Source organism: Leucopleurus acutus, assembly GCF_964270905.1.
Source record: "Leucopleurus acutus genome assembly, chromosome: 2".
Classification (NCBI taxonomy): domain Eukaryota; kingdom Metazoa; phylum Chordata; class Mammalia; order Artiodactyla; family Delphinidae; genus Leucopleurus; species Leucopleurus acutus.
Genome location: NC_139143.1, coordinates 192,208,988 through 192,345,056, shown reverse-complemented (window position 1 = coordinate 192,345,056; position 136,069 = coordinate 192,208,988). Strand labels below are relative to the sequence as shown.

The 136,069-nt window shown below is 65.1% G+C and overlaps 5 protein-coding genes across 5 annotated transcripts in view; 2 read left to right on the top strand and 3 right to left on the bottom strand.

Moving 5' to 3' along the window:
* Positions 1-518, top strand: part of RER1 (retention in endoplasmic reticulum sorting receptor 1) — a 10,212-nt gene extending 9,694 nt beyond the window's left edge. The window contains exon 7 of the mRNA XM_082833016.1: positions 260-518. Within this exon, the coding sequence (XP_082689142.1) occupies positions 260-349 (90 nt within the window). The 3' untranslated portion in view covers positions 350-518. The remainder of the gene's footprint in view (positions 1-259) is intronic.
* Positions 519-1,900: 1,382 nt separating this feature from the next.
* Positions 1,901-7,541, bottom strand: PEX10 (peroxisomal biogenesis factor 10). Its single transcript, XM_082862461.1, has 6 exons — positions 7,336-7,541; positions 6,314-6,394; positions 5,517-5,923; positions 4,089-4,264; positions 3,867-3,999; positions 1,901-3,015 (listed from the first exon to the last, which is right to left on the bottom strand). The coding sequence occupies exons 1-6, from the start codon at positions 7,445-7,447 to the stop codon at positions 2,947-2,949; spliced, it is 978 nt and encodes a 325-aa protein (XP_082718587.1). The 5' UTR covers positions 7,448-7,541; the 3' UTR covers positions 1,901-2,946.
* Positions 7,542-60,765: 53,224 nt separating this feature from the next.
* PLCH2 (phospholipase C eta 2) lies at positions 60,766-86,436 on the top strand (the record flags this gene model as incomplete). The annotated part of the gene is given in 26 exon segments (XM_082860350.1): positions 60,766-60,889; positions 62,745-62,891; positions 64,669-64,975; positions 65,061-65,253; positions 68,554-68,724; positions 70,180-70,273; positions 70,427-70,630; positions 70,910-71,030; positions 72,569-72,740; positions 73,121-73,228; positions 74,245-74,430; positions 77,131-77,172; positions 77,175-77,198; positions 77,526-77,608; positions 77,979-78,076; positions 78,162-78,344; positions 78,732-78,839; positions 79,521-79,645; positions 79,725-79,809; positions 80,132-80,278; positions 80,693-80,772; positions 82,900-83,197; positions 84,641-85,464; positions 85,466-85,663; positions 85,772-86,021; positions 86,306-86,436. Coding segments are annotated over 26 exon segments (4,503 nt in total).
* Positions 86,437-89,224: 2,788 nt separating this feature from the next.
* On the bottom strand, positions 89,225-104,839 carry PANK4 (pantothenate kinase 4 (inactive); the record flags this gene model as incomplete). The annotated part of the gene is made up of 19 exons (XM_082834560.1): positions 89,225-89,537; positions 90,225-90,293; positions 90,381-90,481; positions 90,843-90,947; positions 91,324-91,373; positions 91,529-91,584; positions 92,397-92,548; positions 93,445-93,532; positions 93,812-93,924; positions 94,661-94,816; positions 97,154-97,254; positions 97,937-98,018; positions 98,657-98,838; positions 98,922-99,075; positions 99,445-99,537; positions 99,892-100,075; positions 100,513-100,727; positions 101,022-101,104; positions 104,716-104,839. 19 exons carry the CDS (start codon positions 104,837-104,839, stop codon positions 89,324-89,326), a joined length of 2,322 nt encoding a protein of 773 aa, XP_082690686.1. The 3' UTR covers positions 89,225-89,323.
* A 2,698-nt stretch (positions 104,840-107,537) lies between these two features.
* On the bottom strand, positions 107,538-108,227 carry HES5 (hes family bHLH transcription factor 5; the record flags this gene model as incomplete). The annotated part of the gene is made up of 3 exons (XM_082832321.1): positions 107,538-107,815; positions 107,933-108,098; positions 108,174-108,227. The coding sequence occupies 3 exons, from the start codon at positions 108,225-108,227 to the stop codon at positions 107,538-107,540; spliced, it is 498 nt and encodes a 165-aa protein (XP_082688447.1).
* Between the last annotated feature and the right edge of the window lie 27,842 nt (positions 108,228-136,069).

The following is a 136,069-nucleotide window of genomic DNA, read 5'->3' as shown; positions in this document are numbered from 1 at the left end:
ACCACCTGGGCCCGGGTGCCACCCATCCCACGTCCCCAGCTCAGTAGCGCTAGCCTGTCTGGCACACAGGGCGTCACGAAGCCCATCCCACACCCTCAGGGTTTCCAGCAGCTCGGCTGGCTCCGCTGGGCAGTGGGGGGACGGGGGCGTGTGCCGGAGCTCTGGCGCCACGCCCGGTATGTGGAGAAGGTGGGGCTCAGAGTTGGAGGGAAGGTGGGTCACGGGGAAGCCGTGCTGAGACGCGTCTGCCTGTCCCCAGCACATGATCAAGTACCGGTACATCCCGTTCACGCACGGCAAGAGGACGTACAAGGGGAAGGAGGACGTGGGCAAGACGTTCGCCAGCTAGACGCGGCCGCCCTCCGCGGGCCCTGGACGGCCGCAAGTTGCTGTGACGCCGTCTTCTTTCCTCACATAAAGTAGTTGATTACAAGGGAGTTATTTTCTTTTTAAAAAGGAGCTTCAATTATTTGTAACTGAAATATCAGGTTCTTGAAGAAACTGGCATTTAAACCGAATCGCGTTGATTTATTTTCCAGTGCCGGTCAGGCGTCCAGACGCTGGCCTTGCAGAGGGCAGGCCGGGTGGACAGCCGTGTGGGCTGGGGGGCGGGGGCGGGGGGCCGGGCCCGCGGAAGGAGCCAGGACGCCAGCTGCTGCCTCCCAGGACGCTCACCGTGGCCCCGGAGGACGCTCGTCTGTCCGTCCGGCGCGTGGAGGAAGGAGATTCTGCAGCAACTCTGGGCTCTAATGCCGGTTTCCGAATTTCATCTCGCTAGAGATGTGTTGAGTTGGCCTCTATCATGATGACTCAAAACTTCGTTCTTAACTACCATGATTGCTTCTGAGGGCCTGGAATTATAAATATATATATTTTAATTGTTTGAGATTATTTTGACACATTTCTTTGATACGTGAAGGGTTGTTTTAACTTAAACGTGTTCTCATGCAGCAGCCCCTTTTCAGATACACCTGGCAGGAGCAGCCAGTTCTGTGGCTTTTAACACATGGCTTCCCACTTTCTACAGGGAAACAGCTCTGACCTGCATGTCAACTTTTTTGATGTGATAAAAACCAATACTCGTAAACATTTTACCGAGTGACTTTTTAATTCCAACTTCATTAAAGACAACGTCCCTGCTCTCCTGTAGTCTTCATCTAACCCGCTACGCCTCCGGCACTGTGAGGGCCTGGCGGGGGAGTGCGGCCTCCCTGGAGGGCGGGCCGTGCTGCTGAGGCCGCGGCCCAGACACCGGTGGTCTGTTCCCACTCCCTGCTGCAAGCGCCGTTTCCATCTGTCTGCGGGTTTCAGACATCGAGTGTTTACCGCCTGGCTTTTCTTTTGCCAGGTTTTGCATAGCTGAAATTGAGCTCCTCTTGCTTTTAAGAGGCCGTATGAAGACCATTTGTGTACCCGATCCTGAATTCTAACTTCATGTGTAAATGATGTCCAAATCGGTACTTTTATTACCACGTTGTGGCACCTGAGGTGTTCAAACTCTAGACTTTTTTTTGTTTTGTTTTTCATACTGTTTCCCTGGTAAATGCACAGGCCTGAAATACGGGAAATTGCAGGCACTTGGTGAGTGTAAGTAAGGGGTTTTGGGAACCGTGGAGCCTCCCCTGGGGCTCCTGCCTGTCTGGAGCAGGGCCCACGGTCACGGCCTGCCTCTGGGGCTGACCTCTGCTCACCGAGGAGTCTCTGTTCCTGCATCACCGCTCCCACAGAGTCACATGGAGGGAGAAGCGGCCTGTAGGGGCCCTGGGAGGGCCCCTTCCACGCGGGCTTCCGTTCACCTCACGGCGCTAACACACCAGCACTTCTGTGGACTTGCTGTTGTAAGGATGCCTACGGCAAAGTCCTGTCTCTGCACAGCTTAGGTAGATGTAAAAACCTGAAAATAACAAAAAGGTGGCAGGAAGTGTGTTGGACACAGCAGTGAGCCGGTGTGTAGGCGAGCGGGCCCACCACCAGCTTTGGAGACGGGTGGCCTCAGTGGGTCAGGCTGGCTGGAGCCCGCCAGGTGCTCCAAGCAGGAGGAGACGGCTCGTGTTCAGAGGCCAGGACACACACTTCCATTTTATTTTTAAAGTTTATTTTATTATTTTTGGCTGCATTGGGTTGGGTCTTTGTTGCTGAGTGTGGGCTTTCTCTAGCTGCGGGGAGCAGGGACTACTCTTCGGTGCAGTGCGTGGGCTTCTCATTGCAGTGGCTTCTCTTGTTGTGGAGCACGGGCTCTAGGCGCGCAGGCTCAGTAGTTGTGGCTCGCAGGCTCTAGAGCGCAGGCTCAGTAGCTGGGGCGCACAGGCTTAGTTGCTTCGCGGCATGTGGGATCTTCCCGGACCAGGGCTTGAACCCCTGTGCCCTGCATTGGCAGGCGGATTCTTAACCACTGCGCCACCAGGGAAGCCCTCCATTTTCTAAAACGGGAAACAAACTTGACATTTATTAGAAGGCACCTGCCAAACGTGTTAGGGGGCAATCACGGCTACTTTCCGGGAAGGGCTGTGCCCCCTCGCCCCAAAAGCCAGCTCCAGTGACGAGGGTTAAGGTTTCTGGGTCGTTTGGGCTGGAAGACTGACCACGCTGGGAAGGCAGGCTGCTGGTTTCCGGCCCTTGTTCAGTCCTGGCCCGTCTGGCCCTGCCCTCACTGTGTGCCTGGTATTGGATATAAACGACCGGTTTGGGGAAGGGAGGGAAGTTCTGTTTAAGTGCTGAGCTGTCTGGCTGGCAGCCCTGCAGGCCCTGCCCAACCTGCCCTGAAGCCATTTCACGGCCAGGTCCAGCGCCTGTCCTCCCCGGCGGCTGGCACAGTGTCTTCTGTGACAAAGAATAAAAGACTTGAGAATTCCATGATTTCTGTGCAAGTACAGTCAACTTGTCAACCTTGAGAATAAACTTCCTCCTGACATCAGGAAAGACTCCTGGGTTCCTCCCTCCGTCGGGTCAGCGGTAGTGCCGCAGGTAGACCAGCTTCTGGGGGAGGAACTTCTCCCTGCAGAGGGGACACTCCATCTGTGGGGGGAGGAGGAAGGTCACGGGTTGTGACCCCTACAACCCCGGGGGTCCCTCCCCCACTGGCATCTCCAGTAAAACACGGATGTACACACGTCTCCATTAAGACAGAAAAACATTTTTTTGAGATGATGCAGGCAGTTGGGGAGCAGAGCAGGGACGGTGACCAGCGAGGAGATGGCCGGGCCATGGATGACTTGGGAGAAGGGAGGGCGCTTGGCCGCGGAACGACCGTGGCTGCCCTGAACTTCTTGGAGTTTCTGGGTGTGAGCTCACGGGTCCCCTGTCCCCACCCTCAGGGCCGGGTCCCTCCTGGCCCGGGAAGGTCAGCCCCTTGCCTGCCAGGCACGCGTGTGCCCCGGGGCCTCACAGAGCGGCCTGGACCCCACGGAGGAGGCTGCAGCCGCCGCGCCCTGCAGGCCCTGAGGAAGGCTCCTTGGGCAGCGCGTGGACAGGACATCCCAGTAACGAGGCGGGCTTGACCTCAGGCCCCAAGGAGAGACGGGGCGGGGGTACACGGGGGCCCGGGACCGGCCCCTCCCTGAAGCCAGCGCAGGAGTAAGGTGGCAGAGCTCCCTGCTCTGGCCCCCTGGACCCCACACCCTGAGATCTCAAGGCCGAGCAGGCAGCTCGCTCTGAGGGTTCCCAGGTGGGTGGCTGGGGCCTTCCTTTTGGGAGCAGAGCTGTCACAGCAGGCTTCTGGCCACCGCAGCTCCCTGCCTCCATCCCAGCTGGGGGCTTTTAAAAACAGCTCCCCCCCCCCCCCCCCCACTGAACAAGCGCGGCTGTGGAGGCAGGCAGGGGGCCCAGTGCAGCGGGGGTGGCCCGGGGCCTACGCTCAGGACGCTCACCTTGGTGTCGGCCCAGTGGGTGATGCAGCCCCAGCAAAACAGGTGACCGCAGGGCGTGGCCGTCGAGTACCTGCGCTCCTCCAGGCACAGGGTGCACAGCGAGGTTCTGGAAACTGCTCTCTCTGCGTAGCTCCTGGCAGGAGAGGGGGGACGATGGGACAGAACTGAGCCTGAGTTCCGTGTGGCGCTGGGTAGCCCCCGCCCCGGCACAGCCCTGCGCACCTGCGGTGGGACAGGCCACGCTGTGGCCTCCACTCCCTCTGGGCGCGCTGCCTCTGCCGGAAGCCGTAGAGCTGCAGGCCCGCGGCCAGTGCCAGGTGCAGCAGGGACACGAGCCCCAGCAGCCTGTAGCTGGCACGGGCCTGAGGGTCCTCTGCGAGCGGATGGCGGACACGGAGCTGTCAGGGACCCAGGGAGGGGGGCACAGTCACATGATCCGTTGGCGCGAGGCACTGAGTGGCCCAGGGGCCAGGCCTCCCCTGTGGGACGAAGCCAAGGCCTGCCCTCTGGCTGCGGGATGGGGCAGCAGCGCCTGGCAGGCTCTGCGCTGGGTGGCAGCTGGGGGGGGCGCAGCTGGACAGCTCAGGGCCTCACCCCCCAGCAGGAGCCCAGCATTGAGCCAGGACGGCCACGAACCTCGAAGCCTGCAGTCACTAGGCTGCAGGCAAGGTGTTGCGGGGAGAGGGGGGACGACCAGTCCCCCAAGCCTCATAGAAAAAGAACTGGGAAGCCTGAGCAGCGGCGCCCAGTGGGATGGGAGGGGCGCCAAGCGTGGCAGACCCGCTACTCAGCCCCGTGGGAGGAACAGAAGCTCCCGCTTCTAGCAAGGCACCAGGCTACCCGGGTGATGCTCCGCAGCTGGGACTCCCGGCCACGCCCCCCAAGGGAAAGCTGCTTGCCCCCCGCTTCTGTCTCCTTCCCCCTGGGGAATGGGGACAGTCAGGTCAGCCAGACTGGCCAGAGCCTGGAGCCCGAGGGGCAGGGCCCTGGTTGCCTGTGTAGGAAGAGCCCCGTGGCAGCCCCCAATGCCCTGACTGGGTTGAGCCCGTGTTTCTAGGCCCCTCTGTGGCAGCAGCTTAGCAAACACCCTACCTAACAGGTAGAGCAAACACGGTGAGGACTGGGGCTGGGCTGAGGAGAGGGGGTGCACGTGCCGGGACAGCACTGCCAAGGGAGCCTGGAGACCTCCGGGGAGGCAGGGGGCCCGAGGGAAGGCCCTCCGGGTGAACCTGGGAGCAAGGGCATCAGCGGAGACTCAGGAGGGTCAGAGTGCCTGCGGCGGGTGGAGCCCAGGGGAGGCTAGCGGGGATGCTGGTGGCAACAGGGTTGCTGTAGGGTCACCATCAGGGTGTCCCTACACCTGACCCTCTGTCAGGGCGGCCTGGAAGGGTGGGCACGGGGCCCAGGAGCCAGGGCCCCAGGCCTGCGCTCAGGGTACAGAGCGGGGTGGCCACACGTGCTGGCGGCAGGAAGACAGACTCGCCCTACCCTCAGGGTTTACGGAAACCAGACTTGCGCAGGTCTTTCAGCAAAACGGGACCTGACAAGACCCACGTTTCCAGTGAAGGATTTCAGCTCTGGCCCTGTGACTGTGCTCGGGGACGGAGGTCCCCTGCACAAGAGCGGGCCCAGGCGGCACCTGTGACTTACGTAGGTGATGCCTGTGAACCTCTTGGCCAGGTGGTAGAAGGCGCCATGGATGTAGAACCAGGCGACGTGGAGACGCTGGAGGCACCCGAGGCCCTGCCTGAACACCAGCACAGCCCGCAGGAGCGTCCCCTGCTGCTGCTCCGTCAGGGCGGCCGTGCACTGGCGCATCCAGCGTCTTGTCCCTGACTGGCCACGGGCACCGGGGGCCGGGCTGCCCCGTGAGGGCCAGGCGCCGTCACCATCGGCCTGCAGCTCGTGCTCCAGGTGGAGCAGGGCCTTGTCCAGCAGGTAGGGCAGGACGGTGTGCAGCGCCACCAGTATCCCGCGGCGCAACCTCGAAGGCACTCGGCCCTGGGTCGGGTCCACCTGCAGGATGCTGACGTACTCCTCCCCGAGGGTCTGGTAGCCTGTGGGGAGAGGGACCGGTGAGAGAGACAGGCAGGGACCTGCCAGCGACTTCCGTACTGGGTCCCTACAATCCTCATAGCCCAGGCCCCGTGACAGGGCTCAGCGCTGGGACCCCTCTAGGGCCACGGGTTCAGCCACGGAGAAACGGTCCCAGACAGATGTGACAGGGGTACTGCAGAGCTTCCAGAGGCCCCAGCCTGGGATCAGGGCCTGGCCTCCCACCTAGGGAAAGGGTTCGGGGTTCCCTCCTTCCCTGAGGCTGCATGCGGCCCAGCTCCGGGGGCCCTGAGAAGCACCTCCAGAAGCTTCTCACTCTGCTGACAGCCCCTCTCCTGTCCTCTGGGCTCGGCGTGTGTTGTGGGCCTTGAGATCCTGCCAGGGGCTGCTACCTGCCAGTGTAGTGAGGCCAAAGTAGGCGACATCCGACGCCAGCTCAATCTCTCTCCTCCACTCCAGCCACTTCTTCGCACCTGAGAGGAGGAACCACGTCATTTCTGAGGGGTCGGGGCGAGGGTGGTGCAGCGTAAGGATTAGGAACAAGCCGCCTTCCTGCTGCCAAAGCCCAGCCCCGTCACCCTTCCACGCGGCTGATACTGTCCTAAACCACACTCTGTTCTCTCCCTGGCCTCCTGTGCTGTCCACTCTGCTCCATCTGTATCTGCCTCGCCTGGGCCACTGAGTATCCTGACAACTTACCAACCTGTAGCCACCTCCCCGTCCAGGACCCGCCTGGGCAACTGCTCTAGAGCCCAGAAGGGCCACAAGGACAGTGTAGTACAGTGACCAGGAGCTCAAGCCGAGACCACCCATCCAGCATCAGATCCCAGCTCCCCACACTGCTGGTTGTGACCTCAGGAACTTACAAGATCTTTCTGGGATCCCCGCTTCCCTGTCTCTAAGGAGGGGACTAGCAACAGGTCCCACTCACAGGGATGTGTCGAGAATAAAATGAGTTAACGTTCTGAAGCACGGAGAACAGTGTCTGGCACAGAGTAAGTGAATGTGTTAGCAAAACGAATACACGGGCCATTTGTTCTGATCGTGTCGTGTCCCTCTCCTGCTCAAAACCTGCCCATGGCTACCCGCCCGAGTCTACGGCCCAGCCTCGCTTCGGCTACTCCGAAGAGGAGCCCGCTGTCGTCTGGAATCCACCCCACGCTCTTGCCCCTCCACTGGGCTCCGACGCCGCTGCTCCACGGGAGACTCCCCGTGTCCCCAGAGCCGTGGACTCTTCCACGCCTGGTGCCCGGCCCCCACCCCCGCCCCCGGCAGCAGCCCGGGGCGCTCGCTTCTTCCTTCGCCTCAGGTCTTGGGGGGGCGAGCAGGGCCTGGCCGAGCCTGCGGGGGGATGACCGGAGGGCCTGAGGCTCGTCGGCCCGCTTAGCGCCCCCGCGGCCCCGCGGGGGCTCACCCGCGAGGCTGTGCAGGGTGCCGCCCGCCGCGCTCCGCAGCCCGCCGCGGTAGTAGTCGTCCTTCTGAGCCGCGCGGACTACCTCCGGGGGGCTGGCGGCCGCGGGGGCCATGGCCTAGGGTTGCGGGACCGCGGGGACCGTGGAGACCGGGGAGATCGCGGTGACCGGGGAGATCTTGATGACCTGCGGCTGCGGGAAAGCGGATAGCCACGCCCACGCGGCGGCGCCTCCTGATGGCGCTGGCTCGGCGTGCGGCGCAGAAATTGTGCGTCACGGCGCGCGCGCGTTCCGGGGCGGGGCCTGCTGCGGGGGCGTGGCCTGCTGCGGGGGCGGGGCCTGCTGCGGGGCGGGGCCTGCTGCGGGGCGGGGGCTGACGGGGGCCAGCGCGTGGTAGGGCCGTGGGTTCCGTGCGCGGTCCGTACGGGGCGAACGCGGCCCGGATGAGGAGCGGGCGCAGTGCGGGAGGGGGCGGGTGCGCGGGGTGGGGGGTTGAGCGGCGCAGGGTGGCGAGCGGCCTCGGCGACAGCCCCCAGGTACTGCGAGAGGCATCAGAGCTAGAGGGGGCGTGCCGACGCCCGGTAGGGAGGCACTTGCCCGCCCCCTGGGGCCGGAAGTAAGGAGGGCGCTCGTCTCCCTCCCTGCAGTACGCTCTGCGGGGCGCTGGCACCTCGTGTGTTCTCATCCCCGCGACCCCCACTGCGGGCCCAGGAAAGGTGCTCTGCGGCCTGGGGCGGAGCAGGGAGCTCTGATTCTTGAACCGCGGTGTTTCTACTGGCGGCTGCCCAGGCCCCACAGGTGCAGACCCCTGACCCCTCCCAGCTGCTCTCAGAGAGGGGACCGAAGAGGGCTTGGGGAACTTGGAAGGCCATGCACCTGAGGGGACGGAGCTAGGAGAGCCCTGCGCCCAGACACAGGCCACGGCTGGACTTGAGCTGCAGCCCAGGGCCGGGGGAGGGGCCTGGGGGGAGAGCAGTGGGAGGAGGCAGTGGGGGTGCCCTGAGGGCTCTGGGTCTGGAGCAGGTCATGGCATCTGTATGTGTGCCCCAGTGGAGGGGGTGCAGGGATACCCCAGACAGACCAGAGGGCCCTGTCCTGTGGGCACTAAGGGGAGCTGTGGGCCCAGCAGGAGAGAAAGAAGGCAAGTGGGCTGAGGGGGCGGGGGAGCCACGGGGCCCCCCTGACTTCGGCCCGGAGGGCGTGGGTTGAGACAGGCTGTAGCTCTTGGCCTCACTTCTCCCATACCTGGGCGTCAGCTGTGGGTACGTGCACAGGCCGGCACAGCTCAGCGACACAGAACCAGGCCTTGGGGACAGGCTCAGAGCTCGTTGGGCCTCCACCAGGGGCAGGCAGGCACCTTTTAGAGGGAAGGGGCAGGACCTGCGTGGTCCCGCAGTGCCTCCTGCTACCGAAGCCCCCGTGTCGCTTTGGAGCGGTGCCCCTGTCTGTGTACCCAGTTTGCTAGTCGCAGAGGCCACCTGTTGCTTTGGTTTGCAGCCAGGGGTGCGCCCTCGGGCGGGGGCCAGGTGGAGACCCTGAGGCCTCACAGTTTCTGCCTAACTAACGGGCTGGCCCCTGAGACCCCCTGGCCTATGGGCTTGCACAGATGGACGCAGTGTCCACCGGCACCGAGTCAGATCTGGAAGAGGTCTTGTCCCCTTCCTCAGGGTCACCGGCTGGCTCCTTAGGGAAGCCTGAGGGGTGGGGCCTGCCCAGGGCACCTCCCCCTCTGGCTGGTCCCGGCTCCCTGCCCAGAACTGCACCTTCCCAGTCTTCTAACCAGCACAGCTGTACTGGGCAGGGCAAGGCCAGAAACAGTGTTACCGAGCGTCTGTTCTTGGGGATGTGCGGCCTGGGGTCCAGCTGGGTTCAGATCTCCCCGGCGTCCTCACTTGCCTCGGGGCTGGTTGTTTGCGGTTGCCGCTGGTGCCCCAGGGCCCCTACTGTGACTTGAGTTTGGGGGTCAGAGCCCAGAATGGCCAGCAGATGGTGCCGTGGGCCCATCTGCTCCACCACGTTAGCGGGTAGAATTCTGGATTGGGGAGTGAATTTCACCCCAAAGAGTGAATCTGGATCAGAACCAAAGGAGAACAGAGTGATGACTCGCCGGGTGCAGAGATGGCCACACGGCCAGGGAGGGAGACGAGGTGGTTTCAGAGGGAAGGCGGGTGGGAGGGACAGACAGGAGTCTCTGCCTCATCAGAAGTCAGCTCTCCGGGTCCCCTGGCAGCCAGGCAAGCCCGAGCCCTGTGCGCTGCCCGCTGTGTTCTCGGGCTCTGGGATTCCGGATGGGCTGGAGGGACGAGGGCTCTTACTGGAGGCCTCACCGTGTGACTTCTGTCCTGGCTCCTGGGACAGGAAGGGGAAGAGCCGTGTGGACTTCGGGGAAGCGGCCACCCGCGCCGGGCAGAGGTATCTGACCGGGGTCCAGCCCCAGCGTGGGGCCCTGATGTCCACTGCTGTGTACAAACCGAGCGTGCTGAGCCAGGAACCTGCTGTGACCTCGGCTGTGTGACCTCATCCACTGGGACCTCTCACACGCACTGTCTGACCTCCGGGCCCAGTTTTCTGGTCTCCGGAATGGAGATGCCGATATTAAGCGTATACTCTGCGCGTATCAGCAGATGCAGGCTGAGTCTAAGCTCGTACTGTTCACTGCAATAATAGAGAGGTGAGTTGTTGGGACAAGGCATAATGACTTTATCTGGAAAGCCAGCAGACCAAGAAGATGGTGGGCCCGTGCTCCAAAGAACCACTGTGCCTGAGTTAGAATTCAGGTTCCTTTTGTACTAAAAGGGGAGGGAATAAAGTCAAACATCTCCTGGTTCCGGTCAGCCCGGAGGCGGTGTGTGAATTTCCTCCCCCTGCAGTCATTCACACGTGGGCCTGGGCAGGAGGTTTCCTGTGAGCTAAACGAAGGTATTTTAGCTTAAAGCTCACTACCTGGGAGGCAGGGCTCCCAGAGATGGGCCGTTATGCAGAATTTACACGTACAGGCAACATCCCTGTAGTGATTAACTTATAGTAGAATACAAATGTTCTTCCCGATTACATCACCACCAAATTCATTCACTTCCTCCCGTTGTCAAATCGGTCCCTCCTCTGGGACGTTCATTGAGCCTGGCCTGGAGGGTGGGCATGGCCCTGCTGCTCCCCTCACTCTCCCAGCTCCCCCACTCATCTCCCACCCTCCCACAGCCCCACCCAGCTGACTGGTGGGCAAGCCAGTGGCCAGCTGGTCTGTGTCCCTTTCCTGGGAGGCCGGCTTCACCCAACACGGGCTTCTTGCTTGGGTGGCTGCTGTGCCATCGAGCCTGGCTCAGGAGCACCTGTTGGAAGAAGGAAGGAGGGGCAAGGGGGGCCAGCTCGAGGCCCCTGATTCTAGCCAAGGCAGTCTCACTGTGTGACCCCTCCCGCCCAATCCCAGGGCTCAGGGTCATCCGAGGCCGGCCGGACACCGGGCTGGGTGCACCCCTGCCCTGGGACTGTGGGGTGGGGTACTCCCAGGCAGAGCCTTCGCTGGACCCCCGTGTATCCCCATCCTATAAGGAGGAGCGGGTGTTTCTCACTGTTGGAGAATGGCAGAGGGGCCACTGAGGCTGAGATGCCCACCCAGTGGTGGGGGTGGAGAGACGCGGGTTGCTGGGCACCAGCCTTGCTGCAGGCCTGCGTCCATGACTGGGCAGGTGCCTTCGGGGTGTGGAGCAGAGGTGGGTGCTGCTGCCCTCCGTGGGGCATAGGGGGTGGGCAGCTGCAGTTCCAGCCGCAGGCCTGGGGCCGGACTAGCCTGTTTCTCCCCTTCCCTGCAGCCAGCGCCTGGGGGGTGGAGAGACTGGGGAAGAGCCCGCTGCTTCCCACTGACCTTTAGGACGCAGCACTCCCTCGGGACAAACCTGGAGAACAGGCTCCTCCAGCTGGCAGTGGTGGCTGGCTGGGAGGTCTGGGAACACACCTCACCCCAGCAGGCAGCCGTGGAGCTGGCCCTGAGGTGCGTGGGGCGGGGGTGCAGTGGGCACAGGGTGGGCTCGGGCTGCCTGGGGTGGGAGGGGTCGTGGGCATTGGTGGGCGGCCCCCCAGAACCGAGCTGGGACTCCCACCAGCCCCTTGGGCAGAGGCCTCCCCCAGTGCAGGGGTGGGAAGGCCCTGCTGCGGGACCCAGAGCAGTGCCCTGCCAGGGGCTTGTTAGGTGGGGCAGGACAGGGGCTGCCTGGGGCTTGGGCTGGTCTTGGAAGTAATGTCAAGCAATTTCAGGACACAGGGGCTGGCCAGGGACTCTGCCGGTGGCCAGGGCCTGTTGTCCCTGTGCTGGCCTGGGACAGGCAGGCACGATTCCTGGCCCAGCGGTGTGCTGGGACTCCAGGGCGGTGGGCCACTGTCAGAGCTTCAAGGGGGCGGGACAGGAATCTGGAACCTGAGGGGCCAAGGAGGGAAGGGCCACCATCCATGTGGCAGAGCTAAGAGTCAGAGCTCGGAGAGGCCCTGCCTGGTCCACAGCAGGTGCAGGGTGAATCCCAGGTCTGTCTGGTCCCACGTCTGGATCCCAGCGTCTTTGCCTGATGCCAGGGTGGATGGGGGTGGCGTGAGTGCAATCATCATCTGGGGCTGAGCTGGTTGGTAACTAAGGCCTGGACACGAAGGGCCCAAGGAAGAGGTGATCTGGGAGGACTTCCTGGAGGAGGAGGCTTTGCACTGACAGGAGAGGGAGGGCTCCGTCCAGACCAGAGGCCATCCTCCCCGCCTCCCCTGGGGCTGGAGGGAGGGGGGCGAAGCCAGGACCCTGTGGGGTGGGGCACCCAGAAGAGTGAGGATTTGTGGGCACCAGGCAAAGCCAGGGCGGCCTGAGAGAGGCCGCTGGCTGGGCAGGGGTGTTGAGAGCGGCTGGCGCAGGTCACCCACACGCTCGCCTCACTCCAGCCCAAGGAAGGGCATCCACTCGGGGCTCCGCATGTGGACGAGCACAGGGAGGTCAGGCCTGCTTGGGGGCTCTTCGTGGAGGGGGCTGTGCTGGACGCTCCCTGGAGACGCCCTCCCCCCATGTCACTGTCCCCATGACGGCATCCTCCTAATGGGCGTGGCCACGGGGGCTGCCACCTCTGTGCTGGAGGTGTGACCTTGGGCAGGTCCTCACCTGGAGGATAGAGAGTCTTACATCCTGGGCCAGGGAGCCCCCGGGACCCACGCGTGTGTGGCGTGGACGGCGTGGGCCAGCCCGAGGCTCGCTGTGGCTCCTCTCACGGGTGGGCCCCGGGGGCTGAGCTGCTCGGGGTTTGCTGGGAGGTGGCGTGGGGGCCATGGGTGGTAGGACCTCAGAGGTTTGCAAGCATCTCAGCAGCAGCAGTGCTTGGTCTGTGGACTCGGGTGACGGTGACGAGAGCCCCCGAGGGCGTCTCCTGTCTGGCTTCCTTGTCTGTTCCCAGTGGGCACCTGGCGTGCGGCAGCGCTCAGGGTGTCTGTGTGGACTGAGCTCCGAGGCCAGAGCGAGTGGACAGGCCAGAGCGAGTGGACAGCGTGGCGGGCACCATACACGGCTCGTGCTCGCCGGGAACCCGAGGCCACGGCCTGCCTTGCCAGCGCCCCGCCGGCCAGGGCTGGAAGGAACCACCGTGCGCTGGCTTCCACCTCTGCATCCACATGGTTCTGACTTTGGTTTTGGGGGGTTTGTCCCGATTTACAGCGACCGGTAGCTGCCAACGGCCAGTGGTTCTCACGGCCCCTCTGCCACCTCGGGGTGTTTACTTTCAAAGTAGAAGAGCCGATGCTATTGAAGGCCCACAGCCTCCTCACTTCAGACGTGAGAGTCGGGAAGCAACCAGGGCCTGGGGGCTGCAAGCATGCGGCACGGGGGCTCCCTGAGGCAGAAGCGCAGGAGCCTGGCTCGTGTGGCCCAGCGTGGCTTGGCGTGGCCCAGCGTGTGGCACGGCGTGGCCCGGCGTGGCCTGGGGCTTCTCCCGCGAGGTGCTGTGTGGAGACAGTGGCTCCCGGTCTGTTGGAGGCCAGGGGTCGGGGTCCCCAGCAGGAAGCTCCGGATCCCCCGCCCGCCCCCTGCCCCATCCCCAGAGGCCAGAGCTGAGTGGGGGCCCCAGGGCGCATCTTTAGTTTTCTCCCCCTGCGTGTGGCAGCTCTGGCCGGTACCCTCACCGGGTGCCAAGTATGACCTCAGCATCCCCTGTGCTCCTCCTTCATCCAAACACCAGTCCCCCTCCCCGCCCCCCGCCACCGCTGCCCGTCCAGACACAAAACTTCTCAGAGGGGATGCTCCCTGTGGGTCCCCCTCCACTCTCCCCACCATGGGATCCGCTCCTGTTGGGGGTCCCAGCAGCCCCGCGCCAGGTCCCCCAGGGGGGTCCTCGCCTTCCTCCGAGAAGGCACCTGCAGCGGCCACCCCAGCTCGGGGCTGTTCCGGGGTCTGTCCTCTCTGCCCGGCCTTGAGTTTCCCGCTGAATTTCAAGAGACAACAGACATCCAGGGGAAAACGGAGGGGCGAGCAGGTACCGGCCTCTGGATGAGAGCGGTGGACACGGCTGGAGGCCGGCAGAGGGAGGGGCTGATGCCCACCCGGCAGTGGGGCGTGGGGGTCACAGCTGGCCTCCCCTGGGGCGTGAGGACGGTGAGGGAGGAACGGGGTCGGGGGCCTGGCCGTGGAGATGGCAGAGCCGGGAGGAGCCCAGAAATGCTTCCCTCAGCTCCCCTGGGGGACGGAGGGGGCTTCTGTCTGAGGAAGCTGGACTGGGACTGGGGACTCCAAGCCAGCCCTGGGCCCCGGGGGCCAGACGGGCCCTTCCGGCTGCAGGGCCTTTGCACTTGCTGCCCCTTCTGCCTGAGGCGCCCCTCCCGCAGATGGCTCCCCTCTTCGCCCCTTCGGACCCTCCCCGACACTGGACCTCTGTGGTGAGCGAGACCTTCCTCCCTGCCAGTCTGGGTACTACTGTGGGGTGAGGGTGGGTGCAGGGCCCCCCCAGCCGCCCCTGGGGCTCTGGTCAGGAGCTCTGTGTCCTTGGGTTAAGGACGCAGGGACGCAGGGACATGCCCTGTGCCTCCCTCCTCCTGGCCGCCTACCCCAAGCCTTGACTTACCTCTTGCACTCAGCAGACACCACCCCGCCCAAAGACTCAGGATTCCATTCGGGGCCGCGGGGAGCTGGCTTCTGATGGAGGTGGTCCAGGCAGGACCTCTGCTGTCCCTCTTGGGGCCCTTCCTCTGGCCCCGGGGGGCAGTTTGACCCATTCAGCACCCTCCCACACTGTGACGTGGAGACTGACCTCGCCACACTTTGCAGATTCTCGCGGAGCACGGAGGTTGGCAGTGATGCTCTCATGGAGAGGGTGGGGCTGAGGCAGGACAGAGGGGCTGGAGCTGCCGGGAGGATCGGGGAGGGGCTCCCAGGGCCCATCTCTGTTCATGGGGTGGACCCCAGTGATTGCAGCCCGGCTCCTGTGGGGTGTGCTCCTGGCGCAGGGGTGCGGAAAGCGCCCCCAAGGGCAGGGGTCCCAGAGCGTGAAGACACGGAAGGGTCTGTGCCCACCTGCCAGGCTGGCTCCTGCTGTCTCCTGTTGGGGAAGGGCTCTCTGCACCTGCTCTACGGGCCAGGAAACCAGAGCTCAGGGAGAATTTCTTGGCTATGAAGAGGCAGGCTTCAAACCGAGCTCTGACCTGGAGACGCCCACTTCCACAGCAATCTCTTCTGCAGGCCTCAGGCACAGAGGGCTCTGGGGACCCTCCTCTTCTCATCCCGGCCCTGTTCGTGACCGACTGGTGCGTGGTTGACTGATCGCGTTCACCCCGTCCCGCCCCTTCTTGGGATGCGCTCTGATGGGTGCTCAGTGCGCACCTTTTGTTTTAGTTACTTTTCAGAATGCATACTGTGTTTTGTTGCACTTACCTTAAAATTTTTTTTTAATACAATTTTAAAGGTTGTACTCCATTTACAGTCATTACAAGATACTGACTCTCTTCCCCGTGTTGTGCACTACATCCTTGTAGTCAATCTCACCCCCAATAGTTTGTACCTCCCAATCCCCCATCCCCACATTACCCTCCCCCCACTGGTAACCGCTAGTTTCTTCTCTATATCCGTGTGTCTGCTTCTTTTTTCTTATATTCACTAGTTTGTTGTATTTTGTTAGATTCCACATATAAGTGATATCATAGAGTATTTGTCTTTCTCTCTCTGACTTACTTCACTTAGTACGACAATCTCTAGGTCCATCCATGTTGCTGCAAATGGCATTACTTCATTCTTTGTTATGGCTGGGTAATTTTTATCTGTTCATCTGTTATGGACATGATGGACACTCAGGTTGCTTCCACATTTTGTGTTGCAATTATTTTTGATCTATATCAATGTTAGCGGTGCAAAGGTTTTGGTCTCTGGACCCCTTTCCACTCTGAACAATTGTTGGGGACCCCGAAGAGCTTTGTGTCCAGTGGAGAGAGAGCTGGCGAGAGCCGGCTGTGAGATCTCCAGTAATTCTGGGAGCTGGTTGTTAGACATAGCCATTATTAAAATCAAATTTTATGTAAACCATATAAGTTATATAAAAGCACAGGCAATCAACACTCAGAACTTAGCACTTCCTAATTATTCACATCTTACTATATTATCCATGTTCTTGTCTAGATAGGGTTTGCGTCTGTTCCATCTGAGGACTGGAAATCCCAGGGGATGGAATGTCGCCCATTTCTTCCCAGCTCCGCGCTCAGTAATCTCACGGGCATAGCTTGAAATTGGCTGCGGTGGGTGTGCTTCCACCACGGGCATCAGCAAACACCATCCTCAGGGCTTTCCTCCCCCGAGAGGTGGTTGGTCAGTCTCGCCCAGCACATCCCCGGTTATGATCACCTGACAGGTACCACAGTAGAACGTAAAAGTGATCATTAAAAAAAAGTTACGGATGAGGCCTTACTAAAAATAACAATCAACTAATTACACATTAATAGAAATAACATTTTATGAAAATAACTGGTTTTTTCCAAACAAAAAATTCAGTGAGAAGAGTGACATTTTTTTACATTGTTGCAAATCTCTGTCGTGTTTGGGTAGAGAACACGGCATTCCATCTGTCCCAGCGCGTTGTGGTGAAGACTACGGGGAAATGTGCCGACTCAGGTAACGGTGCTCCGCCAAAGCTGAACCAATGAGGGCTTCTTGAAGGGAGCTGAGATGTGAGAGTTGCATCCCTAGCAACGCCATCAGGGGCTCTGTTACACTAACACCCACTGGTCTGGTTTTCGCTTGGACAGGATCTTCACCTGTGAGTGATTTTGGATTATCCTGTCTCGGTCATCTGGGAAATACTGGTGTGCTGAGTTCGGTGGATTTTCCAAATGTTGACATGTTTCATTAGAGCACATGAACACCACCGCTCTCGTGAGAAAAAGCCTTCACTGCTCAGAAGCTGTCAGACTCACAGTGGTGGATTCAAGTTCTTCCAAATGCCGACGTTCCCTTAAGCTGTGGCTTTGACCGTTGGAGACAGATCCGGTCATTTTATTTATTTTCTTTTGAAGTGGCGTGCTTACTTCACTTGTTTTTGAGGAAACTTCTGCCGGATGTCTGCACACCCATACGGAATCGCCAGTTTGCCAGCTGTTCTTTCGGGTAAAGAATGGTGTCTGTGGGCTGTGTCCGCGACCAGTTCGGGGGCGGCAGCTCTGTGTGTCCTCGGGAGCCCTTCCCCGCGGTCTCGAACACGATACTAGAAAGATTCGAACCCAGAGGTGGGGTTTAATCAAATTTGTCACTCTTACTGCTCTGTCGAGGGCGGGCTCAGGGACACGGCGTTTTCTTTGTTCAATCCTGAGCGCGCAGTGATGCAGGAGGTGATGCGGCTGTGGTCCCTCCGCCTTGATCTGTGCAGAGTGTTACCCACTGTTGTGCAAACGTCAGCACGGGGAAGGAGAGTGGAATCATGAAAATAGTTCAGAACTCGTGGGCCCCCAAAGCTTTTGGGGACCCCTGGGGTTCCGTGGGCCACACTTCGGGAAGCAGTGCTCTGTGGTGTGGTCTTGGTCGTCTGCCCCCTCCTGATCTCTGCTTTCTTTGCTTGGCACTGTGCTCTCAAGATGCATCTCTCTCCCGCGAGACACTCTTTCTTCCTCCTTCTAGTGCTGTGTTGTTCCAAGTGTGTGTCCCCAACCCTGGGGCCTCCAGCTCCCTGACCTGACAGGGCCGCCCTGGATATCCGCCCCCCCCCCCCGAATCCCTTGGGGCCTGGAGGGGTTCCTTCTCTGGAGCAGAGCGGCTGGGTCCCAGGCTGCACACATGTGCCCTGGCTGAGCGATCCCTGCTCTTACCCAGGACTTGCCCTCAACCAAAGCCCTTCCCTCCTGTCCCCGGGCAAGGGTCCTGCTCCACGAAGCCCCCGGACCCACACGTGTGGCTGCATCACCCAGTCACTCCCGCCCGGCCTCGCGGTCAGGGCTGCTGCCATGTGCGGCCTGGCGGGCCCTGGGTGACAGCCTCTGTGCTGACAGCTCTGGCTGGCTTGACCCACTCGAGGGGGGAGGCCGGGCTTGTCGGGGTCCAGCCTCCATCCTCAGCGTCCTCATCTGCTAGGTCCAGGGTGCGGCACAGGGAAGGCTCTGGCAGCAGGTGGCTCCCGGTAGAGGGTCCAGCTCCAGACTCGCAGGCCACGGGGGAGCCCTGACCTGTTGCCCCGTCATCAGGGCTCCTCCACCTTGGACCCCACTCTCAGTCTGGAGGCTGTGCTGGGGTGGCAGGGATGCGGGAATAAGCAGGCTCTGTGTGGTAGGGGGCTTCGGGGGAGGCTTTGGGCAGTGAGGGTCCCACCTGGGGAGGAGACTCCGCAGGCAGCTTTGGGGGAGCGGGGAGGGGGATGGGCAAGGCTGGGGTGGGGGCCCTGGGCAGCAGACGGGCCAGCCTTTTGATTCCGTGCCGTGTCAGCCCTCGGGGGCCTCGGGCCAGGTGTCCAGCCCAGGGTGGACATCAGGGGGCACCTGGGCAGAGGGTCTAGAGAGGCTGGATGTTAGGGGCCAGGCCCAGTGCAGCCACACCCGCTGGGCTGGGGTTGGGGGGTTGGGATTCTCTCATGCCAGCACTGCCAGTGGAGGACGTGGCGGCCCCACTTCCAGGGCGCTGACACAGAAGGCGGGAGGCAACAGGGAGAGGGTGGCCGGAGGGGGGCTCGCGGTGGCCCCGTGGCACTCTCACTGCGAGCCCGCTGCTCTGTGGAACATGGTGAGGGGGCACCGCAGGGTTGGGCTGGAAGCTGTAGCCAGTGTCCAGGCCGGGAGGCCGGGCCTGAGGGACACCTAGGCCCCCGCAGCGGGCGACGCAGGGCGGGTGGGTGCTGTGGACTCACCAGGAACTGCTAGATGGCAGCCACTCCATCCCGGGGCCTCGAGGCTGGGCACTGGCCATTCTATGGAGGCGGACCTGCCCGTCTGGCTGTGGGCGTCGCCCCCTGGGCGCTGGGGCTCGGCCGGGCCACCCTCCGGCCTACCCGGGCCTGTGCCGAGGGCCCTGATTAAACGGTCGGCTTCTGAGGGGCAGGAGTCCCGTGAACCTTTCGGCCCTGTCCCCCGCCAACCCGGCCTGGCTCTGAGTGATGTCACCGTGACTGCTCACCCGTGGGCAGTAGCCAGTTCCCGGGCCTGACGCTGGCATCTGGGCCAGGCTCTGAGCAGAGGCTGGAGGGCTGAGAGGGGCGGTGCCCCTCCTTAGCCCGGGGGTCAGCCTGTGAGAGGAGGAGGGGCCGAGCTGGCGACGGCCGGGCAGCCCCTCTGACCCTCAGCCCCTCCCCACGGGGGCCAGCGTGGCTGGAAGTGAGGAGTGCCGTCAGGGGCCCCGGCGTGGCTGGGGGGGGGGGGCCGGGCGGCGTGGGGCTCACGGGCGCCGGTGCTGCCGGGGCCTCAGCTCGCCAACCGCTGCCCTCGCGGCCCTCCGTGGCCTCGCCTCTGCTCCTGGTGGGCGCTGTGGCCTACTTAGGCCCGACTGCGCCAGCCCAGCCCGAGCCCCGCGCCCGGCCCTGCTCTGGCAGACGTGTCCGGGCACAGCTCCTGGGCTCCCGCTGCTGCAGGAAGCGTGCGGCCTGCTTGGAAGCCTGGCAGTAGCTGGCTCAACGGCCAGAGCTGGCGCCGGCCTCTTGGGCTGTGTGGCCAAGGGGCCGTGGTGGTCCAGCCACCTCGGGGGAGCCACCGCACGTGAGCCCGGGAACCGGACGGCGGCCAGGGGGCGCCCAGGAGGGGAGTGGGCCTGTGGAGGGCTGTGCGGGCCCAGCTGGGCTTGGGTGGGCAAGCGGGGGATGCGTGGCATTGCCTCTGTGCTCGTGGGACGTGCAGGACCCCAGGGAACTCCTGGGGGAGCAGGGAGGGGGATGGGCAAGGCTGGGACGGGGCCCTGGCTGTCGGGCCCTGGTGGGTAGCCGGTTCCGGGTCTGCTGCTGCTCTTGGGGGGCTGGGCCAGGTGGAGGGCTTGGGGGCTGAAGCCTGCCAGGGTGAAGGAAGGGCAGACCGCCACGGGGCCCTCCTTCCCGGGTGGCTGGAGAAGGGCCACGAGGTAGGGCGGCTCTGAGGGGCCCTTGGGGAGGGGTGTTGCCCCCACCCCCGCGGTTTTTCCCACCTGGGCAGAGTGTGGCTCCGGGTGTCCCGACGTGCACCCGAGGGCCGGGCCGCAGAAGCTCCGTCCTGGGCACGTCAGACGTGCTCCAGAGCCCAGCGGCCAAGGCCTCCCATGCTGGCCCCAGGGAGGAGGCCCAGAGGAGGGAGTGGGCACAGAGGAAGTCTCTGGAAGGAGCTGGCCTGGGGGAGCGAGGAGGGCGTTGGTGGGGGAGGAGCTGGAAAGGTGCAGCAGGGGGTCCTGCGCAGAGGCCAGGGTGGGACTGAGCCTCTGTGGAGGCCACGTGGAGGCCGGGTGGGGCCTGGGCCCACTGGGGGGTGGTGGGAGCCCAGCCAGACAGCCCCGGGGCCGATGGCTGCCTGGGAGGCCAGCGTGGCCTCCACCCACTGCCCAGACCGAGTGGTGGCTGGAAGGGCCTGAGACTGCAGACCTGGGGGTGACAGTGCACTGGGACCTGAGGGCTGGAGAAAGGGCTGAGGGACCCACCTGAGCCTTGGGCTCCTCCTGTGGTCCGTGGGGCCCCAGGGTGGCCCAGGGCTGGCCAGGGCATCCAGCACCGTCACAACAGAGGGGGGCTGGCTGCTCTCTGCAAAGTGACTCCTGTGTTGCCTTTGAAATTTATCAAGCTATGGAACCAGTCCCAGCGCAGAGAAACAGTCAACACTTCGGCGACGCCGCGACGCGACGACGCCGCGGCCACTGATAAGCTCCCCCGCCCTCTGGCTGCACCGGCTCCTCCCCCCAGGCCTCGGGTCCCGGGTGGGGTCGCCCTCCTGCCAGACTCCCTGCCAGGCTGCCCTGCACCCCACCTTGAAGGGCTGCTTGTCGGGGGACGGGGTGGGTAGTGGAGCTGGGCTGCAGTACAGCCTCCTCTTGCACTCCGGCCCAGCACTAACCTGGATGCTGGACAGGCCTCACTCACCAGCCCCGCTGCCCCTGCCTCTCTAGGAGTGATGAGCGGAGACCCAGCCTCCATCCCGGCAGGGGACGCTGGGGCCCTCGGGGCAGAGGGACCTCAGAGCAGCCTCTCCCTGCCTCCCTCGGATGGCCGGCCCCAGCTGGTAATGCAGGCCAGTCCCACCTCTCACCTGCCGCCCCAGTGCCGAGAGCCCTCGGTCCCTCCACGATGGTGCCCTCGCCCGAGGACCCAGGCCCCGATCTGGAGTGCAGACGGCCTTTCCTGAGAACGAACATTCTGCCTGGGGGTGAGTGAGGCCGCCGGGTAGGCGGCAATGCCCTTCTGGGCTCAGTTCCCCAGCGGGCGTGACGTCCTGGTGCCACCTGGGGTACAGGGGGCCCCGCCTGCTCCTCCAGGATGGGGGTCTGCCACGGCCTGCCAGGAATGGGAGTCCCCCGGCACAGGGGGAGAGGCACAAGCAGACTTATTGGGAAGGCAGCTTGGGGGCTGCCAGCTCCCCCTGCGGCTCCGCCCGGCCTGGTCAGACCCGTGCGAGCCCTGTGCTGGCTTGGGGCCTCAGCCGGTCTCCAGGCCTCGGTGTCCTGTGGCCTGTTGGCGGGGACACTTGTGGCCTCTGGAAAAGGGCTGTGTGGGTTGGGGAGCCCGCTCTCTCTCTCTCTCTGTCAACTTCAAAAACCATGGGACTATAGTATCCAGACTGGAAAGTGCACAGACCTCAGGGGCGCAGCTGGGTGAGGTCACGCGCTCCACCCTCCAGATTGGGGAGGGGGACGTCCCACCTGCCCTGGGGCTGCGCCCCCACCCCCAGCAACCCCTGGCTCACCGTGCTTCTCACGTCCAACACCCAACATTTGTTTGCTGCATCTCGACTCCCAACTTTTGGAATCACACAGGTGCGCAGGTGGACCGGGCCAGGTGCGAGAGGCCCTGCCTGAGGGGAGGGTGGGTGCCTGGCGGTGCCCTGGTTCTCCCCGGGCAGCCCAGGCTCCACGTCCAGCCAGAGAGACCATGCCCACACCGCGTGGCAGACTTCCATACCAGGCTGGGCCTGGGCCTGCGGGAGGTGGGGGGCTTATCCCCTCCCCGCCCAGGGCACCTGGCTGCTCTCTGCCCCGAGAGTCTAGCGTGTTGGGCTGAGTTGGAGTTGAGGCCGCCGCAGTGTGTGCCTACCCCGTACCAGCCCTGGGCCTGCCAGCCCTGACTCAGAAGCTGCAGGACGAGGGGGGAGCTCAGTGTACCTGGGAGAGGGGATGGGTTGAGCCGGGGGGCAGCCCAGCACATTGGTGGGCACAGACCTGTCTCTGGCATCTCGGCAGTGTTTCCTTCTCAGGTGTGTGGTTGGGCCGGGTGCCTGGGGATGGTCAGAAGGGGTCTGGGATCTCGCCCACCTGGAGTGGGAGACCCCGGGGGGTGCGAATTTCTGGCTGGTTTGCTGGGCCCTCTGCTGAGCGGCAGGTCCACCTCTGGCTGGGGGGCGGGGCGGGGCGGGCAGGGGTTCCCTGTGGCACCTCCTTGGCGGACACAGCCGCTCGTGGGACCCTGACTCAGCTCTTCTGGGACGGTCCCGGGTGAGGGTCTGCATGGTGGCCAGCCAGCACCAGGCTTGTGGGCATGATGACAGGTCTGCACCTCAGTGGGGTGTGTGTGTGCATGTGTGTGTGTGTGCGCGCGCGCACGTGCTCACGCACAGGAGGCCTGCTCTTCCTGGGCGGCCGAGGCCCCAGGAACGCGCGGTGATGGCGAGAGCACGTGCGCGCCTGTGGGCGTTCATGCTCCCGCCCCCGTGGGCCCCGAGCCGCGGGGACTTGCTCCTCCTACACTCCCCAAACGCACTGGGACAGGGCAGGTCTCTTCTGCCTGGGTGGCGGGGGGGTGTCTGTTCAGAGGCGCTTAGTCCCCTGCCTGGGTTCGGGGCCCTGCTTTTCAGCTCAGTCTGGAATGGACGCCAGAGGAAGGGGTAGTTGGAACAGGGGAGCGTCGGGGAGGGGAGGCTACCGGGCCGCTCCTCTGGGGAGCGGGACGGACGGAGCCTGTAGTTCTGGGCGTGCGGAGGGGCTATGATGTCGAGGAAAGGGGGCTCCACCCTCAAACTACCGACCCCTCCCCCTGCTGCCCCCCTCCCCGAGCTCCCTGTCCCCCCGCCATGCCTGGCTTGCTGATGCTGACGTCAGGCTAGGTCCTCTGCTGGGTGCGGGGCTGAGGGCAGGCGTGGGGCTGCCTGATCCGGCCCTGGAGTCCTTCCAGAAGGCTCCTGAGGCAGCCCCTGTGAGCAGGGGCGGTGTCCCAGCCACGAGGGCAGGGGAGGCCCTTGGGCCGGTGTGTGCTGGAGGCTGCCTGGGGACAGTTGGTCTCCTTGTGGCCAGGAGGCTGCTCCCTGCGTTGGACTGAAGCATGTCCGGGCTCCTCTGCGCCGCAGTGCCTGTCCTGGCTGAAGCCAGCTCTGTCCCCAAGCAGCAGACCGGGCGGGGGGTGGGGGGGCCGCGGGTCAGAGCGGTGCCCAAGAGGCGTGGGCCCGGGGGCCGCTCTGGAGCCCTGGCTACATGGGCTCTGGGGCCGGGTGCAGGTGGCACCAGTGACGTTACTTGGGGCCCCTCGTGTCCACGGCGCCCACGATGGGGGCAAGCCCTGCTCCAGCCCAGGCAGTGAGTGTGGCTGGTGTTCCCGTGGCGCTGTGGCTCTCATCTCGGCCTTGGGCCCTTGGCCCTTGGTCCAGAGTGTGCACTCTGGAGAGAAGCCAGCTCCCGCTGGGCCTGGGTGGGTGGACAGTGTGGGGCCAGGCGCACGGCTGGGGCAGCAGGACGGCCACACCCCCACTGTGCCGTCTTCTCACCCCGTTCTCCTGCGTCCCTGGTAACGGGGTTCATTTAGAGCTACTTAATCCCATTCAACTGGCCGAAGGATGGGAGAATGCAGATGAGCTGCCCTGAGGCTATGGATTTGGGGGTGACGTGGGAGGTGCCCGGGGCCTGGGTCTGGCCCCTCACCACACTGGGTCTTACAGCGCTGGGGCGCTGGACCGTGTGTCTGAGGCTGACTGGGTCCTTATTGGCCTGGGGCTGGAGCGGCTGGGCGGCTGTAGCCTCTGGGCCGTGAGGCTAGGGGAGGGGACTCGTGTAAGTCCACACGGCAGGAGTGCCAGCTCGGGGCCTTCACAGTGTGTTCAGATCCACTGCTTTCCCTGGGACTTCAGTCGGCTCTATGTTGGCCTTGCCTGTATTTCTTTCTTCCTGGCTGTGGAAGCAGGACTTGCTCCGAGGAGATGTTTTGGAAAGTACAGAACACAGCACCTTCCCTGAGCCCTGGTGTGCGTGGGTTTCTAACTGCTCCAGGTTACCAGCTGCCCCCACCCCCTCCACAAGCCCACAAGCCCGGCCCTGGGGGCCTAGACCTGCTCGGCCCCTTCTAACCTTGGCGTCTTCTTCTGGAGCCTGCATTTCGATGGCCTTCTCACTGGTGGCCGCGGCCCTCGGGCACTGCCAAGCATCCAGGAGCCCCAGCAGCGCCGGCTGCCGTGAACCACGTGGCGGGGAAGACTCGTGCTCGCGCTGTGCTCTGTGCCTCTGGCTGTGTCCTGGGAGGCGTGGCGGCCTTGGCATTTGATGTTCACCGAAGCTCTCTGAAGCTCCCGCCTTCATCTTCCTGGGCAGCCTTGGTGTCTGGGGCACTCGAGCCGGCCGCCCCCGCTGCACTTCCAGAATCAGCCCCACCTGCTGAGAGGTCAGAGGCCTTTCCGGAGGAGGCAGGACACGTGGACTCAGCTTCAGGGCAATCTGCGCCTGGGAAAAAGCGATCACGGCTTCCTGGACGACAGCAGCTTTGGGCTCCTTCACTCTCTGGACGCCCCTGGGGGCCTCTGGGCAGGGACGCGCTCCCCTTGCGCAGAGGGTCCTAATCCTCACGAGGACAGAATGCCGTCTGGTTCGGAAAAGCAAAACCAAACGCTGCCTCTGAGTAGATGAAGTACAAGTTACTAAGCCCAAGCACTGCGAGCCCATCTGCTTCCCTCGGGTGCCCTCTCATGGCCCATTAACTCTCAGTGTACGCACAGTTCTGACCGGCAGCCCAAGGGTCAGCTGGCCAATTTTACTCTCCAGTCTTGGAGAGTGTGGTGAGGGTCTTTCTTCCAGGAAACACCCCACCCAAGCAAGCAGAGAAGCACTTGACTGCGGGGTTTCCTAGCCAAGGGGACGGGGGACAGAACCTTTCTGGTCCTGTCCCCTCTCTGGGATCCAGCGGGCCCCTCTCCCTGGTGCCACATGTACTGATGTTCCTTGTCATCATGAATCCTGGGCAGGCTGTGTGGATGAAGCCGCGAGTTGTTTTTGTCCTCGGGCAGCTACCCTGGGCCTGGGCGCACAGGGATGCCCGAGCCTCCGCACACGGGGTGGCGTGGGGGGTTCCCGCGTGCCCAGGGCCTGCTGCACAGGGGAGGTTTCTTCTGAGAAGTGGGGGGCTTGCAGCTCCTAACTATACGGCGTGCGTTAGAGCTGGGCCGGGCCCTGGGACAGAGACCTGGCTTTGATGGCAGATGGGCAGGAGGGCCGCAGACCATCCTGCCCGGTCTGCAGGGGAGCAGGCAGCCCAGGGCAGCCTGGGGAGGGGTGACGGACCGCTGGGCTCCACATCAGGGTGCAGGGAAGGGGCTGCTGCAGTTAGAAGCAGGGGATGGAGCTGGGGGCTGGTCCTCAGGGTGGGTGGGGCCAGTGGACAGCGAAGCTGCAGCTGGGGGCCTGCGTGCTGCTTCCCGCAGGAGGAAACCTGGGCCTGGGCCCAATGCACTGGACCTGGGACTCCTCTGAGCTGACCAGTGCTGGGGGCTGGCCCTCCAACCGCCCTACCCAGCCAGCCTGGCCAGAGGAAGCCAGCTGGGCCAGCAGGAGCTTAGCAGAAGCTGCTTTGGGTTTGTAAGGTGGGGGATGTTAGGGGTGGAGGGGTGGGGGGGCGCTCTGCAGGGACTGGGGAAGGGGCCCAGGCCCCGACAGGGGTCCCTGGGTGGCAGAACCTCCTGGTGCATGGAGCCTGGGCAGGGCAGCACTGGGAACAGCCACTCACCGATGGGGCTTGTGTGGGAGGTGACCCTGCACTGGCGCTGCTGTGATTTGACAGGGGAGCTTGGGTTTCTGGAGTCTTTGGGGGTCAGGCCCGCTGCTACAGGAGGCCTAGCCCGGGCCTGGTGGGGCCCAACCTTGGGGGCTCCTGCCGTGCCCGGTGTGGGGCACTGGGAGTCTCCTTCTTTGGCCTGGAGAAAGCGAGGGCCCCTCTCTGCCATCTCGCCTGGGGGCAGCTCCCTGAGCTGCTGCCCCCAGGTCGCGGGCAGGCCCTGTAGCTGGGGAGAGCTGGGCTGGGGCGGCCGTGCAGGCTGGGCTGGCTGGCTATTCCCAGTGCTCTGCTGCTCCGCCCCTGCGGACTGGGGCCCGGGGAGCGCAGGGCTGCCCAGGGCACGGTCTCTCCCGAGTCTTGCCGGATGAGGAAGGCTTGGGGCCGGGAAGGACACCCCTTGGGTGGGGAGTGGGCGAGGGGGGCACGAAGTCCTGCTCGGCCCCTCCCAGGGTTCTGCGCCAGGACTCACGCCGGAGCCCAGAGCCTCTGCCCTCCCTCTGGGCTGGGCAGCCCCGTGGACTGGGGACCGGCAGCCCTCAGCGTGTGCCGGCACAGGGTGCTGGACCGAGCACGCCCCGCATGAGGGGCTTCGGGTTCTGCTTTCTTTCAAGCCAGACACGAGGGGTGCACTTGGGCGGCAGCCGGGGGCCCAGCTCGGGCCCCCTCCTCTCTGAGCATGGTCGCCCGCCCCAGAGACTCGAGGTCCACCAGGGCCCACCCCGCTCGCGGTGCCCGGGCCCCGCTCCTGGCCAGGTGCACCTGGGACCTCCCGAGGCCAGCTGGACGGTTCTGCCTGAATCTCAAGCTTAGCAGCGTGAGAAGTGGCCGTCAGAGCTCCGCAGCTCTCCAGCCTGAGCGAGCACCTGCCCCCGGAGCCCAGGCCCGCTCCTCGGTGTCAGGTCCCCGCACTTCCCTCCACCTCCGCGGCCCTGCCAGTCTGAGCCGCCGGGGTGTCCCGGCCCCGCTGAGGAAGGCCTGCAGCCAGACCGCCTGCTTCCCACAGCCGCCCATCTCCCCCTCTCCTCGCCCCGCCCCCCAGCCATCTGTCCTAATGACCTTCTGGACCAACCCGAGAACACCTCATCACTTTCGTCTCTAAGACCCTCTGTGATCCAGCCCCTGAATCCCTTTCCTGCCTCGCCGCCGCCCAGCCCTCTGCTCAGTCCCTCCCATCCGAGGACCCCTCCTGCTGTGCCAGGAAGCCGCCTAATGTCAGCTGTGACAGTTTTCTTAAACTGGCGAGTTGGTCGAGGCCTCCAGGGAAGGGCTCTTGGGATGGGGGCCCACTGAATTCCTAGCCACCCGCCGGGCACCCTGGGGACTCACAGAGAGTGTGTGTCAGTGGTTGCAGGAATGAAAGAACAAAAAGGTGAATGAATGAATGAATGAATGAACGAACGAACGGAGCCGTCACCCAGCAGATAGGCTGGCTGCTGCGTGAGAGCCATCGTTGGTTTATAACAGTGCTGGGTGCAGTAGGCCAGGGGTTTGGGCGTGGGGTGAGAAGAGGGGGCAGGGCCCAGCATCCCCTGGGCCACCCCCTCCCTCTTGCTCCCTCCCACTCTCCAAGGCACGCTCCCCTCCCCCATGCACATCCCTCCCTGTCACCCAGGGCCTTCCCTGCTCCCCCCAGGCCAGTGGCCCCCAGCTAGAGGAGAAGGTAGTGGTGGGCACTGAGTGTTGGGGTGGCCGCAGGGAGGATGCGCAGGCAGCTGTGCTTCTCCATCCTGTCCCGCCCCCGCCCAGGGCCAGGAGAGGGCACCTCCAGCCACCCCTGGTCTGGGCAGGTCAAGGACTCTGCCCGCCTCCCCGCCCCCCCACCGCAGCCCCAGGCGCCCCCTCCCTGGCCTGCTGGCCTCCACATCCACGTTGGCCGTGAGCTGCCGACTCTCTTCTCCCCAGCTGGCCTTGGCTGTCGCGCTGGGAACAGCCCTCCACACTCCCACCTGCCTGCCCTCCAGCCTCCCACCCTCCCCGTCCACAGGCACCTCCCCTGCAGGTCCCAGGACGTGAGGGCCCCCGGGGGGTTGCTCACATGGTCTACCTCTTGCACTCAGATGTGGCTGCACTGCCTGACCCAGGGGTCCAGGCTGGCCTGGGAGAGCCGAGGATCTGGCCCTGTGGATGGCCGTGTTAGACATGGCCTTGACCAGGCCCCCTCAGTCCTGACCCAGCTCAGGGGCCCCGTCCTTGTCCTGCCAGACCCAGATGGAAACGCCCACCCCTGCCAAAGAAAGAGGTCCTTTGGGGGCAGGATATCTGGTCTCAGGGGGCCTGGGGCAGGTACCTTCCTCTCTCTGCGCCTCAGCTTCCCCCTCAAAGGAAAACTGGGGTCAGGAATGAATGATTCCTAAGGGCTGGCAGTGCCCACAAAGACCTCTGGCCCATCATACATGCCCCCAGTCGGCACCACCTTGGTGCAGCAAAGTGCCCTGGGGGCTTGGGGCAGGTGGGCCAGCCCTCCTCCTGTGCCATGGAGATGCCTGGCGGCCACCAGGCTGACACTAGCCTGGCCAGGGCTGCCCCGGGCTCCATGTGTAGAGGCAGCAGGAGGCGGGAGAGCTGGATCTGGTCCTGCAGGTTGTCCTGAGTCCTGGTTGAGGACTAGACGGCTTAAGACGAGTTGCTGGTGAAAACTGAAACCCACTTCCTGAAGTCGGCGGGTGAAAACTGCACATTCACCCGAGTAAGCTTATGGATCTGGTGAGCGTGCCCTCGTTCTGCCCATGGCACTCGCTGTGCCTCTTGCTGCCTCTCTGTGTGCGTCTCTGGGCCCTGTGTGCTTGCTGGTGACCTCCAGCTGCAGAAAGGTTTCTAAGCCGGGCTCTCGCTGGGGCCACCTGTTACACCCAGAGCCGGGCAACGCTGCCCACGGGGATGGTCTCTGGGTACACGGGGCAGCAGGTCAATCTGGCAAGCAGACATGCCCAAGGCTAGCTGCCAGGCTAGCTGGTGTGTTTGGGGATCATCTTGCTGGAGACAGACTCGAGACAAGGGCAAGGCCCCTGTGACATCTCAAGGGAAGTTCTGTGACGCAATCTCAGAGGGGGCGTGGCGTGTGGAATGAGGGAACCAGGGAAGGCTTCCTGGAGGAGGGGGCCTCACTCCAGGCCTTGGGAGCCAAGTGGGAGGGGCGGAGGCCAGTGGGTGGGGCCCCCTGGGTAGCAGGCCGAGGGATCTGTGTCGAGTGACAGGAGAGCAGAGTCCCTGAGGGTTTCGAACCGGAGCAGCACTCTCAGGCCTGTGTAGGAGCAGCACGGGTAGGGTGCCTCAGAGGGAGGTCCAGAGGCCAGAGGGGGTGAAGGGGAGGCCTGGATAGCAGCCCGTCTGGGAGACACAGGTAAGGAAGGGTGGCCGGGGTGGCTCTCAGCGGGGGCGATGCTGGGCGGGGCGGGGGGCAGGCTGTCTGCCCTGCTGCTGAAGCTGCCCCCGGGAGGACCTGGTGGGCGTGGTAGGCACATCCACACACCACACACCGCGCGCAGCCTCCTATCTGGAGGCCCTGAGCCCCGCCTGCCCAGAGGTCCTGTGGCCTCTTTCCAAGCATTCTTGGAGTCTCTGGCGCAGAATGGAGATTTCTTTCGCGGTTTCTGATTTGCATTTCAGTTTTGGTTTCGTGCAGGAGCAAGCCCGGGGTCACTGTGTGGTCGTTGCCCTTGGTTTCTGCGTCTCTGTCTCTGGGTGCGAGTGTCTGTGTGTCTCTCTGTCCCTGGCTCTCGGGCTCTCAGCCGTGTCCCCTGGGCACAGAGGGCACATCCCTGTGGGCTACTGGAATCTCCCTGTGCCCAGGACCGGCAACTCTGTCCCCGTGAGATGAGCCACCCCTCCCTACAACAGGGCCCCATGCTGCCTGAGAAAGGTGTGCAGGTGTGCAGGTAGGAGGTGCGGCCCACTCGGGGTGCCCGGGAATTTTCCACACCTGCCCGCACCCAGCCCACCTGTCACTCAGGAAAGGCTTGGAAGGCTGGGGATGGGCAGAGGGCAGAAGGAAGCCCCCAGCCCTGCTCGCCAGGCCCCTGCTGTGAGCACCCACTGGCGTGGATGTCGTGGGGCCTCCCGGCAGGAGTCCCGTCCTGGCGGGGCTTGGCTGCCGAGGACCTGCGGGGGCTCCTTCGCTCTTACCCTGCCTTCGATCTCGCCCCACTGAGCCCCCTGCACGTTTCTGGGCGTCTCCATACTCCACCTTCTCAGCCATCTTGGGTCCTGGGCCCTGTCCAGGTGGGGCTGGGGAGGAGGGAGAGGAGTGGGTGGCCCTGGCCCGGCCTGGGCATCAGGCCCTGCCCTGGGGGGTGGGCAGAGAAGCCGCTGGAGATGGTATTCCAGGACAGGAAGCAGCCCGGAGCTGCTGTGGTGGTCCTGAAGGTGGAGGGATGCCCTAATTGCTGCCTCTGCAGCTCTGGGTGCATTGCTCTGACAGCCCCTCACGGAAATGTTGTTGGGGTCTTTGCCTCCAGTTCACAGCCCGGTGGGAGCGTCTGATGCCTCCCTGAGCGGGGGCTGCCAGAGCCAGGTCAGCCTCAGCCCAGCGAAGCACCCCAAACACACAGCTGGGCACAGTTTCCAGTGCAGGTGTGCAGGGCTGCGCCGGGAGTTGGAGCCCAGCCGTTGTCCAGCGTAGCTGGAAAGCAGGAAGCCTCGGGAGTTCCGCTGGTCCTGGCAGATGCCAAGATGCTGTCTCCCGTGCGTCAGCTTTGGCCCTGAGAGGGACCTCTGCCCACCCTGGGGTCTGTGGCACAGCCAAGGAATCTGCCGTGTGGCTTGGGGAAAGTCAGGAACCTCTCTGGCCTGCAGCAATCTGGAAAGAACCTTAGAAACCAGCAGGTCTTATACCTGGGGAAACTGAGGCCCAGAGAGGGGAGGGGTTTAGCTGAGGCTACTCGTGGGTCCGCGGGGAGCTGGGACACGAGCTTGCATCTTGTCTCCTGTTGTCAGGCCCAGCGGGTGGGATCTCGGCCTCTCTGGACACGGGTGCTTGGCCGGACCTGTTCTCCTGACCTGCCTCTCCTGCCCCTCCTCCACTGCAGCAGAAGGGGAAGAAACGCAGGCTGTACGGGGCTCCCAGAAGCCTGATCTGGCCGGGAGGTTCCACGAACGAGGGTCCCCAGGGTCCAGACCTCGGCTCTGTCGCTGCTTGGAGGACCCTCCAGGACCTGGAGCAGTGAGAGGGCGAGTGTGCTGGGGCTGGCGCTGCCATCGGGCAGGGGGCCCGTGTGGGGAGACAAGGGGGTGGGCAGCTCTCACTACTGCTTCTGGTCTCCACGCTCTCTCCAGACTCGGGGGTCACAAGTTTCCGAGACAGCAGCGCAAAGCGTCCCTCCCCCAACCCAGGGTCGTCTGTCCCCTGGTGTGAGCTGAGCGGTGCCTGGTTCCCGAAGAGGAGCCGCTCGGGGGCTGGGCTGCCACCCCTCCCCCACCAACTCCAGACACTGGTGCAGGTTTCTGCACGTGCCACCTTACATCTTGGGGGAGGGGTGGCCCAGGCCCCTCGCTTCAAGCACCAGGGTGGCGGTGGGTTGGGAGCGTGGGGGGCAGTGCCTGGCAAACACCCGTCTCAAGGAGCTGAGCCGCCCGCTGTGCAAGTGCCCAGCCTCTGGAGGGCGAAGCGGTTCTCGGCCCCGCCCCCTTCCCAGTCCAGCGGCCTGGCCAACCGGAGAGGGGATTGGAGGGGGAGGTGGGGGGGGGTGCAGGAAGGCTACGGGCGCATCTCTGCGGGGCAAGTACTTTCGCCGCGGGTGCGGGGGGGGGGGGGGGTGGGCCGGCTGGCACCAGTGTGCGCCCGGGCTCCCGCACTCTGCGCCTGGGCTCCGCGTCCCACGCCCGCGGCTCTGCGCGGGCCGCGAGCCCGCGCCCCCGTCCCCCTCCCCGCGCGGGGCGGGCAGGGGGTGTGGTGCGGGCGGCACGAGTGACAGCGCTCTCCGCGCGCGGCGCCTCCACGGGGCGCAGTGTCAGCGCGCCGAGCCCGCTGCGCGCACAGCCCGCCGCGGGCTTCCGATCCGGCGGGGCGATGCCGCCCGAGCCCGAGCCCCGGCCCCAGCCCGGGCCCTGGGCCGGCCGCTGACGGCGCCCCTACCCCGGCCGACCCCGCTCCCGCCCCCGCTCCCGCCGCCGCCGCCGCCGCCACCGCCGCGGAGACAATGGACGCGGGAGCCGCCCCGCGGAAGCACAGTAGGTGCCGCGCCGCTCCTGTTGCTGCGCCTGGGGCTCGGTGGACGCGCGGGGGCGCCGCTGCCCTGGGCGGCGGGCCCGGCCGGCGCGGGGAGGGGGCGCGCGCTGCTCCCCTTGTGCCGGCCGCCACGGCCGCCTGGTCGGCCGAGATGCTTCTGAGGTCCAGACCCCGGAGGGGGGGCCCCCCGATGTTGGAGGGGTCTGGCCGGGGTGTGGGTGTCAGATGGCGCGGGGCAGGTGAGGGGTCCGGGCTCTTTCGGAGGCCTCCCGGGCGGGCTGAGGGATCTGGGGGACGCCCCCTGCTAACTTTCCTGCCCTGGTTGAGGATGGATGTCTCACCGGGGCCCCTGAGGAGACTGAGCCCTGCTGAGCCCAGGCCAGGGCACCCCGCCCCCTCACTGGTTGTAGGTGGTGCACTGCCATTTGGATCTGCGGCGAGGGGCTGGGGGGACACTGCGCAGAGAGGCCTGGCACATCTCCCTGGGCGGCAGGTGCCGCTCCTGGCCTTGGGCCAGCCTCTCCCAGCACTGGCAGGCAGGCGTGCGTGCGGGTGCGCGGGCACTGCCGGTTCAGGCGGGACCCAGCCAGGCTCCGGGGCAGCTCTGCCCAGGTTGTCAGCAGGTGCTGGTGGGGTGGGGGTAGCGGGCCCTCCTGGGGCTCTGTGCCTGCGAGCGGAGCTGTGGGGCAGGCGTCCTTTAGGGGACGTGGACACTTCCGGAACTGGCAGAGGGCAGATGCCAAGGAAGCAGGAGACCTCCCCCGCCCCCATCCTGCCCGGCCACCGTTGAGGGGGACAGAGTGAGCCCGGATGCCCTGCTGAGGCTGGCCTTTCCCCCTGGCCTTCTCCACCCCTCACCCATGAAAACGTGCCAGTCTGTGTCTTCTCTGTCCCTCTGTGCCTGACCTCTGAGAGGGGACACTCGGCTCCCCTGGCACCTGGTGCCCAAATGCTTCTGTCGTGGGGACCCCGTCTGTGCTCTGCCAGGGTCCTCTGAGCCCACAGCTCAGTCAAAGAGCGGCAGCCCCAGAGGGCAGTGCTGGCAGGTCAGAGGTCGTCATCTCCTCTCCTGGGTGGTGGGGGCAGGAGCCAGCCTGCCTGTCTCCCCCAGGACCCTGGGATAATGGGAGAAATTGGCTCTAAAGACCCCCAGCAGCCCCCCGACCCTGTCATGTTTCCTCTGTACTTAACCCCTAGCCACATCCTCTGTGTGACCCTGTGGGGAGGGTCTGGGGGTTCCAGAAAGGGTGGGGAGGCAGGAGGAGCATGTGCCGTTGGCCGTGTCTGAAGGGTCCCCACGGCCCCCTTTCCAGAGGCCCGACTGCTCGGTGGCCCCGCCTGGCCTGCGCCCTGTGCCCGGGGTGTGAGAGGGCTGACCCTTTGTCAGGCCAGGCAGTGTGTGCCACGCCTGGGGCTTCCCAGAATGGGCGGGGGGGGGGGGGTTCCGGTGGCCTTGATGTCTTGGACGTGGTGCACCCAGGGTGCGCAGTGAGCCCGAGGCTGGGCCGGGGTGTCCAGGGGTCACGCCTGACACCCAGCCACGAATGCTGCTTTTGAGGGGCATCTGGGGGCACTGGATGTCCAGCAGGCTGGCAGTGGCCCCTCCTGTGGGTGACCAGCCAGGGACCCCCTCAGCCGGTGCTTGGGCCAGGTCTGTGGGGTCCCATAGGTGCCAGAGGGAATTGTGGGTGGAGAGACCCCTGCAGACCCTCTTGGGTGTTCCCCGAGGCCCTCACCCTGTGTAGCTGAGAGCTCAGCTTACATAATCCCCCCGCCTGGCACACGGGCTGCCGTAAGCAGCGGCAGCCAGGTTTGACGATACGAGTCGTAATTGGATTTTAATGTTTAATGTCTGCAGTAGATGGAGAGATATGGGCCAATTTGTATAGACTCTGTTACCCTGCGCCTAATAGGCCTACTTCGTTAGCTGCTAACTATCGTGCCCGCCCCGCTCCCCGCTCCCCGCTCCCCGGAAGGCAGTCTGCTTTGGAGACCCACGGGTTGCCTGCCACCTGCTCCACTGCTGTCACTGCTGGGCCAGCCGTCCCCTCCTCTGTCCCGCACCCATGTCCACTGTAGCCCCCAGGCCCTGTGTGCTGGGGTCACTGGGAAGGGACAGCCATCAGGGGCCACTGAAAATGCAGCTTCCTTGTCGACTAGCTGGGGCTTTTGACCCCAAGGGCCACACGGCACAGATGGGTCTTCTGGGGTTCTGCCTGCCACTCCCAACAGCCAGGCCGGTCCCTGGGAGCCAGGGGTGGGGGCAGGAGTCAGGACTCTGCGGTCTGGTCTCCCGGGTGCTGGGGGTGGAAGTGCCCCGAGGTGCCCCTGGGACCTCCAGACAGAGCCAGGCCCCAGGCCCCAGGCAGAAGCAGGACCTACCTGCCCGGCCCCACAGCCCGGCATAGCCTGAGGGGTCCCAGGAGGCTGGACGGCCTTCTCCCCTGCACTGCCCGCCACCCGGATTATTCTTAGGTCTGTTGTGTAACAGGCCCGCATCCACGGCTTGGGTAGGAAGGGCTCCTGGGAGACGTCTCCAGCGCAGCCGCCCGCCAGCCAAGCGGAGCTTTTGTCCCTTCTGCTGTGGGGCACAAAGGGACAGAGGAGGCTGCCTGGCCGCCCAGCCTGTGGAGAGGGGCCCAGGGCCAGTGGGCGCTCGCTCCCTGGGGCTGATCTAGCTTGGGTCTCCTCCAGCCCCCGGCCCCTGCAGCCGTCTGTGTGTGTGTGTGTGTGTGTGTGTGTGTCCCTCTGGGACAGAGTGGCCTGGGGGGGCCCCACCCCGCTCCTGTTCTGCTCCCCCACCCCCGCTCCTGTTCTGCTCCCCCACCCCGGCTCTTCTTCCTGCCTCCTTCCCCACTCTCTGCTCCCAGCAGCCTCTGGGGCGTTGATCTCAGGGTCTCCACCCCCATGGATCGGAGCAGACGCTTCCCACCTGTTTTCGCAGCTGCTGCTCCACTCAGACGGGGTGGGCCGGGGGCTCCAGGAGGCTCAGGCTCAATGTCAAGCAAGCGGGGCCCGGGGAGGCCCAGGGTCGGGCCGTCCACTCACAGCCCAGAACGCGTGTGTGGGAAGGCTCCGAAATGTTCCCCTCGCCTGCATCCCGTGGGGTCAGCAGCCATGTCATCGCCTCCTTCCCCGTGGGGCCCTCGGCGACGTGCAGACCCCGGCTCTCGTGCACACACGCTCACTCCCAGGCCCCCCGGGGACGAGGGTGAGTGGCCGGCACGTTGGGGCTCCCACTTTCCACCTGTATGCAGAGGGGGCCCCGTCCCACTGGCTAATGGGACCCAGCAGCTGGGTTGGTGTGGGGAGCAGGGAGAGACATGGGCCGGCACTACAGGTGTGATGCAGCGATCCGGGGGCGGGGGCTTTACCTGGGGCTTCGCTTATGACTGAACCCCCGACCCCAGGAGCCGGGAGGGCAGAGAGGTGGGGGGCAGGGTGCAGTCTCTGCAATGTCCCTGCCCTGTCCCGCAGGGAGCCTCTGACCTGAGCGAGGAGCCCGGCTCCCCCGCCTCGCCTCCCCTGGTCCCCTCACTGCTGCGGGACCTTGGGTCTCACCGAGGTGCCTGCCCTCCTCCAGGGAGTTACGAGCGAGTGCGTCTTTAATGGAGCTCCCTGCCAGCACGGGGCGGCTCCTGGGCCTGAGGCCTCTGTGGGCCTCGTCCTGGTGGCCTCCTGGGCAGCCAGACGCGAGCAGAGACACCCACCTCATCAGGAAGGCATCCTGCTTCCTGAGCCCACGCGCCCCGCGGCCAACGCGAGAGGGCGGCATGAGTGTCCTGGGGCTTCCGGAACAAATGACCACAAACTAGAGGGCTTAACACTACAGACATTTATTCTCTCACGTCTGGAGGCTGGAAGTCTGAGCTCAAGGTGTCGGCAGGGCCGCACTCTCTCTGAAACCCGCAGGGGAGGGTCCTTCCTGCCTCGTCCAGCTCCTGGCGGCCCCAGGCTTCCTCGGCTGCAGCCTCTGTCTCCGTCTTCACATGGGCCGGTCCCCCGTGTGTCCTGTCCCCCCTCTTCTTGTGAGGACACTCGTCCAGGATGGCCTCATCTCAAGGTCCTTAGCTTGATGACATCTACAAAGACCTTTTTCCACATAAGTTCTGGGATGTAGCCGCAGCTTTGGGGGCCACCGTTCAGCCCACGACAATGGTTGTGTTGCCTGCCCGCCGCGCCCACCGGTGGACGCCTGTGAGCCAGAGGCAGGGCCCGTATCTCACCCCTCTGGGCCCCATGGGCTGAGGATGGGCTGGCATGGAATTCCCCGACAGCGCGAGCAGAGCTGCCCAGGGTGGAGCCCTGCCCTCTGCTTCCTGGGTTCCCACCACCGCAGTCTCTCCTTGGGCTGGACACTGGCTCCAGAGGCTCCTGGGGGTAGGAGGGAAGGGGGCCCTGGAGGTCCTGGCCTCCTGGGGGATGTGGCGGCCAGGTGGGTCCCGGGCAGGGGCCTCACCCTCTCCCAGTGAATGGTTGCTCCCAGATCCCGCAGGCCCCGCCATGTCTGGATGGGGGCTGGGAGGCGGCCCTGCCCCGGCTCCTAACTGCGGGTCTGGAGCCTAGAGCTGTGTGTGCTCGGTGGTGCTGCCTCATCCCACACAGTTATTGGGGGAGCGTCGCCAAGGGTTGCAACCTGCAGCGACAGGCCAGGAGCTGCCACCCAGAGAGTAGCTGATGAAGATGGATTCAGGGGCGATGCCGGCTGCTGGGAAGCCCAGTGAACTCCTGCCTCCCCGGAGGCCCCTCCCCCTGCCCGGTAGCCTCTCTCCAGCTGCGGGAACTGGCTCCTCGGGCCACAGCTCACCCCCAGAGCTGCTACCCCTACACCCCCTCGTGAGAAGGGCCGTGGGCAGCCCTGCGGGTCTGTGGTATGGACGGCCACAGCCCCTCACCCCGTGCAGGGGCTGCCCAGAGAGGGTCCCCTGCACTTGGGAGCAGAGTGCCCCTGTGACCGTGGATCGGACCCCTCCCCAAGGGGCTGGGCCAGCATCGCGGGGCGCAGGCGGGTGGCCCCACGGGGTGGGCCTCTGCCTCCTGCATCCATGGGCTCTGGGCCCCCAGCCCCGCCCCCCCGCTGTGCACCAGGGCTGCTGGGAGGTGACGATTCAGGCCTGAGCTGTGGGGAGGCTCTGGCATCCGGCACACCGTGTACAAGCATCTGTTCAGACAGAACACGGGTTCGGAGCCCCGGGACCTTGTCACCCTCCACGGATGCCAAACCCGTGCTGTGCGCTTGTGTTCCCAGCGGCCTATGGAGGGAAGGCTGAGCAGAGCCCCCCCGGCAGCACATGTACAGCACGGCTCCCCTGCCGGGAGGGGGCGCCCCCGGGGACTGGTGGGGGCCTGTGTCACTGTCTCCTCACGGGCACGGTGTCCGCCCTGGTTTACAAAAGGAGAGGTGAGCCCAGGGGATGGCTGGGCCTGGGTGCTGGACCGGACCCTTCAGGGAGCAAACCGGGGCTTCCCGGAGCAGTGCCTGGGCCGGGATCCCCAGCTGCCCATGCGGCCCACCCTGCGCACGGGAGATCAGCCTTGGGGGAGGATTTCATCTCAGCTCAGAGGCAGCAGTGCCGACCTACAGTGAGCCCCGGGGACAGGGCTGGCCAAGGCGGGCCGTGGTACTGCCCCCGCCCTCCCCTCGCTGCCCAGGAGACAGCAGGTGGGGCTGAGGAGGTGCCTAGATAATTGCCGGTGGGGGAGGCTTGGCCCGGCCTCCCCAACCAGAAGCAGGAACAGGCCTCCCTTCCTGGGGGCCTCGCCCATCGGCCTGGGTCTTGGGAGACCCCCTCGTGCATCTTATTCCCAGGCCTAGAAGCCTTGGTCCTGCTGTCGCCCCACTTACGTGGAGGCTGGGTGGGGTGACCTGCCGTGGGCCTGGGGCGGCAGGCGAGACCCGCGGCGTCTGGTCAGCTAGGGCTGTCTGCGCATACAGCAGGCGCTCACTGGGTGCTGGTTCCGCCTCCCTTCACGGACGGGGTCGTGGGGCCCGGCATGCTGGCTGCGGTGCGGGGGTCAGGGCCACTCCTCCTGGCACGGACAGGACCCTCCACCCTCTGCACCGCCCTTCCGTCCACTCCCCAAGCTCTGTCTTCCCCTCTGAGGAAAGCCGTGCCCAAGGGTCCAGGTCCCACTGCCCTTCCGGGGTCCTCGTACCTGTGCACACTGCCCCCGGGATGCTATCGCCCCACTCTCGCCAACCCCAGCAGTGGGCACCCCCCTGGGTGTGGCCCCCCCTAGCTGGCGTGGGCTGCTGCAGCTCCCAGTGTCCCCAGGACTGTGGCCCACAATGGGGCAGGGGTTGCTGGGAAAGCCCTTCCTGCATTTCTCAAGTGGGGAGGGGTAGCGAGGGGAGCACCCATCCCTGGGTGGGCAGGAGTTCTGGGGCTGCCCGGGCCTGCTCCCCCAGGGACGCAGGGAGGGGGCCGTTGGGGAGCCCCTCCCCAGGTCCAGGCGGGTGGGCGCACCCTGGGGAAGGGGCTCCGGGCCCGGGCACCTCTGCTGCGTGCAGCTCCCTGCAGGCCACCTGCCGCAGAGGCAGATCCCGTGACCATGGAGCGTTTCCGAGCAACCGCTTTCCAGGCCAGGCCGTGGCCCACTTCTCAGGCTGCGGCGGGGTTGGCAAAGCGGAATTCCACAGCAGCAGGTGGCTGTCCGCTCCAGCCAGCGGGCAGCGAGGGCCAGGGCTCCAGCGGAGCTCCGTTTGTCTTGGTGGCCTTGGGGGTGGAGGGGTGGGCAGGGGGTCTGCTTCCCCAGAACAAAGCCAGCCTGTGCCCCTCCGGGTGGAGCTGCGTCCCGAGGGACTGAGCAAATGGATGTCACCCGTAGCCTGTCCTCGTTGCCCTCACCTGTCCAGCCTGGAGTGGCCTGTGTTGCTGTCCCTGGGGGTGGCTGCAATGAGGGGTTGTTCTGTGCAGGCTCTGGGTGTCCAAGTCCTGGCCCCGTCATTCTGTAGGGGCTGGACCATCAGTGCCCTGTGTGGGCTGGACCCCTTTACCGGCAGGGCGTGGCCTGATGGCCGGCCCCAGCCTTCCTGGGGATCCTGGGGTCGGGGTCCTGGGGTGTGGGGCTCAGTAGGGCCCTTGGAGCTCCCCTCTCAGAAGAAGCCCCGAGTTGGGGAGGGTAGGGTTTGGGCGCCGGTGGGCTTCGCCAGCCATTCATGGAGTCCGATTGGCCTCTGCAGCGTCTGGGCCCTGCAGGATTCTCAGTGGCTGAACAAGAGCCTCTGGACCTGATGTTTCAGGTACAGCCCCTGGTGCTGTGGGCTGCAGGGAGCCGGCCCGTCCCAGGACCCTCTGGCGAGGGAGCCAAGGCCAGTGGGCACCTGGAACTGGGTGCCAGCCGCCCTGGGTCTGGAACTGCCAGAGGCGCCTCCTGCACCTGCCCTGGGCAGATGTGCACCTGGCCCGCAAGAGGCCCCCCACCCACTCAGCAGAGCCGGAGGACGGCTGCCCGACAGGGCCACCTGTGCCTCCCTCGGGTGTGGCGGGCACCGGCTGCTCCTCGGTTGGTGGGGGGAGCACAGGAGAGCGGAGAGGGGCGGAGGGCCCAAGAGGGGGCTGGGGCGGGTGGGGGTGGGTGGCCTGGGTAGCCCCACCTTCTGGAAGAGGAGAGCTCGTCCAGCACCACCCCCCATGCTGGGGGAGCATGTTGCAGGAGGTGTTGGGGTCAGAACCCTTGGAGGACTTTGCCGCGGTCGGGGTGGGAGAGCACTTTCGGGGCGCCCCGTCTGCCCCTCCGCCTGCACCGCTGCCTGGGGCCTTCTGTCGGCCGCTGGGGTGGGGAGGACAGGGTCCCCCTCCGCCTATGCCCTCACCTTCACTGCCTACTGCAGTGGGCGGGGCAGGCATCGTCGGAGCGGGTGTGCGTGTGTTTGCGAGCGCGCGTACATGTTTAGGGTATTTTTGAAGCAGCTCTGCAGCTGCGCTCAGCCCAGCCTCACTCTCCGGTGGGAGCTCGGCACGTGGCTCATCGCGGGGTTATTTTGGGCTTGGCGTTACCGGGAGTTACATTCTGTGTCTGTGAGGAAGCAGCGTCGTTGCAGGCTGAGTCGGGGGGTACTTGATGCACCTTGGGAAGCGGGGCCCAGAGTGAGGTGGGGCCCTTGGGGGTTGTCGGAGTGGCAAGGTGGCCATCTCCCGGGGGCTGCCCCCTTCCGCCCGCCCATGGGTCCTGGTGGCCTTGCCTGGGGAGTCCTTCCCCGGCCCCGCTCGCAGGGGCTGCTCTGCAGAGAGCTGCCGCCTTGAGCTGGACGGCCGAGGGGCGGTGCCTGATCCCGGGGGGCCTTTCTCAGGACAGCAGAGTGTTGGGCAAATGGACAGGGACAGACGAAGGCCCAGGGAGAGTCAGCACGGCCACGTGGGGACGTGGGGCACAGGGAGCCCACAGCCCTCGGGTCTGTAGTTGCAGTTGGGGTCACCAAGCCGCCAGGACCAGATGGCCCATCAGACCACAGCTCCAGACCCCTAATGGCCTTTGATCTCCTCCGCCAGCTGCCCGGAACAGGAGGACAGGAGTGGGATGGGGGCTGCCAGGCTCCTAGGAAGACCTTCAAAGGGCCACAGCCCGTCTCTAGGACACGACACCCGCAGTCGTGCAGCAAGGCCCCCCGGCCCTGCCGGGCCAGCGAAAGCATCACGCACCCTGCCTCCGGGACGCCTGCTCCTGTCCCGCGGAGGCCCCAGCTGTAGCTGCGGCCCCTGTGCCTGCAGGATCTGGGAGGCATCCCGTGGGGGGCACGTGGCTGTGTGCTCAGCCCTGACCTCGTGTTCTCTGCCACGTGCTCTCACGTCTCCTAAAAAAGACCTAAATTGCCCCCTGCACTCAGCTGTGCCTTAAAAAGCCCCGGCGGTGACTCAGCCATCACCATCAGGCCCTGCTCCTGGGGACACGTAAGGTCACTGGAGCCGCTCGGCCTCACTGAAACCCCCAGGCAGCTCCCCGGCAGCTGGCCTCCTGTGGAGCCCAGACTGTTCGTGACCGTCCCCTGGCCCCAGAGGGCGGGAGGGAAGATGGCAGGACAGGGCGCTGGCCCGCGTGGGGGACCCAGGCTGGACACTGCCACCACCTCAGGTGCCTCCCCTCCTGGGACTCGGGAGCTAGGCCTTCCTCTGACCTTGGCTTGTCCAGGGGTCTTGGTGGGAGGAGTGCCTCGGGCTTGTAGCCCACCCCGTCCTCAGAGGACCAGCCCTCAGCTGGGGTAGGACCCCTCCCACCCATTCCAGGGCCACGCAGGCTCCCAGAAGGGAAGGGACCTCGGGGTTTTCTCCCACTATTGGGACACCACGGGGGTGGTTGACACCTTCCCTGGGCCTCTGCTTCGGGTCCTCTGGCTAGCCTGGGTCCTGGGCCGCCGTCTTTTCCTAAGGAGTGGGGAGCCGTCCCCCAAACCCCCGGGCTGGCCTCTCCTGGCCTCAGGCACCCATGTGGGGCTGCAGGGGCTTTCGGTCCTGCCCTGATGGTCATTACACTGGCGAGCCCTTACCCAGGGTGGCCTGGGGTTGGGGCACTCATGGCTCTCTCATGGTGGGCTGCATGGGGACGGCCACTCTTGGAGGAAAGCCTGGACTGACCGGCTGGTGACTCCATCCATCGGGGACCGGCTGGTGACTCCATCCATCGGGGGCCCTGTTCTGGGTCAGCCTGCCCCCGATTTGCTGCGACTCCTGCCTGCCTGCCCACTCCGGGGTTGGGGGCACGTCCGGCGGCGGGGTGGGGGCTGTGAGGGACCAAGGGTTTGGGAGGCCGGTGCACCTCTGCAGCCCCGTGGGCTGTGATGCAGCATCCCTGTCCCCTCTGCTTCCATTTCCAGCTGCCAGCGGCTTCTCTCCAGGCCGCCCGAATGAATGAGGCTCCCAGGGGAACCGAGGTCTGCTGAGATGGGTGGGGGGTGAGCCTGCAGGATGGGCTTCTGCTCCTGAGGGGCACGGAGGAACTGCAGGTGGTCAGTGAGGACTCCCTGGAGGAGGCAGCTTTCCTCGAAGTGACTGCCCAGAGGCTGACCAGCGCTCACCCCATGTCAAGGCGGCACCGGCACCCGCAGGGGTGGGTGTGGTGGGGCAGTTTCCGTCCTGCCCACGGGGTGCTGGGCGCTGCTCCCCGCCCTTTGCTGGACACCCCAGTGACTCACCCGCCCCATAGGCCGACCCTCGTGCTGCTTTTCTTCCCTTGCCCGAAAGAGAAAATAAACATTGGCTGCTGGGTCCTCTCATCCGCGGGGGAGCTGGGGGTGCAGGGGTACAGGGGAGGGCAGGTGGCCAAGGGCATGGTGCCCGGGCTCCCAGTGCCGTGTCCTCCAGGGCTTGACTCCCCCCAGGCTGCGGGTGAAAGTGCGTGTCGAGGGGACCCGTGTGGCAGTCACCATGGGGCAGGGGATGTGACCGGTCGCCATCCAAGGCCTGTCACCTTCGGGAGCCTGAGAGTGAAGGAGAGGCGACTGGCTGGGGTTGGGGCCTCGGGGAAGCTGGGCAGGAGGCTTATGGACACGGGTGCCCAGACCGACCGCTTGTGGCTGGAGCCTCTGCCTGGGGCCGCTGGAGGGACCCGTCCACATCCCACCAGGCACTGAACCCACGGCTGTCTGGTGGGTGGGCCCCCTGGTCGAGTAGGATCTTGGGGTCTCTGTCTTGTCTTGAGGGAAAATGTTTTCCAGGTGCCCTGGCCCCGAGCTCTGTGTTCACCCCCCTCCCCAGCTGCGCATTCACACCCCCACCCCCCGAGCTCTGTGTTCACCCCCCTCCCCAGCTGCGCATTCACACCCCCACCCCCCGAGCTCTGTGTTCACCCCCCGACACACGGCGCCCCGTTGCTAAGTGCCCAGGGCACTGCCCGAGTCTCCAAAGGAGCAAGGTCAGGATTAGGGCCCCAGTGACTCCAGGGCGGGGGGGGGGGGGGAGAGTGGCTCTGAACTGGGCGCCGCGAGGCCTCCTGGCAGACCTGCGCTCTCAGAAGCTGGTACGGGGTTACCCCCCGACCCCCACAGACCGTCTCCACAGGACGGTCTCGAGGCCGAGCTTCACTCCCCTCATCCACCTCTTGTGTCCCCAGTCTCACTGGCTTTGAACATCTGTGGGGAGGCAACCATCCCACTGGTGTAAAGGAGATTAAAGCTGGGGTGTCGCGGTGTGGGCAGCCGGCTCCGTGCACTGGGGCTCCCTCTCCCAGTGACCGGGGCAGCCCGTGGCCACTGGTCAGGATGACATGACCCTCTAGAGAGTTCTCGCCCCTGTGCTGACCATGGCCTTGTAGGGACCCGGCCCCTTTGTAAAGAGCCAGCCCTGAAGCCCCTCCCAGTCCACGTCTGGGGCTGGAGCTCAGGATGCGCTGAGGGACCGGTTGGGAATCTGGCAGGTGCCGCGGGTTGGCAAGGCTCTCTCCACGCGCCAGGAGCCCTGGGGCTGAACCATGAGCCGTTCCCTCCGTGGCCTCGTCCCAGGCGGCCTCGCCTTCCCCCTGTAAGTCATCATGACAAATTCAACCCTCACCGTGAGCCCTCTCCAACTTGTTTATTGGGTTTTGTGGTTGGCGACGCGTGCGCTAGCACCCGGGATATTTGAATGGTTTCCATTCTAGCAATGAACGCCAAGTAAGCCGTTGTCTGGATGTGGTGATGCGGTAAAGTTGGAAACGATTTGTACATGAAATTGCACCGCCGGGAAGACCTGGGGCAGGCAGGCTCTGGAGGATGCTTTCAGGCCAGCACCCTGTCACAGGGCCGTACATCCTCGGCACGGTGAGGGGCTGGGAGCTGATGGCCAAGGAGGGGTCTAGTACCGCCCCCCCGACTCCCTCTCCTCGGCCCCTTTGTGCCCTGAGCTGGGTCCCGGGCCGAGAGCTCTTCTCGCTGTGGTGAGCCTGGCCCGGCCGACACCTCTGCCCCTGACCCGGCGCTCCCTGACGGTGGAGGCTGCTGGCCCCAAGCGCAATGCCTGGCACACAGCAGGTGCTTAATAAACGTTGGCTGTCGGCTGGGGGGTGGGCAGTGGAATAGGTGGTGGGGGGAAGGGCAAGGGAAGATGGCCCAGGGCACACAGGTGGCCAAACCTGGCCTGGGATGGTGGATGCACACCGCCTGCGCCCCCTCTGGCCTGGGAACACGTGCAAGGCCTGCGAGCCTAGTAGCCAAAAGCAGGGCTTTGCGTGCACGTGCTTCTAATTTCAAGGATGTTTGTATTTTTAATCGATGCAAGTTGCCAAGTGGCTTCCCGTCCCCATGCCTGCGTGGCAGACGGGCGCCAAGATGGTGCAGCACAGGCTGGCGAGGCTGAAGGGGACGCCCAGGTGCTGGGGGCCTGGCCTGGCCTGCCACGGGGCAAGTGGTGGGCAGCTCCGCACAGACCCTGGGTGGGCTGGGCCAGCGACTGTGTGGCCACGTTTGGCCTGGCATCCGGCCCCTGTCTTGGTGCCAGGCTGGCCGTGGCTCTGCCCGGCATGCATGCGGGCGCGGAATCTAGGTCAAGCTGGTGCCGGGAGGCGAGGGCAGTGCCGGCTCCCACGGGCTCTGTCCAGTGACTGGGCTGCGGCAGCCTGGGGCTGGGCGCTGACCCAGTGACCCGGCCAGGCCCCCGGCTGATCAGGGCTTGAGGTTATCCTGAGGGGGCACGGAGGGAGGCGCGTGGATGTGCTGTGGCTTCAGGTACCATTGTCCGAGTGCGGACCGGGCCCCTGGGCAGCTGGGGGCCTGGGCACGGGGGTGTGGCCTCGGCCATTCAGGCAGAGCCTTCTGGAAGCTCTCCTCCCTCCCTGCCAGCCCATCGTTGCCCTGGATCGCCCCATTCTTCTTGCGTCCTCCCACGGGTTCGTCTGCTGCCCCAGGGCTCTGGCCAGGTGAGGGCCTAGGCTCCCCTCCTGCCCCAGCAGCCCTTGAGGAGGTTGTGGGGGTGGGGACCTCCCTGGCCAGCAGGAGTCCACTGCCCCTGGTGCACCCTGAACCCAACCATTCCGGGCTGCCATTTCCACTTTGGCTCGTTCTCCTGCCTGGGAGTGTGGCGAAGACGGTCCTTTCGAAGTGTCTGCTGGCTCCAGCAGGCTTGGGGGACCAGGAGACAGGTTCATGCCCGTGTTGGAGGCTGGCACGGGGGTGCCGGGGGCAGTGGGGGTGCCAGGCCCGGAGCAGCACCCTTCCCACCCGGTGCCCCTGCGTCGGGGGTTTCCTGGGCTATTCACCCTGCACCCCAGGTTTCTGGGTTCCTCGGGTCCCACGTTCTCAGGGCATCTTCTCAGATGCTGCTCCCCTGGTTTGCACAGGCTGCACACCTCACTGCTACTTTACACTCCAGCCGGTCCCCTCCATCTCCCCCAGTGGCCTGTGGTCGCTCTGGGCAGCTGTGGGCAGGCTGGCTCCCCTGGGTCTGTGACCACAACCTCAGGCCCGAGCACTGGACTCAGCTCATCACAGGGGTGGCCCCATGGGCACACCATAACACTAACCCGTACCCTAACCCTAACCCTAACCCTAACCCTAACCCTAACCCTAACCTCACTGCTACTTTACACTCCAGCCGGTCCCCTCCATCTCCCCCAGTGGCCTGTGGTCGCTCTGGGCAGCTGTGGGAAGGCTGGCTCCCCTGGGTCTGTGACCACAACCTCAGGCCCGAGCACTGGACTCAGCTCATCACAGGGGTGGCCCCATTGGCACACCATAACACTAACCCGTACCCTAACCCTAACCCTAACCCTAACCCTAACCCCTAACCCTAACCCTAACCCTAACCTTAACCCATACCCTAACCCTAACCCTAACCCTAACCCTAACCCTAACCCTAACCCCATGGGCATACCATAACACTAACCCATACCCTAACCCTAATCCTAACCCTAACCCGTACCCTAACCCTAACCCTAACCCTAACCTTAACCCGTACCCTAACCCTAACCCTAACTTTAATCCTAACCCTAACCCTAACCCTAACCCTAACCCTAACCCCATGGGCATACCATAACACTAACCCGTACCCTAACCCTAACCCTAACCATAACACTAACCCGTACCCTAACCCTAACCCTAACCCTAACCCTGACCCTGACCCTAACCCTAACCCTAACCCGAACCCTAATCCTAACCCGTACCCTAATCCTAACCCGTACCCTAACCCTAACCGGTCGCAATACCCTAACCTGTATCCTAACCCTAACCCTAACCCTAAACTGTACCTGTACCCTAACCCTAACCCTAACCCTAACCCTAACCTTAACCCGTACCCTAACCCTAACCCTAACCCTAACCCTAACCTTAACCCGTACCCTAACCCTAACCCTAACCCTAACCTGTACCCTAAACGGTACCTGTACCCTAACCCTAACCCTAATCCTAACCCTAACCTTAACCCTAACCCTAACCCTAACCCTAACCTTAACCCGTACCCTAACCCTAACCCTAACCCTAACCCTAACCTGTACCCTAAATGGTACCTGTACCCTAACCCTAACCCTAACCCTAACCCTAACCCTAACCTGTACCCTAAACGGTACCTGTACCCTAACCCTAACCCTAACCCTAACCCGTACCCTAACCCTAACCCTAACCCTAACCCTAACCCTAACCTTAACCCGTACCCTAACCCTAACCCTAACCCTAACCCTAACCCTAACCTGTACCCTAAACGGTACCTGTACCCTAACCCTAACCCTAACCTTAACCCGTACCCTAACCCTAACCCTAACCTTAACCCATACCCTAACCCTAACCCTAACCTTAACCTGTACCCTAACCCTAACCCTAACCCTAACCCTAACCTGTACCCTAAACGGTACCTGTACCCTAACCCTAACCCTAACCCTAACCTGTACCCTAAACGGTACCTGTACCCTAACCCTAACCCTAACCCTAACCCGTACCCTAACCCTAACCAGTCGCCATACCCTAACCTGTACCCTAACCTTAACCCGTACCCTAACCCTAACCAGTCGCCATACCCTAACCTGTACCCTAAACTGTACCTGTACCCTAACCCTAACCCTAACCCGTACCCTAACCCGTACCCTAATCCTAACCCGTACCCTAATCCGGGCCTGGGGGAGCAGGTCTCTTCATATGGGGGACATCGCGGGGCCCAGACAGAGCGGCCATCCCCTGCCTGGTCCCCGTGTGCCACTTGCTTCTCCCTCCCCAGCTGCTTCCCAAGGCAGGTCGTCGCTCAGCCCGTACTGGTGTGTTGAGGGTGTGTCTCAGGTGGTGGGGTGGGTCCGGCCACCCACAGGGGCCTCGCGAGCGGCTCAGTCCCTTAACAGAAGTCTTACCGTTTACAGAGCTCTTAAATCAACCAAGAAAGTGACACTAAATTGGCTTCAGTGTTGGATAATTAATAAAACTTGCCCTGCGTGGCTGCCGGGCCCTGTGTCTCTCCCAACAACGGGGCCGTCAGTACTGTGTCGTCACCCAAGCGGCCGCCTTTCCATCTTGCAACAAGCACTCGACCCTTTGGAGAGGTGGCTGAGATGTGCCGGGTGCTGGCCGGGGTGGGCCGCGGTGCCCACACTTGAGGTGGCAGGAGGGGCCAGTGTGACCTTTGGGATGACCCAACTGGAAGGGGAGCTGCCTGGGGTCAGGGCCTGGGTCCTGGTCTCAGCTCTGCCTCTGCCTGGCTGTGAACCCCGGGCAACACCCCTCTGTTCAGTTTTCCTTTCGGAAGAGCAGAGAGGTTGGACCCGGTGGCCTCTGGGGCCCCTTCTAACTGGGACATTCTGAAGAGCAGCCTTGGAGAAGCAGAATCAGGGACCCGCCGGGGCCCCTCTGCCGTGCACGGGGTCCCTGCTGCTGGTGGGCCCTCCGCAGAGCCCTGCCTGCACCTGGGCTGCAGCCTCGAATCGGTTTCTCGAGCGGGTCGTGCGGAAGTGTTTCCTGGGGGTTTATGTAGGACGGAAGTCGGAAGCCGACATCGAGGTGCCCCGTGGACGTTTCTGAGGGTGTACGTCTGCTGTTTCTCCACTGGTGGGAAGGCGATCGCTCACAGCCTCTTGCTCCCGGGATCTGTCAGGCTCAGTGGCTGCTGCCGCCCAGGCACAGGTCAGGGCCGCGCTCTTCGCGTAGCGGCCCCCCCCCCAAAGCAGGCATTGCCCTTGGACCTTCGGCGCAAGATGGCCTGGCCCCGCCGGTACCCCACCAGGTGCCCACTGCTCCGCACTGCCCTCCAGACCTTCTTCCGTGGCCTCGTGCGGGGCTCCAGGCTGGCCACCCCCTCAGAGCTGCTGGACCTTCCTCGGTGACAGACATGGACGCTGAGGGCCGAGGTCGGTGAATTCCACGTGTCACGTGGAGGCTGACCCAGGCTGTGCACGGAGGCGCCCCTGCGAGCCTCTGGGCACACACACGTGCACACACACAGGCCCTTGCGGCCCCCCCAAGACAGGAGAGGCCCTGGCCTGGTCATGGCCCACGTCTCCAGCCTCGCCCTGGGACAGGGGCTGCCTAATGGTTTTTTTTGGGAGATCAGAGGTGTAGGAGTGTTTCCTGCAGGACCACAGAGAGGGGCTGCGTTATACCCTTCAAGTAAATCGTGAAACTCTAAGTGGAAAGTGGGTTTCAGGCTGTGGCGGGGCACTGGTGGGCCATGGAAGTCGGGGACCCAGGTTCTGCCCCCTGAGACCCTGGGCTGCCCCTGCCCTTCCTGGGCACGTGTGGGGAGCATCAGGGCCACGTCTGGGTGGGGCAGCCCAGGGCCGGGAGCGGGGGAGGGCTCGGCAGGGTCCCTATGCGGCCCTGGTTGTTGGGCGCAGACAGCGAGGGGCTGCCCCCCTTTGCAGGGCCTCGCCGCGGGAGCACGTGTGCAGTGTTCCCATCGTTCAGGCAGGGAAACCGAGGTGACACATGAGGTTTGTCCACTTACAGGCCTGGCCGGGAACCCAGGGCTCTGGGTCCAAGGTCCAGGCTGGCCTCCACGTCTTAGGGCACAGTCTCCTCCCAGCAATGCTTGGGTGGACCCAGCTGGAGCTCATGGCCAGGTCCAGCCTCAGACTGGCCCCTGTCCGGACACAGCGCTTCAGACCTGGAACGCAGGAACCCCAGCCCAGAGAGGCGGAAGAGGGACAACTGCTCTAGGCTCAATCCTCCTCCGCTGTTTGACCTGTGAGGCCACACCCACTGCCCCTGCCCTGGGTGTCCGGGCCTGGGCTCTGTCCCCAGGGCTGGGGAGGTCCCTCTGCCCCCCGAGTCAGGCAGGTTTATGCAGCTGGGCCCGACCCCGAAGCAGGGGTGCTGCGCAAAGGAGCAGGGTGGTGGGCGGGAGGCAGCTCAGGCCGTAGACGGGCAGTGCACCCGGCCGGGGACAGAAGTGGGGCTCAAGGGCACAAGGTGCGCACCCCAGCGAGAGGGGCTCAGGCAGGGGCCCCGCGCCCACTTCCCATCACCTGACTGTGTATTCCAGTCCCCTGCCTCAGACAAGAAGGAAATTAAACTCCTGGGGGCCGGCAGGCCCTTCCTCCCACCCACTGCTAGCCAGGCCAAAGGCTCTCAAAGGCGGAATTTTGCTTAAATGCCCAGAAAGGAGATTTAGATCAGAATCTTAAGCAAATTAACACGTGCAGCAGGCGGCTTTTAATCACCGCCCTTGTGACTCGCAGGCCCAGGTAACGGAGCGCGGGGGGCGGGGCTGGCGACACCGATCGATTATTCATTAGAACCTGAACCTGAGTTTCATCCGGCTTCTTCGCAGGGTGGGGCTCAGGGGCCTTTGGTCCACTCCAGGGAGGCGAGGCTGGGCCGGCCAGAGCCCCTCCCCGGGGCCCTGTGGCCCGCACGCCCTCCCGCACACTCTCTCTCCCGGGTCAGGCTTTGGGTTTGCCCCTCATCTCCTCTCCCTCGGTTCCCTCTCTCCCTGCCTCGGTTTCTCCTCTTCTGAGAGTTTGGGGCTGCTGGGCCTTTCCCAGAGGCGACCGGACTTACCGAGCCCAGGTGTGGGCTGCCGGGCCGCCCCTCCCGCTGCGCTCCCCGCCCCGGTCGGCTCTTGCACGTTCGCACTCAGTGCCGCTGCTTGGACTGACTGGACCCCCGTCCTTGGCTGCAGCTCTAGGACCCCCTCCTGCTGCCACCAGCGGGAACTTCGGTCAGACTTGGTGCCGGAGGGAGGGTGCTGCCCCTCCCTTCCGTGGTCTCTGCCAGCCCTGCGGACCCTGGCTGTGCTGAGCAAACCCATGACCAGCGTGGACACGGGAGGGTCACGGTGTCAGGTCACGAGGGCAGGTCCCCAGAGCCCAGGCGCTGGCCAGTCTGGCCCAAGGGCCAGGTCTCCGGGAGGGGCAGCCAAGGGGGGACGGCTGCCCCTCTAAGGGAGCTGGGCAGTGGGCCTGGGCCTGCCCTGGGTGGGATCCAGGCGGTGGTGGTGACGGCTGACGTGCTGCCCTCCCATCGGCACCTGGGCGCCTTGCCTGACAAGAGGCAGTCACCCCTTGGAAGGCGGCAGCTCAGCAAGCCCTGAGGAGCCCCAGGCCCTCCCGCTCAGGCCTGACACCCGTCCCCAGGCCGGGCTCCGCGTTCCCTAGCCCTCCCCAGGCCGCCCCCTGGGCTGTGGGTCAGCCCTGACGGACGGGGCGTCAGGCAGAAGCGGCAGCTTTCCAAACAGCCCCCGAGGGACAGAAATCCCTTCTGTTGACATGGGAAATGTAATTTCCCTCAGATGCGGGCTGCCGCAGGTCAACCAGAGCACGGCGGGAGGCAGGCTTTGCTGGGGCCGGGCCAGGTGGGGGCTGCTTGGCGCTTGCACTCCTGAGACTCTGCCCCCGGCTTCGCTCCCAGCAGGTGGGCGTGGGGGGCTGTTCTCCGGTACCCCCAGCAGCCCCGCCACCTCCCAGCCCCCACAGGCCTCTGCAGGACGCTCACTGGGGGATGCGTGGAAGGCAGGGAGGGAGCACAGGAGGGGTTTGGATGCAGGGGGGGCTGGGCTGTCACCAGGGGCCCTGGGACCCCCACTGTCGTCATCCTGCACACCCCCCACCAGGACAGCAGTGAAATGTCACCCTAGCCACCTCTGAAGCGCCGGGCCTTCGTGGGGGCCCCTTGTGGGGTGGGGTGGCTTGTCCTGGGAGGAGGCCCTGTGCAGTGACGGGGGGGATGCCAGCTGGGGACATTTGGCTCCTGGGGGGATGCAAGCGTCTACCCGCTCTGGTAGGGGGGCCAACCTGGAGGGTGGGAGGGAGGCCAGGAACAGCCAGGGGTGGTGGGCAGAGCCCCAGCTGGAGGAGCGCACAGCACCACGCCCATCCCATGCTCCTGCCTCTGCCCGTGCCCCCTGCCCCCGACTCCCACCCCTACACGTGCCCCGCGTGCACCATTCCTCCCTCTGTGGTTCCCAGCCTGTCAGTGGCAGTGGCAGCGAAGGGTTAAGGCAGGCGGGGAGCCCGCGGGAGGGGCGGTCCCGGCAGCAGCGGCAGCTGGGCGCGGGCAGCGCGTTGATCGGGCATGGGCACGCGAGGGGTGCCCGGCTTGGACACGGGGACACACGGGGCCAGCTCGCTGCCTGGGGACCCCTCAGGCTGTGCCGGTGGCAGGCGGGGTGGAGCTTGCGGGCCATGGCAGTGCCCGGGGACCCTGGCGGGCTCAGCCGGGACCAAGGTAAGGGGCACAGGAGGGGCTCAAGGAAGAAGGCTGTGATCGGCCCTGTGGGGAGCCCAGGACCAGGTGCTGAGCTGCCCATCGGTGACCCACCGACCCCACGTGGGCAGTGCCTGACGCCCCCGACCAGGGGCCCCTCTGAGGACCCCATTCGCACCAACACCTGCACACGTCTCCCCACCCCGGCCTCCGGCCCCCACATCATCCCTACCTGTGCCGGCGTCCACTCTGAAGCGTGGTGACAATCCCGGTGGGCAGCAGGAGGCGGTGCCCTGTCAGAGCCGACACAGTCCCCTGACCGCCACCCCGCCCCCAACGGACTTCAGCCTTGTTGGGGGTCAGATCTGGGTGTCCTGACCTGTGGGACCCAGGGGCCAAGCCTGTTCACACCGTCCCCGTCCAGGGCCGTGCAGGCAGCCCCGAGCCTCTGTCAGCACCATGGACGGGGCAGCGGCAGCCTCCACCTGAGGGACCTGCCCTTGTTTGCTGAGCCCTGGCCCCTGTGCGGGCAAATTCTTGCTCAGATCTGTCGTGCTGTCTTGATCTGGGGGCCAGGGCGCTGCTCCAGGCAGACAGCACAGATCCGCTGGGCTGGCAGGAGCTCTCTGAGGCTGCCCGGAGCTGCCTGGCGCCGAGGAGCTTGGATGGAGAGGGGCCGGGTGCTTGGCGTCGGGGCCCGTCCTGCAGGGACAGGATGGGGCAGAGCTTCTCCAAAGAGGGTCTCTGTCTGTCCCCAGTGCAGCACTTGCTCCAGACCAGGGGTGGGAGTGGCAGGGAGGGAAGGGGGACCAGCGCCACGGCTGCAGCAGGAGTGACTTGGGCCAGACAGCAAAAGAACTTTCTGATTAAGGGCTGGGATTCCAAGGACAGTAGGAGCTGCCTTCTGGCGACTCGTCTGGATCCTGGTCGTTCTGGACCCGATTTGTTCTGCCCTCTGATTGGCGTGGACACGGGGGAGGGCCTGGGGAACCTTGGAAAGCGTGTGTAGCAGGCAGGGGCATTACCGCTAGGCAGACTAAGGATGGGTCCCCGCCGGCGCCTTTGATGAGCTGTGTGACCTCAAGCAAGGCGCTGACCCTCTCTGAGCCTCTCATGGAGGAGAGGGACAGCGTGGGGCTGCCTTCACAGCGTGGCCTTGAGAAGTGTGCACCTGGCCCGTGTGGCTGCTCCAGGAATGCCTGTCCCCTCCTGCCTCCCAAGATGAGTTGCCCTTTATGAAGGAGGACAGTGTGGTGTGTGTAGACGGGGCTGGTGGTGCAGACGTTCCCAGCTTGGCCGGGTGCTCAGGCCACCCCTGGTGCACCCACTCCCTGACCGCAGCCCCCAGCGCCGGGCAGGGTTCCCATGGGTGGGTGGTCCCTGGGGAGGGCCTGGCCCAGCACATTCCTGCCAATCTGGCCTGCAGAGAGCTCTGTGGAATCAACAGTCCTGGGCCGGCCCGGCCTCGTTCAGAACCGCTGGGTGCAGGATGCCTGCTTGAAGACAGTGCAGGAACGGCTGCTGTCATGTGGCCCCAGGGCCCCAAGGTCCAGGTCGCCCCGACATAGCCAGTGTCTTCAGCCAGTGAGGGAGCAGCGTGGGCTTGGGAGCGGGGTGGCAGCCGTGCCGCCGTGAGCCCGCCTCGTGCCCTGTCCTCTGGGCTGAGGGCTCGGCCAGCCTTGAGGGTGGGGATGTGCGGCGTGGCCCTTATCTTCTGGGTCGATCGTGCTGGGCCCCCCTCCCAGGGAGGGAGCAGTCTCAAACGTGCAGCTGAGGATGGAGCAGATGGCTGGAGTCCTGGGTCCGGCCTCCAGCTGCACAGCTGATGAGCCGGCGGCCGAGGTTTCGGCTCTCCTGTCACCTGTCTCCTGAACAGCCAGTGGTCCGGCCCCCACCGGGAAGCAGGGGCAGGGTGCGGGTGAGGGGCACGCAGGGCCCCGTCCTGTGCCGGGCCGGGCCGGCTCCACGTTCTCTGAGAGCTGTCGGTGGGAGGGGGGTTGAGGTGGGGCCTGAGTAATCGGAAATGTCTGTTTCTTCCTGGGACTTTGCTTCCAACTCGTGGGCTCCCGCGGACTGGACGGACGTCCCGTGTGGGAAAGGCCGGTGGGCGTGGGCCTCCAGGTGGGGCAGCGGATGCCCGCCCCAGGACAGGACGTTTCCGTGGCTCCTGCGAGCTGTGGGGAGAGGAAGTCCCCCACCTGGGCAGCCCTCGACCAGGGTTTCCACACCCGCCGGGGCAGCGTGTGTGGAAGGTCCCAGGCTGGGGCCTCGTGTGCCAGCCGGTCAGCTGAGGGGACCGAGCTGCTAGGAGTCTGCCTGCTTGAGCAGCGCCAGAGCCCGTGGACCCCCAAGCTCAGTGTCCCGAGGGTGGGGGATGCAGGCGTGGCGGCCCGGGAAGGCTCCGTCCGCAGGCGGGTCCTCGGGAGCCGTGATGAAGCCACTGCTCAGGGACAGAGGGCCGCCCTGTCCTGGGGGTCCCCTCAGCCTGCCCAGGTCTGGGGACCCACAGGCAAGCCTCCAGGCAACTCAGGGCGGTCCCGATTTCACACTGAATGGGACCTGGCCTGGCCCGGGCCCTGCCTCAGCGGAGCTGCTGCTTCCTTTGGAAGCTCTCCCTGGCGGTCAGGCCCCCGCGGTGGAGCTGACCGTGGGCCGGGTGCAGGCGGCTCTTCCTGGGCATCCTTCCCGGTCAGCAGTGTGCGTCTGGGGGCTTCATGGAGGGGGGTCAGAGTGAGGCCCAGGCAGGTCCACCGGGCCCCCGGGGCAGGAGCAGGGGCCGGCAGCTGGCCCAGCCCCCAAGTGGGGTGGGAGGGGCGTCCTGCACGAGATGTGGGACACTAGTCAGACTTGGAGGACCTGCCCGGTTCTGGAACGTCCCCTCTGTGCTGAGGCCCCAGGGCTCTCTCCGCAGCTGCCTTGGAGGTGGCTGGCCACCCTGGCTGGGAGGCGTGGCCGGGCTGGGGGAAGGGCTCAGCCTTCTTCTGTTTCTTGTCTCCCCCTGTGGCTCTGCCTGGCGGCCGTCCAGCCCCACCGGCTGCTGCCCCCGGACTCCCCGCACGGGCCTGGGCGGGTGAGGGCTGGGGCGGGGCCGGCTGGCCAGTACCGCGAGGACATCTCCCCTGGAGCTGTCCCCCAGCCCTGCAGGAGTTTCCTCTCCTCCCCACAGGCGGACCAGGTTCCATCTGGTGACTTTTCAGGGAAGTACCCCCCCATCCCCGGTGCCGCTGTGAGCCTCTCTCTCCCTCTGCAGCCACTCCCTGGGGCTCCCTGGGCCCCTCCCGACGTGGGCCGGCACCAGCCTCGGCCCCCCACCACCTGCCCGCCCTCGCAGCCTCACCCAAGTGATGCCAGGGCAGGAGCCCCCAGAACACAGGCACCAGGGCAGCTTTGAGGGCAGGTGGCCGTGGACGGCTGCTAGCGGAGTCCTCTCCCAAAGGTCTGTCGGATGTGATTAATGCCGCCGCTGTAGCTCAGCGGGGGACCGCCAGGGCTGGGCCTGCCCCTGGCCAGTGCGAGGAGGCCCCGGCTCTGCTGGGTGGGCAGAGGAAGGCCAAACGTTGGGACCCCGCTGTGCTGGAGGCCCCCCGGCCCCCCGTGGTGCTCAGACGGCTCCATGTCAGCGTGGGGGCCCACTGCGGGGGAAGGGGCTTGCCCAGGGGGCAGGTGTCCACCAGTGCCCACTGCCACAGGAGGCCGGAACAGCTGAGGACAGCTGTGACCATCATGAACGCTTCTGCTCCGTCACTCTCTGTGGGGTGGTAGACAGAGAGCTCCCGCCGGCCATCCAGGGCTGATCCTGGAAGGAGCTCAGGCCGCCGGCGGAGGGGCAGGGGGCAGGCTGCTGCCATCCCCACCCAGAACAGGAGCAGCAGGGGCCTCTGTGGGCAGGTGGAGGGTGCAGGCCCAGCCCCGCTGGTCGGTCGGCCTGCTGGATGGAGCGTGGCTGGCCACCAGTCTGTCCCCACCCTCTAGGACACGCTCTGTGCCCGACTCCCTGAGGAGTACAGGCCCAGAGAGGGCAGCCCAAGGGGCAGAGCAGAGCCTGGCCCGCTCGCGCCCCGTCCCCCTCTGGCCCTCCTCACGGCCCAGCTGGACGATACAGGGGGGCCAGGCCCCCGCCCACCGAACGCTCATCTCCCCCGCTGCCTGCCCTGTGGGGTGGGGGGGGGCCCTACAGGAGGAAAAGGGCACATCCTGGTGACAGGGTGTCTCCCTCCCTGGCTGCGGCCCTGCCCCCCGGACCCTCAGCTCTCCCCCAGGCTTGTCTGGGGCCAGGCCCAGGCCTTGCTGACCCGGCCAAAGAACCCTCCGGCTCCACTGCCGTGGTGCGGACCCCTCGGGCCAGCCAGGGCTCCTGTGTCCCCCGGCCCGGAGCACAGCCACCTTGAGGTCTTGCCTGGGAGGGTGGGCTTGCAGGAGGCAGCTCACACTGCCTGATAAAATAAACATAGTTGGGGAGGAGACACCCAGACGTGCGGGGGCGTGCCGCTTCTCAGACTAAACGTTTCAATCATCTCCAGCATACGTGAGTGGGCCCGTCTCTGCCTCCTGGAGGCCCCGGCCTCCTTCCCCTTCTCCACCTGAGCACTGTCTGAGCGCCTACTGCACGCTGAGCTGGGCCCCCCGTGCAGTGTGGGGGGAGGCTGGTGGGGGGCTGAGGACCCTGTGTGTCCTGCTGTTACTGACCATTCTGAGTAAAGTGGACACGGGGAGGGTCCACTGGAAGGTCCTTCAAGAAGGCAAAGAAGCTTCGGAGGAGGAAAGGGCTGGAAGTAGACAAGCAGGGAGGGCAGATGCTGGTTTGCCCCACGAAGGGCAAGCGAACATGGTGTCTGTCCCTTCTGGGGCGGGCCTGCGGCTCCGCAGGAGTCCATGCGGGCACACGTGCGTGTGTGTGTGTGCAAGTGTGCGCGCGCGTGCGTGTGTGTGCGCACGCGTGTGTGTGTGTGTGCTCATGCTGGGAAGCCTGTGGGTGTAATTTGTGGGCTTTATTGGAAGATTAAATTGATTTCCCAGCCTTCCCTGGGGAGAGGTGGAGATGCCGCTGTCACTGCTCCCTCGTTGCTGCCGCGTTAGGACAAGATCAGTCTCGGCCATAAAAACAAAATGAAGCCAGAGCTCCCCGGCTTCTGACCGTAAGGGCATCCTTCCTTGGAGCCATGGCCGCCAGTGTCCCGCGGCCGGCCGCCGTCCTCCGTGGGGCTTGGGGCAGGAAGGAGCCAGGTGCTGGGGGCCGCCTTCCGACAGCTGGGGGCCCTGAGGCAGGGGGCCGGGCGAGGCCCATCTGAGGCCTCCGTTTCCTGGCGCTGCTGGGCCAGGCGTCCTGGGCGGCGGTTCCGCAGCGGCCGAGGCGAGGAGGGCCCCGGGCGCCTCTCCCCTGGGGGTCGTGTGGGGTCGAGGGTGCTGTGCTCTGTCCTCGCCTCAGGAGCTGGCCCTGCCCGTCCCGTCTGCTGGGCGCGTCTGCACGCCAGGCTCTGCGGCTGGAGGTGTCGGTGCTGCCTGGTGAGGCTGAGCCCTGGAAGGCTGGATGGCCAGGCCAGACGCCGGCTCCGTGTCACCTCCTGGAGCTGGCTTGGCGGCCTGGGCCCTGTGCCCACCCCCACTTGAGCGCCTGGTCCCAGCTGGTGCAGGGGCAGAGCCGGGCAGGCCCAGACATCCCCTCCCTGGAGCACACAGTGTGCAGGCGAATATGCGTGGTCCTGTCAGCAGCCACGAGGCAGCGTGAGGAGCCTTGAAGGAATCCCCCAGGGTCACGGGACAGGACCTGGAGAGGGGAGCACAGGGGAGGGCCCCTCTGGGTGCAGGGTGGGCATGAGGATGGAGGGGCCTGGGGACCCCCTCCGCGACGGAGCCCTCCTGCCCCTTCCTGACCTGGGTAGCTGGCCCCCAACTGTCCTGGCCTGGGGGTGCAGGGGGTCCCAGTGCAGGGCAGGCCTCCTGGGTGGGCCTGTCATTCAGGGTGGGACAGGTACGAGGGCCTGGAGGCCAGGTGTGCTGCTTCCTCCCACCTGAGCCCCACAGGGCTGGGCCAGGGCGTTGGACTGGGCACCTGCAGCAGGTGTCCAGGCTCGAGCAGGGAGGCCCCTGACCGAGGGCGTCGACCACAGTTGGGGTCTGGGGCCTTGTGAGGAATGGCAGCCCCCCACCCCGGGGAGGGGTGTGTGGGTCCCAGGCAATGGGGGGAGCACACCAGGTTACCTGCCTTTGTGGGGGTGGGGTGAACCTGGCCCAGGTGTGAAGGGCGCCCCAGGGCCCCATCTGTGCCCTCCGTTATGGGGCCAGGTGGGGCGCTAGGCCCTGCTCCCTCCAGGGGTCACCCAAGTCTGCTCTCAGGCAGCCCCCTGGGGGGCTGTTTCTCAGGCCTTGGGACCTGGGCCCCGAGTGTGACTCTGTGGGAGTGGGGGTCCCAGCTGGTGTTGCTGGCCTGGCACCTTTGGGGGGCTGCTGGGGGTGCGAGGCAGGGGTCCCACACTCCTGGTTTGGGGGCTGAGCCATGTGGGCTTGGGGCCCGTAGGGGGTCGCCTCCGGCTTGGCAATTACCGGGGGCGTGGCCTTTGCTCCCAGTGTGCTCGCCGGCACCGTGCGGGTGACACAGCCACCCCTGGGAGGGGTGCTCCCCGCCGGCGTCCTGCAGCCCTGGGGCATCCCTGTCTCGCACAGCAGCTGTGGTTCTGCGCCCCCCTGACTCCTGGAGCATCAGAGGAGGAGTGGGGGTCCCCTGGGCAGTGGCCTCGCCAGCAGAGCCCTGCTGAGGCAGATTAGCCGGACCTCATTTGCCTGGTCAGTGGAGGATTATGGCCTGCGGCAGCCGTGGAGACTCAGGGAGCCTGGGATGCAGGGGCCGGGCCCCCTCCCAGAGCCCCTGCCCAGGAAGATGGGGGCACCGAAGCCCCCCGGGGTGGCGGCGGGAGACCCTTGATCAACCAGTGGCTGAGAGCCCAAGGGCGTGGACTGGGGGGAGAGCTTGGGATGGGGGAGCTTTGCGGGGGGGAGGCGAGGGCACCTCCAGACTGGAGCCAGCTCTGGGGAGGGGAGAGAAGGAGGGACAGGTGTGAGCTGGGCTCGAGGAGACGCAGGCTCTGGGGCGGGAGTGTGTGGTCCAGGGCCACGGAGGGGATGAGGGCGGTGACCACAAGAAGGGTCAGCAGGAAGGAGGGGTGGGTATCACACAGGGCCCAGGGCACCGAGAGTGTGGGCCACTGGGCCTCTGCTGGGGCTACCCCGGCCTTGCTCTGGCCTGATGCTCCCGGGGCTTTCTGGTTCCCCTTCCCTCCCCGCCCATCACAGGGGCTCCGGCAGCCTGTGTCTTCCTGAGGACGCCCAGGACGGAGTCCCCTTTCCAGTTCCGCGCAGAGCCACCTCCTGCAGGGACGGAGCCGGTGCCTCCTGGGCAAAGTTCCTAACTGGGTTTGGGTACTTGATTCTGAGTCGATGACGGGACCCTGGTTCTTGTGCTCAGCCCAGGTGAACTGTCCTGTCTCCTCAGAGCCTGCGCCACCTACCCTCCCTGACCCTGGACCCAAGGGAGTGTCCCGGGCTGCCCGGTCTCTGGTGCCCTCTGGCCCTGGCTCTGTGGCCTGGCCCGGGCTCCGCCCCTCTGGCTGGGGAGGGAAGGCAGAGGGGCCCCGGCACAGCCCAGGAGCAGTGGGGTTTAGGGCAGTGAGGACTGAGGGGTGCAGGCCCAGCACTGCCGCAGGCGGCCTGGGACACGGGTTCATGCTGTCCCTGCAGTGCCTGGGCAGGGGGCACAGGGTGGGCTGGGGGCTCGTGGGCCCAGCGGCAGGAGGAACACGAGGTCTTCGGGGCAAGACCCCAGTCCTCCCTGCTGCCGTGACTGGGGTGGGGTTCTGCCCCCCGGCCTGGGCCCCCTTGTCTACCAGGCTGGCCTGCCCTGGGAGCCTCCGACGCCCGGCAGCCCCTGGCCCAGAAGAGGAGGGGGTGCCGCCCACTCTGCCTCTGCTGGTTGCCCCTCGTCTGGGCCTTAGCTGGGTGGCCTTGACGGGGCCTTGTGTCCGGTCAGCAGGCAGCAGGCGGGCCTTCCCTAGGCCCGGCCCTCCTCCCCCAGGACAGGTCGGTCATGAGCAGGGCAGCTGGCCCAGGCCAGCCCAGCCTCTGGGGGCAGAATGCTGTGAGGAATGTGCCCCCTCCGCTGGGAAAGGTCAGTCTTGAGGGCTGGTCCTCGGGGACTGCAGCTGCACGCCAGGGGCCTGGAGCTGGGTGACGGAGGCAAGGAGGGCTAGACCCAGGCTTGGGGACCTGCATCCTTCAGCCAGTGCTGGGAGTCGCAGCACAAAGGGGCCCAGTAGGCCCCGCGTCGCCCGTGGGCCAAACAGGCCCGGCCAGGCAGTCCCGCCCGGCTTGGCTGTAGGGCGCCAGCCCGCAGGGAGCTGGGTGCCGGGGGGCAGGGTACTACTGCTTCCGTCCCACCTCCAGGCCCACTGGGACCTCAGGAATCCACTCGGAGTTCCCCTGGAGTACGAGAGCTGTGGGTTGAGATCAGGGCCTTCTCCTGGGGCCCAGGCTGGGATGGAGCAGAGCATCCAGCCTGTGGAGGGGGGTAGGGAGACCTCCTGGTAGGGCCTGAGAGTGCGCCCCGGTGGGGGTCCCATGAGGACCACCCCAGGCCTTACAGCTGTGGTCTTCAGGTCCCCAGGGAGACCACCTGTCGTTACTCAGCTGGGGCGTGGGGGCTGGTGGCCTGGGGCCTTGGCCGACACTGCCACCTGCCTGGTCCCCTCCTGGTCCCCGGCCGGGAGTTCCCTTGGCCTAAATCCTCTGCCAGCTGGGCCGGATCCAGGCTTGGATTAGCGCAGGGATTGGGCAGAGGGTGGGTGGGGCGGGCAGAGACCCTGCAGCTTCCCCACCTCAGGCCCTGGGGCGTTGCTTCTCCTGGGACCCCTTTGTGGCCCTGGTGGCGGGTGGGCTGGCTCGGGGGCCATCGGGGACAGCAGGTGAGAGGCCAATGCCAGAGGCGCCTGGGAGCAGCCCTGCGGGGGGCCTCGGTGGGCAGTGAGGGGAGGAAGAAGCCGAGGAGAGAAGGGGGCCCCGTGGAACCCCCGGGCTGCCTGCGCCGCCTGACCTGCCGCTGAGGTGGGGCTGGGGGCTGGCCCTCTCTGGCCTCCGTGAGCCCACCCCTGGCCATCATCGGGGCATGTCTGTCCCCTGGCCATTTAACCCCAGCCGGACCAAGGGAATGGTGGCCTGCCGGGCGGAGGCTCTCCTCTGGGTGGGCGGCAGCGTGGCTGTGTCCTTGCAGTGGCAGCTTGGCCCACTAGGTAAGGGAGGAGCCCTGTCTGGTCATCGGGGGTGGGGCCGGCCTGCTCCTCCCTGGCTAGAGCCCCGCCCAGCCCCCGGGTCCCTGGGCTCAGGAGATTGGGGGGGTGGGGGGCTGCTCCTGGGGTTGTGAAAGGCCTGGTGGCTCCCACCCCACCTCCATGCAAACCTGTAGCCTCCTGACCCCTTGGGTCTCCCTCTGGGGGTCACGGGGCTCCGGCAGCGTCCCCCGGTGCGCCTCTCTGACCCCCCGCTCAGGGCCTAGAGGCTGAACCCCAGGCGGGCAGTGGGGAAGGAAGGGGTGGGGGAGTCAGGGGTGAAGGAGGGGCCGGGGCCACGGTCCTGGTGGATGTGCGGCTGGACGCTCCCTGAGGGGGTCCCTGTTACTGTGGGGGGCAGTGGCACCTCCAGCCCAGGTGTGGTGAGGCCAGCATGCTGGTGCCAGGCGTGTCGGCCCTTAGAGGCCGGCAGAGTGCCCGACACCGCGGTGAGACTCTGGAGGGTAGAGTGTCTGTCTTGGCGGGGCCCCTCCGGCTCTCTGTTCCAACTGGCAGATGGGGCCTGGCCCAGGTACCGCCTTCCAGAACCTGGTTCTAGGCCTCGGGGGCCCGCCCCTGTCCCCATCCCCAGCCTCCCCCCTCCCACCTGCTACCTGCGTCCTGGCAGCCATACCGCGTCTTTACCTCCCGATGTGTCCCCTGGAGCCCAGCCTCCCTGTGCACGGCTCCCCTCTGTGCCCCCCACCCAATGCCTGCAGTTCAAGGTCAGAGGCTGGCTTCCTCTGAGAAGTCCTCACTGCCTGTTCCCTCGGGCTGACACTGCCCACGGGCCTCCACGCCACCACCTGAGGCTCCTCATGGGGGGGGGCGGGGCCTCGTGGGCTAATTACTTGGTGCTTCACCAGGGGGAGGAGAGGGGGAGGGGGAGGGGAGGGGAGGGGAGGGGGAGGGGAGGGGAGGAGGGGAAGGAGGGGAGGGGAGGGGAGGGAGGGGAAGGGGAGGGAGGAGAGGGGAGGGGAAGGAGGGGAGGGGAGGGGAGGGGAGGGGAGGGGAGGGGAGGAGGGGAGGGGAAGGAGGGGAGGGGAGGGGAGGGGAGGGGAGGGGAGAGGCAGTGGGGCCCCCTGGGGGAAGGTGTGGGCTCTGCACCTTCCCAGACCTGTGTGGGGCCTTGGCCTCGTGGAGCCTCCTCTGTGGCCTCCGGGTGGATGTGTGTGCATGTGAGGAGGGCGGCTTTCCTGAAGATGCCACGGGAAGGGGATGCAGGCTGTCAGGAGCGCCTGCGGCCGGGCCAGTGAGCCAGGCTGGGCATCGTGGGGGGCTGCCTGCATGCCGCCCACCTGGGTCCACCCTGTGCCTGGCCCGGGACCTCGTTGCCTAGCAGCTCCTGAGAGCGGGCTCGGCCACCCATCCCTGTGTCCTCTCGTGTGTCATAGCCTTTGGGGCAGGTCATGGTGGTGGAAGGGGGTGGGTGGGAGGCCGCTGAAGCAGGGCAGAGCTGGGGGGTGGGAAGGGTCCCGTCTGGGACCTCGCCTGGCCCTTGGGCCGCAGGACCATTGGGGAGGCCAACAGGAGCCCGGCTGGGCAGAATCGGTCCAATTCTCTGTGTGGACTCTGGCCTCTCATCAGGGTCCCAGATTGGATCTGTGACCTGGGCCAGCACCTGGGGCCTCAGGCAGGCCTGGGGTCTGAGTTCGGTGCCCTGGTGGGTGGGTGGTCTCTGCACCCCCTTGAGCACGTGGGGGGTGGGGCTGAGGCTGCAATGAGCACAGAGGGGCCGCTGCAGCGCTCACCGGCACCCCTGTCTGTGTCTGTCTGTGTCTGTGTCGGTCCGTCTGTGTGCCGGGTCGGTGGCCGCCAGTGGAGCGATGTATGAGTGCCATGCAGGCGGGAACACAGATGGTGAAGCTCCGTGGCAGCTCCAAGGGCCTGGCCCGCTTCTACTTCCTGGACGAACATCGCTCCTGCATCCGCTGGCGGCCCTCACGCAAGAACGAGAAGGCCAAGAGTGAGTGGGGTGGCCCTGCGTGGGGGAGCGGTGGGAGGGCAGAGCCCCCAGACCAGCACCCAGGGGGGCAGAGGACCCTCCCAGAGCAGCCACTGGGCAGCTGAAGGGGCAGCAAGACCTGAGCCCTGGAAGTCCCAGGCCTGGCCCATGGGCTCAGCTGGGCTTGGAGATCCTCGGTGACACCTGGGCGCAGTGGGGTGAGGGCCCTGGCCCTGCTGCCCACCTAGCAGAGCCCTCTGGGACTCAGTGGAGACTGAGTAGCCCCAGCGCCCAGCCCTGCACCGGATGCTGAGATGCGCTGAGAGGCAAAGTCCTTCCGTCTAGCCGGGGAGATAAGACCGCTCAGGAGCAGAGAGACGCTGCTGGGCACCGAGGGTGCGACCCCGGTGCCGGTGCCGAATGCTGGCCCAGGCAGCCTGGGCTGTGAGCAGCTGACAGGCGTGTGGAGGCTGCAGAGCTGTCTGGAGGGGTGGTGGCAGGTAATGAGCTGTGAGGATTTGGGCAGGGACCAGGCTGGGGGTCCTGGGGGTCAGGAAGAGACACGTGAGTCCTTACAGGCGAGAGAGGGGACTTTATGGCCCCTCCTCTGGCTTTGGCGACTGGAGAGACGCAGGTGTGCCGGGGCAGGGCCTCAGCCCCATGGTTGCTAAGGGCACTGCTGCCACCATGGGGCCCAGGAGAGAGCCACGCTGTGGAGCCCCCTGGGAGGGTGTCTTGGAGGAGGGGGCTGGGACTGCCCTGTGGGCCCTGGGGAGGCGGAACCGCCACTGGCTGCTCAGGCAGGAGCCCCTGTGCTCCATCCGGAGCGCCTGCTCTGTGCCAGGCACTGTTCCCAGCACTGGGCATCCTTTGGGAACTGAGCCGCCATGAAGCTGGTCTTTTGAGTGCGAGGTGGGTGACACCACCTAACGGTAGGGTAACTTCACATCATGCTGAGTGACGAGAACACAGGATGGCAAATAGAGGGGAGCAGGTGGGTGGGGGTCGTGGAGGCCCCTCTGGGGAAGGGGTGACAGGGCAGAGACCAGCAGGCTAGGACGGGGGGAGACCAGCTGACTCTGGCGATGGAGGGGTCCCCAGGAGGGAGGAACAGTGTGGGGGCAGCTGTCTCCTGACTGTCAGCGCCCCCTAATCTGGGGGCCCAGAACCCCCACCCCCACCACGAACATGCGTGCGCACAGGGAGCTGGGGAGGCGGGAGCTCCCGGGGAGGGGGTAGTGGGGGCAGAAGACAGAAGGACTCGTGCACCCTTCACTGTGCGAGTGGGGAAGACCCATCGTTACTGCACGGGGCACGATAACGTCCAGCGTGGTAACGAGCCTGTCGCCGGGGGCAGGAGCCGGGCAGGGGGTGCAGTGCTGGAGTCCCTGGCTGTGCCAAGCCCAGGGTGTTTGCTCCCCGCGGGGATGCTGCCCACCTGTGCCCCGACTGCCTGAGAAGGGGCCCTGCCTCAGGCACGGGAACAGGCCCTACAAACGCCCTTCTCAGCTCATCTCCTCGCGGTGACTCAGCTTCTGAACGGAGGCCCCACGGAGCTGCAGGCGCTGCAGCCAGTGCTGAAATTCCCCATGACGCCTGAGCTGGCGCGCGCCAAGCCGGGCCCCGCTGCCCCCCGGCCCCCACCTGGTGCCAGACTTTATTACCGAGGCGGCCCCAGGCTCAGACGGGGCGGGAGACCCCAACGGGCCCCAGCTGTTGCTGAGAGCGCCTTGGGGCCTGCGGGTGGAGGACGCCTGGCCCCGGGGAGGGCCGTGACCGTGCCCCCCGCCCCCTGCAGTCTCCATCGACTCCATCCAGGAGGTGAGCGAGGGGCGGCAGTCAGAGGTCTTCCAGCGCTTCCCCGACAGCAGCTTCGACCCCAGTTGCTGCTTCAGCATCTACCACGGCAGCCACCGAGAGTCGCTGGACCTGGTCTCGCCCAGCGGCGACGAGGCGCGCACCTGGGTCACCGGCCTGCGCTACCTTATGGCTGGCATCCGTGACGAGGACAGCCTGGCCCGCCGCCAGCGCACCCGGGACCAATATCCTCACGGACGGTGGGAGGGCCCCGGGGACCACCCCTCACTGTCCATCGTGTGGGGCAGGTGAGCCCCAGCTGGCTCACATATTTCGGGAAGGGGAACTTGGGCGGGGTCCTCCACGCCTTCCTGCCCGGGGAGGGGAGGGGAGGGGAGGGGAGGGAGGCGCAGCTGGCCTTGCTGCACCTCCGTTGGCCCCTAACTTGGCCCCAAAGTGGCTGAAGCAGACGTTTGACGAGGCCGACAAGAACGGCGACGGCAGCCTGAGCATTGGGGAGGTCCTGCAGCTGCTGCACAAGCTGAACGTGAACCTGCCGCGGCAGAGGGTGAAGCAGATGTTCAAGGTGAGGCCGGCGGGGCCGCCAGGGTCCTGGGGACAGGCGTGTGTCCGGCAGCAGGCCGGCCCTGTCCAAGCTGCAGGAGGTCCCGGGCAGTGCCATCCAGGCTGCAGGAAATGGCAGGGAAGCAGCCGTCCTGCACCTGTGTGGGGCGGTCAGTCAGACACCCCAAGCTGCCCCCTGTTCGCAGCTGTGCCGGCACCACTGCAGCAGCTCCCGGGGCCTCCCCAGGCCGGTGGACCGGACATGTGGGCAGGCGCCGGGTCAGCGAGGGGAGCCACCCGCAGGACCTGCACCCCATGTCCCACACTGCCCCGCGATTCCCCAGACTTAGTGGGGTGCACGGGCCCTACCTTTTGGGCAGCAGCTCTGGTTACCCACCGCGCAGCCTGTGGTCCCCAGCCACCCCGGTGTTAGCAGTTATGAAAATGCATCCTCAGCTGAGCGGCGGCCTTTATTGTCTGTAATTAGTTTCTCTCTTTGTGGAACCGCTGCTGGGCCGGGGGAGGAAGGCGGTGTCAGCAGGTCCTGGATCCGGGTGGGGACGGGCGAGCAAACTCCACCTCACTCAGGCCTCACTGTCTTGCTGCCACCTGGGAAGAGGGTTCCACGAGCTTGAACCAGGCCCTGTGCCCCAACAAACACACACACACACACACACACACACACACACACACACACACACACAGACACACACACACACACACACAGAGCCAACTGCTCCAGAGGCTCGGCGCCCGGCTGCCCCCTTCTGGGCTCTCGTGAGGGACGGGAGGCTGTGCTTGGCTGGAGCGAGGGGAGCTGGCCGGCCCGGAGCACGTGGGTCAGTGCGTGAATGGCGGGGGCGGGGTGGTGTGAGCAGAGTGCTCTCGGACTGCTGGGTGAGTACTGGGGGGCTCACAGGGCCCCTCCTGAAGGCCCCAGCGGGGACAGAGCCGGCCTGGGCAGTGAGGGGCCGGCAGATAGCTCAGGCCCGCAGAGCAGCCCCACCGTTCCCTGCCTGCCCTGCTTCCAGGGGCAGCTCGGGGGTCAGCAGTGCCTTCCAGAACGGTGAGGCTGTCAGGGGCTCAGATTGGCCTCGGAGGCAGGACGAGAGACGAGTGCCCCCCACGGAATGGGTGCGGGTGGGCACAGGCCTCTGGGGCCTGAAGGTCCGCCACCAAGACCTGGCTTGAAAATGCCCCCGCTGGGAGCTCCGGAGAGCCCACGCCCCCTGCCCCTCCTGTAAGGAGGCTGGGCCTCTCCCGCAGCCCCTGGGCACAAAAGGGGCTCCCCACAAAGCCCTCTGACCAGCCCCAGGGCTAGTGGTGTCCGGGCGCTGTCCAGACCGCTTCAAGGAGGACCTGCCAGTGGGGCCCTGGAGAAAGGCCAGCAGGGGGCTGTGGGCCAGAGCTGCTGACCCCAGACCCTGGGCAGCTCAGCCCCAAGTGGGCGCTGTCCACGGTGGTCCCTGAGCACCTGGGCCTCCCTGCCCATCTGCACGGGGCCCTCTGTGGGCACTCGGGAGCCCAGGGAAGGAGGGCTGACCTCCAGCCGGGCAGAGCGGCTCTGATAATTAGTAACGATTTTATGGTCGAGAAATCTCAATATTGTTTCCACTGCCTGGAACTGCCCTAATCAAAGGGGAGATCTGTATGGTGGGTAACGAGTGGCTTGAGCGTAATTTCATTAAGCCTAAAATAACCGTGGAACATAGGCCAGGCCGCACCCTGGGCGGCTCTGAGGCCTGGCCCAGCAGCACAGCTCCGGCCGGCGTGTGCTTTTAGCCGCCGCGGTTTCCCTTTGTGGAGAGGAGAGCGGCTGCGTGACCACGTAGAGAGGCGTTTCTGGGGCCGAGGGCTCAGAGCCGCCTTTCGGGCCCCTGAGGGCCTCGTCGTCACAGAGCATTTTCAGCCACCACCTCGGCATGCTCCCCAGCCCGGAGCCCGCGGAGAGGCCAGGTCACCCTGCATCTCTGCCCAGCTGCAGCCACGGCCCCTGGGAGGGCTACCAGCCCGACTCCATCCCAGAGGGGCCCTTTGACCTGCAGCGAGTGCCCTGCCCAGGTCCGTCCCGCCAGCTCTAGACACAAGGCTGCCCCCAAACCTGGCACAGACACAGGATGGCATCTGCTGGCCACGTGCAGGTGGCCCTGGGCTGGGCCCCTCATACCAAGCTGGCCCTGTCCTGGCCTTGGTGTGAGCACCCGGCATGGGCACCCGGGTCCTGGAGGGAGACGCTCGGGCTGTGCTGGGCGCCCACCTAGGGGCCAAGCCGGGGCAGGCAGGGCAGCCTTCCCAGGAGCCCTACTCTCTCCGGGGCCAGGGACATGGGGGTGGCTGTAGCCTGCACCTGGCTCGCTGGTGATGCTTCTGGTTCAGAGGGGGGCCTCATTCCCATCTCCAGCCACCCCAGATTGTGTGGCCATAGGAGAAAAGAATGCAGACGCCCCGAGAGGCTGGCGTGCGCTGCTCTCCATGGTGCTGAACCTGGGGTCTCTTTTTGCCGGGCAGTCGCACCCACCCCCACCCCCCACCCCCCACCCTGCTCACCAGGCTAAGGACCCAACCTCGGCACTCAGGGTCCTGAGTACCTTCCACACGGTCCTTCTGGCCCAGCTCCAGGGACCCCCATGACTTCCTAAGGGCAGCCTGGCCTCCAGCACTGGGTGCCCTTGCCCTCTGGGTCTGTCCCTGGCCTGGGCTCTTGGTGTCCCCAGGGTCTGACACCTCAGCAGGTGTTCCCTGAGTGAGTGGATTCATGAAGGAGTCTGTGGTCTCATTAGCAGCCTGGTGGGTTTGCCTGGCGGGTTCCTGTGGGTATTGTGTGAGCTGCTCTCTGGTCTCAGCCCCTGTCCTCGCATCTCTGCTGTGGCAGCCGGAGTCTGGGATTCCTGCATGCCCGGGGGCCCTGTGCTTCTCCAGTCAATGGACGGCCAACCCTAGTTACAGATCACAGCCCAGCATAGGCATTAGCTCCTGGGTGGGGTGTTGTTGGCGGCAGGGTGGGGTATTTCTCCAGGGTGGGTTGACTTTGCTGGGTTCAGTTGCAGGTTGACCTGGGAAGGCTCGGAAAGGGGGAGGTGGGGTGAAAGCTGTGTTAACGGGTCACTCGGTGGCTTCTTGGCGGGAGAGGCGAGGGGGAGCCCAGTGAGGGCGCCGCTGCCGGGCCTGGGGAGCAGTCGTGAGCCCGTGGCGTGGGCAGTGGTGCTGGAAGCGGGAGGGGTGATTCGACTCAGGCTTGACTGAGGGATGGGGAGCTTGGTGGTACCCTCGCGGTTGAGGCCCAGGGTGGGATGTGAGGGGACCCGGAGGCCTTGCGTTACAGGAAGCAGACACAGATGACCACCAGGGGACACTGGGCTTCGAGGAGTTCTGTGCCTTCTACAAGATGATGTCCACCCGCCGGGACCTCTACCTGCTCATGCTGGCCTACAGCGAGCACAAAGACCACCTGGACGCCGCCGACCTGCAGCGCTTCCTGGAGGTGGAGCAGAAGGTGAGCGTCCCCAGCAGGAGCCGGGCTCCTGGCGGCTGCGGCCTCACCGCGGCCTCCCGGGGCATTTGAGCCCGTCCACAGTGTGGCTGAGAGCTTGGGGAAGTGTGGGCACCAGTCTGGCATTTGAGGCCCCCTTACTGCACCTGCCTCGGTTCCTGGCTCGGGCCACAGCCTCCAAGCCAGTGGGGAAGGAGAGGGGCTCAGCCCTGACCGTGGCCCCCCCGAAGCTCCCAGAGGGGAGCCCGTGCTTGACCCTGGCCCCGACATTGGCGTCGAGCATCTTCTGGCCTAGGTCCCTTGGCCCAGCCTTTGGGCCTCGTCCAGCCACGTGGGTCTGGCCGGCTCCCACCCCCAGGGCTCTGGGCCCACTGCCAACTCACTCCAACATTTGTCCAGCAGACGTGCAGGTGCCTCTGGGTGCCAGCAGGGTGTGCCTGCCTCTACTGTCCCCGGCCCCAGGCGCCCCATCCGTCCTGAGAGGCCGAGTGCTCCCCGCCTGGCTCAGGGGTCTGGACCCCTCATCCCGGGCCCGGGTTGGGGGGGGGAAGGCCACCCCCTGAGGGGACAGCGCTGCCACAGGGGGGCTCGGACCGCAGACGGCATGGGTGCGGCTACTGTGGGCAGCGCCGGAGTGAGGCTGAGGGGCCGCTGTTCCAACAGGGGTGGAGGGAGGGAACGCGGCCCGGGCTGGGATGGGTAGAACTGACCCGTTGCTCCCTGACCTTCGCCCTAAGCTCTCCAGAGCTCTTCTTACCGTCTGCGGCCCAAACTATCCACCGGCTGGGTGGTTTGAGCCCTGGCCCCTGACTCTGGGCCTCCTGGGTCCACAGCTGCTCCAAGCTCTGACCCCATTTGCCCCTCTCCTCCCACCACATACCCATCCCCACATTCCTGGGGACGTCCAGGTAGCCCTGCTGGTGGGCCTGCCTCTGGGAGCGGGGAGCCCCCGGGGGCTGCACTGTGGGGCCCTGGGAAATCACTCAGCCTCTGACACACGGGTCCACCGATGGGCAAGGCCACCTTGGGCTCGGCTGCCAAGCACAGCTTTCTTGCGAGGGACTTGGGGAGGCGACAGGAGGGGCCAGGTGAGCCCCCTGGGCTCCTCCAAGGTGGGACGTGGTCCTTCTCACACCAGGCCTCGTTCCCTGCCAGCCCGCCCTGGTCCACAGCCCTCGAGACCCCTAACACAGCAGCGGTGGCGGGTGGCCCGGCTGATGATGCCAAGGGTCCTCAGTCAGCGCCAGCTCTTCCAAACCCAGGGGACCCTCTAGAGTCTGCTGGTCGCTGAGTCCCAAGTCTCATGCCACTGGGGGTGGCCAGTGAGCCCCCCAATCGGGGGAGCACGCCGCAGGGACCAGGGCCTCAGCCTCGCGTGGTCAGCGCCCGTGCGCGGAGGCGGCCAGCGGTGGGGCCGGAGATGGGCCAGCCTGGCCTCAAGCCCCTGCTCTGGCCTAGATGACGGGCGTGACCCTCGAGAGCTGCCGTGACATCATCGAGCAGTTTGAGCCCTGCCCGGAGAACAAGAGTAAGGGGGCCATGGGCATTGACGGTGAGTGGGCGCCACGCCGGCCCAGCTGCGCTGCCGGATCAGCGGGGTGCGGAGGGGTCCACGCGGCATGGGGGCGGGCGGTCCCGAGGTGAGCGCACGGCAGGGCTGGCACGCGGGGCTGAGCCCCTTGCCCCCACCACGCCCCCCCAGCAGGGTTCACCAACTACACTCGGAGCCCCGCTGGCGACATCTTCAACCCGGAGCACCACCGCGTACACCAGGACATGACGTGGCCGCTGAGCCACTATTTCATCACCTCGTCTCACAACACCTACCTCGTGGGCGACCAGCTCATGTCCCAGTCGAGGGTGGACATGTACGCCTGGGTCCTGCAGGCCGGCTGCCGCTGCGTGGAGGGTGAGTGCTGGGGCTCTGGGACCCAGCACGCCCCTCGGCCCCAGGGGCCGGGCCTAGGCCTGGGCTGATGTCTCCTGTGGGACGGCGGGGTGGCCCCGAGGAGCCCTCTGGAGTCCCTGGGCATGGTTCCTGCCCTCTGCCTGGCCGGGGCCGGGATACGTCTCTCCTGGTGTTAACTGCGGCGCAAGAGGACCGCCTCCGGTTAGCGTCCACGGGCCGTGGGTCTCTGGGCAGTGGTGGTCCGGGCCCTGGAACCCACTGAGGCCTGTGTGCCTGCAGTGGACTGCTGGGATGGGCCTGACGGGGAGCCCATTGTGCACCATGGCTACACTCTGACCTCCAAGATCCTCTTCAAAGACGTCGTTGAAACCATCAACAAATACGCCTTTGTCAAGAACGAGTGAGTGGCTGGGACTGGGGGGGCTGGCCCGGGGGGTGGGGGGAGGGGCTCAAGGGCCTCATCCTGCCCCTCCGGTACACCCTTTCTGCGGAGCAGTGCAGCCTTTTGGCGGCTGGTTTCTTGTTGAGGGTGGGGGCAGGGCAGGGGCAGAGGAGAGGGAAGGCGGTGGACGCAGGAGCAGCAGCTGGGCCAGGCAGGGCGTGTGTGTCAGCGGCCCAGGCCACAGACACCTGGTGTCAGAGGCCTTCCACAGTGGTGGCACTAATTGCTCTTCAGAAGTTACTGTGTCCAGACTCAACTTGCGTCACTCAGAACGGCTAGAGACACTGTTGGACAAAATCCAGTTTAGTTTCTGGGAATAGAAGACGGCCTCCCCACACTGCCACCCTCGAGTCTCAGCTCAGTGAGGCTCGCGGGTGAGAGTGAAGGGGGGGCAGGGGAAGCGAGACTGATTTAAGAAGTAGAAACAGGGGTGCCCCTCCGGGAAGACCTGGCACAGGCTGTGTCTTGGAAGGGAGTGGGAGGGAGGGATCTCTGCAGGGCCTTCTGGCCGCTGGAATTGCAGGTGAGGGGGCATCTCAAGGGCAGGGGGGCTGGGACACACAGGTTTCCTGCTGGGGTTTCAGGCCGGGGCTTGCACCTCCCATGCCAGCATAATCTCTGTGGGCACAAGGTCCTCCCCCAGGCCTCGGCGCCCTGACTGGGAAATGGGGAGGGGCGGACCTTTGCCCCAGGCCGTGCCTCTCACGTCGCAGGACTCGTCCCCCTCTTGCTCTAGTTTCTGACCTCTAGGTCTGGGTCATTTACATTTTCCAAAGGGATTCTGTTGCCTTTTGGCAAAAATCCAAGTAAATGTGCCCATGACTAAGGAAATTAACAACTGAAGAACTTACCATGGAAGTCCGCACTCCCCACTCTGCACCACGTAGGTAATAATGACGGTCCCCCCGATGGTGTGTACCAGGCTATGTCTCCCTCCTTATTGGGCCCCAGGGCCACGCACAGGACAGCGTCTGCAGTATCTCGGTGAATGGGATTATCTCTCTCACAGTCTATCCATTGCACCTCGGTGTAGTCCACGCCATTTTTTTTTTTGGCCGTGCTCTGTGGCTTGTGGGATATTAGTTCCCCCACCAGAGGGGGACTAACCCTAACCCTGGGCTCCCTGCAGTGCGAGGGCAGAGCCCTAACCCTGGACCACCAGGGAGGTCCCCACGTCATTTTCAAACCATGACTTGCTTGAACGTTTCCTTTTGTTTTTCCTGGAGTTTCTATTCGCCTTTGTTATTTTCTTATTGGGAGAAGAAGTACATGCCTCCTTTACCCATCCCTAAGGTCTCCCAGCTCCTTTCCCCCACACTCTTTTGCTTTTGAAAGCCATTGGTGGGCCCCTTCCCAGAGTGGCTGGCAGCCCCGTCTATCCTGGGCTCCTGTGAAGATTCCTCCTCATCCAGTGGTGCAGGTGACCTGCAGTCCTACATAGGTGAGACCTAGCCTTCCCCTGGCCTCATTCTGCTCCTTCCCTCTCGGGGCCACAGGTACCCAGTGATCCTGTCCATCGAGAACCACTGCAGTGTCGTCCAGCAGAAGAAGATGGCCCAGTATCTGACCGACATCCTTGGGGACAAGCTGGACTTGTCGTCAGTTAGCAGCGAGGATGCCACCACGCTACCCTCTCCACAGATGCTCAAGGGCAAGATCCTGGTGAAGGTGAGCCCCTGCCTACCCCCCTGGGGCCAGCGTCCTGCTGAGCCTCCGACCTCCGACCTCTAACCTGCAGTCAGGTCAAGGGCAAGGCCCTGCTGGGGTTCCGCGCCATCTGCGATAGATTTGAGGGGCCACAGGGCAAGCCCTGCCCCTGACCTGGCCTCCTTCTCCCCGTGGCTGTCAATCAACTGGGGCCCTGGCGTCACACCCGGGCGTGTCCCTCCCACGCTGCTGCCGCAAGGACGGGTGGGCTGGCCCTGCCCCCGGCCTGAGCGCCACAAGCAAGCTTGGGAAAGGCTCCTACGCTTTGCCGCTGCTCCTGTGGGTGCCGGCCCCCCAGCACTTCCCACAGGGCCCCTGCCGAGGTCCACCTCCTCCCCCAGGGCAAGAAGCTCCCAGCCAACATCAGCGAGGATGCTGAGGAGGGCGAGGTGTCTGATGAGGACAGTGCAGACGAGATCGATGAGGACTGCAAGCTCCTCAACGGGGATGTGAGTGGGGGTGGGGGGCTTTGGGGGCCGGGGGAGCTGCAGACCTGAACAGCCAGCTCAAGCCTTGTAGAAGGGAGGTGGCAGGGACAGAGGGGCAGGGGGCAGATTCTGAGGGTGATTTGCAAAGCTGCCAGGCTGCTGGACACCCCCCTGCCCAGCCCTCCACACAGGGCACGAACCCCGAGTTCCCAGCTAGCGGCTGTCACCTCTTCTCAGAGAGTCGCTGGGACCGGGGGCAATGCTGGGAGGCTGAGGAGTCCACAAGGGCTTTGAGCAGCCGAGGGGCAGGCGGGGGTGGGGGTGGGGACTCTCTAATTAGCCTCTTCCCTCCTCTGGGTACTGCCAAGGTATTATTTCTCCCTGAGGGGCCATCGGATGGGAGAATAATTGTGCGGCTGGCTAATTGTTTTAGAAAGCCCTGAGGCAGTGGATTCCTGCCGCTCTGGGTGGGTTTGCACGTTTCCCTGCCTGGCCAGGGGTGGTAGTAAGCCCTCGGTCTGTGGTGGCCACCTTGCACCCACTCCAGCCTGGCTGGGCATGGGGGTGCCCAGGTGCCCAAGGCCCAGGCCCTGCCTGGAGGGTCCCAGTTGGTCAGGGCCACGCTGGGGTCTGTCCCCACCCCATCCATCTCCTTGAGGTGCACGGTGGCTGGTGGTAGGTTCCCAGATCCTGAGCTGCTGAGCGGCTCTCAGAGCCCAGAGCGGCCGCCGGGTGCCCGGTGAGCGGTCCACTTGGTCCGGCGGGCAGCATCGTGCACCTGGAGACAGGTGTTAGAATCAGATGGGCCTGGGCTCAGGGCCTGCTCGGCACTGTCTGAGGCCCCGGGACAAATCACATGCCGGGGCGCACAGCAACGTGATGTGGGAGCGAGCCTGGGGCCAGCTCCAGGCGTGAGCTGGAGCTCACGTGGGGTGAGCGTGAAGTGGTGCTGGCCCTGCCCGAGACCGGACGCTGTCCCCGCTGCTGCCCGCAAGCTGGGGACCGAGGCCAAGGGGCTGGCCGTCCGCCTCTTGCAGGCCTCCACCAATCTGAAGCGTGTGGAAAACATTGCCAAGAGGAAACTGGATTCCCTAATGAAGGAGGCGAAGATTCGGGACTGCGAAGACCCCAGTGACTTCACCGCGTCCACACTGCCCCCGCCTGGCAAACTCGGGCACACGGCAGAGGCCAAAAAGGTGGGAGCCCCGAGGCAGGCGGGGTCGGCCTGCAGCTGGGAGAGGGGCCGGAGGGTGAGGTTTCTGCACAGCTGTGCACACACACCTGCACACACACACACCTGCCCCTCCCAACCTGGCCACACAAACATACCTGCACACACACACACACCTGCACGCACACACACCTGCACGCACACACACACCTGCATGCACACACCTGCACGCACACACACCTGCCCCCCCAAACCTGACCACACACACATACCTGCACACACCTGCACACACACACCTGCACACACACACACTTGCATGCACACACCTGCCCCCCCAAACCTGGCCACACACATACACCTGCACACACACACCTGCACACACACACACCTGCCCCCCAACCTGGCCACACACACACATACCTGCACACACACACCTGCACACACCTGCACACACACAGCTGCACACACACACACCTGCACGCACACACACCTGCACGCACACACACCTGCCCCCCCAAACCTGGCCACACACACACACCTGCACACACCTGCACACACACCTGCGCGCACACACACACCTGCACGCACACACACCTGTCACTCCAAACCTGGCCACACACACACACCTGCACACACACCTGCACACACACACACACACCTGCACGCATACACACACACTGCCCCTGGTGCACATCTCCACCCCGCGTCCTCCAGGAGCTCACACTTGGCTGTTCCAGTTCTCACCACGAGGGACCCCCAGCTGTCACCCTGTCACAGGCAGATGGCCAGGGAGGGGCTGCCCTGTGTGTGGCTGACAGCCTGTCCCCTGGAGGCCTGCGGACAGCTCCTCTAGCCCACACCCTCCCTGCCTGTGGGCAGGAGCGGGCTGGCAGCCCCCAGGGCACCTGCAGCTCCTTGCCGAAGAGGACCTGGGCGTGGCCTGGGGGGTCTGGTGGTGACAGGGAGGGGCTCCAGGCTCTCAGGGCCGAGTGAGTCCTGGGCAGCTGTGCAGCCGCCTGCCCGGAGGCCCTCCGGCCGCACAGGGAAGGGCCGCCGAGCTCTGGGGGGTTCCTCTGTGGGAGAACAGTGTGGGGGCCGTCAGGGCGGACGTGAAGCGTATGGGGGCCGGGCCAGTGCGGCTGAGCAGTTGTGGGGCCGTCTGGAGGGGCCGGCAAACGCTGGAGATGTGGCCCCATGAGCTGAGTGGCCCGAAAGCCGGCACCCTGCGTGGGCTGTGATGGGTGGGGCAGCTGGCCTCGGGGCCAGGAGGGAGCCCGTGGGCCCCGCAGACCCCATTTTGCGAGCACGAGGCCCGTCAGGCGCTGTGTCCTGGTGGGAGGGGCTTCCCACACCCCCCCGCCCCCTGAGGACGGCATGCGGGTGCCGCCTCCCCTGCTGAGCTTGGGGTGCGCGCGGTGGGGGTGGGTGACAGCAGATCCTGGCTGTGGCCGCAGCACTTCTCCAGGATCTGGGCCAGCAGGCGCCTCTCCACACTTGTGGCCAGGTTCAGGGGTGCTCGTGTGCTGGGTGACCACAGGGTGTAAAAAGCCAAGGGGTGTGTCAACCCCGCCGGCTCCTGACACACCGTGAACGCGGCTCCCCGACCTCTGCCAGCTCGCGGGTTTTCTGAGCGCCTCCGTTGCTGCGCCTTGGGCTCTGGACCAGCGCCCCTCCGGGCAGCCAGCCAGCGGGTGGGAGACAGCACTCCCCAGGGGGCGGAGGAGGGGGTGGGGAGTGGCCCCGTGGCTGTCCCTACCCCTCTGCCCTCCTTGGCCGGGCCTGGGGGGGCCTCGCAGCTCCCCCTTGAGCTCCAGTCTCCCTGCTCGGCGGTTCTGCTCATTTCCTGGGTGAGGCCAGTGAGCCAGGCAGGGGCATGGCTGAGGGAGGCGTGTGTGCGCAGGGGCGCCCACAGGGGGGTGCGCACAGCTCGCGTGGGTGCACGCAGGGTGCGTGTGCAGATACGTGCAGATGTGTGTGCCCCTGGCTGAAGCCCCTCCTTGACAGGGAACCTCGGCTGTGAAGCCGGCTCCCGCCCTGGTGGGCACGTCCTGAGCAAAGTTGGGAGAGTTCGGGGGCGGGGGCGGGGCATCTGTGGAAGGGGCTGGGGGGCGGCTGGTGACGGCTGTGACGAGGGACCTCGGGGACACTGGCACAGACTCCCAGCCACTCCAGAGGTGTGACTGAGCTTCAGGATGGATGAGAGCTTTGTGCCTCGGCCCCAGAGGGGGGAGGGACAGGCCCGGGGGCCCCTCGGGTGGACGCAGGAGGGGAGCTGCCAACGCGCATGTTCTGTAAACAGCAGCGAAGAAGCTGGTCCTGCAGCCTCAGGAGGCTCACCGTAGCCCCGAGTGCAAACGGTAACGGTAAATGGCCACAGCCCAGGGGATTGTCTAAGTAGGTAATAGCTTTGCCACTGCAAGAAGCAGGCGGGGACTCCTGAGCTGCGGGACCCCCGTATGAGGATTACCTAAGCGGGCACGCCGAGAAATGTTCCGGACACACAAGCAGCATTTATTAGGCCGTCACCATCCATGGGAAGAAATCAAGACTAGGCACTGGAGGAGTGTCGAACGGCACATCGTGGGGAGCTGATACGGGCGCGCGAGCGAGCGCTGTTCTCAGGCCTCTGCTCCCGGCACACTTCCTCCACGCCCCTCCCAGCTCCCTCCCTTCCAGGAAGGTGGCCCAGGGCCTCTGGGGGGAGCTGCCCATCCCAACCCAGCCCCGCTGCCTGTCTCTCCTCCCAGGCCAGGCCGAGGAGGCTGGAACCAGCAGACAGAACGGCTGGCTCCTCGCGCGCACAGCGTCTCGAAGCGCAAGGTCTGCCGGGCTCCCCACGTGCGCCAGCCAGAGCTGGGGCGTCTCCTCCAGGACCGAGGGCCTCTGGGATTCCTGAGGCCCTGGTTGGGGCTGGATGGAGCAGGTGCCTCGATGGCCCTCCCCCGGTCCACGCTGGTCGACGCCCAGAGTGCAGGTCACCCAGGGCCGGGGCCAAGCAGGGCACTGCAGAGGGGGCAGGCCCGGCTGCAGGGTGGGCGCCGGGACCCCAGGGCTGCAGGCCCTTCCCTCGCAGCATCCTGGCCTCTGCAGACGGCCCGGCTGGGCCTGGCGCTCCAGCAGTCCTGACTCTGCCCTGGTTCTGCACAGAAAAAGAGCGGCAAGCTGAAGAAGACGGCCAGCATGGAGGAGGGGGACGAGGGCCCGGACGCCCAGGGCGGCCAGAGCCGAGGGTCAGTGCCTGCCTCCATGCCGGGCCCCCGAAGAGGCAGCGCGGCGGCATGCGCTGGGACCCTTGTCCTGGCGACGGTCAGCGTCACATGCGCAGGCTCGGGGACCCGCACGGTGGGGAGCGGCCGTGGGGGCCCAGGGCAGGGACCCCGGGGTGCAGGGCCAGACTGGCCAGCGCGGGTCCCCGTGCTCGAAACGTGTAGCAGCTGTCGCAGTCGGCCACCTGCCCCCTCCCCTAGTGTCACCTCTCAGCACGTCCGCCGCATGTCCCGACGCCTGGAACACGGGGGCATAGTGGACGCCTGAGGGACGCTCCCCAGAGCCTGAACAGGGAGGCGTGCGACCCAGGTCCTGACCCCACCCCTCCCGCAGGGCCACCCGGCAGAAGAAGACCGTGAAGCTGTCCCGGGCTCTCTCAGACCTGGTCAAATACACCAAGTCCGTGGGCATCCACGACGTGGAGATGGAGGGTGAGGGGCCCCTGGGGGGCGGGGGAATCGGGGCCCTGGGGGGTGGCTGACCCGGTGCCCTGACGCCGCCCGTCTCACCCGGCAGTGGCGTCCAGCTGGCAGGTGTCTTCCTTCAGTGAGACCAAGGCCCAGCAGATCCTGCAGCAGAAGCCGGCTCAGTACCTGCGCTTCAACCAGCACCAGCTCTCTCGCATCTACCCCTCCTCCTACCGAGTGGATTCCAGCAACTACAACCCGCAGCCCTTCTGGAACACCGGCTGCCAGATGGGTGGGTGCTGGGGCCTGGGGCGGCCGGGCTGGCGAGGGGGTGCAGCTGGGTTCTCCGCGGCCTCTCCGCTTGCCCTTGGCTCTGGAGAACCTTCGCGGCATCCAGCCAACTTCACTAGGATGGCGCCGGGGTGGGGGCCGCTGGGGCGGGGGCCTTAGGACCCCAGGGCAAGGCAGGAAAGACACAGGTGCGCGTCCAGGATCCTCAGGTGCGCGGGGCCGCTGTGCCGGCTCTGTGGGAAGTCCTGCCGGGACGCACGGGCCCTGGTCGTGCCCGACGTGAGCCCCAGGGCCCCTGCTCACGTAGTGGACGTGGGCTCACAGGAAGCGGCGGGGCGGGACACACGGGCTGGGTGCTGAGCCAGCCATCTCACATCCTTCCCCACAGTCGCCCTGAACTACCAGTCGGAGGGGCGGATGCTCCAGCTGAACCGGGCCAAGTTCAGCGCCAACGGCAGCTGTGGCTACGTGCTCAAGCCCCAGTGCATGTGCCAGGGTGAGGCTGTGGCCCCAGGACAGGGACACGGGGGTGGGAGCTGCTGCACGGAGGTGGCAGGGGGCGGCCGCGGCGAGGCCACCTGGCAGGTCAGGCTGGGGCACAGGGAAGCGCCGCCACCCTGCCGGGCATCTGCGGCCCCTCCCCGTGCTGCCCCGCGAGGCCCCGGGCGAGGCGCCCTGGGTGAGGTCCACCCGGCGCTTCCCCCCTTCTCGGTCGCCTCAGTTTTCTCCCCGATGTGCCGAAAACGACCTGTGGGTTTCTTCCCGTCGTAACCCTGACCCGTCCTCCCACGTGCCTCTCGGCTCGTGCTGTGCAGCGTTTATCTGCAGCGGCCTCTTTGAGTTATCGACGTGCGCAGCCCCAGGGCCCCCCACCCTGGACCCTGTCCCTGGGCACCCGGCCCCCCCACCCAGAGGCGGTGTGGCCTCGCACTGAGCCCCCGTGGTCCACCTGTGGGAGGAGCGAGCTGGGCCCACATCATGGGGAGGCCACAGAGGCGACCGGCCTACGGCCCCCCGTGCCCACCCCTGCCCTGGAAGGCTGCCTCCCCTCCCCCTCCCGCACCCGGGGCTCCCATCCAGTGGATGGGGTGGAGGAGGGAGTGGACACACTGGGGCTGCCCCGGGAGCCGGTGGTGGGTTTGCCCTGCCTGCTCAGCCTCACCCTGGCCCCCCTCAGGCGTCTTCAACCCCAACTCCGAGGACCCTTTGCCCGGTCAGCTCAAGAAGCAGCTGGTGCTTCGGATCATCAGTGGACAGCAGCTCCCCAAGCCGCGGGACTCCATGCTGGGGGACCGAGGGGAGGTAGGAGGGAGGGCCTGGGGGGCCGGGGAGGGCCAGGGCGTTGGCCCGGGCCCCGGTGCCACCCTGCACTCTGCGCCAGATCATCGACCCCTTCGTGGAGGTGGAGGTCATTGGGCTCCCCGTGGACTGCAGCAAGGAGCAGACGCGTGTGGTGGACGACAACGGTGAGGACGCGGGAGGGCCGGGGACGCCCGGAGGCCCCGTCACAGCTCCTGTGCTGCTGACACCAGTCTGACCGGGAAGGGAAGGGTGAGGGCCACCGCCTGTGACCCACGTAACTGTCCAGGATGCCCCCTCGGCTGGACGCCCAGTGACAGCTGCCTGGCCTTCCGGTGTTGCTTCTTTCAGCCGGTGGCCAGCCTAGGAGGAGGTGCTGGGAGAGGGCGTGTGGCCTCCAGGCTGGAGCTGTGGTGCGGATGGGACTGGCCTGTCTGAGAGGTGGGGGTGGGGCAAAGGTGACAGACACCTCCTTCTGGTGGCCTCCAGGATTCAACCCCATGTGGGAGGAGACCCTGGTGTTCACGGTGCACATGCCTGAGATAGCGCTGGTGCGCTTCCTCGTCTGGGACCATGATCCCATTGGGCGTGACTTCATAGGCCAAAGGACGCTGGCCTTCAGCAGCATGATGCCAGGTGGGCAGGGGGCCAGTGGGGGTGGGGGAGGGCAGAGCCCTGGGCCAGTGCCCCCCGTAGCGCGTCCCCCACAGGCCAGCAGAGGACGCCAGGACAGGGTGGGGCTCAGCTTCCTCCTGCGAGTTGCCTTCTGCCACGGGTGGGCCTGGGGATACCGAGGGAGCTGAGGAGGAGGGTTCAAGGCCACAGCACTTTGTGGTCAGGGTGGGGGATGGTAGCACCAGCTGCGGAGCCCCTTAGCCCCCAGAAGATGGTTGCTCTGCAGGCGAGAGCAATCCTGGTAGGCTTTCTGGAGGAGGTAGCGGCCCCAGGACCAGGCTCACAGGTTGTATTCAGGGCTTTGGGACCTTTAAGTAGAGTGTGGGGGATGTGGGTGGGTAGGAGCCATGGTGAGCATGACCCCGGCTGTTTCAGGCTATCGGCACGTGTACCTGGAGGGGATGGAAGAGGCCTCCATCTTTGTCCACGTGGCCGTCAGTGACATCAGTGGTAAGGTGAGTGTCACCTGCAAGGTCACTTGCTGTTGGGAAGGGGTGCCCCAGCCCCAGCCCCAGCCCCAGCCCATCCGTGTCCCTGGGGCCATGAGGCCTAGTGCTTACCTTGACGGGCCCGTGTCTCCATCCACGAAATGAGTGGCGGGGCCCCCGGGCGCGCCTCTGTGTCCCGGGGCCAGTGTGGCCACCAGCACATGGAAGCCCTGGCCCTTCCTGGGCAGCCCCGGCCCCTCGCGTCTCTCCTGAGCCTCCCCTTCTACTGCTCGGGGTGCCCTGGTTCTCTGTCCCTCCTCAAAGGCGTCTGCCTGGCTTTGCCCCGTCCCCCACCTGCTCCCAGTACATTTGCCCCAGGACGGGGTCTCCCTCCGACTTCCGCAGTCTGCAGAGCCCAGGGGTCCCTGGTTCTAAGCTTGGGGCCTAGCAAGGCTGCACGCGGTGGTCGTCCACGTGGCTTCCGGCACTAACCGTCTCTCTCCTGCCGTGCTCCTCGGCCCTGGGTGCTGCCGACGAGGCCCCGCAGGCCTCCCAGCTCCGTCGTGCGTCCGTGGTCACCCTGTCGGTCCTGTGTCTCCGTCTCCGTGCTCCACGCCCGCTGTTCGTGTCTCACGGCCTCACTCTGTCTCTTTGGTCTTGCAGTGGGCTTCTGTATGTCCAAAGTCTACTTTTAGAAGCACGGCCCTGTTAGGAGCTCGAAGGTACCCCAGCGCGGGGGCGGCGTGGCCTGCCCGCCCCCCACCTGCATGCTCAGGCCACCCCGTTAGCATCCGTGAATTCCTGGTAGCATTTTGGAGACTGTCAGCTCATGGGACATGGGTCGGGACGTGGTTCCGGGTCCCCTGGGCCATCCTCAGGCACAGAGCAGCATTTACGAGGCAGGTCCAGGACCTCAGCCAGGCCTCCTGTGTGTCCGCCCCGAGGTCTGGCCCATCTCCTCCTACCCTTGGCCTTTCCGACTCCTGCACCTCCCCCACCCCCCGCCCTGCCCTGCGCCTCCCTGTGTCCAGTCCTCTAGCTGCCGGCCCTCCCAGTACCCGTGCCCTCTCCCTCTCCCCCACCTCCCTCTGCGCTCTGCCTGCCTGTGTGCCCCTCTGATCTGTCTGTGCTTCCACGCCCAGTGCTGGAGGGGGAGGGCGGGTGGGTGGGGGCGGGGTAGACCCCAGGGACCAGGAGCTCCGAGCTTGAATTCTGGACCTTCTTCTAAATGACCTTCTAGCCAACTTTGACCAAATTGCTCTGGATTTGGGATCTTGAATCAGAGAGCTGATTCAAGTGCTGGCTGCTAACGCCTCTGCCCAGATGTGCCCCCGTGTCGCGGGGACCGTGGCTGTCTCCAGGGTCTCTGCATGTGAGGACCCTGCCGGCCTCTCCGGTGTTGACCCAGGCACGTGCCAGCCGGTCCTGGGGACCCTGGCTGCCGTCCTCAGGCCGGGAGGCTGGGGGGAGAGGCCTTGTAGGGGCCTCCCGGGCCCGGCCGTCTGGGAAGGACTGCCTGACAGGCAACTGGAAAGGCTTCCCGGAAGAGGCAGCACTCCAGGGGAGAGGGCCGGGCAGGAGCACGGGTGAGCCGACCATGGGGCTGCACCTGGCTGTGCCTGCTTCCTTGGCCGCGGTGCCTGGGGGCGGGCGGGACCGGTGCTCTGTCTGGTTCAACACCCCGTCTTGCTCTCCACACCAGGCCCACCCTGGGGGCCCCGTGCCAGCCTGCCCTGCCAGCCTGCCCTGCTGGAGCTGGGGCCCCAGGGGCTGGAGGGGTGAAGAGTGCGGTGGGCACAGGGCTGGGGGCCAGGTCTCTGCTCGGGAGACCCTGGGGGGGCCTCCCCGCTCCAGCACTCCCTGGCCACCTGCCCTGAGAGCCACAGACCCTCCGCCAGCGCCCACTCCCTCCACCCTGGTGCAGGCAGGCGCCGTCCACGCTGTGCTGAGGCCACAGCCTCCGCCGCCCCTGGTAGAGCCTCCCTGGAGACCGTCTTCCTTACACACAGCCCTGAGTGGTGCCCCAAGCGCGCAGGCCCGTGGGGCCGCAGCAGGCTCTCCCGGGCCACGGCCTCCGGAGCACAGCTGGACGGGGCTGGGCAGCCTCCGGCCCCTGGTGCCCAGCTGCCGGCTATGTGTCTCCTTCTCTTGCAGGTCAAGCAGGCTCTGGGCCTAAAAGGGCTGTTCCTCCGAGGCCCAAAGCCCGGCTCCCTGGACAGTCATGCTGCTGGGCGGCCCCCGCCCCGGCCCTCTGTTAGCCAGCGGCTCCTGCGGCGCACGGCCAGCGCCCCAACCAAGAGTCAGAAGCCAGGCCGCAAGGCCTTCCCAGAGCTGGTCCTGGGCCCGCAGGACCTGGGCTCTGAGGGGGAGGCCAGCGACGCGGCACCTTCCAGCCCCGGCCCCGCTCCCGAGGCCCCGGCCCTGGAGGAATTGGGCAGCCGCAGCCCTCGAGGTAAGGCACCGGTGGAGAGGAGCCCGGTGCAGGTGTGGCCCCCGCGGGCCCCCGAGGGCCCTGGGCCTGCCAGGATGGCCACCACCTGCATGAAGTGTGTGGTGGGCTCCTGCACCGGTGAGGACGCCGAGGGCCTGCGGAGGGGGCAGCTGCCCAGCCCGGGGCCCGAGAGCAGGCACGCGGCCATCAGCCAGCAGCCCCGCGCCTGGGCGGGCTCGCGGGGGGCGCCCCACACTGCCTCCGGGAGAAGCAGAGGGGCCCCCAAGGGCCCTGGGTCCCGGCAGCCGGGGCCGGGCGGCCGCGGCTTCGTGTCCTTGGACTCCAGCAGCCCGGGCAGCCCCGAGGGGACCCCCCGCTGTCCCGAGGGCGCCCGCAGGCAGGCGGGGGCCCTGCAGAGGGAGATGAACGCCCTGTTCATTCAAAAGCTGGAGGAGATTAGGAGTAAGTCCCCCGTGCTCTCCACCGGTAAGCCCAGACGCTCCTCTGCAGTGTCCCCGTGGTGGCTCCCACGCTGCCCCCGCATGGCCTGGCTGGCGTCCCCGCTGTGCTTCCGTGTCCAGAACTGTGGCCTCCGTGTGTTCACTGGCCTTCGTTTCCTTGTTCCACCGGCTGGTCCCATGGGCCCCTCAGCCCCCAGACCCCCGTCTGACCATGATTTGCCCCGCAGGCCCCCAATGCTCCCCAGGGGCTGGGAAAGTGATTGCAGCTCTGGCCGCAGCCATCCTCACCCCGGGCTGGGGACTGGGGAGTCTGAGCCGGGTCCACTTGCCGAGGCCTGCAGCCCAAAGGATGGCCTCTGGAGCCCAGCCTGACTGCCAGGGCGGGGGGGCAGCTTCCAGGCCCTCCTCCTGCCTCCCCCTGGCCCCTGGCTGGCACCGCAGTCCTCTGGGGAGTCTGGCCTGGGTTCCTGGCTGGGGCTGAGTCTCGACGTAGAGGCGTCTGTTTGCAGTGTGAGGGGAGCAGCTTCGCCGTGGCCCTTGGCCCTGGGGACGCATGTATGAGCAGCTCTGCTCCGGAGCCCCCACCCCGGCCCCAGGCTGGTTGTGACAGATCTGCCTGTGGCCCCTGGTCACAATCCGAGCCCGGGGAGGGCGTGCTGGAAGCTGGGCCACCCTCCCGCTCCCCCTCCGTAACCGCCCAGCCTTGCGTCCGTCTGTCCACGGCCAGCCCCAGCCCGGCACTGACCACCCTCTTCTCCTTTCTGTCCCCACGCTGCCTTCCTAGTCAGGGATTGAGAGCGGCTGAGTGCCAGGTAACGGGGCCCGGCCGCGCGTGGGCCCTGAGCTGCGCCGGCCCCAGGAGGGCCCTGCCTGTGCGCCCAGGCCCATCTCTTCCCCCAGCAGCAGCGGAGCGGGGGGGGCAGGGTGGGGGCAGCTGTGAGCACATGGAGGGGCCTGGAGCCCCGCGGGCACCCCTGACATCTGCCTCTCCCTCTCCCCGCAGACGCCCACCCCTTCTCCTCCCTGTGCAGCCTGGAAACCATTGCCGAGGAGCCAGCCTGGGGTCCTGGCCCCCCACCGCCGGGGGCCGTCTCCCCCAGCCACACCCCTGGAGGGCCCCAGTGCTCTGCAGGGCCCGGCACCAGCTCGGCGAGCCCCCCAAGGGTGGCTCTGGGAGCTTCCGGGCCCCTCCATCTCGGGACCGGGAGCCAAGGGAACGCTGAGCCAGCCCCTGAAAGCAGGCAGTCGGCGTGCCACGGCGGGGGCCCTGCTGGGGCCTGCAAGGGCGCCCCCGGTAGCCAGACGGACGGCAGGGGCCACCCCCGGGCTCTGGGACACGTGCTCAGAAGGGCCAGGAGCGAGGGGCAGGTCCCCTCGGAGTCCCTGGGTGGACGGTGGCCCCTGGCCAGGCCCCGCCCCGTCGTGTCCTTGGATGCCACTGGCGGTGACCAGCTATGGCAGCCGCTGGAGCCAGGCAGCCACTGTGGCAGCGTGTCCTCGTCCTCCAGCCTGTCGTCTGGTGACACGGCCATCGACCTCTCCCTGCAGGGCCTGGGCTTGGGACTTGAGAGCCTCCCGGGGGCCCCGGCGGGACGCCTGCCCCTGTGGCCCTGCTTGGCCTCGGCCGCCTGCCTGGACCTGCCCGCTGTGACCAAGAGCAAATCCAACCCCAACCTGCAGGCTGCTGGCCAGCTGCCTGTGGGGCCTGACGAGCTGCAGCCCCGCCCCCTGGCCCCATGGCCACACCACCCCCTGGTGGGCCTCCCGGACTGCACTGTGGCTGCCAAGTCCAAGAGCCTTGGGGACCTGACTGTGGAGGACGTTGCCCCCCCACCGCGTGGAGAGCCCGGGCCATGGCCTGGGCCTGGCCGGGGAGAGGCCGGCAGGGCAGGGGGCGCGGCTGGACGCCCTGACCGAGCAGCTGCGCAGGCTCACGGGGTTCCAGCAGGCTGGGGGCATCACGTTGCCCACCAGCGGGGGCCCGGCTGGGGAGGGGGCAGCGGGGATCCCGGCTGGGGAGGGCGCAGTGGGGTCCTGGCTGGGGAGGGGGCAGCGGGGGTCCCGGCTGGGGAGGGGGCAGCGGGGTCCCGGCTGGGGAGGGGGCAGCGGGGTCCCGGCTGGGGAGGGGGCAGCGGGGGTCCCGGCTGGGGAGGGGGCAGCGGGGGCCCTGGGCTTCCTGCGGCGTTCCTCCTCCCGCAGCCAGAGCCGTGTGCGCGCCATCACCAGCCGGGCCCACCGGGCCCGGGAGCGGCAGCAGCGGCTGCAGGGCCCGAAGGGCTCCCCAGAGAAGGAGCGGGGCACCCCTGAGGGCGCCTGCTGCGTGGGCCAAGAGGGCTGTGGGGATGTGCCGGCCCCCGCCAAGGGCGCCACCAACCAGCTGTCAGGTGCTGCTGCCACTGGCCTCCTGCTGCAGCCCAGGGCTGGGCGGGGCCCGCGTTTGCTCAGGGTGCGGAGCTGCTGCCCCCGAGGCTGCTGCCTGTCCAGCGTGGCTGTGCCCCTCGGCCCTGCCCCTCCTCCTGGGAGGAAGGAGCCCGCCCTGGGGCAGGGCAGAGTTTTCACGACCTTTTAAGATCCACGTACACATAGAAAGATACTTAAATTTTTAGAGGCAAAGCTTCTACAATAAGAAAATGGTGCCGTGTCCTTTTCCACTTTCCCCTGGTTTCAGCCGCGGGGCGTGTGCGGGCGCGCGTCTGCCGGGCCCTGCCATGCGAGGCGCCCAGTGACCTGGAGCGTGGCCTCCCCGCCCCGACTGCTGGCTTGTTCTGCACACGCTCTGCTCTGTACGGGACATTGTAGACTCTTGTAAACTCCCGAACACAGCTCCAATAAACACGCTTGCGCTTGCCCCGAGTGGGCTCCCTCTGTGGCCGCGTACCCGGTGTCGCGGGGCCGGAACCCAGAAGATGCCCCCCACCCTCTGCCTGCGGATGGCTTGGCTGGACCGCGCCCAGGGTCAGGGCCACAAGCCCCGAACACACCCCTGTTCTTTCCCTCCCCCTCTCCCGCCCCACTTATCGGGGGCAGACATTGGCCCTGGCAGGGCCCCAGGCCAGAGGATCCCCAGCTGTGGGGCTGCTGCTCCTGGAGTCTCTGCGCACAGAGGACCGTCAGGGCCGCCCCCTCCCTCGAGAAGCTGGGGGGCTGACTGCCCTCCCCACCCGGGCACCTGGCACAGAAGCCAGCTGAGGTGTCAGAGGGCCCCCCAAGGGTGGACTCACTTGGTACAACAAGCAGGGGCTGGGGGCAGCCCACCCACGGCTCAGCTCAGGGAGGCCTCGGGCCCCACACCAGGATCAGCCCTACTGTCCAGGGTCGGAGGCCCTGGGGACGGTGGGCGCCGGGCAAGGCGTCTGAAAGGCTGGGTGTTGGTGGGCGCCAGGCGCTCTGTCTCTTGCTGTGTCCCTCGTAGGCCCCAGGGACCCACGCCGGCCGCTTGCCCAAACTCAGCAAAGGCCTGGGGGATGGGCAGTTGTGCCAGTGCCACTTTCCTCCCAGGACCAGTCAGGCCCCTCGGAACCGGGAAGGCCCTCCTCCTTCCTCTGGTTGGGGGAGCTCAGCCTGGGGGACCTGTGGCCCAACCCCGGAAGGGAGGGGTCCCCAAGGCACTGCGTCTGGGCTACTAGAATCTTGGGAGAAGTGAAGGGGAGGCAGGGGGCAGGGAGGGACACAGCCTGGGGCAATCTGCCAGGGTTCACAAGATATGGCGGGGGGGGGGGGGGTGCCAGCCCTTCTCCAGCCCCGGGTGGGCGCTGCCTCCTGTTCCATTACCTCCCAGGAGCTGCCCTCAGCTGCTGGGAGGCCCAGACCCTTCCTGTCCCAGCTGAGAGAGGGACAGGGCATCGCAAGAGGGGTACCTGAGGGCAGGGCAGGTGCTCAGAGCCCTGGTGCCCTACTCACCATGGGGCCACCGCAGGCTCCCCCCGCCTGTCCAGCGACCCTCAGGGGAGCGCCAGGGCCTGACAGGAGGGAGGCCCAGCGAGGCATCATGACACAGGCCGAGCTGGGCTCTGATTGGACCTCTGGAGTCCTCCTGGGCGTCTGGGCAGGGCACGCCCTGCACAGGGAGCCCCAGACCAGCTAGGACAATGCTGCTGCGACACCAGGGACGGGAGGACAGAGGGTGGCCTGGGCAGAAGAGGGCGCAGGCCAGGCCTCACAGAGGCGACCACAGGAAGCTGAGCCGTGCGCAGGTGCAGGCCGGGGGGGTGGCGAGGGGCTGTGTTGGGGTCAAGGTGGGTGAGCCTTTGCGGAAAGGGGATCCATGGACCACCCACTGGACAGGCCTAGCCTGTGCCCTCTGGATGGCCGTGCCCGCTGCTCCCCCTGGCGGCTGCTCACAGGAAGGCCAGGGCCCTCTCCATCCAGGGTCCATCCATCCAGGAGTGGGGTGCAGCACATGGGTCACCCAGGGGGGCTGCTGTGGTGCAGGACAGGTTGAGCACCCTCTGAGGTTCAGTGCAGGTCCCAGACCACTGAGCTCAGGCTCCCGGAAGCGGGTGCAGGGCCCCGGTTTCCCTGGCCCAGCAGGGCAAGTGCGAGGGGATCTTGGGCAAAGAGGGTGGGGCTCAGGTCCCTGCAGGGGCAGCCCCGACGGCCTTCCTCATCCCGCCCGTCCTCACATTGCTGGGTGCTCCAGCAGTGAGGGACCTGGGTGCTGGGCAGTGGGGCTTCCTCAGTGCACAGGGCCCGGGGCCACGGCAGCAGGGCCCCCGCGCAGCTCTTCGTTCCTGAGACCAATGGCACACACAGGCGGCCTCGCAGCTCCGTGGCCAGTTCTCCTGCCGCGATGTGGCGTCTGAGGCTCAGGTCTGCACCCCAAGGGACGGGTCCAGTGGGGGAGGAGCCCCTGCCATCTCACAGCACCTCCATCACCGGGCCCAGTGAACCCCCCACCCGCCTGCCGTCAGGCAGGGCTCTGGGCATGGGCTCAAGGCCGTGGCGACAGAACCCACGTGGTCTGAGGTGCTCCGAGCAGGAGAGGACTGGACCAGCCACCAAGTCCCTGAAAGTCCTCGAGGGCCCTCGAAGCCCGTGGCCTCCTCTCAGCAGCCTGTCTGTCCTTCCCGTGCGTAGCGGGGCCAGGCGGGGCAGGGGCGCGGGGGAGGCCTTCTCCAGATAGACACGCCGGGGAGCGATGCTGGAGGCCACGTGACAGGGCAGCGGCCATGGCCACGGGCCAAGGTGGGCCTAAGAGTTCTAGAGATCACCTAGGGAGAGACCCCACTGCTGTGCTCCCTGGGGGAGGCGTGGGCAGGGCCCCCGGGGGGGGCTGCCCACCCTCACACCGAACAGCCAAGGCAGAAACGCTCTGTTCTCACTCTGGAAGCTATTTGCCGCGCCCTGACCTCAGCGTCCTGTCAGAGGCGTATACGTATATATTTATATTTTTTTATATATATATATATATATATGTATATATGTATATATATATAAAAGATTATTTAACAGTTAAATATATTCCAATAAGAACGTCTCACGGGACAAAAGTCGTGTCTCCCCACCACGAACACGTCAGCACTGAAGAAACACCAAGCCCGAGGCCGCGAGCGCTGAGCCCACACCTGGGTGCAGCCGGTCTCTCACAGAAGCACAATATAAATACTCTGATTTGAACGTGGGTCCCTGTTGCCGTCGAGATACGTTCCTGAGGCGACGGGCGGAGCAGCCCGGCGGCGGTGGCGCCTCACTCGGCCGGGACCTCGTACTTGAAGATGACGCTGAAGAGCCGGCCCCCCAGCCGCTCGGCCAGCCACGAGTTCTTGATGACGGCCAGCTTGAGGCTCTCGCAGCGCAGGGCCGCGTGGTAGTTGGTGTGGACGGCGCGGCCCATGCCCTCGATGACCACCAGGTCGGCGCCGCGCTCCCGCACCAGCACGGCCAGCCCCTTGTCCAGGCGGCTTCGGGGAGGAAGGGGGCAGTGAGGAGGGTGCAGGCGGGGGGCCTGGCACCCTGCACTGAGCTGCACCCGGGGCAGACGCCACACCCTGCCTCCAGCCAAGGGCGGCGACTGGCGGGAACGCCGGAGACCCCCGACCCTCGGCCCCCCCAACTACGTGGGCCTTGGGTCCAGCCTGATCCCCGGACAGCCAGCCCGGCAGCTGCCCTCCCGGGGCCCGGGGCCCAGGGTCTTGGGGACCCCTGGCAGCTGTGCTCCCGTTGCTACAAGGAAGCCGGTTCTGAAAACTGGGCCTTAACGATACTTTTGTATTTTGAACTTTAAATAATCTGAGTCCTTTCTATAGCTTTTTATTGTCCCTCCTTGTTGGTTAATAGTGGACCTGGAAGGCGATTAAGTCAACACTGGAGAATCAGCACTGGAACAGACTGAGAGGCTAACAGTCCAGAGCCCAGATGTGCCCTCCTTTACACGGGCCGCTCCAGGTTCTAGAAGCCCCGGGGTGGAAAGCGCTGTGGTGACGAACTGATTATCCAGGGATAATTATCCAAGGTGGGGGCACGCCCCCCTTGCTTCTTCCTCCCAGGGTCCCGAGGGAAGAGGTGCCTGGACCCTGCCCGGGGCTGTGGCTGGCACAGCTGGCTTCCGCAGGGGACCGGGGGACCCGGGGGCAGAGGGGCCACGTTACCTGAGGTCGAGACACGGGGAGCTGGAGCCAGTCTGCATGAGCAGCAGCCTCCCTTCTCCGAGCGCCGAGCTGTCGAGCACAGCACCCGTGAGGTCACCCGTGAGGCGGCGCCCCCGGAAGCTGCCCCGCCGCACCCCAGCCCCCCGCCCAGCTTACCGGACGACGGGGTCCATGGCCGCGATGCGCTCGGCCACGATGAGGGACTCGCTGTAGGTCACGTCGTTCAAGGCGGGTCCCGAGTTGCACGCCAAGATGACCTGCGGCAGGATGCCCGGGCTCCTTAGGGACCTTGGCCACCGGCAGTACTGAGCCAGCCTGGGCTCGCCCGCCTGCCGCCCACCACCCACCCACCCACCTGGGGCTGCCGGCGGAGGAGCATGGCCTCCGGCGACCTCTCACGGCTGGGCCGGCTCTTGGGGCAGGATGGAGAAGGCCCCAGGGCCCCGCGGTCAGGCTGACCTAAGCCCCAGGACGTGACCGGCCAGGTCTCCTCCTCTGCTCCTGCCGTGCCACTGCCTACCCGGCACCTACCTGCACACGGAGGGGCCCAGGGCGATGCCAACCCCACCGAGCACAGGAGCTGGGCAAGGGACCCGCCATGCGGCCCTCCACACTCACCTCCGTCCCTCTAGAGAGAAGCTCCCTGACAAAGGGGAAGACTCCCAAAATGACGTCTACTCCACTGTTATCTGCGAAAATTAAGGCACATTTGTGAGGGGGCCCCTGTAAGACAAAACCAGGACGTTCAGTTGGGAACAGGCGCGTCCAAGCGTTCCAGACACCTCCACACTCCACTCCCCACGGCCGGGCGAGGGCTGCTGGGTCCTGCAGGCACTGGGGGCACAGGGGCAGCCCCGGCCTCTTCCAGAACTGCTAGCCCGAAGGACCTCTGACCTGAGGCCAGTGACCTCATCGCTGTCCCGCCGAAGTCAGGCTTGGAGCAGGGACGCCAGCTCATGCTTGTAGCTCGGGGCGGGGGGCTGAGGGGGACACTCCGGGGGGCCCTCGGTGTACCGTGCGGGCCCGCGCCACCTCCCCACCCGTGAACCCTGCCCGGGCCCCCAGGGCACAGGACAGAGGCGGGGACAGCTCCATGTACCTTCAGTCTCTGAAGCCACTTGCTGTAGGAGTCCACGAGCCAGGGCCGCTCTGCGGGACACAGGGACGCGGTCACCCGCCCGCCGGCCTCTCCGGGGAGCCGGTCCTCGCCTCCCCCCGGCTCAGCGGGCACGCGCGGCCGCCTCGCTGCTTCCCCCCACCGGCCCGAGTCCTGGCACTGGAGGAGAGCCCTGGGCGCCCCCTACCTTGCAGCTTCCTCTTTGCCTCCTCAAACCCAAACTGGGGGTCAGATTCAAGGACGCTGCACAGGGGAGGAGAAGACAAAGTCACCAAAGCCCCGGACCTTGGCCTCCGTCGCTCCCGTGGGCCACGAAGCCCCTCCCGAGCTGGACGAGCGTGCTGTCACCCGTCACTGCTGCCGCGTTGGCTCGAGGACGGGGGAGGTGGCACGGGGAAGCCTCCGTGCTTGCAGCCACAGGCCGGGCCCCTGGGGAGCACCGGCCACCAGCCTCGCCCCAACGTGCCGCCCAAGGGGCAGCCAGTGCTGAGGGCAGGGAGGGGGCGATGGCTGTCCCGGGTGCCCGGGTCCGAAAGCGCACGTTGGGTGACCCAGCAAGTCCCCTGCACGGGAGCCCCGGGGAAGGCACCAGACGCCGGGCCCCGGGACAGGACCCTTGGGGGGACGGGGAGACGCGTGCCCACCGCTGAACTTCACGAGGCACCTATTCACTCCAAACACCCAACAGCGTCTAAACCCACCCCACACGGTCACTGTGACGCGGAGCTTCACACTGACAGCACCCACACCTGCAGCCCTCCACGCGCCTGCTCTTGTGTGCGGGCAGGGAGGCTGGGTCCCAGCACCTGTCCCATCCATTCCCGAGGCCACACGTGCCCAGCAAGCCCCCAGCAGTACTCCATCCCCCGAGAACCCCCGGTGCCCCCTCTGCCACCTCCTCGAGGGCCAAGCTGGGCCGGCCGAGGCTGGGACTGCCGGAGCCACGTGTGGCCCAGGCGTCAGTTCGGGCCCAGGGGCTGTGGCTCTAAGGCCGAGCCGGAAGGAGGAGGGGAGGGGATGGGCCTGCAGGGGCTGTGAGGACAGCGGGCACCTACTCAGAGACGGCTTTCGCTCCCCAGTCAAAGACGTTGCCAGCCAGGAGCCCTTTCACCAGGGCCAGCTGCCTCTCCTCCCAGCCCAGGGCGTCCAGAGAGTGGATCACCCTCTGGAAACACTTTAATGCCACGCCGTTGTCCTTCTGCTTCACCTGCGGGGAGACGCGAATGAAGACGTGGTCTGGCCTCCCCCAGGCCCCCGGCAGAGCAGGGAGAGGAGAGCACCGCGCCGGGAGAGCACCAACAGCGAGCCTGTTCTAGGGGACAGAAGACTCCCATGTGACGTCACTGCGGGGGGCTAGACAACCCCAGATCGCGTCAGGTTAAAAGCAGCACTGACTCGGAGCAGCGCGGGCTGAGGGCAAGCACGGGGGGCACGCTGGTATCGGTGCAGGTTTGAAGCGTGCACTGAGGACGGAGGCTCAGGTGTGACGGTGCCGTGGCCGAGCATGGAGGACCCACACCCCACGGGTGCCCGCTGCCCTGACCGTGAGACCCTCGGCACCCTGACCCACTGTCCCCAGACACCCCGTGTGAGGGCAGGGAGGAGGCGGCAGGGAGCTGAGGTCGGCGGGCTCCGGACCCCGCTCGCAGCTCCAGGGCACGCGGCTTCCTGGTCAAAGAGCCCAGGGAGGCAACTCCAGGCCACCAGCCAGGCCCTGGAAGGCTCGTGGCCAGGACGGACATCCTCAGGCACCAACCCTTGAGTTTCCAGGCTGAGTTCAGGAGGCCAGGAAGAGGCGAGGGGGCCTCAGTGCCACATGCCCGCCACCCTCACCGGCTGCGGGTTAGAACCCCCAGGACACGCTGCTGACGAGGTCACAGTGGCGCCGGCATCGGTCCATAGCCGGTGCTGCCGACCGAGGGGCTGCGGCCCAGAGCTCCTGGGAGATGGACCCTCACCAGGGCGGCTCCAGGATGCAGCCTGTCGCCAGTGCCGGGGGTCAGGGCTGCCAGCACACCCGCTCGCTGGACAGGACGGGACAGACGCCCCGTTCCCCACGGCCCCCTGCAAGCATGTGCCCACCCACGAGAAGGGGGCGCTCACCTTGGAGTAGGGGTCTGGGAAGTTGAACTCGTTCAAACAGTGCTCCCTCGTGTCCAGGAGGCTGCGCACGGTCAGGGTCCCATAAGCGCTGAAGACAGAGCCGGGCGGAGGGCGGCTGAGTGGGCTGGACGGCTGACTGCACTGCCCATCGCACTCTCCCCACCCAGGGGCGTCCTCCTGGCGTCCAGGCGCCAAAAGGAGAAGCCCAGGAGGCCAGCGGGGTGCTGAGCGTCCCCGAGTGTGTGCCAGGGAGGGGCACAGAGCTTCCTGGAGAACTTCGAGGGACTCGGCCCTCGGGTGCGAGCGCGCGTCCCCGTAGAGGCCGCCTCTCGGGGCTCTGGCCAGGGCGAGCAGGTGGGCCACTCACAAGGGCTGCTGCCTCAGCGTCTGCAGCTTGTTCCAGTACTTCTGGCGGAACTTCTCGGCCCTCTCGGCTGCGTCCACGGAGCCTGGCTGGCTCGCCACGGCGCGCTTCACGACCTACCAAGGACGGGGCGGCCAGCAGTGCTCAGGGCAGCCCCCAGCCCGTGGATGGCAGGCGTTGGTGGCAGCCACTGGGGGCTTCCCTTGCCAGGTGGGAACGGGGTTGCCGCCAGCCTTGACCCAAAGCTCATGTCCGTGTCCTCCGATACCAGCCCCAGGGCCCACTGGACACCAGCTCCTGCTCTGCTGGGGGAACTGGTGGTTCTGGAGCATCTCCAAGTCTGTGGGACCCCTTGCTCTGAAGACAGACCCCACGGGCCTCTCTGAGGGGCGTCGTGGAGGAATGGGTGTTCCCAGGAGGCTCCCATGGCCTTGACCCCCGAGTCTGGAGCCGGAGGCCAGCCACCGCTGCCCCTGAGCCTGGAGCCGGAGGCCAGCCACCGCTGCCCCTGAGCCCTGGGCAAACTGCTTGCTTTTTAAAGAAACACGGCAGCCGGGAAAGCCACTTGCGAGCTGACGAGGACGCACCTCACTGACACCACGTCCCAACAAACTACTCAGTCAGGCTCCCACCTGGGAACTATGAATTACACCTCAAATAAAAGTTCCTGGAAACCCCTGTTCTCCTCCATCCCGCCTCTCAGTGACCCTTGGGAACCTGAAACAGTCAGAGGTAGCCAGGACCTCAAAGGCCCACAGCCCAATTCCTGGACGGACGGGTGTCTTCTTCCTGGGGGTGTCCAGCCCCGCCCCCAGCCCTCATCCCAACCTCACCCCCGCCCCAGGCCCTCACCCCGTCCAGGGCCTCCTCAAAGCAGGTGAGCCAGTACTTTCGGGCCAGCGCGTCGTCCGTGAGGTCGACCGTGTCAGGCACGTAGGAGGACGGGTCCAGAAGGAGAGGCAGGTTGACGAGCGGCCTCTCCAGACGGTCCATTTCCAGCAAGTCGAACTGGGAGGACGAGAAGCAGGCGGGCACGTCAGCCGTGTCCTTTCTGAAAGACCAAAAGCCCCTTCTACAGGTCTTGGAACTGGCTTCCCCGCATGAAGGGAGGCTGCCGTGCGCGGCTAATGGAGAGCCCGGCTCCTCCCCGGCCCTGGGCCCTGCCTGCCTCTCACAGCCTCTCTCAGCCCAGGCGAGCCCTCCACTTGTCCGGGGCCCTGAGCCCGACGCCCCGACCCTGGGTCCGCTCACGCACCCGTCTTCCTGCCACGCCCCGTGCTCTCTGCTCCGCACTCTGAACCACGCACACCAACCGCCCTTCTGGTCCAACCGCCCTGCCCACCGGGCTCTGTCCTGCGGCTCCTGCCCGGGGTCAGTTCCCAGGCGGGGACACACCGCCCCGTCCCCCCACGCCCCGCATCCAGACCCACTGCCCCTGCCACACTCAGCAAGGCCGGGACGCTCGATGCCCACGCCAGGGTCTTTCAAACGAAGGGTCCTGTGCGCCTGGCCCCGTTCTCGGATGAGAACTGTGTCAGGCAGCTGCTCCAGGGACGTGACAAGCAAGTGAGCTCAGGGCTCGTCCTCCAGGCACCGCTCCTGCCCCCCACCCTCCAGGGAGCTGCCCACGTGGGACTTGGCCCTGTGTTGCTGACTGGCCCACTAGCAGGGTGAGGCGGCAGGTGTGCTCGGACCAGGGATGGTCTGGATGAGAAGATCCACCCCACGAGGGAGAGATGGGCTTTGGGGACGCGCCACGTGAGCGCACGTTTAGCAGGGAAGGAGCCGGTGTGTCTCCACGGGGGTCAAAGGCGGCAATGGCTGCCCCCTGCCCGGCTGGCCGGCAGGGGCCGCCCTGTCCTCCGATGAGTGGGAGCTCACATCTGAGCTCGGCCTGGCCCCCTGCCCCTGGGGATCCCCACGCCCACTCACAGGGACACCCCAGCACGACAGGCGCGTGGGGTGCCCAAGCTGTCACGGAGAGGAGCCGCATTGCACGTCAGCGCTGGCTGAAAGGTTTCTGGCCCGCCCACCCATTTCATTTTGCCATCCGTGTAGCCGGCATCCACATCGCCCTTCGACAAGTCAGAGACGTTAACGCCTTTCTCTGCACACCCGTCACGGCGGGCCTGGGCCTTGCCAACCCTGCCCCTGGTGCCTGCCTTTGCGAAGGGCCCAGCTACCCCCGCACAGCCGGCTGCAAAGGATGCGGTGCGGAGCTGTGGGAACTGGGGGTGCCACACGTTGGGGGGACTCTCCCCAGGAAGTGAGAGGCGGATGAGGCACATTCTTGCCATGTTTACACTGATTTACAAGAGAATCTGCATCTACAACTGAAAAGCAACTTTCCCTCCAAACTGGCTAGCAACCTGTCCTGAAGGTGGCATCCCGACCTGTGTGCCCAGGCCAGGCCAGGCCAGGCAGCTGCAGGCCTCGGCCTGTCCTCCAGCCCCACGTGCGATTCTGATAAACCACTCCCTGGGTTATCAGGGACGTGATGTCAATAAGACGGTAACAGGCTTCCCTGGTGGCGCAGTGGTTAAGAGTCCGCCTGCCGATGCAGGGGACACGGGTTTGTGTCCTGGTCCGGGAAGATCCCACATGCCGTGGAGCGGCTGGGCCTGTGAGCCATGGCCGCTGGGCCTGCACATCCGGAGCCTGTGCTCCGCAACGGGAGAGGCCATAACAGTGAGAGGCCCGCATACCGCAAAAAAAAAAAAAAAAAAAAAAAAAGATGGCAACAGCTCGTCCAACGATGATCTGGGCCAGGACGGGGCCACGGCAGTACCATCCCGTCCCAGCTGGGAGACCCTCTCCACACCGGCTCGGCTGGCGGGGGGAGCTCCCATCCAGACATGGTGGGCCTCACCCCAAGGGGCGACTGAGGAAAAGGTGGAATTGCCTGAGGAAATTCGCAGACTCTGCAGGCTCGGTACCGCCTTGAAACCATCACGCAGAGAACGTGTTCTAAGAGAAGGGGCCCAGGCTGGTGCCCGCGACCCACAGTTTTACCCCAATTCTGCTGTCAACGGTCCCAGAGCCCTAGGAAAGACCCCCTGTGGTCCCGAAACTTTATATTCTCCCTGCAAGCCCGGCGGGGACCGCGTGGCCCTGAGGGCTCCGGCTGAACACCCGAAGAATGTGAGACACTACGGGAGGAATGAGAACAGCCAGCTGCAGGCTGCAAACGTCTCTCTTCGGCCCCAGAGTCTGTGGTTCATGACTGGCCTGCACCAGGAGGAGGCGCCTTCGAGCCCGGCCACAGCGGCTCTCCTCGGGGACCACCAGGAGGCCGCAGCAGAGGCGGTGCACGTGGGACCCAGGGCCACCCGCGCCCGTACTCACGGTGCCGCTCCTCGGCCGCTGCGTTGGGCAGAGCTCGGGCGAGGAGCTCATGAGCCCGGAGCTGCCGGCGTAGTTCTCTTCCCAGCTGTACTGGTTTGGGTCTGTGGGACAAGAGACCCGGCGTCAACCGAGGGGCGAGCGGCTCGGCAAACCTTGGGCGGCTGGACTGCCTCTGGGAGGACCGGCTGCCGAAGGCCTCCCTGGCGCCGGGCGGGCCGGGGGCGTTGTTCTGTTGTTATTTCTTACTGGCACAGAGACCTCTCAAGCTGAGCAGCAGCTTCCGAAAGGTACCCGTGGTTTATCTCAAGTAAGAAGCTGGACTTAGGGACGCAGTGAAGGTCTGCCTGGGCTGCTCTGACTGGCGCTGACCCCCATGCAGTCTGCCCTGTGCTTCCTCGCGCAGAATCACGCCTGCGATTCCTTCACGTGTCCTTCAAAGAGGACAGACCGGATGGGCATCTGAAGCGACAGCTGGGCAGACGGCCGGGAGGAGCCGGCGGGCCGAGGCCTTCGGAGGCGAGGCCGTGCGCGCAGCCCCTGCATGGAGCCCCGTCACTCAAGGACCCATGGGTTGATTACGTGGCACCCACGCGAGTCGGTTTCCACCGGCCCCTCAGGAGAATCACAGCAAAGGCTCCTGCCACTGCTGGGGAGGGCCCACGAAGACACCATGTCCACCCACAGCCCTCGATCGTCGCTTAACACGAGCAGCCATTCCAGTCACTCCCCAAGGCCTCCCCGCCTCCCGATGCCGCTGCCCAACATAAGCCACGCAGTACTCACTGTCCTGCTCGGCTCCTTTAAGAAACGCTCCTATGGCGCCCAGGTAGCCTTCGTGCCTCAAGAACAGCGCCTGGACCTCCCCCTGCCACGGAGACGCCCCTGAAGCGCCACTCAGCCCAAGGCTGCAAGTCCACCCGACACAGGTGGCCTCCCTCCCGACTCGGCGCTTGTCCACGGGGCTGTACGCACACGCGGAATTCAAGGGCCCACCGTTTAGAGCAGCGGTCCCCGGCCTTTTTGGCACCAGAGACCGGTTTCATGGAAGACCACTTTTCCATGGACGGGGGTGGGGGGGGGGCGGGGGGCATGATGGTTCGGGTGGTGACGTGCGCGATGGGGAGTGGCCCGGGGCGTGGGGAGCCCCGGTTCAGAGGGTAACTTCTTCCACAAAACGGATACCCACCCAGTTCCCCACGCTTGCTGGGGGCCACACCCCCCCACGCCATGACCGACACCTAGAAGCTCACCTGGAGCTCGCAGACAGTGGGAGGCGGTCTCTAGACCCCACCCCCGGCAACGCGCCAAACTCAGGGATGGCCACGGCGCCCCAAGCGCAGGATGCCCGGAGCTAGTGGGTGGGAAGGGGCTGCGGGCAGGGGCTTGGGGGTGCTCAGCTGGGTCCCGCCTTGCTCCCGTCCCCTCTCAGGCCTGCGAGTTTGGAGACACGGGGGCCCGGGCCAGGGGCGGGCGGAGCAGAGGAAGGACGCGGCGGCCCGTTACCTTGGAGAAGAAGTTGATGCTGTAGGTGATGGTGCGCATGGTGACGGGGTGGCCGCGGATGAAGAAGCCCCCGAAGTACACCCGGTCCAAGCAGTGGAGCCTGGCGTACAGGCAGGCGAGCTGCCCGATGTCGTTGCTGATCATGTGCAGCAGGCTCTTGGCCATGTCCTCCTTGGAGAACTCTGGGGGCGGAAGCGGCACGCTGGGCAAGCGGCCAGGCGGGCGCCACGCGCCTCCGACAGCCAGAGCGGGCGAGGGGCCGTACCTGTGTCCGCGGTGGCCGACTTCCCGAAGCTGCTCGCGATGAGGTTGCCGCTCAGCCCCAGGGTCTGGTGGGCCCCTCCGTAGATGTCCTGCACCAGCATGTCCACGTTCGTGTGCTGGCCTCTGGAAGCCAGATGCAGCAGCTCGTCAAACTTCTGTGGGGACAGAGCAGACGGGAGCACCTGAGGAGCCGCAAGCTGGGAGAACCCCACGGCCCTGGACGAGCCCACGGAAGGAGGCCAGCCGCCGCGCTGGGTAGGGAAGGCCCTCTCCTGTCATGGCCCAGAGGTGGGGGGAGACGGGCAGCCTCTGTGGACCACCCAGCTGGGCGACACTCTGGCCACCTGGACGCCCATCCTTCAGAGACTCGGGACGCAGGACGAGGTACAGGGAAGAGCCACTTTCACAACAACCCCAGCCAAGCACAAGCCTCCGACCCCACAGCCGCCAACCCTCTCCTGAGGGGCCCAGGAAACAGGCTGCTCCGTGGAGCCAGCAGCATCCTCCCAGAGCTGCCCAAATACCTTCGTTTTGGTGAGCAGAGCCCCAAGCCCCCAGAAGGTGCCACCCCCGATGGAGCTGCCGCCGATCCACTCGAACCTGTCCTCTGTCTCCACCTGGAGCGAAACGAGGGCAGGTGCGTTAGCAAGGGGGCCCCCAGCCACTGCCCAGCAGGTCCCGGGGACGCGGCGGCTCAGGGGTATCCCCCGCCCTGCGTGGCGGCGCCCTTGAAGGCCGAGTCCGGGTGGGCTCGGCAGGTGCTCATGCTGGAAGTAGGGGGCCCACCTCCCCGCAGACCGCCCGCACCAGGCACTCCGCGTGCGGCCTCGCGCCGTGAGCGCCAGAGGCAGGCCTGGGTCTGTGTCCGCCTCCCTGTGCCCGCGTGCCTGTGCCCGGCATGGCTCCGACATGCAGCCAGTGCTCAACAAAGCGCTGCAGAGGCCCGTCCTCTGCCACGAGCCAGGCCCCACCTTCACGATAGAGACCCCAGAGCCGATGCTGACTAGGAGGTACGGGAAAACGCTGGGGTGGTTGGTCTGAAACCGGAACTCGGGGTTGGAGCCCTTCTGGTACACGAAGGCCTCCTGCGGGATGTTCTTCAGCACGAAGTTGCAGCCCTTGATCAGGCAGGTCATCACGTCTTCCTTGTCAACCCTGCCAGGGAGCAGCCCAGCCACTGGCACCGGCACGGGCCACGGCACGAATGGCCCCTGCCTCCCCGCCCCCCTGGCAGGGCCGTGGCCCCGGGACCCTCCGTCCAGCGGGAGCGGGCCCGACTCGGTCTCGGGGCTCCGTTCCTTTCCTTTCAGCCCTCACCTTTCCCCACCCACCATCTTCAGTCCCCTGAGCCTTCCTGAGTTTCGGCCACCTGAATCCCACTGCAGCCGGCCCAGAGCTTGGCCTCAGGCCCGCGGCCACCCACCAGCCACCCGGAGCCTCACTGGGTCCTGAGGTCTTAGGAACCCCCAGAGCCGGGCGAACGGGCTGGTGCAGGAGAGGGGCCACCGCAGCCGCCACGTCAGGGCCCGACCCCGTGAGCGGAGGCCAACCGGCCCCCACGCTCCCCTTCCCGCCCCGAGGTCCCCACTCACTTCAGCTGCAGCTTCTCTTCGATGAGGTCTTTGAACTTGTACGCCCCGCCCCCGGTCGCCTGGATGACCTTGGTCTCGGTGTTGACCAGGTGGTCTTTGATGAAATCCAGGCAGGCTTCTATGTAGGTGTTCTCGAACTTGACAAAGTGCAGCCTGGCGGTAACCTCCTCCTGGACGGAGATCTCATAGGGCGGCTCGTGGTCCTGCTCTGTGTCCTGGGGGTGAGGGTGGGGAACCCGCGTGTGTGCACTGCCTCGGGGAGGGGACGACGCTGACACACAGCCCCTGGGCACCCTCAGCAGCGGCGACGATTTCTGCCTACCCTGAAGTCCGTGGGAGTCCTGATGGCGACGCAGGTGGGAGATTCGGGGGGGAGGCACGAGCAGGCGGGAGGCGGGGGTGCTCTTGCCAGGGCTGGGATGGAAGGGGAACTAAGCTGGGAGCATGAGGGAGGGGCATCGGCACTAGAAGCTTCCAGGGCCTGCCCGGGGTCCTCCCAGGAGGCTCACCTTGTCTGAGTGGTCGAAGGACCGCACTCTGGCAACTTTGTGCTGCACGGTGGAGTAGTAGGCCAGCTTGGTCAGCGACCCGCCTACAGGGGAGACACAGATGCAGCGGATTCAGAAGTGGCTGGAAGGGACCCGAGGCTGCCCTTCCACAGGCCCTCCTCTGCCAGCCCTGGGTCCTGCCCACAAGGAGTTTGGTGCTACCTGAACGTGAAAACCCTGCAGGGCACCAAACAGAGGAAGGGAATGAACTGGGAGACCTAAACACACTCTGCCTTCCTTGAAAAGCTCTGTTCCTCCTCAGGGCCCAGACTGAAACGGAGACTGTCCGTTTCTCCACCAGCACTGAGTCCTTGACGAGCACGGGACCTGCTGTTTCTGGGTGACTCGGCGACCCTCAGTGGTTTAGGAAAATTCTGTTTCAGGCTCTGCTCTTGAGGATGAACCAAAGGAAAACGCTGACAAGTCCACTGTTTTCACTGAAAAGCATACAACTGACGGTCCGCGGAATGAGGTGGAGACGGCAATGCAGGCGGGGGAGGGGCTGTTTGCACCAGGAATGTGCAGGGAAGGGGCCGGAGAGCAGCACCTGAGGCCCGGACTCACCAAGGAGGCCCTGCAGAGGGCGGCAGGGACTTGTTAATGCCCCTGGGAAGCCTGGATGCCCCTGGCCTGTGACCAGGGGCAGAATATCAGGAAGCAGATAAGGCCTTTGGGCAAGTTAAAAAGATCCCCAGAGCAGTCCTCCTGCAGGAGGAGTTCTGGCGAGCCCCACTCCTGAGTCAGAGAGGAGGCGTCGGAGGCTATAGGTGATTCACGGCTGTGAAGCCACGAACGGCACAGCAGAGAGAGGCAGAAGGCTCAGCTCTGCAAAGTGACCTTGGAACCAACTGCGTTTCCTAGGAGGCCGGACAAAAATAAGGGGGAAACCCCTTGTCTCGAGAAGGCGGCTAAAATTATTAACAACTGTTGTTTTGGGACAAAACACTAAGGGAGTATTCCACAAACACTCAAGTCAGAAACACAGATTTGGAAACACAGTATCCGAAGGCCAAAGCTCTTCCAGGTAAGAAAAATCAAAGCCCAGCTTCCGAGACCCATCACACCTGTCCCATCGGAGCCACCTGTCTGGCAGTGTGGACAGGGCCTCCCGGGACGTCCTGCGACCTGGCCTCGCTGGGCCACGTTTGGTCACTGAACCCCGTCGTCCTGGGCTTGCTCTCATCCCCAGACCGTCAGCTTAAGACACAGAACCTGGCCTTAAGCCTCCTTATCCCTCCTCCCTGCTCCCAATCCCGGCCTGGCACGGAGCATCTTCCACTGAAATGCTTGTTGCCCTATTCACCTCTGTGAATAAATCGTTTCCCAAAAAGACAGGCAACGCAAAGGGATGAAGACATGTTTTGAGAAGCTCATCATAAGTTACCCAGGTCACAGAAATCCAATTCCAGACAGTGTGCTCTTCAAGTCAGCTATAAATCACAACCAAAACACACAGTGTTGGGGTTTGTCGGGGGCCCTGGGGAGTGAGCTGGGTTCTGTGCACCGCACACCATGCACCCCGAGTGGGGCGAAGCCTGGCACTGCCCAGACTTGTCTCCCACCCGAGCCAGGAGACAGCGGATGGGGCACGGGGCTGCGAGCAGAGCAGTGCGGTCAGTCTGAGCCAGGGTGAGTTCACAGAGCAGCACAGGGGGCGCCTGTGGGAGCCCACCTGCTCTCAGGGTCCCTTGCGATTAGAGTGAATGCCAACTCGGGCCGGGGCCGCACACGTCACACCGGACGAGGGCAGTGACCAGGCGGCCAGCACAGTCCCGCGCTCTCTGGTGGATGCCATGGGCTCTCCGGGCCACCCCACCCCATGCTCCACCCTGGGGCCCACAGCACCCCCGACTGATGGGAGGGACCTGAGCCAAGACCCGCCAGTTCATCCAGAACCCCGGGGCATGGTGCAGGGCTGTCCTTCCACTCCAGGCACCTCCGTGCACATCCCTGCCCTGTGGCCCCTTCTGCTTCACCCAAGGGACCCTCCCTCTGCCCAGCAGAAACCTGGAGTCAAGTCAGCTTCAAGTATGTGTTGACCCAAAGCATCCCTGAGGCTTTTGAAGCAGGGACTCCACCCGCGGAGAGGGGCGCCCCGTCAGAGCTGGACTGAGAGGCTTGGGGAGGGGAGAGGAAACCGGAAACCTGCTTGTGAACCACTGACAGCACTCTGGCTTTGTGGATTCCTGGGTGGAGGACCCCTGCCCTGAGCCCCGTGACCTCCCATCAGCTACACTAACAAAGTCTGTCCTTGTGAATTCCCTGGCGGTCCAGTGGTTAGGACTCTGCGCTCTCACTGCTGAGGGCCCAGGTTCAATCCCTGGTCGGAGAACGAAGACCCCACAAACCTCGCAGGGTGGCCAAACCCCGCCCCCCCCCAAAGTAAACCCACAAATGTCTGTCCTTAGTAGCAATGAACGTGTCTTTTAAAGAACCAGACAGAGGACCCAGAGCCGGGGGGAAATTTCAGAGAGGAAATAAACATGGACACTGAAAATATGCCTTTGAGTGTCCTTCTGCTAAGGAACCCTGACCGGGCTCGGCCCTGGAGGACAGGCGGGCACTCCCCCTTCCGCGCCACAAGCTAGGGCCACGCAGAACGAGCCAGGTAAGCCCTGTGGCCAGCCAATTTTCGGGGGCGCTTCAGAAACGTCAGGTGCCGACCCGTTGGAGCAGAGCCCCCAGGGTCAGGGCAGCAGCATCAAGTGCGGAAGCTCCGAGCACACGGCCACTGGACTGCCATCACATCCGGAGTGCACAGGGCTCCGAGGACAGCGGCAGGGCCCCGAGGGGCTGACTTGAGCCCCCAGGCGGTTCCTCGCGCTCACCGTCTCTGGCCCAACGTCCAGCCGAGCACCGTTCCGGCGGGTCCCCTTCGGGGGGCCGACCTCAGGCTCACAGCTGCCCTCGCCCGCCCTCTGCCTGGCTCCGCCCGGCCTCCGGCTTTGCAGGTGGGGGCTCAGGACGCTCCCCACTTCCCTGGACGCCGCCCCCCGCCAAGGACAGGGGAGCGGGGCGGCCCAACCCCTCCGGGGAGAAGCGCATGGTCTGTCCCTGCATTCACTGAGCGGCCACGGCGGGCCAGGCGCGCGGGGGTCCCGGGCCGGAGGTCATGGACCGGCCCCGAACCGCCCGGGTATCCGCGCCTCAGCGTCCACATCTGAGAAAGCGGTCGGCGGGAGGCGTCAACGCGTCGGTGAGGGAAGGAGGGCCCTGCGGGGGGCGGGGCTCGGGGGTGCTTCCGACCTGAGGTCTGCGCCCAGGTCCTCCAAAGCCCCGGCCCCAGACACCCGGCCCCCGATCTCCGGCAGGCGGGGAGCTGCGCCGCCCGGTGGCCGACCCCCACCCCCACCCCCACCCCCACCCCCGCTCCCGAGGCGGGATGCCAGAGGGGCAGCCAGGCCGCCTCTCCCGCGGGACTACGAGCCCCTGCATGCCCCGCTCCGGCCGCGCGGCGCCTGCCGGGAGCTGTAGTCCGGCTACCGCAGCGAGCGGGCGCCGCCGGCTGCCCGCGGACTACAAGGCCCGACAGGCCGTGCGCGCCGACGGCCCGCGCCCCGCCCTTCGTCCTTGCCACCGCCCCGGCCCGCCGGCCTCGCTGCCCGCGCCCGCGCCCGCCCCCGCCGCCCCGCTCCCCGCGCCCGCCCGCGGCGACCTATGTCTATGGCGAAGCGCTTGGCGTTCTCCAGGTTGCGGAAGATCTCGTCGGGGGGCAGTGTGATGCTCTTGTCCAGGCTGTCCCCGCTGCTCCCGCTGCCGCTCGCTCCACACTCCGCCATTTTGAATGTGCTCGGCCAGCCTCATCAGCCATGGAGATATATGCGCATATATTTGACTGCTAAACGCCTCCCGCGCATAGATTATGCTAATGAGCGTTCGGGCCGGCCCTCGCCCCTCCCGCCGCCGCGGCGGTGGCGGCTGGAGGGCCGACTCAGGCAGGCGGGCGCGGGTCCCCCAGACCGGACCGCGAGGCAGCTCAACACAAAACCTCTGGGCTGTCGTCGTCTTTGTTGTTCCTTCACTGAGTTGGCCGGATGCTGACCTCCAATGATATGAGCTAGTGCAGAGGGGGCACCTGGGGTTTGGAGACCACCAGGGTAATCGGTTTCTTTAGTGACTGCTGTTGTGAGCCTGGCACCTGCACGTGAAGACGCTTGGGACCCACCAGCTTGGTTCCCTAGGAGTGCAGGACCGTGGGTGTTAAAAACCCTATGCAAACAGGGGGAGTTGGGGACCCCGCCCTCTAGAAGCCTTTCTCACCCCGCCCGGAGTAGGAGCTACCCTTGCAGCTGGGCGAGATGTGTGAATGATGGTGAGATCCTCAGAAATTGCAAGGGAAAGCCGAGCAGCCTTCCTGAAGGAGGCCGTTTTCTGGCAAAAGAGGGAGTCTGTGGGAGTTTGCAGGGAACAAGCTGAGAAAGCTTCCATGTGGTGTTGGGGACAGACTTCCAGGCTAGTCTCTGGGAAGGCGTGGGGGCTCTTCTTAAGGGGCGTGTACCCCTCAAAGGCAGTGGGCACTTTGCAAAAGAGCCCAGTGTTGGAAGCATGCCGAGGGCCCGCGGTGGCTTTGGCACCTGCCTCCTAGGTGACCCTGGGCCAGTTACTTGGAGTCTCTGGACCTCAGCCTCGGTCTGAGCATGCCACCAGCTGCCTGACCAGGTCAGCCTGACCAGGAGGTACACCCACGAGAACAGCGATTGCCCCCGCTAAGTTCAATGGTGTGCCTGCCGCACAAGCAATAAACGTGAGGGGTGTGAGAGGGGCTTCCCATCCCTTGCTCACCACTCCCAGGGCTCAGCAGGGACCCCAGAGGCCACTAGCAGTACTGGCCTGGAAGGGGTGCTACAGACCTCCGCTGCAGAGTGGACAGAAAGGGATGGAAGGCAGAGCAAAGAGAGGTGCCAAGCAGAAACGAGGGAGGGCAAGTCTGGGTACCTCTGGGTCCCTGCAGACTCAACTAACACCCCGGGCCTGCCTAAAAATAGGTGCCCTTTCTGAGACCAGGGCCTGCCCTTGGCAGGCTCATTGCCAGCACTGCCTGTTTCAGCCTTGGTGAGCGGTCCACCTGCAGGAAGGCAGGGCAGCTGGCCATCTGTGGGCCAGCCGAGAAAGTTACCCCAGGAGCTTGTCCCAGGACAGGGCCGCCGGGCAGGGAGGACCGTGGCGGGGCAAACACCTTCTGTGTGTTTGGCCCAGCTACACCCTTTTTGCTGCAGCAAGAGGTCTGCTGCAGGCTGTGGCTTTTGGGTTGCTCTCAGCTGGACGGAGCTGGACATTCCTGTCACTTTGCCACCACCCCCACCTGCAGGGAGCTATAGAGAGAGGTCTAGGGCGGGAACCCAGGTTCCCCGCCATGTCCCCTCCTACTGCACACGGGGGACCTGATGTGTTCCGTGAGGCCCTCTCCCTTCCGGCCTGCCTCTCCCCTGCTTCCCTGCCTCTCACTCACTTTCTCCCCGCAAGCCCGTTTCTCCCTGGCCTCCTGACCTGACCCCTCACCCCTCATTTCCACCTTCTGCTCCGCCCCCTCCTTCCCTCCCTGCCTGTCACCTCTGCTTCCTCCCTCCGGGCTTCTCCTCTGCCTGCCCTCCTCCCTCCCCCGCCCTTCAGCAGGAGCCCAACCCTTCTTCTTGTGTCCAGGGGGTCGCTGGCAAGGACACTGCCCACCCGGGGCTGCAGACCATGATAGTCCCCACTCCCCGTCATCCCTGCAGACCCCCCGCCCGGTGGCCACTGAGGACACGTGTGAGGCACAGGACACAGACAGTGGAGGGGCCGAACTAGTCGGATTTTATTAGAAGTCTTTAGAGCAGTCCCGTGGCTCCCACGCGACTGAGAGTTCAAATTCTGAGCACAGAGTTGTGCCCACGCGCACCCACCCACGCGGGAATCCTTCAAGGATCGTGGTGGAGACCCCCAGCCGCCCCACACAGCCCCGGGGTGAGCCCCGACCAGACAGCAAAGCATCCCCAGGGGCTTTGCGCCCACGGCTCTGCCCTGTCCTTCCACGCCCATCCAGGCTGACACTGTCGTTCCTACGAGGATACACCTTGAGTTCCGCCTTCACAAAAGGCAAATGTGCCCACGGCACGGCCTGCGCCAGGCCCACTGGCCTGGCAGCACCGGATCTGAAGAAAGCCCTCTACGCATGGGGCGCCGGCTGGCCGAGCCCCGCCGCCTACAAATATCATAGAACCCCGGCAGTGGGGACTTCCCAGAAGTCACTTGCTGAAATGCAAACACAGAGCAACCCCATGGGGTCAGACATTTGGCAGAAGATGGGCCCTAAATGACAAGGACACTGCACGCACATTCTCTGAGAATGACCCTCCTGCTGGCCCGCCAGCCTGGAGAGAGAGCCTTCCGGAGAAGGGGCCAGTCCAAGCCAGGGGCGGCACGGACGATGGGGAGGCCCTTCCCTCTGCCAGAGGAACGCGCTGGCCCTCTGGTCCTCCGGGCAGGGCTGCCGCCCGCGGGTCACCACGGCCGCCAGAGGCCGCAGGCGGGCTGGCGCGCAGAAGCGGCGGCGGCGGCCTTGGCCGGGGCGGGCGCGGGCGCGGAGCCAGGCGCCTTGGGCTCCTTGGCGGGCGCGGCCGGCGCGGCCGGCGGGCGCTGGAAGTGGTAGAGCAGCTTCATCTGCGTGTCGCTGGCCGCGTGCAGCGTCAGGAACTGCACGGCCTCCTGCAGGCACCACGAGTAGCCCTCGCTGTAGTCCTGGTGCAGGCTCTTGGGACCGGCGGCGGCGGCGGCGAAGGCTGCGGGGAGTCGGGACGGCGGTGAGCGGGGCCGGGGAGCCCGGGGCGCGGGGCGGCGGGGAGCGGGGCGGGGCGGGGGTCGCGCGGGCCGGGGCTCCAGGGCGCCGGGCGGCTCACCTTTGCTGTGTTTCAGGTAGCTGACGGCCATCTCCAGGATGTCGGCCTTCTCCAGCTTGGAGTTGGGCTGGTGGCGCGCGAACTCCTGCTCTAGCAGCAGCTTCAGCTGCTCGATGCTGCTGTTGATGCGGTCGCGGCGCATCTTCTCCACCACCGGCTTCCGCAGCTGCGGGCGGGAGGAGGGGGCGTCAGCGGGGCCGCGCCAGCGCGGGGGCCGCAGGGGCCGCGGCCGCGCACTTACTCGGTTTTTCTCTTTGGGGCTGAGCAGCTCCACGGCCACGGTGCTGGGGGCCATGCCTGGCGCGGGGAGAGGCGAGGAGGCGAGGAAGCAGGGAGCGGAGCGGGCGCGTCCCGTGCTGGCGCGGGCCCCGGCCCCTATATAGGCGCGGGCGGCGGGCTGGCGCCTGGGGCCCGGGCGCCGCGGCCGTTCCCACACTCCGCGGCCAATGGCGGCGCGGGCCGCACAAAGGCGCCGGCCCATTAGCGCACGCTAAATTGCCTGTGAATTGGCGCGGGCACAATGGGCGCTCCCCGAGGAGCAGGTGGGCCGCGCGGCACAATGTCCGGGCTGTGGGAACGCGCTCGCCCTCATTAGCATCCCGGGGCCTGATGCTGGGAGCCCCGCGCCTCAATATGCTGCCTTTTCCCAGGCCGCGGGGACAAGGGTGGGGGCAGGAAGGAGCTGCGCCCCTCCCCTCCCCTTCCCTCCCTCCCCCTCTTCTCTCCCTTCCCCCCCCCTCCCCAGCGACTCCCCGCTGCTGGCTGGTAGAGGCCGGGAGCCCAGATAAGGGGAAGCTTTAGAATGCACAAGTGCGGGCGGCTTCCAGGAGGGTGGGCACCGTCCCTGACAGGCGAGGGGGACGGAGGAAGCCGCCCTTTTCCTGAACAGACACAGTCACCTCCCTCTGCACAGGTGGAAGAGGGGCCCAGGCTCTCAGGATCAGACCTACTGGCACATGTGGCAAGTCTCCCCAGGCTGTCACCTGGGACACGTGACTTAAGAGCTAGAAACTGGGCTGCCACGCCTCCCTGGCTGGGCTCTGGGTAGCTTCAGGGAGCCAGGGTACCCGAAACGCCCAGCACGGAGCCCGGCACCTAGGCGGTCCCCCCAGGAGCTGCACTCCCTCCTCCCTGGAGCAGTTCAGCAGACTGTGGCAACTGGGGTGCTCTGAATCAGCAGGTGGCCTCCAGGGTCCCACCCCACCCCCATCTGGATGGGAGTCTGACCGTGGCTGTCCACGGAGCACGGGAGGGCGCGTGGCTGCGGGCGTGCTCTGTACAGGTGTGTGGTCACTGCTCCTGCGTGACTCGGGGGAAGCCTTGGCTGCATGCTACCCTCTGCACTGCCTTAGGAGCACTTGGAGGGCTTGCTGTCCCTAGGCATTTTGCCAGTGCCGAGGAAAGGGGTGCCAGGTGGCAGACATGAGGCTCCTGCCTGGAGCCCACACGAACGCTGTACCTGCTCAGACGCCCTGGAGGAACCGCTGATCCCGGTACTTGGTCAGCCCAGCTGAGGGCCAGCCACTGCTTGGGGGACCACCAACCCCACCCTGGGTCCCTAGGGGAGGGCTCGTTGGGAGCACCCCTCCACCCAAAACAATCACTTTACTTTGATTCTCTGCAGCCAGGAATCCAGTTCTGCAGGGACTGCGGGAGGGGGTGGGGCTGGGAGTACCTTCTAGGGGCAAGGCGGGACCCAGCAAGGTCCAAAGAGGAGGCAGGGCTTCAGCCCGGGGAGCCAGCGGCTGGCATCAGGGTGCGTGAGCCGGAGTCGAAACCCAGGAGCACAGTTCCCTGGACGGCAGCCACGTCCGAGCGCAGCTGGGAATTGCAGGGCCTTAACGAGGGTCTAGGCAGTGACTCACAGCTATGAGTGGCCTGCTTGGTGGACCTGCTCAAGAGGTCCGCAGCACAAGGAGCCTTTGGGGACCCGGAGATGGGCCCATCCGGGAAGGAGGAGGATGGTGTCAGGACGGCCAGGGCAGCCCCAAGAGCCTGCTGGTCACCCACTGGGATGGATTAGGCTGGGGGGCTCCCGGGGGGAACCTATAGGTGACTTTGGAAGGGAGTGGAGGGCAGCCCCATTCACCCCTTGGCACCTGCTCTACCCCCAGAGCACCTCTCTTGAAGGGGAAACAGGCCCCAGGCTGGCTTTGGGAGGTGGGTGACCCTGAGCCCTGGGTTCCTCTCGAGCAGGTGGACCCCCTGCCACAGATATCCGGCCCGATCAGGTTTGATGCAAAAGGGCAGAGGGCACCCAGGCTAACTGGGATGGGCGTGCTGGAGACATGTGCTCTGCCCTCTGCTCCACAGCCCTGGCTGGCACTGTCAGCGTGGGCTGGCATATCCCACAGGCTGCAAGGGGCACCCGGTGACACTCAGTGGAGCCATTTTTGCACCAAAAGTGGGGCTTGCGCCCATCATGTTTTGGTGGGTCCCTCGCCTGCCTATGGACTCCCTGGGGGTGGACTGTCGGGGGGAGGGCAGGATGGCTTAGTTGCCTGTGTCCCCGTCGCCCACACCCTGCCAGCCCGGCACCTGGCGCCAAGGAGGAGCTTGGCCAAGGAAGAGGAAATGCAGGGACGAGGGGCGTGTGCTCGACTGCCTCGCTGCGGGCAGCGGGGGCCCCAGGGCTCTGCCCGGAACTGAGGGCAGCACGCGGGCCGGGCCCGTCCCCCTGTCCCCCACCCCGCCAGCTTCAGAGGGGCAGTTGGCCACCTCCCCCAAGCCAGCTCTCGGCCCAAGGGAGACACGTGCCAGAGACGTGGTCCAGGCCCTACCCCACCCCACCCCAGCTGCACGCCCACCCGCAGTGGGCCAGGGTGGAGGTGAGGGTGGCGGGTGGGCCGTGGGAGGCTGACTCCTCCCGCCTTCCTCCCCTCCCCCCTCCCCCTGGACAGTAGCAGCTTTGATCCAATTTTGAGTTGTGGGAAATATGAAATGAATGGTGTTAAATCTCAGCCCGGCCGGATGAAAGGCTTGATCCCTCCCCGAGTGCGGGCCAGATGGCAGCGCGGCCTCCGAGGCACACGCCTGGCCTTTGTGGGCCGTTTAACACTGTGAATGGGGCCAAAGTGTGGGAAAGTCGCTGGGCTCCTGGCTCACACGTCCGTCCGAGGTGAGTGGCCCAGCAGCCTGGGGGGGCTGCGGAGGAGGGAGGAGGCAGGAAGAGCCCAGGGCCTCTCCTGGCTGGCAGGCTTAGCGCGGAAGCATCCCAGAGCGTGGAGGGGGCTCGGACCCTCCGTTTTGGCTGCCCCCAGCAGCTGGGGGGAGGGCGGGGAGAGTTCGTCCTGCCCCCACCCTGGAGAGCTCGGTAAGTGTAGGGTGGGGTGAGGTGTCTAGAAACAGCCGCTGAGGCAAGGTGCCTGCTGTGGATGTGGGGCTCCAGGCCAAACCCACGAGCTGGGTATGATTATGCTAGAATTCAGGGATCTAGGACCACAACCTGTCTCTTTTTTCTTTTAAAAATTATTTATTTATTTATCTTTGGCTGCGTTGGGTCTTCGTTGCTGCACGCAGGCTTTCTCTAGTTGCGGCAAGCGGGGGCTACTCTTCGTTGCGGTGCGTGGGCTTCTCATTGCGATGGTTTCTCTTGTGGAGCACGGGCTCTAGGCGCGCGGGCTTAGTAGTTGTGGCTCGCGGGCTTCAGTAGTTGTGGCTCACGGGCTCTAGAGCGCAGGCTCAGTAGTTGTGGCGCAGGGGCTTTGTTGCTCCGCGGCATATGGGATCTTCGTGGACCAGGGCTCGAACCCGTGTCCCCTGCACTGGCAGGCGGATTCCTAACCCCTGCGCCACCAGGGAAGCCCCATAACCTATTTCTAAATAACCCACACCCCAATTCCACCCCTCCCAGGCTGACTGCAAAGCAAAGGGCACCATGATGGGGGCGGTGCTCCAGGGGCATTTGCTCCCCATGACAAGGGAGGTCTTCTCATAGGGATGGTGCAGCTGCTGTGGTAAACAGTGTGGTCGTTCCTCCAAAATTTAACGTAGAATTACCATGTGACATGGCAATTCCACCTGTGCTCTGTACCCAAGAGAATTGAAAGCGGGGTCTCAAAGAGACCCTCGCATATCCATGTTCACAGAAGCATTATTCACAATCACCAAGAGGTAAAAACATGTGTCCATCAACAGGTGAATGGATAAGTGAAATGTGGTCCATCCCTATGACAGAATGTTATTCAGCGTTAGAAAGGAAGGTGATTCTGACACCTGCTCCAACGTGGATGGACCCTGAGGACACTGTGCTGAGCGAGATGAGCCAGCCAGAAAGGACACATCCTACATGATCCTGCTTCTGTGAGGTCCCTGGAGGAGTCACACTCACAGAGACAGAAAGGAGGAGGGTGGGGCCTGGGGCTGGGGGAGGGGTGGGCAGTGAGTGTCTCATGGGGGCAGGGTGTCGGTTTGGGAAGATGAGAAAGTCCTGGAGATGACGGTGGTGATGTTTGCACAACAGCGCGCCTGTGCTTAATGCGCTGAGCTGTGCACTTATAAATCATTAAGGTTGTTTCATGTTATGTGTATTTTACCACAATTAAAAAAAAATTTAAAAAGGAGGACTCCTTGGAGAAGAGCCACACGCTCCCTCCCACCCACCCCCCATCCAGCCCCAGGTGACGCTGCCCTGGACCTCCCAGGGCCCTGCAGGCTGGACTGGTGTGGAAGGGACACTGCTGTACCCACTGGCCCCTGCCGCCTCCGCCTCAGCCCGGGGCCAGATTCCCTGGAGCAGGTCGTGCCATCCACAGCGTTCTGTGAAGCCCCAGGCTGTCCACAACCTGGGTGTTTCTGGCCCCGGGAAGGTTTCCTTCTTGGGGTGTGGGGAGTGGGCAGTCTGGCCTTCTGGGAGAAAAGAGACAGTGACAACCCACTGTGACACCGCCATGTGCCACCACAAGGACCCCAGGCTGCGCACAGACCAGAGACTGGTGCCCCCTGGGGTGGTTCTGTGCCATGGCTCTCGCCCTGGGCCCATCCAAACTCAGTGCTGTGCCCCTCTCCTGCCCTCCAGTGGCTCCCAGCGGGGCCCCCGGCCAGCCCTCCATCACCAACCGGTCCACCTGCGGTGGCCACTGAAAGAGCACCCAGGACAGCAGGAAGGCGCCCGGCTCGGGTCCCCAGGCGTGAAGGGGCAAGGCTGGACTGGGTGCCACTCCCAGTTGCCCCCAGCCAGGCAGGCCCCTGGGAGCACTGGAGAGGCGGTGGCTATAGGTTGCTGAGTTTGTCCGGGGGTGAGGAGGGGGTTTGGGGTCTCTCCTTGGGGATCCAGGCGGGAGCTGGATTGGGGTAAGATTCCCAGTTTCTGAGAATCTACTAGGCACCAGGCAGGGAACAGGAATCTGCCTTCTTAGAGCTGCCCTGTGAGGGGAGTGTCCCTGCCCCATTGCACAGATAGGAACCAGAGGGGTTTTGACCATTTATTATTATTACATACTAGGCAGGGCTAACAGCTCTGGTATATTTCCCAGGCTAGACCTGCCTGGGGACCAGGCAGTATTATTACTTCCTTTTTCCGAGATCCCCCAGGCACCGAGAGGTTGCTGAGGCCACTTGGAGGGTGAGGGTGGGAGCTGGGACTTGGACCCGCGGAGACGGGATGGGGGAGGGGAAGGGGCGCAGCGCCTGGGCTGTGGGCCTGGGGCGCTGGCGTGAGTGGAGCCTGCCGCGGAGAGTGAAGCGGGGAGGGGTGGCATGCGTCTCCCCCGTGGCACGCAGGAGCAGCCTCATTGATCCCTCCATCCCCAGTCAGACTCTTGCTCCAGATGGCGGGTGGCCAGGACCGTGGACAAAGGGCGGCCGCTCCCAGGAGGCCTGCGAGCCCCGCAGGCGGAGGGTCCAGAGTGTGGGAACCTCCGGCTGCGTGGCCGCTCTGGGGGAGGGGTGCTCTGGGGGGTGGGAGGAAACCCCGCCCTCCACTCCCCAGCCCCCTTCTGCCCTAGCTCCCTGCGCCCCCCAGAACCAGACCAAAGAAGTGGATGCGAGAGGGGGCTCTTTCCTCTCTCCCAGCTGCAGGACTCTTCCCTTCCCTTCCCTTCCCTGGGGCAGCGGACACCTGGGCACACCTGGGCTGAGAAGGGACTGAGGCCTGGACCCTGCCCTGGGGGGTGGACGGGGGCTGAACTTGGGGCTGGGGAGACCTTGCATGTAGGAGGTCACTTTGGGGGTGTAGTTAGCCCACCATGGAGTTACATCGAAGACCGAGTGTCCACCTGACATTGGCAGAGAGATGGAGGGAACCTCCCGGATGCTGACATTTTGGGGACCAGAAGCTTGGTTAGTTTTTCTTATGTCTGCTTTCTCCAGATTTTCTTGAAGGAGTGTCTACTGTTTGTATAATTTCTAAAAAGGCACGTTTAGGCTCCCACAGGGGCCCCAGGGAACAAGGGGGCGTCTTGGGGAAGGCTTGAGACACTGACGTTTTTCAGAAGAGCCCTGGATGTAGGGCGATGAAGGGAAAGGCAGGGTTGCCAAGGGAGGGCTTCCTGGAGGAGGTGATGCCCGAGGAGGTCCTTGAAGGGAGCCTGGGTGTGTCCCAGGCGAGGAATTCTGGGAAGCTTTATCCAGGAAAAGAGAATGGTGGGACACGGACCTGGGGGTGAGCAGAAGCAGGCACCAGAAGTGTCCAAGAATGGCTGGAAGGGGCTCCCCTGCGTGCGCGCCTGTGAATACACACCCGTGCCTGGGCTCTGGAGGACCCCTCCAGCACTGCTCTGGGCACCCCTCCTGGAGTAGGTGGACCCTGGGCCCCGGGTGGGTGTGAGGAAGACCCTGTCTGTCAGCAGCCCCTCTCCTGCACTGTCTAGGGGTCAGTGCCCTGCCCAGTGTGGCACCGTGGCTCATCCAGGCCTCCAGCATCGTTCAGAGGCAGGAAGGATTACCCCTGTTTCATGGGGGAAACCGAGGAAGCTGAGGTGTTGAGGGTGCAATAGCCTGCCCAAAGGCCTGTGGCCGCGGACTGCCACCACCCTACCTGGGAGTGGGCTGTTGTCCTGGGCCACATGGTGGGTCAGTCGGCCCCAGAGCCCAGAAGCGGGCTGGGGGTTCAGGGTGGCCGGGGAGGGGCCTTCCCTCCAGCACGGCCCTCCGTGCTCAGGACCAGCCCCTCCTCCCCAGGGTTATGCTGGACCCAAGAGGGGGACTTGGAGTCCAGTGATGGTGGGTGGGGGGAGGCTTATACACAGCGGGAACCTGAGGCCCCGAGGAAGGGGAGCAGGGGCCAGATGCCTTCTCCTGCCCCTCGGCCTGGAGCCCCCATAGGGGAGCCGGGCTGCAGAGGGGCGGCCCCCAGACCTCTCCCCAGGGCAGCTGGGGCTGCAGACAGCTTCACAGCTGAGTCTGGGTGCTGCCGGGTGGGGGGTTCCTGGTGGCAGAGCCCATTCAGCCCCAGGATAGAGAGCAGGCTGCAGGGGGTGATTGGGGGAGGGGGGGTGTCTGCCATCCTGTCTCCACATCTCCTCTGTCAGGGGTTGGGCATCTTATCATCCTATTGGTGGATACCAGTCAGCCCTCGAGGCGGGGCTGCCCCCAGCTCACAGGGCACTAACGTAAAGCTGACATTTACTGAGCGCCTGCTGCACGCCGAGCCCCAGAGGAGGGGCTTTGTATCTGGACAGCAGCTCTGGGACTGAACGATGATCATTATCCTGTGCATCGCACAGATGAGGAAACTGAAGCTTCGCAAGCGGAGGGGACTGGCCCAAGGCCACAGAGTGAGCCGGGCCGCTGGGGCCCTGCAGCTCTTCTAGCCCACGGGTCAGAGGAGGGGATGCTCCAGGGGCAGAGGCAGGGGCGGGCAGCTTTGTCTTCTGCGCTCACCTCCTCTCTACCCACCCCTTAGCTCCTGCCTAGAGTTTTCCTCTCGTGCCCTAAGGCCCCAGAGCCCCTGCCTGGGCCCGCCCCTGGGGGTCAGACCCTCAGCCTCTGTCTCGCAGCAGCTGCCCAAGCCCCGAGTTTTCCAGGCTGGGCCCCATCCAAAGCGGGGTGGTTTCCAGGTCGCCAGTGGGAGCCAACCAGTGCCCGTGGTGGCGCCTCGCCCCGGGTGCTGAGTGGGACCGAGAAGCCCTTCCCGTGGTTGGTCGACTCCGCAGCTGGCTCCCAGTTTCTGGGGTCTGTGCTGCCCCCCCGTGTAGACACAGATCGTCCTCGCTGAAGAAAGTCTCCCTCCCTCCAACATTTCAGTGCTGCACTGCCTGGAGCTGGGTCTCAGGGGAGGAGGGACTGGGCGGGATGGGCACAGGGGGTGTCCAGGTTGAGGCTGGGCTCTGCCCTTGGCTTTCTGTGGCCTCAGTTTACCTGTGTAGCATGGGCTTTCCCTGCTAAGGCCACCTGAGGGAGGGACTGGCTCCAGGTTGCTGGAGATGACCGAGGATGGCCAAAGCGGGGCTGGGGCATTGCTGGGCGCCCCGGCCCAGAAGGAGCCCCCGCTGCTGGGGCTGATCACGTGGGCTGCCTGTGGCTCTTGCCTGAAGTATGGCCAGTGCACCGAGTCAGGGGCGCGGAGTCATGGGACAGGGCCCTCCGTGCCCCAGGCCCACGCAGCAACCTCTCCCTCTGCAGCGGGAGCCGCTGCGGGCTCCGAGCCGGAGGGCTGCTCAGGAAGGCTTGTGTGCAGGTGCCCAGGAGGTAGGGCTGGGCTGGGGCTGCGGGTGTCCGTTTCTGCGGCTTGCCTGGCCCGGGTCTGGCCAGCTGGGGGGTCAGGTCACAAACCTGATGACTCGATCAGGTTCTGTGATTCGGGGGGCTTGGACCCTTCCCCCGAAGCTGCCCTTGGATGGCTGCCCAGCTCCCCCCACCCCCTTCTCTCATCTCACCGAGGTCAGGCTCTACCCTGGGACCTGACTGTGGGGTTGGGGCAGGGTGTCTGTAGATCTGAGGGACCCCTGCCCTCCAAGGCGGGGTGGGGGGTGGGGACGGTGGTTAGCCAGTTTCTGCAGTCCTGTCAAGTCTCCAGGCCAGACTTGGGGACCCCCGCTTTTGGGGACCAAACCAGGCCCCAGGTTCCCAAAAGGGCTGCACTCCAGACTTGGCAGACATGGGCATAGACCCCAGGCTCGTTCAAACTCCCGCTTCCCGGGCCTCGGTCTCCCGGGTGTAAAGCAGGGGCCAGGGCGGTGGGCACAGGGACGCGTAGAGGTGGGCGGTGGGAAAGCGCGGGAGCCGCGCGTCTCACGGGCGCCTCCGGATTAGGGGCCGCGCGGGCCCACGTGGCCGCGCCCCGCCCCCTCCCCGCGAGGCCGGGGCAGGGCCGGGTCGCTGTCCCCAGCTGGTTAAAAACCCCGCGGTGTCAGAGAGCAGCTCGTTCCCAACCTCTGAAAGGCAGACAAGGCCTTTATTGCTCTATTATAACGCGGAGCCAGATGGTCTTTTGGGAGTTGCCCCCCCTCGCCCCCCGCGGCCGCCCCCATTCATTCAGAGGCAGACCCCGGCACTAATGCCGCGGGGGGCAGGCACGCTTCCGCGCCCGCCGCGCAGTGTGGGAACCGCCTGGCAGCGCGGACCCACAGCCCGCCGGCCGCGGGAGGGGCGCGGATGGGCGCGCGCGTCGCAGCTCCCGGCGGGGCTGCCCGGCGCCCAGGGGAAGGCTCGCGGGTCGGGGCCTGGGGCGGGAGGACTCCCGGAGGCCCCTCCCGGGGTGTCTCGGCACCGGATGACTCGGGTAGGCCATGTACCCTACCGGTGCCTCGGTTTTCTTACCTGTAAAACGAGGACGATGCCTGCGCACACCTGCTGGGTTTTGGAGGATCAAACCATTTTAGGGCCGGGCAAGCATCAGGCCCGTCACCATTTTTGTGCCTTCCAAGAAGGACTCTGTTACATTTTTAAATCCTTAAAAAAACATCCAAAGGAGAAAAATATTTTGAGGCAAGTGAAAATGAGATGGAATTCAAATTTCAGCACACAGAAATAACATTTTACTGGAACACAGCCAGGCCATTCCTTTACTATGAGGAGTGTTGCTTTCCTGATGCGAGGCAGAGTCGAGTGCGTGAAACACAGTCACCTAAACCCTAACGTATTTACTGTGGGGCAGGTTTGCCCCACCTGCAGGGTGGAATGGCGCCCACCACGCTGTCGCTGTGGTAACTGCTGTCCTTACCACCCACGGGGGGCGGGGGGCGGGAGGGGGGTTGCCCCGCCCATCCCTCTTGCTGCTGGGGCTGGTGTGGGAGCCCCACTCAGGGGTGGCTGCCTTGCTGAGGCTGAGGGTCTGCCTGCACATTGTACAGGTGGTGGCTGAGGCCAGACTGGACCCCGGGTTAGGGCAGATGGGGCAGCATCTTCCCCGTCACACCCACTGGGTGGGTCCGTGCCTCCCCACTTCCCCGAGCACGTGTGCTCTTGCACACCTGGGGAAGATCCGTTTTGTCCTAAAATCATCAAGCTCCCCGTCCCTGGCTAAGGTCACCTTCACCAGCTGCCCCCACTTTCTCATCGGGGGCCCTAGACTGACTCGTCCACTCCTTTCCTCCACCAGCAGCCCCGCTGTGGGCCTGCTGGAGACCAGGCAGCCTGCCCTGGGCCTCATTTTCCCCACTGATGGTTGCGTTGGCCTGGCTGAACTTTAGGGAGCTCCCCTGCCTCCTGGTCAGGTCACTGGGGGCTTACAAAACAAGCACGGGGGTGGGAGTACCCTGCTTTCTTGAGGGGCAGGAAGTACAGGAGGGCAGCAGCTCAGAGGATGAGGGCTTTAGGGGTTGGCAGGAGAGGACAAAGGGCCCCATGGGGGATGGGGGCTGCCTGCTGCTTGTGGGTCCGTTATGGGGGCTGGGGTGGGAAGGGGACCTGCAGCTCTGGGGCGCTGGGCTTGGAAGTCCTTTCTCTTTGCCTCACTGGGCTGACCCAGGCCCGCCTCCCCCCATCCTATGACGGCTGAAAGGAGAGAAGAACCCCAGCCCTGCAGGTACCATCCCAGCTGGGACCCTCGGCTCCCAGGTATTATGGGGACCTGAGGGATCACAGTTGTGGGGCTCAGGCTCCATGCCCTTCATGGTCATTGCTCCCTGATCCCTGGATGCCCCAGCTCCTCCCCAACCCCCCACAGGACCGCTGCCCTGACACCAAACAACAACTTCATCAGCATTCCCTGTGGGTACCTGCTGGGGCTCCCACCTCCTGCAGACCCCGCATTAGACTGGCAGTCAGAGCCAGCTGTCAGGGGCTCTGGGCTTCCAGCCCATTGTGGGCACCCCTCGGTGAGGCTCAGCAGTGGCCCAGGGCACATCTGATGCTCCTACAGCCACTGGGCTGGGGGTCTCCTTGGACCCACTCAGTGGGGCAGGGGACATGGTCCACAGATGAAGGCAAGTGTGGCCAGACCAGCCCTGGGCTCGCAGCTGGCTGAAAGCTGAGGGGAGGAGGCCGGAGCAAGGCTGCCCACCCCCAGCTGGGGGTGATGACCCACTTGAAGTAGCTGCTCTGTGCCAGGCAGAGTGTCCAGAGCCTGGCGCGGGGTAGGGCTCGGGGGTACCGGGTAGAGGTGAGGGCTCCGGAGTCTGGCCCTCCCTTCTCTGCTTGTCCCTGAGGGGTAGGGCCCGGGGGTACTGGGTAGAGGTGAGGGCTCCGGAATCTGGCCCTCCCTTCTCTGCTTGTCCCTGAGTTGGCAGTGGCCTCATCCTGTCTCCAGCCCCTGCCCTCCAGGACTCAGATGGCGCCTGGTCTCAACGAGAGGCGTCCAGAAGGTCACCCCCTGGGCTCGCCCAGTAGGCTCTGGGCCCCATGGGGCAGCCGCCTCCTACCCTGGAGCCCACTCCCATGGGAGAGTGAGGACTGCCACTGTCAGTCCCCCAAGGGCCTCTGATCCTCTGTTTGCGCAGAGAACTCCAGTGGTCTCGCTGGCCTCACGGAGCCCTGTTTGTCTGATGCCACTTGAGAAGGCCCAGGAGTATGGGGCACGGGGGGGTGCGGGCTGCCCGCCGCTGTGCCACCGGGTCTTGGCTCTGGGGCTCCCCCTCCACCAGCAGCCGCCCCAGAGCCCTGCCCGCCCCCAGTCTTGTGAGAGAATTCGGGCGGGAGGCCGCTCCGGGTGGCTTCCCACACCCCGCCCCCCTGCTGAGGACATTCATCCGGCACAAAAGGCGCGTGCCCGGCGACAAACTCATTTACATGGGCCGCCTGGCTTTGTGTGCAGAGCTGTGGGCCCAGAGGCCATCTGGGGAGCAGTCGTCCCAGCGGGGCGGGGCCCCGGGTTGCCTTTGAAGGTTGGGGAAGCGGCAGCGGCTGGAAGGCCACACATCTGGCCCAGCGTCGCCTTCCTGCCCCACAGCCCCCGGGTGTCCTGTGCACGCCCGGCCTGGCATCGCTAGGCATGACAGCATGACGGCAGGAGGCAGGACGAGGGGACCAGGGGGCCACCTGCCTCCCTGCCCCCAGCCCTTCGGATTGCTACCCCTTGGATGCGCTCGCCAGAGAGCCTCTGGAACCAGCACGGATTTGGGACAGCGCTGTGGGCTCAGGATTCAAATCCAGGTGCTGCCACTTAGTACTTGGGTTCTCTGGACCTCAGTATCTTTATCTGTAAAATGGGCCTAATAACAGCCCACCATGGGTATGTGCTGAGGATGGGGGCAGGGGTCAAAAGCAGAGTATTCAGGTGGCCTCGCAGCCGCTTCTGGTATTAACACCAGGGTCACCCTGAGCCTTTGCCTCCGCCCACCCCACTTTGTTCCGTTTCTTGGGTGGGTGATCCCCGCCTACGTCTGCGCCACCTGGAAGCCAGCTGATGGAACAGGAAAAGGCCAGGCATGGTGCCAAGGTGCACCCAGGACAGGGTGACCTCAGCAGGGAGCTGGGCCTGCTCTGTCCCCTGCTCTGTGGAGCAGCAGAGGTCCTGCCTCCCTCTCGGGATTCCAAGCAATTCCAGGGAGAAGGTGCACGTCCCGCTCAGCCTGCATGCAGTAGGTGCTAAATAAGTGTGCCCACCCTCCCCTTCCAGGCCTCCTGACCTCATCCCTGGGCCTGCCCTGAGTCAGCCCAGTGCGGGCACAGCCCCGAGCATGACCTTCTGCTGACCAGCCCCCCAAAGGGCCAGGGGCCTGGACAACCGGAGGGGAGAGCCCCAGAGGGGCATGGTGGGGGGCACTCTTGTGTGGCACGCGGTTCTGAGCCTGGCAGCTGGACGGCTGGGGGCAGGGTTTCCACCCAGGGGACCCTTCCCGGCCAAGGGGCTTGTAGGGCCAGGGCTTGGTGGACGGGACCTCTGGGAGGCGCCCTGCCCCCACCCCTGCTGGGAGGGATGTCCTTGAGAGGGTGTCCTGCAGGCCCCAAGATAATCCCTGCCTTTGAGAGGCTGTGAGAGGCTGGCCCGGGGACTTTCCCACAGCCCCACATAAAGGCCGGGCCGCCAGCTGCTCTCCCACAAAAGGCTCCCAGCCTTTCAGGGCCCGGAGGCGGGCGGGGTGAGCAGAGGCTCCACCGCAGCCTACCTGGCCACCCCCAGGCAGCGCCTGTGTCCATGGGGCGGTGCCTGCCCGCTGACCACCGAGGGCCCAGTGGTCCCTGGGCTGGGCCCTTGGGAGAGCCTCGTGGGGCCACCCGGGCCAGCCACTCGCCACCCCCGCCATTTGCCCGAGGCTGGCACGGTTCCTGGGCCCCCGTCACTCATCCTGGGCCTTCTCTCTCGGACCCTCACATTCCTGCTGCTGTGCCTGCCGCTGCCATCGGGCTGCCCCCCCCCCCCGCCCCCGCCATCCACGCTGGGCCGTCACCTCGCTAGCACACTGCCTTGCTTCTCTCACCTCCCATTTGCTTTGAAACCCTCACCCCCCCAACCCCGTTCTGCCCCACAGTGCTGGTGACAGGAGGGGGACATGGTGGGGGCAGAGGGCTGGGCAAGGCCTCCTCCCTGACCTTAGCTTCCTCATCTGACGTGCGGGACAGCACTGCCACTTCCCTGGGCTGGTGTAAGAGCCCCCTAAGTTCAGCTGTTTAAAAATAGCAGGTCCTGGAGAAGCGGGGGTGGGGTTGGCAAGGAGGGGAGGCAGGGTACCTGGCCCCAGGAATTAGCTGCCCAGAGCAAATCAGAAGAGAACCAGCCTGGGGGAGGCCAGGGGAGGCCAGGGGAGCTTCCTGGAGGAGGTGGCAGCTGGAGCCTGGCTTCTCAAAAGTCCGGGGGCCCTGACCCCTGGGTGCAGCTCTGCTGGTGGGACCCTTCTCTGATTAGGATGTGTCCCCATGCTGCTCCCACATCCTGGGCGGCCCCTGCACCACTTCTGTCACCCAGTGAGAATGACCAGGTCCAGCAGGTTCCCTGGCTGAGAGAGCCCCTGGTCAGGTGTGAGGAACTGGAGAGGTTCATAAGAGGGACCAAGGGTGTCACCGGTGGACAGGCAGTGACCAGAGGGTGGCCAGTGGGGACGCTCGTCCTTGGTGTCAGGGAAGGAGCTGCTCTGTATGCTAAGACCCCAGGGAAGGACCCTTCTCCTGGCCCTGCATCCTGGGGCTGCTGCTGGACCGCTGGGGGCCGGTCTGTGGGGCTTTGAGGGCTGGACGCAGGGGCAGGGCATCCAGCTTGCGCCCCACGTGTCCCCGACCGCCCTGCCCACGCCCCCACCTGCTGGGGGCGGAGGCACGTCCTTACCCAGCCCAGCAGCCTCTGGTGTCCCGAGCTTTGTCCAGCTCCAGCCTCCGATTGGCTGCCGAGAGTGGGGAGGTGCGGAAGCCCGATTGCCCTTGGGCCCCCCCACCCCGACCCAGTCCCATAAAGGCACCACCACTACCGCCTTCCTGCCACCCTCCTACGCCAGGCGCTCCAGCCCCTCGCGCCCGGCGGCAGGCGTGGCCCCGTGAGTACCCCCAAAGTGAAGCCCAATCAGGTTCTGGTGTGACAGCAGCACAGGGCGCCCCCGGGGGTCCCGGCAGGGTACTGTGGACGCCACAACACCGCTCTCCTCTCCCTCCTGCTCGAGACGTTTGCGCCTGCGCTGGGGAAGGGACATCACGGAGAAGGAGGTGGCACCCTCCCTGGTGAGCTCCACGCCCGGCCTGGGGGGTGGAAGGGGTTGTGATGGGGGTGTCACGCAAACCGGGGGCTCGGCGCCCTGCCAGTCTCCGCTCCCCCTGCGCGGTCACCAGCTGGGCTCACTCTTTGCAGCACCCCAACACTGAGAGCACCACGGATGGATCCAGGGAAGGCACGGTGCGCCGCCTCCGCGAAGCCTTCCTGAACTCTCCCATCACCAGGCGAGGATGGAGACTCAGGCGGAGCTGAAGAGCGACTTGCAGAAGAACCTCCCTCTCCCGCCGCCCCAGAGCAGCACGCCCGCGCAGCCCCCTCCCACAGGGTCCGGGTGAGGCCCTGGTGGGGACTTTGCCAGGCCCCTTGGGCCCAAAGGAGAGGGGGGCCGGGCTGGCCAGGCGCAGCGCTTCTTCTGAAGAAAGGAACGTGGTTCCCATCCTTTCCCTGCCTGCGCCAGGGCCGACGTAGAGCAGCCAGCCTGCCACTGGCGGGGCCGTCAGCTGCAGGCAGTGCCTGGGTCTTAACCTTGAAGGAGGGGTCCTGGGGACAAGGGTTTTGTGTGTTACAAAGGCTGTAACTGGTCAAGATCGTCCGTGGCAGGGAAGTGGGGAGGGGCCTGGGGGAGGGTAGGTGTGCTTGGTCATCCCAGCCAGGCCCTGCAGTTGGACCTCTACTTCTTCCAGGCCAGGAAAGGGCTGGATGCTTTACGTTAGAGAGGGAGTGGGCTGGGGGCATGCTGTGCATTTGAAGGGCGTGGCCACCTGCCCGACACCAGTGGGGGCGAGGGGCACGTGAGATCCCCGTGGGATGCAGGTGTTTGCATTGCGGATGCTTGCAGGGTAAACACCGTGTATGTCTCAGAGCTGGATAACGTGGGGCTCGAATAAAAGTTGTGGTCTGCAGACTCCCCCTGGGTCTCTGCCCCACCCCCAAGCTGACCACCACCCCCGAGATTCAGGGCCCCCGCCCAGCGCATGGGCAGGGAACTGGGCCTGCTGGGGTGGGGCATTGTGCCGGGGTATCCTGGGCTAGACCCCTGCCCTGCTGGCCTCTCCTCTGGAACCGTGGTCGATGCCCAGCCCACTCCCCCGGCCCCTAATGACAAAGAAGACCCTCAGGGTGCTCTGAGGCAGCCACTGCTCCTTCCCCCCCCAGGCCTCCTGGGGGGAGCCTCCGTTTGTGTGAGCCCCGCTGGTGCCCAAGTCGTGGGTTCCAAGGCAGCAACGTCATTGTCACAGCAGAGCATTCCGAGACCTTGCTGACTCAGGGACCCTGCCACGTACACACCAGGAGTCGGGGGTGGGCTGGTACCCCTCAGCAGTGGGGCTCGCCCTGACCTCCTTCGCCCCCTCCCTGCCCCTGCTGTGGCCGCCCAGCATGACGGAGCAGAGCAAGGAGTGGAACGCCCCCTGCATACCTCTTCCGGTCCCCCAAATCTCGCCCCCCGTTTATTCCCCACCTTCTCCCACGTGGCAGCAGGGCTGAGAAGTGTCCTGCACTGAACCCGACAGGAGGGGGCGTGGGGTCACAGTGTTAAAGGGAGTGTGGCCCCAGACCCCTGCCCACCAGCTCCCTGAGCCCGCGGTGGAAGCTAAAGCCGGCCCAGGAGAGACCGGGGCACAGGTGTGGGGTTTGCTGCCCCCTGGCGGCTCGCGGCCTGGCCCTGCCGCCTGGCAGCTCCCGGGAAGGGAAGGGAAGGGGCGCCGAGGTCTCTCCCGCGGCGGAGGCGGAGGCGGAGGCGGAGGCGGAGGCGGAGGCGGAGGCGGAGGCGGAGGCGGAGGCGGAGGCGGAGGGCTCCTCGGCTCAAGCCTGCCCCAGCCCCGGGTGTGTGCAGGGCACGGTGGGTGGGGACAGACAGCCAGGGACCGCCCCGGCCTGGGCGGGCCTTCAGGCAAGTTCTGGGAAAGGGGTGGGGTTACGCTGAAACCAGAGGGGCGTCACCTTCCGGGAAGCACCGCCCCGTGGGAGGGGGCAGAGGCCGGCCTCACGCGGAGAGGGACCAGAGAGGGAGGTCAGCGGGCAGGGGTGTGTGGTGACCACAGCAGCCTGCGGCCGTCTTGTGGATACCGCTGCTGCCTCTGTGCCTGGAGCAGCTCCAGATCATGGGGTCGTGAGCCGCTCCCGCCCCAATTAAGGTGCCCACCTCTGAGCCCCCTTGTCCGCACTCAGGATTCTAGTTACCCTGTCTACCAGCACATCACTCCTCTGGGGGAGGGGACAGCCCCAAGGGGCCATCCCTCTGCCCCATTCCCTGGCATGCAGTAGGTGCTTAATAAATGTGGGCTAAACAGAGCATGGTTTTCTGGAGGCTTGCGGAGCCTGGACTCAGGGTAAGGCCGCGCTGGCTCAGGGCCCTCCAGCTTCCCTAAGCGGGCAGGGGCAGAGACCCTCAGCCACGCAGCGGGCGACCACTGCGTGCCTGGGCTGATGCCCCCTCCTCTCTCCGCCAGCCTATCTCAGGGCCTTTGCCCAGGGGCAGGGCTGGGGCCGTGGACACACCCCCTGCTTCTGGGTCACTTGGGCAGTTGGTCAGTGTGGCTGGATGGCGAATCCAGGGATCCGATCTGTCACCTGTCAGATATTTCAGCAGCAGTACGGGGGGGGGTCCCCCTGACAAGATGGATTATTTGGGGGTCGATCGAGGACTTGTGCGGAGGACCTTCTATGGGACACAGGCACGCAGGTGTGGGACGTACACTGAGTGTGGAGTGGGAGAGCAGCCCGGCCCTGGGTGTCGCAGACTCTCCATGGATACGCGTCAGCGTGTCCATCTCACGGGTGGGTGGGGACTCAGGGCTGCCCCACAAATGCTCGAAGGGGCGAGAGAGAATGAGTGGGGGATGGGGAGCCTCTCACCAGGCTGTTGCCACACACGGATCTCCGGTGGCCTCAGCCTGCAGAGGCTTGAAGCAGGATCTCGGTTCCCGGGCCTCAGCAGTGACAGTGCTGAATCCCAGCCACTAGACCACGAGGGCCAGCGGCCAGTGACAAGACCCTGGCTTGTCTGCTTTGTAGAAATGAAATGAAATGAAATGAAACAAGTAAAGTGTTTATTAGGAGGAAAAAGGGAGGAAAAGGTACGTGTGGATGGACACACACAGGCGGGCTCAGAGGAGGAGTCGTGCCCTTGGGGTAGAGTTTGAATCACTTATATGGGGCATTTCTTCTGGTTTCCTCTGGCCAGTCATCTTGGTTTGCCTGGCTCTGGGTCCGTATTTGGTTTATCTCAGGGTCCTCCTCTGTGTGCGTGCTCATCTCTTAGCCAAGATGGATTCTAGCGCAGAGGCCTATGGGTAGATTGGCATCACGTACTATGGGGTGGCACCCCTCCCTCTTGACCCCCAAGGAGGCTTTCTGCGCATGTGTAGTCGGGAAGGTCTCCTTGACCTCGAGAATGAGGACTGTGTGGTCTCTTTATCTGGCAGGGCTCAGCTCCTCCTTGCTTCTGTGATTCTCTTTATCTTGGAGTATCTGTCCACAGCGGACAGATCCCAGCTGCTCAGCCCGGGGCCCATCTATCTCCTGCCTCAGCACCAACATCCCCTTCATCGTCCCAGGTTTTCTTTGTGAAATTACATCCTGCGACCATGTTTAAACAAAGGCGACAGGCCAGGGTGAGCTATCTTTTTTATTTCTTGATGACAAACATGATTATGGGGAAAAACATGTTCAAGGTTCACATTAAAAAAAAAAAGGAAACTATAGCTCTTGAAGATGGAGGACAGGACAGGCACTCCAGGCCCAAGGGGCCTAACCCTCCCAGGTCACCTCCTGGGGGCAGCGTTTCCTGTTTCTGGCCGAGGACCAAAGCTGGCGAAACACCCCAGGTGGCATCTCCGAAGGTGCAGGGTCCACGGCCGGTGAGCTTGGGCACCTGTTGGCCAACTTTTCCTGCACCTCGAGAGCAAACTTCAATTCACAGTGCTTCCCTTTTATTTGTATTCTTTTAGTTGAACGTTTTGTTTGGAGATAATTCACAGGGAATTGTAAGAAACAACACAGGAGGATCCCACGCACCTTTCACCTGGTTTCCCTGTCAGTAGCGTCTCGCAAAACTATAGTACAGGGATGAGAGCAACAGGCACTGATCGGGTCGAGATATAGAACATCCCATCCCTGCAAGGATCACTTCTGCTTTCTTTGGGAAAAAAAAAACAAACAAAAAAACTATTGAATCATTGATTTCAGATAGTGATAAAACATACATACATAATATAAAAGTTACCACCTTAGGCATCTGTAAGTGTACAATTCTGTGGCCTTAAGGACATAAACATTGCTTGCAGCCATTGCCACCATCCATCTCCAGAACTTTTTTGCCATCTCAGTAGAAACTCTCTCCCCATTAAACACTCACCCCCCTTTCCCCTCTCCCGGTGGCCCTGGTGGCCCTTCTTCCACCTGCTGCCTCTGCGAGCTTGGCTACTCCAGACACCTCACACACTTGGAATTAGTCGGTACTTGTCCTTTGGTGATGGCTTATTTCACATAGCATCATGTCCTCAAGGTTCATCCACCCTGCAGCAGGTGTCAGAGCTCCATTCCTTCTTCTGGGTGAATAAACCTCCCTTGTACAGGGGTGCCACTCTTCTGTGGCTGGATTCCCAGGTGTCTTCCACCTTTTGGTGATGGGGTGACTAACGCTGCTTTGCCACATGGGTGTACAAAGCCCTGGATGTGGCCGGGAAGGGCTGGGCCCGATTCATTTCCGAACCCCGCAGTCCAGGACTGAGGAGTTGGGGGCCCAGCGTGGAGAGTGGGGAATGGGGGGGTGCAGCGGACAGGGAGTGCCTGGCGGGGCTCCCTTCTGGGGACAGCATGGGGCCCCCCGGTGCTGGCCTGGGGACCCGGCCTTGACCAGAAGTGAATGTTAATCTGTGTCCTGATCAGCCTTTTTCTTGTAAAAAGTGAAACTTACGGTTACCAACACTCACACCATGCAGAAGAGGATAGAGGAGAAAGCAGACGTGGTCTGTGGCAGTCCCCTACCCCCCACCCCCACTTCCCCCATCGCCCCCAGCCCCAGCCCGGAAGCACACCTGGCGCTTTTCAGGCCGTGGAGAAGCATACGCACTCAGGAGGGACTTCGGCTGGGCCTCCCTGTCCTTGTGGCTGGGACGTGCGTGCACACACGTGTGTGGATGCTAGTGCACACTTTTGTGTGTGGGTGTCCCAGCTCTTTTAGCAAATCGATCCCCCAGTTCTGCCCCAGGGTGGATCGCCACAGGCAAGAGGAAGAGCATCTGTTCACCTTGTTGCTACTTTACCTGAAGAAGCCGGATACTAGCCGGAGCGCTGCAGCCAGGTGCTGGTCCCACAGGTGCTGGTCCCACAGCCAGGTGCTGCGTCCCACAAGGATGCCGTGAGGGTGTCCCGGTGAGGGTGTCAGACAGGAATCTGGGGTGTGGCGCTGTGCAGGGTGATTGGGGGAGGGCTCCAGCTGCGCCGGACGGAGTACTCTCGATGCCGACGACTCGGCCTCTGTGCACAGGTGCCGAATCAAATTGCAGAGACAGAGTGTGGGGGAAGTGGAAAAGAATAGCTTTATTGCTCTGCCAGGCAAAGGGGCACAGTGGGCTCATGCCCTGAAAAATTATGTCCCAAGCTGGGGGGATTTGGTGAGGAGTTTTATAGCCATGGCTCAAGGGTGGGCTTGCTGATAAGGATTGCGGTGCAGGGCCTGCGCTCCTTTAATCTGGCCTCAGGTGGTCTCCTCCCTTGTCTCTGCATCCCCTCCCTTCCCTGATTAGCAACTGCTCAGATCTGCCCTTTGGAACTCAGGGAAGGTCACGGAGGCTGGAGTCTATTCCCTACAAACAAGAAACGGGGGACACGGAAAGGTTTCCGTGCCCAGGACTCCCAAAGGCTCCTGTTCGGTTTCACTGTCAGGGGCCGGGTAAGTCCGTGATGGGGCATCTCAGTACATCTCATCCAGGACGTCGGTGGATGGAGCGGGGCAGGAGCTGTGGGTGTGGAAGGAAGGAGCTGTGGTCACCGCGTCAGCCTGGTCACTTTTGTGCAGTGACAGTGTTTGAGTTCAGTCTGAGGTCAGACCCGGTTGGCGTGTCCTTGCAGGTGTGACATGGTTCAGTTCACCAGGAGGGCAGTGATGCTGGCTGAAAGCACCGGGTGGCTTTCCTACACCTCACCGTTGCCCAGCAGATTTGTTCCAAGTGCCCTCTTGATGCCAGGTGCTGGCGACATAGCACTGGGCGGGGGAGAGAGTTCCCTGCGCTGGGGAACTGGCGTTCTGCTCGGAGACTGTTTGCTCTGAATTCACGTGTTGAAGCGCTGACCCCCAGGGTGGCTGGATCTGGAGCCAGGGCTCTCAGGAGCTGGTTCCAGTTAAGGAGCTCGAAAGGCAGGAGCCCTAATCCCATAAGACTGGTGTCCTTGTACGAAGAGAGACACAGGGATGTGCACAGAGAAAAGGACAGGTGAGGACGTGGCGAGAAGGCGGCCATTGGCAAGCCAAGGAGGGAGGCCTCAGACCAACCCTGTGACACCTCGATCTCAGACTTCCAGCCTCCAGACCCGAGAGAAGTAAGTTCTCATTGTTTAAGCCCTCCAGCCCCAGGTACGTTGCCATGGCAGCCCTTGCCACTAACCCCGGCCCCTTGCAGGCAGGCCCCAGCCCTGGTCCAAGCATCCCTGATCGGTGGTCACTCTAGGTTATATCTGCCTGCTTCCGAATTTCACGTCCATGCGGTCGTGCAGCCTGGCTCCTTTGGGCCTGGTTCTTCACTCAGCATCGTGACTGCAAGGTTCCTCCGTGATGCTGTGCGTATCAAAATTCATTTTCTTATTACCGACTAGTATCCCATTGTATGAATATGCCACACTTTGCATATCCACTCACCTGTGTGTCTGGGTGGTTTCCTGCTCTTGGTTATTACCAGGAAAAGCTGCTCTGAACTTCTATAAACGAGTTCTGTGTGGACACGTGGTCTCACTTCTCTCTGTTATTTACCCAGGAGGGGAATTGCTGGGTCCTATGGTAGGTGTGTATGTAACTTCGTAACGATTTGCCAGTCCGTTGTGCAAAGTGTCCGTTCCACTTTCCATTCCCACCGGGAGTGTTGAGAGTCCCAGTGGCTCCAAAGGCTCGTCAACACTTGGTCAGACTTTAACCTCAGCCGCTCCGACGGTTGTCGTTTGGGTTTCCCCGCTCACCAATGACGTTGCGCCTCTTTGCGGGTGCTGTCTATGCATCTTCTCGGTTTGGAGGATCTGTTCAAATCTCTTGCAAATTGGGTTTTTGAGTTGGAAGAATTATATCTTTTGGATCCAAGACATATGTGATGTGAATATTTTCTCCTGGCAGGTGGTTTGCCTTAGCTCCGGCCTCCCTACAGGATGGGCCATGGCCGGCATTGTGTCGCCACCCGCTGCAGGCCTCACCAGGAGTGGGCCCTGCCACATTGCTCAGCACACATCCTTCCTCAGAGAACGCCTTTCTCACCTTGTCCCTCCCACCCCCCCGCAGGGCTCCTATTCATCCTTCAGAGCCCTGCCTGGCATCTGCTGCCTATAAGTGAGCCTTCACCACATGAAGCTACTCTGGCCTTTAGACTCGGCTTCCTCACTAGACCATGAGCCCCAGGAAGGTGGGCACCAGGCTGCTTTGCCTGTCAGCCCCGTGCCCAGCCTGGGGCTGCCACAGAGCAGGGGGAGCTGAGGCTAGCCTGAACACAGAGGACAGGAAGGGAAACCTCCAGAGTGGGGCTTGGGATGCCCCGTCCTCCCGCCCCCCAGGACTGTGGCTCATCTCCCAATCTCTCTCCACCCTCAAGACCCTGGAAATCTCCCTCTCAAGAAGAGAGAGGAAATGTGATCAGGGGTTTCCAGGAGTCCATCTGGAGGTGTCTTGACAGGGTGGCTGGGGTGTTGGGTGACACAGTGGGAGAGGCAGCCCCTTGGAGGACACAGTTGGGGCTGTGGGAGGATCTCGAGGGGACAGCGGGTGATGGGGGCTGGAGTTGGGGCTCCTTCAGCTGCGGTAGAACTGGGATGGGGGAGATGCTCAGCCTTGTGTCAGGGTCTGTGATCCCGACCGGGCACAGCCCTCCCCTGGGCCCTGAGGGTGCGGGGGGGGGCGGTCTCTGGCCGTCAAAGATGGCAAAGTGTGCGTTTCCACATCCCCTCGGACTCCGCAGAGCTGAGCTCAGGAAGGCGCAGGAGGCAGCTGGACTCACAGCCTGGCAGCGGTGGGGACGCGCATGGGACACACTGCATGCGGGCGGGGACTGTCACCTGTGGAGGCTGGGACAGGTAAAGGGAAGCCAAGCTGGGACCCCTTTGTGGGCTCAGTGCTGTGGGGTCAGAGCACTGGGCGGAGCGCACATGACTTTTGGGGGGCCATCCGCTTCTACAGGAACAGAAGTGCGCCTGCTAATGCACAGGGGCGGGGCCAGGAAGCTGGCACTGGCTGGGGCAGGAGGACCTGTGCCCGGAGACTGCACCAGTGGGGGCCTGACCTCCCCGCTTACACGCCCCTCCCCTCGCTCCCCCGCCCGGTCGGCAGCCCGCACCCCCCGCCTGACTCCGGTCTCCCCGCCTCTCCCCTGCACGCAGCCTGCACCCCGTCTGAGCTGTCGCCAAGAGGGCTCGTTACCCCAGCAGCTGTGGGCCCAGGGGACCCTGGGGGCTGGAGAGCAAACACTTCCTGCCACAGGTGACCCCTCCTCCCTGGCTTTCTGGGGGACTGTAGCCAGGGTTTGAATGGTCCTGTGGAGGGACACGGAGCCTCTGTGAGGCGGGGGGCTGCCACCCTGGTGCCCGGTGCCCAAGGCTAATGCTTGGAGCCTGGGGAGACCCCTGAGCATGTCTGCCTGTCCCACCACCCAGCAGTGTCCCCACTCCTGACCCCTGGGTGTGCCCCACTGACCCCTCCCTCCCCATCCCCGCCTGGGCCATGTCCCTGTCCTGACCTCACATGGGCCTCTGTCCCCCAGTATCTGGCTCTCCCGGGCGGACCCAGGCCCTGGCACCCTGCCCCCTGACCTCAGGAGAGCCAGGCCCACCACCAGCAGAAACTGTCCTCTACAGGCCCCTGCGCCGCAGCCCCATCCAGGAGTCTCAGGTGAGCCCCCTGCAGGCGAGGATGCCCCCTGGCCTGGCTGCTCTGGGAAAGCCTGGCTGCTCTGGGAAAGCCGGGCTGGGACGTGCCCTTGGGGTGGGGCTCTGCAGCAGGCAGCCGATCTCCACCCACAGCCGGCAGCCCTGTCCTGGGTGATAAGCCCAGATGTTCATGCACCGGGCCAGAGGCCACCTGCTCCCGGCCAGTGCGGTCCCCTGCCAGTGCAGGCCGTTACTCCTCAGGGAGGGCCCCTGACTGCCGGGCGGAGCCAGCCCTGGGACCAGGGCCCCAGCGTGGCCTCCCCCAGCCCCTGGCCCGGAGCAGCCTCTCTCCCCGGCTGGGCAGGCCTGGGGGCCTCCCCTGCTCTGATGCTTCCGGCTCCCCAGGGCTCAGCAGGCCCAGCACAGGCCAGCAGGGAGGCTGGCATGCTGTCCAGACCACAGGGCCTTGGGCTCCCTGAGGGTGGCGTTCCCACACTGCCAGGCAGGGGGTGCCAAGACCTGAGCGGGATAGTCACACGCAGGCATTCCTGGAGCCTGTCCTGGGTCCACCCGTGGCATCCCTGCAGGGCATGGCCAGAGGCAGGGGCTGCTGCCCCATTTCACAGAGAGACTGAGGCTCGGTGCCCTCTCCCTTAGGTGCTGTACCTCCTGCTCCCAGATGACCCTGGGCAAAGAGGAGGCGGCGGCCCGAGTGCAGCCCTGGAGGGACCCTCTCTGTGGGGCTGGTTTGGGGGTCCAGCGCTGTGGGCTGAGGGCAGATCCCCCCGCCCCTTCCCTGTCCAGGAGTCCCTCCCTTCACAGCGCCCACCACCAGGGGTGGCATGAAGCCCCTGGCAGGGGACACAGACGGCAGGAGTGGGCCATGAGCCCTGTAGGGCGGCCCCTGTGACAGAACCAGGCCCAGGTGTCCCAGGAGGGCTCCACGTTCCCCCGGAACGGTCTGACTTCCCCCAGCATGCTCACCAGGACGTGGGGAAGAGCCCAGGTGCCTTTAGGTCACTGCAGATGGGGTCGTACCTGCCGGGGGTGTCCAGTGATGGGGGGCTCCCTCCGGCCCTCCCAGCCCTGAGTCCCTGGGTCCCTGGGCTGCAGGGCACCGGGCGAGGCTGCCCTGTGGGGAGTTGCTCCCTGCAACCCCAGGGCCTCCATGGTCCACCTCAATGCCTGATCGAGGGTCTGCAGTGCCAAGTCTGTGACCCAGGTAGGAAAGCTGACCCCGGCCCCCAGATCCTGCTACTGCCCCACCCCCAGCACGTGGAGGACAGGTGCTGCCCCCGGCCCTGCCCCGCCTCCCGGGGATCTTCCCTGCCGGGAGCCTTAGGCCTGTGTCCACACCTGGCTGACCCCCAGTGGAGGCCAGAGCTTCCAAATGAGGAAACGGAGCAGAACACAACTACAACTTAGAGAAATCCCTTCCAAATGTGATGCCCACATAAGGCCACGTTCAGGCCCGTCCGGTCCAGTCCCAGCCCCGGGAGGGACGTGCCCACAGGTCCGTCCTCCGGATGAGCGCCTGGGGCTCAGAGGGCCGGGGGTTGGGGGTTGGGGCGCCAGGAAGGGCTAGTGGCTGCCTCCTCACAGGGCTGGCTCAGTGCTTGGGCGGCTCGGGAGCGAGGCCTCCTGCAGCTGACGGGGAGGTGTGTGTGAGGGGTCTGCAAAGCCCCCTGAGCAGCGGCCCCTCTCTCTGCTGGGTGGAGCCTGAAGCAAGCTCAGGAGGGGTCCCACCAGCTCCCCTCGCCTCCACGCTCGGGCCCGGGGGAGCTGAAGCTCCCAGCAGGCATGGCCCGAGGTATCTCAGGCGCCTGCGTCCCGGACCTGTTGATCAGCAGGTCGGCCCCACGCAGTGAACTCGGTTGCAGTGTCCTCCACAGCCTCTGCGGTGACACCCGGCAGGGCCTGCAGAGCCTGGAGAGCCGCGTCCACTTCTGCTGGACACGCTCAGCTCCAGCCCGGCTCCAGCCCCCAGGTGTCCCGGGGACCCAGTTTGTATGGGAGGAGTTGTGTCTCTCTTCCCAGCTTAGCAGGCAGGGCTGTAGACTAAGGGCTCAAGACCATCAGAGGCCTGGGAGCGTCTACCCACCCCCGCAGCATCACCTCCAGCTGCGGGGACAGGTATTAATATCCAGCTGGGGGGACAGGTGTTAATACCTGGAGGGAGAATCTCCCTTTGGCGGGTCTTCCTGTGGAACAGAGACACACATGAGGAGGAACCAGACAGAGATGTGGGGCCTCTCCCCAGGAGACTGAGCTTTTCAGAGACAGGCCAGGCCAAAGCGGACAGGGCTTCTTGCTGGCCTGACCCCCAGGGGCCCAGGACACACGAAGAGATATGGGGGCAAACCTGCCCACCTCCTCCGTTGCCAAACCCTGGTCCCTAACTCCAATTTGACCGTCAGGCACAGACAGGGGGTCAGCACTTCAGAGAGGAGGTTCCCCCCTACCCCTCAAGGAGCAGGTGCCACAGAATTGGGGTGAGAAGGGACACTGGCCACTGCCCGGCCGGTCTGCTCAGAGCCTGGAAACGAGACCTCTCTGCACCTTGGGGGACTTCGGGTGAGGACGCAGCAAGGATTTGCTGACACACCCGGAGATGGTCGCCGATCTCTCTAATTTGGATATCTTCGCTGAGTACCTGCTCCCTTTTGGGTGTGCATGGGGCTTCCCAAAGGCCAGAGCTGGGTCTACACAGGCCGGATGTTGGTGTCCAGCTGGGACCTGGTGCAGACGAGGAGCCCAGAGTAGGGCAGATAAGAGAAGAAGGAAATAAATGAACGAACCAGTAAAGGCATGAAGGACACTTAGGCTCTTGGTGGGGACACAGCCTTGACAACGGGGCCTCTAACCCTTTATCCCAGTGCCTCTCCCAGCTGTTTGCAGCCTGCCCTGTGCCCCCACTGCCCCCTCAGGGAGGATGGGAGCTCAGAGTTCATGGCTGTGAGTGGACATCAGGGAGGAAGAGGGCTCCCCATCCTGTCCCCCTACCACTGAGAGATCTCATGACACGGTGGCTCTGGCTCTGTGGGAGGTCCACATCCCTAAGGGGCAAGGAATGCTGGAGACACTCTTGGGGTCTGCCTCCTCTAGACTTGAGGGACAGAGCGTGGAGGGTCTCTGGGCTGTCACTCCTCGGGACCTGAGCCCTGACAGGACCACAGGCTTTGCTCACCAGGTAGCCTTCTGGTTTTCATGCATTGCCAGTATATTATGACAAGTCTCACAGGAACGACGGGGATGATAACCACAAGATAAATGCTCCAGGAGGAACGGGTCACGTGATTGCGCTGCCGGTCCCAGGCTTTGCGTCCCACTCGAAAGGGTTGCCGCACTTGGGAGACAGGAGAGGCGGGATGTGGAACAGCACACGTGGCACCAGGATGCCCGATGCTCACAGAGGTCCGGGAGGTGCGTCGGCCTCGGGGGCTGCACGGCTGGGTTTGGGGACTGTGGCATTTTCCCCTTGCTTCTCCGTCCCTACTGGGCAAACGGCCCCCTGCTGCTACTAGTTTCCGCATGGCCTGCCCTTTCTGCCTTCAATACCCAGAAACTGAAGTCCTTCTCTGTTTGGCATAGTAACTTGGTTTTGGAGCCTGGACCTTCAGCCGCTCCCAGCACCGTCATCCTCCCAGGCCCAAGGGCAGGCTAAGGAGGCAGCAGCGCCCCCTGGGTCTCAGTTTTCCCCCTCTCTCTTGGGAGGCCCTGTGGAATACCGTGTGGTATCAAGAGGGGGACTCCCCCCTCCCCAAGCCCAGGGCAGGCTGATTGCTGCCCCTTCATTCTCCAGCCTTGTCCAGGGCCTGGAGCCGTCTGCGGGCCCTGGGGAGTGAGGCCGAGTGCCAGGAACCGCAGTCCCTCGGAGCGGGCGGGCCATGGCCGGGCGGGACCCCGCGGTCCGAGTCGCCTCGCTCCACCCCTCAGCCTCCGTGCCAAGGGCCCTCATCGGTAAGATTGGGTGATGCTGAAAGGTGTCAGAGGGCTGTCGCGAGGAAAAAACAAGACAGATCGGCAAGGCACCTAGTACACTGCTGTTATCCCTTTCGGGTCCCTTTCACCCAAAGTTTGGGGGTTAAAGGCAGGTATTAGCCGGCATGAAATTGACA

Excerpts from the sequence above, each read along its gene's own strand:
- PEX10 (XM_082862461.1), bottom strand. The coding sequence starts at position 7,447 with ATGGCCCCCGCGGCCGCCAGCCCCCCGGAGGTAGTCCGCGCGGCTCAG. Across the intron at positions 6,395-7,335 it reads CACCCTGCACAGCCTCGCGG|GTGCGAAGAAGTGGCTGGAG; the intron begins GTGAGCCCCCGC and ends TCCTCCTCTCAG. Across the intron at positions 5,924-6,313 it reads TGGCCTCACTACACTGGCAG|GCTACCAGACCCTCGGGGAG; the intron begins GTAGCAGCCCCT and ends CTCTCCCCACAG.